General features: G+C 57.0%; 9 protein-coding genes across 24 annotated transcripts; 5 read left to right on the top strand and 4 right to left on the bottom strand.

Moving 5' to 3' along the window:
- Positions 1-21598: 21598 nt before the first annotated feature.
- On the bottom strand, positions 21599-25115 carry CD209 (CD209 molecule). Its single transcript, XM_042927419.1, has 8 exons — positions 24984-25115; positions 24751-24825; positions 24521-24607; positions 23733-23810; positions 23341-23418; positions 22973-23124; positions 22413-22525; positions 21599-22028 (listed from the first exon to the last, which is right to left on the bottom strand). Exons 1-8 carry the CDS (start codon positions 25021-25023, stop codon positions 21887-21889), a joined length of 765 nt encoding a protein of 254 aa, XP_042783353.1. The 5' UTR covers positions 25024-25115; the 3' UTR covers positions 21599-21886.
- A 20742-nt stretch (positions 25116-45857) lies between these two features.
- On the top strand, positions 45858-75626 carry EVI5L (ecotropic viral integration site 5 like). 8 transcript variants are annotated; one of them, XM_042928247.1, is made up of 22 exons: positions 45858-45931; positions 50211-50265; positions 58000-58183; positions 59354-59543; positions 59932-60156; positions 60260-60334; positions 60944-61069; positions 62420-62563; positions 62700-62789; positions 63924-64021; positions 64103-64163; positions 67428-67481; positions 68433-68465; positions 69558-69698; positions 71140-71244; positions 71501-71647; positions 72964-73104; positions 73193-73348; positions 73452-73598; positions 73686-73781; positions 73862-73957; positions 74132-75626. In XM_042928247.1, exons 3-22 carry the CDS (start codon positions 58047-58049, stop codon positions 74414-74416), a joined length of 2547 nt encoding a protein of 848 aa, XP_042784181.1. In that variant the 5' UTR covers positions 45858-45931; positions 50211-50265; positions 58000-58046; the 3' UTR covers positions 74417-75626. The 8 variants fall into 8 exon arrangements, with proteins under 8 accessions (XP_042784181.1, XP_042784179.1, XP_042784178.1 ...); XM_042928245.1 differs by lacking the exon at positions 50211-50265 and adding an exon at positions 50104-50177 and having other exon boundaries at positions 45865-45931; positions 71519-71647; XM_042928244.1 differs by lacking the exon at positions 50211-50265 and adding an exon at positions 50104-50177 and having other exon boundaries at positions 45865-45931.
- Positions 75627-78519: 2893 nt separating this feature from the next.
- Positions 78520-89398, bottom strand: PRR36 (proline rich 36). Its single transcript, XM_042928240.1, has 6 exons — positions 89275-89398; positions 82340-82614; positions 82121-82220; positions 81805-81917; positions 79556-81703; positions 78520-79357 (listed from the first exon to the last, which is right to left on the bottom strand). The coding sequence occupies exons 2-6, from the start codon at positions 82605-82607 to the stop codon at positions 78846-78848; spliced, it is 3141 nt and encodes a 1046-aa protein (XP_042784174.1). The 5' UTR covers positions 82608-82614; positions 89275-89398; the 3' UTR covers positions 78520-78845.
- On the top strand, positions 87949-94308 carry LRRC8E (leucine rich repeat containing 8 VRAC subunit E). Of its 3 annotated transcripts, none has more exons than XM_042928242.1 (3): positions 87949-88029; positions 91044-91186; positions 91951-94308. In XM_042928242.1, exons 2-3 carry the CDS (start codon positions 91049-91051, stop codon positions 94192-94194), a joined length of 2382 nt encoding a protein of 793 aa, XP_042784176.1. In that variant the 5' UTR covers positions 87949-88029; positions 91044-91048; the 3' UTR covers positions 94195-94308. The 3 variants fall into 3 exon arrangements, with proteins under 3 accessions (XP_042784176.1, XP_042784175.1, XP_042784177.1); XM_042928241.1 differs by lacking the exon at positions 87949-88029 and adding an exon at positions 90630-90657; XM_042928243.1 differs by lacking the exons at positions 87949-88029; positions 91044-91186 and adding an exon at positions 91414-91694.
- Positions 94309-96512: 2204 nt separating this feature from the next.
- Positions 96513-106203, top strand: MAP2K7 (mitogen-activated protein kinase kinase 7). Of its 4 annotated transcripts, none has more exons than XM_042928237.1 (12): positions 96513-96695; positions 98384-98431; positions 101481-101622; positions 101807-101873; positions 101988-102101; positions 102179-102298; positions 102479-102562; positions 102650-102829; positions 102932-103012; positions 103120-103262; positions 103863-103908; positions 104014-106203. In XM_042928237.1, the coding sequence occupies exons 1-12, from the start codon at positions 96572-96574 to the stop codon at positions 104146-104148; spliced, it is 1284 nt and encodes a 427-aa protein (XP_042784171.1). In that variant the 5' UTR covers positions 96513-96571; the 3' UTR covers positions 104149-106203. The 4 variants fall into 4 exon arrangements, with proteins under 4 accessions (XP_042784171.1, XP_042784170.1, XP_042784172.1 ...); XM_042928236.1 differs by having other exon boundaries at positions 102455-102562; XM_042928238.1 differs by lacking the exon at positions 98384-98431 and having other exon boundaries at positions 102455-102562.
- Positions 106204-106617: 414 nt separating this feature from the next.
- Positions 106618-109699, top strand: TGFBR3L (transforming growth factor beta receptor 3 like). The gene is given in 9 exon segments (XM_042913613.1): positions 106618-106687; positions 107211-107529; positions 107531-107678; positions 107759-108073; positions 108637-108763; positions 108867-109025; positions 109140-109290; positions 109394-109463; positions 109679-109699. Coding segments are annotated over 9 exon segments (1380 nt in total).
- Positions 109700-110912: 1213 nt separating this feature from the next.
- Positions 110913-113448, top strand: SNAPC2 (small nuclear RNA activating complex polypeptide 2). Of its 2 annotated transcripts, XM_042927416.1 has the most exons (5): positions 110913-111238; positions 111806-111925; positions 112107-112175; positions 112455-112755; positions 112844-113448. In XM_042927416.1, exons 1-5 carry the CDS (start codon positions 111056-111058, stop codon positions 113173-113175), a joined length of 1005 nt encoding a protein of 334 aa, XP_042783350.1. In that variant the 5' UTR covers positions 110913-111055; the 3' UTR covers positions 113176-113448. The 2 variants fall into 2 exon arrangements, with proteins under 2 accessions (XP_042783350.1, XP_042783351.1); XM_042927417.1 differs by lacking the exon at positions 111806-111925.
- Positions 113449-114707: 1259 nt separating this feature from the next.
- CTXN1 (cortexin 1) lies at positions 114708-116313 on the bottom strand. 2 transcript variants are annotated; one of them, XM_042927414.1, is made up of 2 exons: positions 116136-116313; positions 114708-115762 (listed from the first exon to the last, which is right to left on the bottom strand). In XM_042927414.1, the coding sequence occupies exon 2, from the start codon at positions 115740-115742 to the stop codon at positions 115494-115496; it is 249 nt and encodes an 82-aa protein (XP_042783348.1). In that variant the 5' UTR covers positions 115743-115762; positions 116136-116313; the 3' UTR covers positions 114708-115493. The 2 variants fall into 2 exon arrangements, with proteins under 2 accessions (XP_042783348.1, XP_042783349.1); XM_042927415.1 differs by having other exon boundaries at positions 116148-116313.
- Positions 116314-116885: 572 nt separating this feature from the next.
- Positions 116886-131186, bottom strand: TIMM44 (translocase of inner mitochondrial membrane 44). 2 transcript variants are annotated; one of them, XM_042928234.1, is made up of 13 exons: positions 131096-131186; positions 128805-128906; positions 126200-126370; positions 125153-125233; positions 124201-124350; positions 123294-123433; positions 122896-122981; positions 122162-122257; positions 121949-122073; positions 120581-120631; positions 118496-118585; positions 117786-117896; positions 116886-117455 (listed from the first exon to the last, which is right to left on the bottom strand). In XM_042928234.1, the coding sequence occupies exons 1-13, from the start codon at positions 131138-131140 to the stop codon at positions 117336-117338; spliced, it is 1368 nt and encodes a 455-aa protein (XP_042784168.1). In that variant the 5' UTR covers positions 131141-131186; the 3' UTR covers positions 116886-117335. The 2 variants fall into 2 exon arrangements, with proteins under 2 accessions (XP_042784168.1, XP_042784169.1); XM_042928235.1 differs by having other exon boundaries at positions 122162-122254; positions 131096-131185.
- Positions 131187-134435: the final 3249 nt, after the last annotated feature.

The following is a 134435-nucleotide window of genomic DNA, read 5'->3' as shown; positions in this document are numbered from 1 at the left end:
GCTTATTTTATTGTTTTGAGAGTTCGTTAGAATATGCTGGTAACAAATCTTTTATCAGATATGAGGTTTTCCAACCTTCTCTCCTAGTCTGTGGCTTTTCTCTTCATTCCCTTAACAGCAGCTTTCAAAGAGCAAAGTTTTAAATGCTGACAAAATCCAATTTACCCATTTTTCTTTTATGAATCTTGCTTTTGGTGTTCTAGCTAGGGAATCTTTGCCTAATCCAAACACTTCTCCCATGCTTTTTCCTAACAGTGTTAGGTTTTGCGTTTGGGGCTTTGAGACAGTTGGAGTTAATTTTGAGTCAGGTGCAAGATCTTACAATTGAAAAAAAATTTTGGGGGGGGGGGCGCGTATTAGCTTGAAACGTTGTTAAACTAGAGGCAACCCGAGGTCGAAAACAGTATAGCAGAGCGATAGAGAGCAGGGCTCCGGAGAGAGAGGAACCTGGGGTTGATTCTTGGCGGCGTCATTGTAAGCCTCAAATTCCTTCTCCGTAAAACGGAAGTAGTAAAGAGCTGTCAGCACGCTATCCACATCCCCTTGGCTTTGACCTCTCTCGTTGTAATCTCCTGGAATTCTTCGCCTGAAGAGTTTTTTTCCCCCTCACCCAAGTGGAGGGCAGGCTGGGAGTGCAAGCGAGTGAACGCTCTGGGGTTAGGAGAGCTCTGAGCCACTGGTTCCAAACTGCCTTCCAGCGATGCCCAGTGGGATTCAGCCCCAGCGCCTACCCCAGTACCCAGCACTGACTCTTTCCCATCCCAGTCCCATTTCCCTACTTTCCTCCGGGGGCCTCTAGAATCACCGCCCGGGGAAAGGACACATTTTCACATTCTTAAGCTCTGCTTCTGGGGTGACCCCAAGACTCCTGGTCTGCGTCCAGAGATCCGCGGAGTAACTCGCTCAGCCCGGCGGGGACGCGTCAGAGGTAGCTGTTCTGGCCGGTGCCATTATCATCCGCTCGCCGTCGTTGCCATCCAAGGTCAAGCGGGACCCCGAGTGAATGGAGTTATCCACATTTGGGGAGAGCATCGGCCAGAAAAGATTTAAGAATTGTTGATTTGTGGCTCGTTTCCCTGGGGGGGTGGGGGATGGTGAGCGAAAAGTATGACCAGCAAGACGACGATAACACGAGATGGCCTCTACTTGAAAAATCCTGGCCACTAATTCCCCCCACCTGGGCACACCTGCCTCTGTGCGACCGTGACTCCTCCCAACCGGAGGCGGCGTCTGTTCTCCGCCCCTCGGGAATGGGCGTCATCCCGTGACTCGCTTTAACCAATCGGTGGGCGGCGGCGGCGGCACGTGACTTGCCAGGTTGGGCCCCAGCATGCCTTGCGGCTTCCGCCTTGCCGCCTTCACGCCGCCGGCTGCAGCGTCAGGGAGCCTGGCTTGGCCCCTGGAGGCTGAGGGGCGGCGAGGACCGGCCAGCGGCCGCGGCCGCCCCGTTCCGCTTGGCCCTTCCAGCTCTTCTGTCATCCGAATCCAACGAACCCGCTCATTCCGGGCGAGGCCAGGAACGGAGCCGCGCCAGCCACGCCGCGGAACTGTGAACACTCGCAGAGGGCTGTTGTTGGAAGCCACCGATTTGGGGGGTGGGGGTTGCCCCGCAGCCGCTCACTGGAGCAGCCACGGGCCTCGACGGGTGCACCCTTGGGCCCCCGAGCGGACGCTGCGGTTACGATGGGGTCTGGGATGAGCGGGGAGGGGCGCCCCTCTCCGCAGGCGTCCCGGGAAGGCGGCGGGTGTGTCAGAGGACATTTCCAGACACGGGACAGGCAGCGCTTTTTTACTTCCAGCATCAGCATTCTCGGAAGCATGACTGTCCAGAACCTCGGCCCCCGCTCAGGCCCCGGGGCAGCCATCTGGCTTCTGCCCCGCAGCTTCCCCCAATGCCAGGGCTTCCCTGCTCCAACAGCTTCCTCACGGAACCCGGGATCTTGTGGATTTATGGGGGTGCGTTTACGGAAGTGGCCACGTGCAGCTTCCTGCGGCCTCTGGGACGCCTGCTCACGTGCCTCGCGAGCTGCTGTCTGTCAGACGCCTTTCTAGGCACTGGAGATTCAGCAAGGTCCAAAATTGGCAACAATATCGGTTTTTATGGAGATCACAATCTTGGGAAAGGAAAGACCGTAAACATATGGACAAATATGCGCCGGGGACCCAGCAATTCCACTCCTGGGTATCTACCCAAGAGAATTGAAAACACGTCCGCACAAAACCTTGAGGATGCATGTTCACAGCGGCATGGTTCCGAATAACCACAAAGCGGAACTGAGCCGAATGTCCATCAACTGGTGAATGGACAAATACAGTGCGGTATATCCATTCGATGGGGACTATTCGGCCCTAGAAAGGAACCAAGCGCCGATATGTGCTATAAAGTGGGTGAACCTCGAAAACATGCAAAATGAAAGAAGCCAGACACAAAAGGCCACAGATTGTGTGACTCCATTTTTATGACGTGTCCAGAATAGGGAAATCTATAGAAACAGAAACTTAACTGGTGGTTGCCTAGAGCTGGGAGTGATGGGGGAAACTAGAAGGTGATGGTTGGGGCGCCTGGGTGGCTCCAGCCCCGCGTCAAGGCTCTGTGCGGACAGCTCGGAGCCTGGAGCCTGTTTCAGAGTCTGTGTCTCCCTCTCTCTCTCTGCCCCTCCGCCCCCCCACCCCCCGCATGCTCTGTCTCTGTCTCTCAAAAAAAAAATAATAAACGTTAAAAAATCTTAAAAAGAAAAAAGAAGGCGATGGTTAAAGGGTACATGAATTCTTTATAGATTCATTCATTTTTTTTTTTAATTTTAGAGAGAGAGAGTGTGTGAGTGGGGTAGAGGGCCAGAGGGAGAGGGAGAGACAATCTTAAGCAAGCTCCAGGCTCCGTACAGAGCCTGATGCAGGCAGGGTTCGATCCCATGACCTGGGGATCATGACCTGAGCTGAAATCAAGAGTGAGCCTACCAGGCACCCACGGGTACATGGGACTTGGGGATTATGAAATGTTCTTACTTTGGTTGTAGTGACGGATGCAGAATCGTGTGAATATAATAAAAACCACTGAATGGTAAGGGAGAATCGTGTGGCATGTGAACTGTATTTCAATAAAGCCAGGAAAGAAGGGGAAACATCGAAGCAGAGATCTAAATGAAGTGAGGGAATGGCCCTGAACATACTGGAAGAAACACACGCCAGCCAGAGGGAGCCCCGTGGAGACAGGAACATGCTAGGGTGCGGTGAGCAAGGAAAAACCCACAGACTTACTCTTGTTTATGTAACACACACCCATTTAACGACTCCTAGGGCCCGGGAGCTGGGAGTACAGTCAAGAATACGAAGCCAAAATTTTAGCTGTCATAGAAGTCAGACATTAAACCGAGAATTCCAGTTACTACATTACTAGAATAAAATGTCCCATAAATTCATTTCTTTTTCTAATTAGTGGCTTTCTCCCTTACTTATTAGCAGGCAGCTCAGATTTTCTCTCGTCTCTTGAGTTGTCCAAGAATTTGTAGGGGCCCGAAAAACCAAATGTCCGAGGAGAGGGAACAGAACGGCCTTTCCCCTCAAATGGAAATTGGCTTTTATCTGTCCCCTCCTGCAGTTTCTCTCCAAGACCTATGGTGGTGCTACTGAAGCCTGGTGCCCGTGGTCTGATCAGTGAGTGATACAGACAGCCTTTCTGGGCCCAGATACCCGCAGGCCAATGCTGTGTTTCTTTGCAGGAAGAAGATTCATTCCCTCTACCAGCACGTGGCCTGCTACCCCCCCCCCCCCCCCCAATCCCTGGTACTCATCCTCGTAGGTCACACACAGCAGCCCCTCATTAATTCATTCAACAGATTTGATTGCTAGTGTGTATCATGCCCTGTTGAAGGTCCTGGCCATGGAATGGTGAATAAGACAGCCAATCCCAGCCCAGATGGCTCTAAACCTACATATTTGAAAAGCAAAACTTTGGGGGGAAAATCCAGGTAGGAAGGGTTTCTTTTTAAAAAATTTTGTTTTCTTTTTTATGTTTTATTTATTTTTGAGAACAAGAGAGACAGAGCATGAGCGGGGGAGGGGCAGAGAGCGAGGGAGACCCAGAATCTGAAGCAGGCTCCAGGCTCTGAGCCGTCAGCACAGAGCCCGACGTGGGGCTCGAACCCACGAACCTCGAGGTCATGACCTGAGCCGAAGTCGGACGCTTAACCAATTGAGCCACCCAGGCACACCAATAGAAGATACTATTTTTAAGTAATCTGTACACCCAGTGTGGGGCTTGAACATATGACCCTGAGATCAAGAGTCGGTCAGTCACATGCTCCACCAACTGAGCCAGCCAGGCGCCCCTATCTTGTGTTTGTTTTTAAAAACTAATTTATCGGGGCGCCTGGCTGGCTCAGTTGGTTAAGTGTCCGGCTCTTGATTTCAGCTCAGGTCACGATCTCCCGGTTTGTGAGTTCAAGCCTCACATCAGGCTCCGTACTGAGAGCTGGAGACTGCTTGGGATTCTCTCTCTCTCTCCCTCTCTCTCTGCCCCTCCCCTGCTCTCTCTCTCTCTCAAAAAATAAACTTTAAAAAAAAAACTGATTTATCAAGTGAAATCCTTAATTCCTTCATGTTCAGTCTCTTGTTCTCTATCTCCCTCTTCCTTCTCTCCCCTCTGCTCCTTAGTTCAAAAAAGTCTTTAAACTTTGAGCTACTTTTACTGCTTCTCACTGAATTTCACTGTGGCTTCAGATGGTTTCCCAACTCCCGAGATTTTGAGTATCCACTGGATGTTGATACATTCTTCTGTTTCGCTTTCCTGTAAATTGTTTGTATCCTTCCTCCATTGTTTCCAGGAAGCGGTTTGTTTTTTTCTTATTAATTTATAGAAGTTCGGGGCGGGGGGGGGGGGGGGGGCAGCGCCTGGGTGGCTCAGTCGGTTAAGCGTCCGACTTCGGCTCAGGTCATGATCCTGCTGGTTTGCGAGTTCGAGCCCCGCGTCGGGCTCTGTGCTGCCAGCTCAGAGCCTGGACCTGCTTCCAGTTCTGTGTCACCTGCTCTCTGCCCCTCCCCCTACTCACCCTCTCTCTCAAAAGTAAACATTAAAAAAAGTTTCGTTTACAGAAGGTCTGTATGTATCACGGATAAGAGACGCGAATATCATCTCCTGGGTGGTGGCTAGTGTTTCCATCTTCCTTATGGTGTCTCTGAGTGCTTGTCGCTAAGTCAGACTTGGTGGCTACCTACTCTGCAAACGAACGAGAAGGCCTAGTCTCTAGATAGTAACCTAGGGTCTCGCCAGGCCGCACGTGAGACTCGCCGTCCTGTGACATCGATGTGAGTCACACACAACGACACCACGTACGGATGTTTAAGTACGTGTGTCACACACCATCACAGAGGTCGGAGTAGATGCCCATGACACAGAGCGGGGAAGAAGTCAGGCGTCAGAAGTCAGCAATGCTCAGAGGACAGTTCAGGACCAAGGAAGTCTCTTTTCCCAAAAAACGGGAGGGTCTTGCTGCTTTTCTCAGAAGTCCCTCTTCCAAGATGCAAGGCTCGTGCTTCCTTTCTCATCAGAAACGGAGCCCGCGTCAACAGGCACCGACAGCTGACTTAGCAGCAGGATTTCACTGTGGGGCAGAACTTTCTGGGAGGGCACACCCTCCTTCTGGGGCTCTCCAGGACAGCAGTACTCAGGAGGGGCGTGGGCTCAGTGGGAGGAAACAGGAAAAAAAAAAAAAAAAGCCGCAAAGGATTGCACAACCTCATCCGAATAAGGTTCTTGGGAAAGGGGGTAGATAGGATTGATTCATCAGCCCTTACGGAGGGAGAAACAGTGAATGCTGTTTGGAAGAGCAGAGGTGGCCTTCTGGAAGTGGGCATCGAGGACACGTCCACTGGCGAGAGAAAAAGGAAGGGTCTGTCATGCAGAGGGCACAGCCAAGGCACAAGAGGCAGGAAGTTGGGTCTCTTTTGTATGTGGCTGTGGCTGAAGCTGCCTTGGGGAGCCAGGGGAAGCTGTCCAGCCCAGCGAGACAACCAGAAGGCAACCCACCCTTGTCCCATGCCCAGAACTCACTGAAAGGGGAATTAAAAGGAAAGGGAGGTTCCTGGCATGAGGCTGGCCACAGACCTTTAACCACCCAGACCCAGAAGAGCCCTGGACCCAGAAGAGGGAAGGGAGACCCACTGGGTTGGAGTGGGGAGGCAGAACATGTGACCAGGGATTTGAAAACAATGTAATGAGTCTCAGAAGCACAGGGGATGTGAGGACCACTGGAGGCATCGGACTTGGCCTAGAGGATCTGGGAGGGCTTCCTGGAGGAGGTGGTGATGTCTGGAGGAGCCAGAATTATTCTGGAGGGGATGTGTGGATGAAGGAGCATCCCCGCTGTGATATTAGCACGTGCAGAGTTTGGGAGTGGGACTCTTGGAAAGGCTGACACTAACTCAAGGGCAGTAGTCTGGGGCTGGACCACACAAGGACTCAAATAGCAGGGACCGGGGGTTTGGACTAAGCAGGGGTACCTGGGGGTGCTCAGTCGGTTGAGCATCCGACTTCGGCTCAGGTCATGATCTCGCAGTTCATGGGATCAAGCCCCGTTCCAGGCTCTATGCTGACAGCGTTGGACCCTGCTTGGGATTCTCTCCCTCTCCTGCTTCTCCCCCCACTCACATGCGCACGTGAGCACACACACACACGCTCGGAATAAATAAACTTAAAAAAATAAATACGTAAAAAATAAAGTGGGAAGAAGGCAGAAGTCCCAGGGTTCAGCTCCAAGGCTAAGACCACTCCGTGGCTTCCATTTTCTCCGGAGACAGGAGGCTCGCCACTCCCCAGGGAACCCGGCTGAGTGCAAAGGCTGTGTTAAGCATTGGCTGTGGCTGTCAGTCCTGGCTTTGCTTTTTTAGTATGAGAAAACGTGAGCACACACAAAGGTATGCAGAGAAAAAGTAGAAACACGAAAACCCGCGCGATCTCCACTCGGCTTCACCAGGTTTTGACTTGGTCACATATTTCGGATCCTCTTAAAAGGAAATAAATTGTGCTCTCTCTTCCTGATCTCCGCCGTAGCGGATCAAGGTGAAAAGGGGAATCCCACGTGCGAACTTCTCATCCGCAAGTTCTTGCCTCAACCTCTGTGGTCGGGGGGTCGGGGGGGGGGAAGGGGGGAAAGGGGAGACAGACTGACCGGGGTGGCCAGGGTGCTGCAGCAGTGCACAGGCCAGACCCCCGTGCTCTCCAGAGCTGGATATGCCGTCAGAGCCTTTGGCAGCAGGAGAAATGAAAAAAAAAAGATGGCCGTGCACTGCACGGTCCGTGGGGTCAAGGCTGAAGAAATCCCCGAGAAAGTTCTAAACATGTGGGAGCATGAGTTGAGAAATACTAACTTCTCCGGCACTAGAAACTTTGGTTTGGGGATCCAGGAGCGCGTCGATGTGGGGACCCAAGCACCGGTATGTATGGCCTGGACTTCTATGTGGTGCTGAGTAGGTCGGGCTTCGGCATCAGATGAGAAAGTCCGGACGCTCTGTGTGAGGGCCAGACATGCAATGATCAAAGAGGAGGTCATGGCGTTGGTCCCAGCAGAAGGATGATGGGACCACCCTGCCCGACAAGTCAATTCCTGCTTCGATCCAAAAGGCCCGGAAAAACTTTTCAGTGGGAGCGGGGCGGTGGGGGCGGATGGTAAATAAATTGTAACCGGCAGTCCTGTGCACCTTCTCTCTTTTCTCCCCCGAGGCGACTGCCATCTCGAACTTGGTGTTTACTATGTTAAAACCCACTTCAACTACGCATTTAGACAATATATTGGGTGGTTTTACACATCCAGAAGCTTTCTGTAAGTGGTGCCCCTTGTTTTGTACCCCTCCACAATTTATCTTTTACCTCCTCCACACTACAAGATATATCTTTTCAACACTCACTCTTCATTAAAAAAGAAAAAAAAAAAAAAGCTAAGCATTTGTGCTTAGTAAACAAAGCACAGGATAAAACTTCCATAATTTGATAAGCAGCAATTTCCAGGAACCCACAGCAGTGTCTTCCTTTTTAAAAAAATTTTTTTAATGTTTATTATTTATTTTCGGAGAGAGGGAGACCCAGAATCCGAAGCAGGCTCCAGGCTCTGAGCTGTCAGCACGGAGCCCGACGCGGGGCTCAAACTCACGGACCGTGAGATTGTGACCCGAGCCGAAGTCGGACGCTTCACTGACTGAGCCCCCCAGGCGCCTCAGAAGTGTCTTCCTTGGGGCGCCTGGGTGGCTCAGTCAGTGAAGCGTCGACTTCGGCTCGGGTCACAATCTCACGGTCCGTGAGTTCGAGCCTCGCGTCGGGCTCCGTGCTGACAGCTCAGAGCCTGGAGCCCGTTTCGGATTCTGGGTCTCCCTCTCTCTCTGCCCCTCCCCTGTTCATGCTCTGTCTCTCTCTGCCTCAAAAATAAATAAACGTTAAAAAAAATAAAAAAAAAATAAGTGTCTTCCTTAATTGTGAATTCTGAGGACCATTTCTGATAACAATCAAGAATAAAATAAAGGTGCCAATGCAATAGGAAAATAAAAATAAGTAAAACCTATACATATTGAAAAGTTGACAGTATTTTGCAGCGCTGCTTACTTTTCTCAAAGGTCCTAGGGAAGTAATATCTGGACTCATTATAGGGTGAAGCAAGATTGATCTATAAAGGGCGTGGCCTTATGTCTGAGCCATGAGCGTTTGGAAAAGAATGAGGAAGGGAAAACATCCTTTTCCCAAGATAAGAAAAAACTCTTGAATATTAATTCTTCCCAAATTAATTTATAAATTCAGTAGCATCCCAATAAAAATCCCAAGTAGATTTTAAAAACATTTTTAAATATTTCTCTCTTTTTCTGGGAGAGAGAGACGAGACAGAGCACGCGTGGGGGAGGGGCAGAGAGAGAGCGAGACAGAATCCAAAGCAGGCACCAGGCTCTGAGCTGTCAGCACAGAGCCTGACGGGGGGCTCGAACTCATGAACCTCGAGACCATGACCTGAGCCGAAGTCGGACGCTCAACTGACTGAGCCACCCGGGCGTCCCTAAACATCCTAAGTAGATTTTTGACAGAGTTGTTTTATTGTGGTAAAAGACACACATACGACATAGAATTTTTCATCTTAATCATTTTTAAGCACACAGCTCAGCAGCATCAATCACATTCACGCTGTTGTGCAACCATTTGGATTTACAGATTAATTGCAAAGATAGTGCAGGAAGTTCCGTATACACTTAACTCAGCTTCCTCTCCTGTTAACATCTTAAATTACTGTCACTTGTCAAAAAGAGGAAAGGAACATTGGTGCAATACCATTAGCGAAACAAAAGGCTTCGTTTGCGTTTCACGTTTTTCCACAGGTGTCCTTTTCCCATTCCAGGATTGAATCCAGGACCCCACGTGGCCTCTGGCGGCTGTGTTAGCCTCCTAGGACTGCCGCGACAAAGGACCACACGCAGGGCGGCTAACACACTGGACACGTGTTGTCTCACGGCTCTGGAGGCTGGGAGTCTGAGATCCAGCCGTGGGCAAGTTGGTCTGGTTCCTTCCGAGGCGTCTCTCGTGGGGGCATAGACGCCGTCTCCTCCCTGTGTCCTCACACGATCGTCCCTCTGTGCGTGTCTGTGTCCTAACCTCCTCTGATAAGGACCCCAGTCATACTGGGTTAGGGTCCGTCCTCATGACCTTATTAAAAAAAAAATTGTGTGTGTGTTTATTTTATTTTTGAGAGTGAGAGAGACAGAGCACGAGCAGGGAAGGGGCAGAGAGACAGGGAGACGCAGAATCCAAAGCAGATTCCAGGCTCTGAGCTGTCAGCACAGAGCCCGACGTTGGGCTTGAACTCACGGGCCGCAAGATCATGACCTGAGGCAAAGTTGATCGCTTAACTGACTGAGCCACCCAGGTACCCCTTACTTCTTAATACTGGATATAAGGGGGCAAGAAGGGAAAATATTTAAAAGGCTATTTGGTGGTGGCAGGTGTGTGTGTGTGTGTGTGTGTGTGTGTGCAAAATTTAAAACAAGGTTGATAAACACTGCCTTATTCCTATGAGGTGAGTCCCTAAGCCAGCCCCACTCCAAGGGGAAGAGAATTAATTCCCTCCTCCCACAGGAAGCACTCTTAAAAAATGTGTAAACAGGGGTGCCTGGGTGGCTCAGTTGGTTAAGTGTCCAACTTGATTTCAACTCGGGTCACGATCTCATGGTTCGTGGGTTTAAGCCCCACATTAGGCTCTGGGCTGACTCTGGACTCTGCTTGGGATTCTCTCTCTGCCCCTCCCCTGTTAGCTCGCTCTCTCTCTCTCTCTCAAAAATAAATAAAAACTTAAAAAAAAATTTTTTACATGTGTGAACCTGTGTTTTTTTTATTTTTATTTTTTTACATTTATTTATTTTTGAGGGACAGAGCACAAGTGGGGGAGGGGCAGAGAGAGAGGGAGACACAGAATCCGAAGCAGGCTCCAGGCTCTGAGGTGTCAGCGCAGAGCTCGACGCGGGGCTCGAACTCATGAACCGTGAGATCGTGACCTGAGCTGAAGTCGGACGCTCAACCGACTGAGCCACCCAGGCGCCACGTGTGAACCCATGTTAAAACCAGCACAGTAATTAATAAATATTTTTCAGGGGGAGATAACACAAACTGGAAGTTATGCAAATATCCTGCTTCTCTCATTAGAGTAGCACATGTTAACTATAAGCATCTGTCTGTGGGTTTTGCCTACAGTGGTTGTTACCATGGTGTTCAATGTTTTTAATGTTTATTTATTTTTGAGAGAGAGAGAGACAGAATGTCAGCAGGGGAGGGACAGAGAGAGGGAGACACGGAATCCGAAGCAGGCTCCAGGCTCTGAGCTGTCAGCACAGACCCTGACGTGGGGCTCGAACTCACAAACCGTGAGATCGTGACCTGAGCCGAAGGTGGACACTTAGCCAACAGGGCCACCCAGGTGCCCCAATACGCTATATTTTACAGCACTCAGGGGCACCTGGGTGGCTCAGTCAGTTAAGCGTCTGACTCTTGATTTAGGCTCAAGTCACGATCTCACGGTTCGTGGGTTCGAGCCCCACATCGGGCTCTGCGCTGACAGTGCGGGGCCTGCTTGGGATTCTCTCTCAGTCTCTCTCTCTCTGCCCTTACCCAGCTTGCTCTCTCTAAGTAAACAAATAAACTTAAAAAAGTTTTTTTCAAGCATTCACCTGGACTGCAAGCTCATCCTGGCTGGAGCTCTGATGGTAGAATTTGGGGCACCCGGCAACCTATCTGAGCCGGAGTATGTGAGCACCACCTTCCTCGACTCAGTAGAAATCCCACATTCTTAGGCCTACGGGGTCAGGGAGCCCGGGGAAGATCCCCGGGTAAAGCTCATGTCAGGGTTTCGCACCCACACCCCCACCAGAGTGTTTCCTTCTCCCGAGACTCACCTGGGCAGCACGGGGTGATTTGTCCATCCAGTGGCTTCTGTTCCACGTCTGAGAGCCCCCGGCAGGTGAAGCGGTTACTCTTGAAAAGTCTGCAGCGGCAGAAAGTTCTGGTGTCTGGAGAGGAGTCCGGAGGGGGCTCTGACCCCTCACTTCTTGGGCTCAGCGTCTCCCTAGGCACTTGGCAGGAAGTTCTTCTTTCAGTCTGACCCTCTGGCCTGAGCAGCTCTCCCATCACACACACTGGGTCACCAGGCGTGCGCAAGTGTCTTCCAGGCGCCAAGGCCGGACTACTCGCGAATTTACTCACGACTCGGGTTCGCGTGCTGGAAGCAAAACGAGCCAGTCCCTGAGAGCCGGTCTCTGTTCAGCTCCGCGTGGAGGGGCATCATGTTAACAGCTTGGAATCAGCCACAGAGGCAGGATGTACACGAGGGAGACTGGCGGACACTTCGCATCAGGACTCGCTTCCCCCCCTCACCACCCCACCCCATCCCCCCTGCAGAGCGCAGGTTGTTAAACGTTCCTTCGCCTGGGGCTTGTTTCCAGTTTAGGTGTTCCCCAAACACAAGTGTTGCACCTCCTTGCCGGGTGCCTGGTTCGTTTCCTTCTCTCCCTCACCTTTCCAAGTGGAACAAACAGCCTGTCTTCCAGAAAATCCTGTGGCCAGGTGCATGCCCCAGGGTCACGGTGGCTCCCTGGACAGGCAGACCTGCTCCCGGCACTTTTTTTTTTTTTTTAATGTTTATTTATTTTGAGAGAGAGAGTGCATGCACAAGCGGGGGGAGGGGCAGAGAGACAGCAAGAGAGGGAGAGAGAATCCCAAGCCGGCTCCGCTCTGTCAGCACAGGGCCCGACACGGGGCTCAAACCCACAAACGGTGAGATCCTGACCAGAGCCTAAATCAAGATGCTTAACTGACTGAGCCACCCAGGCAACTCCCCCGCCCCCGGGGCAGTTGCAATTACGATGAATCAAGTCCCCACTTCCTGGCAGGCAGTGACAGAATTGTGTCCGTTGTGATGGGAACTGGAGAAGTAATCGTTTCCCTGGAAGAATGTCCACTCCCAGGGCTGGACCGACACAGGCAGGCTGTTGGGGCAGGTGGGACAGGGCTGGGACTCAGGACACCCCTATCCCTGTGTCTGCCCACTCTTCAGTCCCTCGAGGGTTGGGGGGGTCTGTCCTGGATTCTACACCCCGAACGGCCCATTTCCCTCCCTACTTCCGGCCCGCCCCCCCAGCCTAGGAGAACTCTGGAGTCCCGACCCCCATCTCTTCCAGACTGGGACAAGCAGGGAGCTCAGAACAAGAGACTGGCTTACTGTAGTGCCTGCTGTGTGCACGCCCCGCACTGGGCCCTCCGGGAGCTTGTTTCTCAGTCTAGATCTTGGTTCATCCCGTCTGAAGATGCACGAGGAGGGCGGGGGTGGAGCCTCCTCCACCCCTTCCCTCCCCGCCCCTGCACCAGAGTGGGGAGAGGCTCTGGGTGGGCCACCAGGGAGGGCAGCTGACCAGGAAAACAGCCCCATCTCTCTCTGGGAAGTGCCCCCCTCCCTGCCCAGGCAATGTCTGCCACCAAAGACCAGGCCTGGAAGCCCGTGGCCCTGGGGGCCTATAGCTGACCTTGGACAAGGACAGCTACAGCAGCCCAGTAAAGAGCAGGAGAGGGAAGAACAGTAGCCCGGGAGGGCCTGGTAGCGGCCCAGACACCCTGAGGGAGCGGAGGATGGGTGTTTCCAGCATACCTGTATTCCTGCCTCCGCCTGCCCCAGGGAAGCCTGTCCCCCAGCCCTCACCTCCCGGGACCCAAGAGCCTGACAGTATTGGTCACCTGCGCTCCGTGCCCTAACCCTGTTGTACCTGTGAAGTTCTGGAAACCACGGATTGTCGGAATCCAAAGTCTTTGGGGACAAGTGGTCCCGCTGGTTATCAGCCCTTCCTCCTCTGAACGGGCAGAGAGGCAATCAGAGTCTGCCCAAGCCGAGACCAGAGAGGGCCAGCCCCTGCTGCCCTCCCCAAGATCCGAGTCCCAACCCGGCCTCGCCCAGGGTGCCCGGCTGCCGAGCCATCCCTGGAGTGGCGCATGTCCACCTACGGTCCCCAAACGCCTTGTCCGGGACTCCTGGGGACCCACGGCTTTTCTTTCTCGCCCCGTGGTGCTCCCCTCCAAAACCTACTTTCGCTCAGGAAAAGGAACGGGGCACCGGGCTGTGACACATCACTGTAAGAGGCCGGAGGGAGAGGGCAGAGCTTCTGATGTGGAATGAGATGGGCTGGGCCTTCCAGGAATTCCAAGAGGTGGTGCAGGGTGGTCTGGGGGCAACAGCCAGGAGGACTGGTCCACATGTGCCACGGCCAGGCCATGGGATGCTTTGGATGAGATCCGACAACGTGACAAGTAGGGCTAACTTGTGATGCCTCCTTCACTGAGGGCAGCTCGGACCGTGCCCCCCTCGCCCTGGAACCATCACCTCCCTCTGACTTCCACTGTGCCCTCTTGGCTTCCTGATGGCCTCATTGATGCGATTTTGGGACTGACTTCAGGAGTCCGGGCTGAGTCACAACTGCTTGTTTATTTAATAGCTGCTATCGTTGGGCATTCTTCTAGCTGCTTCATATACGAATTGATTTAATCTTCCCAGGTTGGGGTAGATAATGTCACCTGCAGGTTACAGATTAGAGCAAACTGCCATAGCCTGAGGGGTTCGGGTCCAGGCCCCAGACGGAGGTGGGGCTGCAAGCCAGGACTCATCTCCCTCCTCTGGGTTTCCCTGGTCAGCTGTCTGGTGGCCTCTCCCACAGTCCCTCTCACCTCTGGTGCAGGGAAGGGGGAGGGAGGACAGAGGCAGGGTGACGGGGAGGCTGCTTTTGGAATCCTTGCCCCCTGGCCCTCCAGCAGCAGCTCTCTCTGGGGGCCAGTGTCCTCATCCTCAAAGGCAACTGGTTGGACGGTCAGGAGCCTCACCGTGGCCTCTGGGTAGGGCTGGCATCGCCAGGCATTTGATAGACGATCGTATTGCAAAATATGCGAGACACTCACCACGTATAATATAATTATATATATATATTATATATAATATATATGTAATATAATTGACACATAACATTGTATTAGTTTCAAGAATGCAGCATAATGATTCGATATATGTATATATTGCAAAGTGATCTCCACAATAAATCTAGTTCCATAGTTAACAGTTATACATTTTTTCCCCTCATGATGAGAATTTTGAAGATCTGCTCTTTTTTTAAAATTTGTAACATTTATTTATTTAGAGACAGAGAGAGATAGTGCACAAGCAGGGGAGGGGCAGAGAGAGAGAGAGCAAGACACAGAATCTGAAGCAGGCTCCAGGCTCTGAGCTGTCAGCACAAAGTCAGACGCGGGGCTCGAACCCACCTGAGCCGAAGTCAGACGCTCAACCGACTGAGCCCCCCAGGCGCCCCTGCTCTCTTATGAATGTCTTCTAAGTTTCCAATTTCTGCACATCCCTGACAACACTTGCGATTATCTTTTTTATTCTAGCTGTTCTAGTGGGTGTAAAGGGAGATCCCATAGTGGGTTTCATTTGCATTTCCCTGGGGGCACTTATTAAAATGCAGATCCTTGGGGTGGCCGGGTGGCTCAGTCTGTTCAGCGGCTGACTCTTGATTTCTGCTCAGGTCATGATTTCGTGGTTCATGGGATTGAGCCCCGCGTCTGGCTCCGCGTTCAATGTGTGGAGCCTGCTTGGGATTCTCTCTCTCTCCCTCTCTCTCTCTCTCTCTCTGCCCCTCCCCCACCTCTCAAAATAAACTTAAAAAAAATGCAGATTCTTAACCCACACCCAAGAGAGTCCAATTCAGTGAGTCTGGGGTGAGGCCCAGGAAAATCGGGGTGGTGGGGAGTCTTTTGTGATAACTAGATTTCACTTCCGATGCAAGCCCTGTTTTCTCCTGGCCCTTTCCTCCAAGCCTGTCATCACAATTGACCACACGTTCAGCCCATAACTTGGGACGGAGACCATAGGAAGTAGAGATGGGCAGGCATGGGGTCCTCAGCAGCATCTTTGGGCTCGCTCTGAAACAGGACTTTCAGTTACCTGAGCCAGTTAGTCATTTGTTCATTTTTTTACACCTGTCTGTGTTGTTGCCTCTTGCTAACAACTGCACACATCCTAACCCATACACACCCTTACAGCTGAAAAGGACAAAGCCAGTCCTGGGCCCTGAACAGGGAGATCATTTTAAATCCCTGCTTTTAGGAATGGGGTGAGAGGCATGTGTCTTATTCGGCTCAGGCTGCTATTTTAAAAATACCATAGACTGCGTGGCTTATAAGCAACAGGGGTCTGGAAGCCGGGAAGTCCAAGGTCAAGGTGCCTGTAGATTTGGTTCCTGGTGAGGGCTCTCTTCCTCGCTGGAAGATGGCTGCCTTCTCGCTGTACCTCTCATGGAGGAGAGAGGGAGCTCTGGTGTCTCTTCCTCTTCTTTTTTAATTTTTCAAAAATGTTTATTTTTAAGAGAGAGGGATACAGAGCGTGAGCGGGGGAAGGGCAGAGAGAGAGGGAGACACACAAGCTGAAGCAGGCTCCAGGCTCAGAGCTGTCAGCACAGACCCCAACGTGGGGCTCGAACTCATGAACCAGGAGAACATAAGCTGATTGCCATTTGCAACTACGTGGATGGAACTGGAGGGTATTATGCTAAGCGAAATTAGTCAATCAGAGAAAGACAAACATCATGTGACTTCACTCATATGAGGAATGTCAGATACAAAACAGATGAACATATGGGAAGGGAAGCAAAAATAATATAAAAACAGGGAGGGGGACAAACCATAAGAGACTCTTAAATATGGAGAACAAACAGAGGGTTACTGGAGAACAAACAGAGGGAGCATGGGCTAAACGGGTCAGGGGCATTAAGGAAGCTACTCCTGAAATCATTGTTGCACTATACGCTAACTAACTTGGATGTAAATTTAAAAAAAATTAAAAATAAAATAAAATAAAAATAAAAAATAATAAAGTTAAACAGCTACAAAAAAAGGGGGTCTAGAAATTTCCATCTGATTTTGACAAGAAAGGATGAGGTCAAGAGAAGAGATGTTTCCACATAACAAGCCAGTAGATGATATTCATAGTTGATAACTTGAGAAGAGTCTCATAGGCCTATAACCAAGAAGCAATGGCACTGGCCACAAGATCGCCCAAGTGGCCATGAAGGTGGACAAGAGAACCACCTCCCAGCTTTTCCACATTTGCCAGGAACCTGTCATTTGGGGGATGCTGAGTGACAGATCCAATCCCCTCATAGATTCAAATGGACAGAACAGAATATTTAGTGAAACATTAACTTCCTTTTCATTGGGGTAAAATACACATAACATAAAATTGACCATTTTTACCACTTTAAAGTGTACAATTCTGGGGCATTGAGCACATTCACAATGTTGCGCAACCATCCCCACTCTCTGGTTCCAGAACTTTTCATCACCCAAAAGAGGAAATCCTGGACCAATTAGCACTTACTCCCCTCTCCCCTCCCCCAGTCCCTGGCAACCACGAATCTGCTTTCTGCCTTTACGAAGATTTGCCTACTTTGGACATTCCGTATATGTGACACTTTGTGTCTGGTTTCTCCCACTGAGCATAATGTTTTCAAAGTTCATCTATGTTGTAGCAGGTGTCAGTACTTAGTTCCTTTTTATGACTGAATAATATCCCATTGTATGAATATACTAGAGTTTGTTTACCCGTTCATCGGTTGATGGGCATTTGGGCTGTTTCCTCCTTTTGCCTATTGTGAATAGTGCTGAACTGTTAGCTTTTACTTGACCTTTCCTGAGTACCCTATATATCTAGTGATAGCAGTTCTGTTTACTGATGCCATAACCTCTGTTGTCCGCATCCCACCCTCCACTGAAGACCACCATCTTGGCTGTGGTTTGGCTGTGGTCAATCTTCAGTCTGGCAAATAAGGTCAGCTCAATTGGGAGTCCCCTGTAAGCCTAGAAAAACAATACCAATGCCACTCATGTCTTTTGGTGTTAACAACATTATCCATTAGTATCGGAACAGTTACGAAGAATCTCAAGAGGGTCCCACCATGGGGAGATCTATCTGTTTCCCAAATATTTCTTCCCAAAGCAACAGAAAACAAGAGGGGGAAGCAAGGTATGGTATAGCTTGAACACAAAGAATGCCAGAATGTAAAAGGATCATGAGGAAAAGTGAAGAATCATGGAATTGAAATATGAGGGCCCCACCCTTGTGCTCCATGCTTGAATCAAAGGCAATGGAGGAAAACTACAGTGGAAACAAAAAAGGGAAACTAGCAAAACAATCTGAGGTTGATCTAGAACTAGCTCTAGATAGACTAAGTTCACCCTAAGCCTGAAAATACTGCAGTGATGCCTGAGCAGATCAGAGAGAGTGCAAATTCTAGAAAAGGAATGAATATAAGGGACAGTCTTCAATACGCATAGCTTCCGGAGAAAGAAAGGGGGAAAAGGAAGAGAGAGGAGCTGGTTGGCAATCTGGTGGTGAAGAGGAATGGAAGGGGAAAATGTAGAGCCCTTCAAGACAAAAGAAAACTATGAATTGGAGGTCTCTCAGCCTATTCCTGCCACCAACAAAACAGAACAAAAAATACTAAAGTAAGTCCCTTTGCTGTGTTGACAGAAGAGGGCGCCATCAAGCCTCATAGCTCATGGACTGTTCCCAGTAACAAAAACCCGAACAAAAGGAACATAGTTAAGTCCACAGAGAGTAATTGCAAAAATTCAGGAAATGAAAATCCACACAAATCAACAAAGGAAAAACGACTCCCAGAAAGGAGTCAAGATGTAGAAGGAAATTGTAAGTCAGCGCTCCAAACAGAATTCAATACTGTGTAGTCAAACGGGCATTTGCCCATATGAAAAAAAAAATCTCCTTACATCAAAAATTCAAAAACTAAAATACTGACATGGACAGGGATAAATGAAGGAAATAAATGGAAGAAAAGGCAAAATTATCTCAGACCTGTAGAATAAATTATAAGGTACTCAAGAGAGAATAGACTCCAATGAAAATTTGATAAAGGGTAGTAGAAAAAAGACAGGAAAACAACAACAAAAAATAATAATGGCTTGAGAAAGAAGTCAAACAGGGTCAGGGAGAAATGGATTAAAATGGAAGTCCAGACTGAAAGAATAATGTGTGTATTTTTGGAGTCCCTGGAGAAGAAAGACAAACTAAAACAGAGCTAAATATTTAAACCATACTCAAAAATTTTTTTTCAGAAATAGAAAATCACCTGAATTTACACATTGAAAAGGCTCAGCAGGTACTTAGGAAAATTAACCCAGAATGGCCGACTCTGAAACATATTTTTTAACTATTCAATTTCAAAGATTAAATCAAGTCCTCCAGATCAAACAATTTACCAAGTCAAAAGAATTCTACTGATTTAAGACTTCTCAAAACTAACATTCAAAACAAGACAACAATGAGTGTCATTTAAAAAACACAGCAAAACTGGGCACCTGGGGGGTTCAGGCGGTTAAGCAACCAACTGTTGATTTCAGCTCAGGTCATGATCTCACCATCTGTGAGATCAAGCCCTGCGTCAGGGCCCTTAAGATTCTCTCTCTCCTTCTTTCTCTGCCCCTTCCCCATTTCTCTTTTTTAAAAAAACCCAAACTTTAAAAAACAAAACAAAAACTCAATGAACAAAAGCACAAACCTAAGATTTGATACCCAGCCCAGCTGTCCTACAATTACGCACAAGATGTTAAGGAATTCTGTACCCATTAGTCTTTGCTGAAGAATCCATGAAAGGATATACTTCAACAACAGGATAATTGTTTCTCACAGAGATATGAATTATAAATTCTGAAACTACTTCCTGTGTATTCTAGGATTGAGCAAATGATTAGCAAATATATTGTGAATAATGAGAGCCAGGTCTCTCACTGTTGCTGAAAGATGTTACAAATAAGGACAGGGGAGGGGCGACTGGGTGGTTCAGTCGGGTAAGTGTCCGACTTTGGCTCAGGTCATGATCTCAAGGTTCATGGGTTTCAGCCCCACATCAGGCTCTGTGCTGAGGGCTCAGAGCCTGCAGCCTGCTTCAGATTCTGTGTCTCCCTCTCGCTCTCTGCCCCTCCCCCACCATGCTCACGCACACATGCGCTCTCTCTCTCTCCCAAAAATAAATAAAAACATTTAAAAATTTTACAAAAATTTACAAGTAAGCACAGGGGAAAGGCCAGAATGAACTCTGCAGTGTTGGACAGGAAGTAGAGTATCAGTATGAATTTGTGCTTTTTTTTTTTCTAAGTAATCCTACACGCAACAGGGGCTCGAACTCACAACCCCAAGATCAAGAGTCGCATGCTCTACTGAGTCAACCAAGCATCCCTGAACTCATAGTTTTTAATCTATGTACACAGACAAGTAGATACAGAAATAAATATAGAAGTGTATGTGTATGTGTTTCGGTTAGTACACATGCATGTATTTCCTAGCTCTGCCTCCTGAGGAGACCTAGAGCACTGGACACCCCAAACCAAAAGCATACCTAAACCATAATGAGATAGCACTTCACATCCACTAAGATAGCTATTATAAAAAAATAATAATAGGGGATGCCTGGGTGGCTCAATCGGTTGAGCATCCAACTTCAGCTTAGGTCATGATCTCACGGTTTGTGAGTTCGAGCCTCACGTCAGGCTCTGTGCTGACAGTTCAGAGCCTGGAGCCTGCTTTGGATTCTGTGTCTCCCTCTCTCTCTGTCCCTCCCCCACTTATTGTCTCTCTCTCTCTCTCTCTCAAAAATAAGTAAACATTAAAAAAAATTTAAGAAAAAGAAATAAAGGGCACAGATGCCATTTAAAAAAATTAAAAATTAAAAAATAAAGTGAAAAAAATTAAAAATAGGGGCGCATGGGTGGCTCGGTTGGTTAAGCGTCTGACTTCAGCTCAGGTCATGATCTCACAGACCGTGAGTTCGAGCCCCGCATCAGGCTCTGGGCTGATGGCTCAGAGCCTGGAGCCTGCTTCCGATTCTGTGTCTCCCTCTCTGTCTGCCCCTCCCCCGTTCATGCTCTGTCTCTCTCTGTCTCAAAAATACACGTAAAAAAAAAAAATTTTTTTAATATGTAAACATTAAAAAAAATTTAAGAAAAAGAAATAAAGGGCACAGATGCCATTTAAAAAATTAAAAATTAAAAAATAAAGTTAAAAAAATTAAAAGTAGGGGCGCATGGGTGGCTCAGTTGGTTAAGCGTCTAACTCTTGATCTTACGGTTTGTGAATTCGAGCCCTGTGTCAGGCTCTGCACTGACAGTGTGGGGCCTGCTTGGGATTCTCTCTCTCCCTCTCTCTCTGTCCCTTCCCCCCACTTTCAAAAGAAAATAAAAATAAACTTTAAAAAAAGGAATAATTGACTAGTACTTATCAAAAAGTTTAAGGACACGAAGACAATTAAGACACTGAACGTCTGGAGCTGTAAGAGGTACATTTGTGCTGTTTTAAGCCACAAAGTTTGTGGTTATTTGTTACAGCATCAATAGGACACTAACACACACATTTAGTAATAAAGTTTTTATGAAGAAAGTCACAAAACTTTACTGAAGGACATTTAAAAGTGCCGTATAAAGACATGATGTGTTCAGGAATGAATGAACACATAGATAGATAGATGATAGATAGATAGATAGATAGATACATTGATAGATGATAGATAGATAGATAATAGATGGATAGATAGATGGATAGGTGATAGATGGATAGATAGATAGATAGATAGATAGATAGGAAATAGATTGATAATAGATAGATGATAGATACACTGATTGATAGATGATAGATAGATGATAGATGGATAGATAGATACATTGGTTGATAGGTGATAGATAGATAGACAGATAGATAGATGATAGATAGATAGATAATAGATAAATGATAGATAGATGATAGATAGATAAATAGATAGATAGCCAGACACATAGACACGTACATACTTATATGTATATATGTATATTCCCAACCCAAATTACAAATTAATCCAAAACTGTATCTGAGAAATAAAATACACAGTAGTAGAGAGAAACCGAGTGAAAGAAAACAATACCCTAGTTTATATAAAATATAATATAAAACTATAGTAAGTGAAACAGTGGCCAAAAAAATAGACAGAAGTTCAATGGAACACATAATGCAGTGTGTGACTTTATTAAGGGGATGTCATGGGGGGTGTTGGAGAGGGGCTGAGACCATCAACAGAAGAAGGGAGACGTCTACAGCCTACAAAGGGACAGATCTTAGAGGAGAAGGGGGTCTCGGAATCTCTCTCAGGATCTTAAAGACCTCCATGCAGGAGAAGGATGGGAGTCCACCAGCGGGAGAAGCAGAAAGAATGAAGCCCGAGAGAAACGAGCAGCATGCATGCATGAGCTCGTTGCCTGATCTCTGGAGACGGGGTGGGGCACGGGGAGCACTGGCCCTCAGAGGCCCGGGCAGGGGGACGAGGGCTTCTTACAGATCCAGAAGTTTTCTGTACTACATCTGTTGTCATTCCAGCCGTCACTGTACAATTCCACACAGTCCTCATCCCCGTGGTTGTTGGGTTCCCCTTCTTTCCAGAAGCTGTGAACACCATCAAAGCCATCGGCCCCCCTGCTCTACCCAGAGCCCACTCCCCAGCCCACCCTTGGAAGAGCTGGTCCCCGGCCTTTGGTGGCAAAAGCCCCAGTAGCAGTCAGAGAGTGGCGAGGATTCAGAGGCAGCGTTTTCAAAACGAGGGTTCAAACACCACTCCCACTGGAATCAGCGCTTGCAAAGTACAAATGCAGATTCCTGGGCCCACACCTAGATTTATAGAATCAGACTCCCCCACCCTGGGATGGAGTCAGGACTCTGCATCTCCACTGAGCAAGCCCATCAGATGACGCTTTCCAATTCCAGAGTCTGAGCATCCGGGTTTGGGTTTCAGTGCCCACCCTTCCCAGGCCATTGTCTCCGGGAGATCACCTGAGTTGGAGGGGAGTGTCGTCCACCCATCTCCAAGAACCCTCATTGTGGTGGTCACTGAGGCCGATCCATGTGCGCTGGCTATTTTTCGTATTCCAAGACTTCAGAAATTTCTGGGGCGGGGGAGGACGGGCAGTGAGACATCACCCTTCCCCATGTCTGCCCACATTCCCATGGTCCCCTGCCCCCTCCCCACGGAAGACCTGTGGTCCAGCCGATAGCCCTCACTCAAGTTGTATGTGTTCACACGCACGCGTGTCGTGGCTGTGTTAACGTGCGTACACGTGTGGAAACGTGTTTACTTGAGCCTCGGCTTCATGTCTGGGGAGAGATTCTGCACAGTCTCGAGAGGGCTCTGAGTTCCCTTTCTGTTCACACATGGGTTCCTCTTGGGCATGTTCTTCTCTCACATGACCTTCCCAAGGCCACCTCTTCCAGGAAGCCTTTCCTGCCATCTCCCCGCCCCAGGCCTCCATCTCGGGGAGGGCAGAAGAGGGACAGAAGGCTTTTCGCTGGCCTTGCCGAGGTCCCACCCCAGTCGGGCGCTCTGCTCAGCTCACCTGCTCCTCAGTGCTGTTGATGACCACCAGCTGGGCCCTCATGTTCTGACACGCGGCGATGGACTCTTTCCAGGTGTTCTGGGTCAGGGAGAAGAAGTAGCAGCTTCCCTGGAAAAGTTCCCATTTCCAGGGGCAGTGGCGGCACAGGCCAGCTGGGGAGGAGAGTGGGGTTGGGACAGACAGGCCCCCAGCAGGTGCATCAGATCTTGGGAACCCAGGGCCGGGCCCCTGTGTTCAGCTGTCGGCTCAGTCCCCGGGAAATCCGTGTGACGGACCCCAGCCTGAGGAAGCCAGGAGCCATAGAAGGTGGGCTCCAGCCCCACCTGGGATCCCCAAACTCCCTCCCGACCTTGGCGTCTGACGCTTACCCAGGGTGGCATTCATCCAGGTCAGCTGCTGGAGTATCTCCTCCAGGGATGATGGTTTCTGGGCCTGAGAAACATCCCCTGGGAAGAGAGGACTTCAATTATTAAGCACCTAGGGTGTGCTTGGTGTGGAGAGGGCCCCGTGACAACATTATCAGTAGATTTCACAATGGACCCCAAGAGTCCATTATGCAAACAACAAAACTGAGGCTCTGAAAATGACTTGCCTGACATTGTCCCCAGGGTCTCACCCGGGGATCCAGTCTCCTCCCCCACCTCTACCCTCCCTCCTTCACCCCTGCGGGGAGGGGTATGCGGTGGCTCATCCAAAGTCACACAGCCTCTGAGCCCTCTCCTGCCCCAAACCCTTCACCGAGGGGCATCTAGCCCTTCACCGAGGCCGGGGCTCTCCTGATGGTTCCTCTCCCGATGGTCCCCTGTGTCTCTCTGCAGGGATTGGTGGATCCTGGAGACTGCAACAGACCAGAGGATTCCCCTTTATTTATTTTTTATTTAAAAAAAATTTAAACATTTATTTTTGAGAGAGGAAGATAGAGACAGAGTGTGAGCAGGGGAGGGGCAGAGAGAGGGAGACACAGAATCCGAAGCAGGCTCCAGGCTCCGAGCTGTCGGTACAGAGCCCGACGCGGGGCTCGAACCCACCAACCAAGAGATCATGACCCCGGCTGAAGTCAGATGCTTAACCGACTGAGCCACCCAGGCGCCCCAATTTTTTTTAATGTTTATTTATTTTTGAGCGCGAGAGAGAAACAGCAAGTGGGGGAGGGATAGAAAGAGAGGGGGGGCGGAGGATCCAAAGCAGGCTCTGTGCCGACAGCAGGGAGCCCCATGCGGGCCTCAAACTCATGAACCATGAGATCATGACCTGAGCCGAAGTAGGACGCTCAACCAACTGAACCACCCAGGAGCCCCGAGAATTCCCCTTTCATCAGCACCAGCTTCAGGCCTGACCTGGCGTCAAAAATCTAGTTTCAAGGTCTCTGGGAGCCTAGGTCCCGTGTGGACGAAGACGAGCTACATTTCACAGATGAAGAAACAGGCTCAGAGAGGGGTAGTAACCAGCCCCCAGCCACACAGAAGGCGATGCGGAATAGCACCGAGACCTTCCCAGAGGGACAACCTAAAGCGACCCAAGACTCCGAGCCCCCAGCCTCCGACTCACCTTGAACCAGAGTGGTCACCAGGAGCATGAAGAAGCCCAGAGAGACGAGCAGCAGCAGCAGAGGCAGGTGGGCCTGGGTCAGACACCCTGAAGGACCAGCAGACGGGCAGAGCTGAGGTCCGCAGGGACGGACCCTGCCCCAGCCCCCCCCCCCACCCTCCATGCTGGAGCGGGGGCCTCTCCGCTGCCCCTTGCCCAGATGCCCGCTCTGGACACGCCCACCTCGGTACCTGGCAGGCTCCGTGAGCTCCTGAGCAGGCCGGTATATTTCTTAGCCAGTCTCTGGTTCCCAAACATCTCCACCTCTGAACGGGACAGAACACACTTAGCCGAGCTTTGAAGCCGAGCCTGCCCGAGCCCCGCCGTCAGGACTGCAAGCCCGAGGCCAGGCCTGACTCCCCCAGGAGCCTGGAGGGAGCCCGGCCCTCCCTGCCGTCACCCCACGGTGGGGGCTCAGCCTCACCGGGGTCATCCGGCTCCTTGGGGTCACACATCTCCGCCATCCTCCTCTTCTCTCCGGCTCCCCTCCACGCGGTGGTTTTTATAACCCCACGTGCTGCCCCAGCAGCCCCTCCTCAGGAACATTCCTCCCCGATTCAGGAACAAGAACACAAAACAGGACGCTGCTTCCTCTCGGAAAAGAGGGTGGAGGAATGAAGTGCTGACACAAGTAGGGGAGAAGGCACGGAGGGTGGGGGCAGGAGCCGCACGGTCAACCCCGGGGTCACAAGGCGCTGTTCCAACCCCTATCCAGCCCTGCGAGCGCTGGCCCGGCCTGGTCGGAGTCTCCGTTTCCTCAGGTGGGAAGCGGGACAAGCGCCCTGCCTCGAACTGTTTCTGAGAGGTTTACCACCGGGTGCTAGTGCTGGGTATATACATCGCCTATTCTAATAATAGGTACTCAGTAGCAATAGCGTTTGGCACGTGCCTCGCAGTTCCCCAGGGTGTGTGTTCCCCCTTGTGGAAACAGGCAGTAAATCTGGATCTGTTCCACCGCGAGTGAGCTCCTGGTGGTCTTTGGCTGGGGGGTGGGGGCGCGCCCTGAGAGATCTCACATTTGCCCTATGAGGAAGACACGGCTTTTCTATTGCTTTACAGATGAGGAAACTGAGAAACAGAGAGGGAAAGGAACTGCCTGAGGTCACACAGCTTGTAAGTGGAGGTACTCGGAATAGGACCCTGGCAGGTGGGCCTCTGGGTCCCTGCTTAACCACTACTTAACCTTCCCTTGATTAACCAACTATTAAGCAATTACTCTTTTCCTCTTTTTGATTATGAAGCATTTTGCAGAGTCACTCTGAAACGGTGTATGTCAAACTCTCCTTCTGCATATGTATGGACCCCTGGTTTCCAACCTGATTCAATTGGTTATACGTTACTATCTCTCTCTCTCTCTCTCTCTCTCTCTCTTTTTTAATCTAAAGTGAGTCTCTTGGGGTGCCTGGGTGGCTCAGTTAGTTTTAATTAAGCGTCTGACTTCCCCTCTGGTCATGAACTCCACGTTCATGAGTTAGAGCCCCAGGTCAAGCTCGATGTTGTCAGCAAGAAGCCCGCTTCAGATCCTGTCTCTCTCTCTCTCTCTCTCTCTCTCTCTCTCCCTCTCCCTCTCCCTCTCCCTCTCCCCCCCTCTCTCTTTCTCTCAAAAATAAACAAACATTAAAAATAAGCAAAGTCTCTTGTAGACAGCATACAATTGGATCATCTTTTTTAGGCCATTCTGTCAATCTCTACATTTTATTTATTTATTTATTTATTTATTTATTTATTTATTTATTTTTAATTTACATCAAAGTTAGTTAGTATATAGTGCAATAATGATTTCAGGAGTAGATTCCAGTGACTCATCCCCTATGTAAACACTCAGTGCTCATCCAAACAAGTGTCTTCCTTAATGCCCCTTATCCATTTAGCCCATCTTCACTCCCACATCCCCTCCAGCAACGCTCAGTTTGTTCTCTGTATTTAAGGGTCTCTTATGTTTTGTCCTCCTCCTTGTTTTTATATTATTTTGTTTCCCTTCCCTATGTTCATCTGTTTTGTATCTTAAATTCCTCATATGAGTGAAGTCATATGATATTTGTCTCTCTCTGACTAATTTCACTTAGCATAATACCCTCTAGTTCCATCCACATTGTTGCAAATGGCAAGCTTTCGTTCTTTTTGATTGCCGAGTAATACTCCATTATCTGTATATATACACCACATCTTCTTCATCGACTCATTCATCAATGGACATTGGGCTCTTTCCATACTTTGGTTATTGTTGATAGTACTGCTATAAATATTCAGGTGCATGTGCCCCTTTGAAACAGCACACCTGTATCCCTTGGATAAATACCTAGTAGTGCAATTGCTGGGTTGTAGGGTAGTTCTATTTTTAATTTTTTGTCAATCTCTACATTTTAATTGGAGAATTTAGTTCATTTATATTTAATGTAATTACTGGTAATGTAGGAGTTATATCTCCCATTTTGCTATTTGTTTTTTATATGTCTTAGGTCTTTCTTGGTTATCTTTTCTTGTGTTAAATAGGTATTTTCTAGTGTACCGTTCTCTAGTTTCATTTACTATATATTTTTGAATTATTTTTTTGGTTGCCCTGGGGATTACTATTAACATATTAATTTATAACAATCTAGGTAGGATCAATACCAATTTAGTTAAAATAACTGATTTAGAATCATTGTCTAGTAATTCCAACATCTGTGCTCTCTCAGAAACAGTTTTTAGTCACTTTTTCTGCCCCACCCCCACCTCCCTGCCCGTGTATGGGTAATATTTCATTGTTTCTTCGTATGTCCCATAATCTTTTTGTTGAAAAATGGACACTTTAAATAATATGGCAGCTATGGAAATCAGATTTTTCCTCCTCCTAAAGGTTTGCTGTCACTGTTATTTGTTTTTTGCTTATTTAATGACTTTTCTGAACTAATTCTGTAAAGTCTCTGTCATGTAAGCCCACTAAAATCTCTACTCAGTTAGCTTAGAAGTTAGCTGATGGCTGGACAGAGATTTCCTTGAATGCTTCTAAAAGTCTCCCAGTCTCTGCTGAGGGACTTTGTTTGTTCAGACACACCTTCAACACACAGCCAGAAAGTTTGAAGCTCTGCCTTAGCCTTCACTTCCTGCTTTCCCAGAGCCTTAAAGCCAGCCAGAACTGAGAGCTTAGGGCTTTCTCAGATCTTTCCTGGGTGTGCACAAACCCCTGTGCGTACAGGTGACCTTTCAGATCCCAAGAATATATCAGACCTTTCCAAAGCCCCAAGGACATCTCTCATTCCTTAACTTTTCCTTTTGAGACTTTTGACTAGGCTGGTATTTGCCTCATTGCCTCAGGCAGCTGTCCTGTTAAAACATTTGAGGAGTGTCCCCTGGAGAGAGGCTTTTAGCACTGGGCAAGTTCAAGCAGGGTCAGTTGAAGACTAGCCTTCCAAGTGTGGGCTTCCAGGGAAATCAGACAGATCAAATGATGACTCCTGCTCAGCAGTGAGGATTTTTAAGAGCTCCAGCTGTGTTCTTCTCCCTCCAGAACCAGCTATCCAGACTGTTACTTTTCAGGGCTACTTCTGAGTTGGAGGGTGGGGAATCGAACCAGAGTAAGTTAAGATTCTCCTGAGCTCACTGTTCTTTACTGAGATTCAGCTCTTTTTCTGGACTACACGCTCCCTGAATTATTGTGAGATTTTGGTTGATTTCCAGAGTTCTAAAAATGCTGATTCTGACAAATTTTGCAGTTTATTCCATCGCTTTCCTAGAAGGACAAAACTTACTGTGGCATTTTTGCTGATGCTGCTTCTTCCTCCCATATTTTTGATGCTTAAATTGTCTTTGATTTGGCCAGTGGAAGCCTTTCAAACCGGCTTCTGTGTCCTCTTGACATCTGCTTATCCATTTTTTTGCCAATCAGTTTTCCTTCCTGTTGGTCTGCAACCTCAGGACTTTCCCTGGGTGAAATCTGAAACTAGTCCCCATACATATAGGGCAGGAAGAAAGAAGAAGGCCACTCCAGATCGGTAGGTGGCAGTTTTAATAAGCAAAGGAATGACATTCGAGGCTTGTCTTGGGTATCTGCAAGACGAGTAGATCTCCACACCTGCCCACCAGGATCTTAAAAGTTTATGTAGAGACCTTAATGGGACCCATCTGGGGCTCCTGGGTGGCTCAGTTGGTTGAGCATCCGACTTCGGCTCAGGTCATGATCTCGCAGTCTGTGAGTTCGAGCCCCACGTCGGGCTCTGTGCTGACAGCTCAGAGCCCGGAGCCTGCTTCGGATTCTGTGTCTCCCTCTCTCTCTGTCCTTCCCCTGCTCATGCTCTGTCTCTCTCTCTCTCTGTCAAAAATAAATAAACATTAAAAAAAATTTTTTTAAAGGGACCCATTCATATATACCATCCAGATGGTATATCTCAGCACCACATCGCTATCTCAAGGCTATGTCCTTGGGGCAGCCTCTGGGAATAGAAAAGGCAAGTGGAACCCACATTCCAAGGATTGAGGAATGGGAGAGGAGCCTCTGAGTGCCCAGGTCCGGCTCACAGGTCAACCAGTGGTCCTCCTGATGACCTACTCCAAAACTTCCTTTCTATTCTAACTAGATGTTCCAGGCTTTCCCTGTCCCAACTCTGGAGTCAGCCATTTCCCAAAGAGGCTGGGTTGCTTTTAAGCGGAGAATGGCGTTTCAGAAACCAGGACCTGGATGTTAAGTGTGCTCATTTCTTTGAAGCATCACTGGTCCCAAGACCCCTCAGTAGACAAATGGGAACACACACACGCGTGCACGCACGCACTTCTCTAAATATTTTGAAAGCCATGATTTTATACCAACACCTCCAATTAAGTACAATAGGGTTCATTCTAGTTTTCTTTCTGTTCAACTTGGCAGTACCCTGATATCAGGTGCTGATATCTGATATCGGGAAACCTGATTCCCATTATCCTGAATGAATGAATGCCCTGATATATAATCAGTCTCCCTTTCTGACACCATTCCTCTACCTGTATGGATGTCTTCCTTACTTTGCTTGGACATTGACTCCTCCCACCAGGTAGACTGACCACCGTGTTGCCCTTACCTCGCCTGAGTTCTGACCCCCCCATACCAGTACAACCCTCCATGTGGATGTCCCCCTCACCAGGTTTGGACTCCAACACTCTAGTGGCCACCACTTGAAACATTAACTCTCGTCTTCCAGTAACTGGCTGATTTCCTCTGTCCCTGAAACGTCCTTATCTCTGCAAGCCTTCCCATACCCAGAATTGGCGTCCGCCTGCCCCTGGGTATAGAAGATGCCACTGCTCTTGACTCACCTACAAAGGGCTCATTTTATCTCTGAAAACCAGCTCATCAAAACTCCCTTTCATCCACCACTCTGAACTAGCTCCATCGGAAAGAATGGGTTTTTCTAGTTGTCGCCATGATAGTGAGGGTCTTTTGGGTTGTTCTACATTTTTTTAATTTTTAAAAAATTTTTATTTTTTTAGTGTTTTTACTTATTTTTGAGAGAGAGAGAGAGAGCACAAGTGGGGGGGTGGGCAGAGAGACAGGGAGACACAGAATCCGAAGCAGGCTCCGGGCTCCGAGCTGTCAGCACAGAGCCCCAGCGGGGCTCGAACTCCCGAACCGCGAGATCATGACCTGAGCCGAAGTCGGACGCTCAACTGACAGAGCCACCCAGGCGGCCCTGGTCCTTCTGCATTGTAACCAGAAGTGAAAATCCTACCAGCATTCCTTGAGCACTTAGTGCTAAATGCTTTTTTGGACGTGATCTCAGTCAATTCCCATTACGCAGCCACTGTTGTTCCCACTTTACCTGGGAGTAAAAAGAGGACTGTGTCACCTGCCCATGAATGCTGGAACTGCGGGACAGACCTCCTCTTCATTCGGCTCTGTGCCCCAAACTCCGACCAGCTGAAAAAAGCGGGAGGGGGGATTTGATAGTGCTGCCTCTCAGACTCAGGAAGTCTGAGGGAAGGAGGAAGGCAGGGGGAGGGGAGGCGGCAGATTCAGGCTCCAAACTTGTGTATCTGTCAACTACCTGTCTCCCCCAGAATGGAACTTTCTAGACCAAGGGGGCACCTAGTAAATACTTGCTGGCTTTGCAAGGCATACAGTCTCTGCCACAACGGCTCAGGTCTGCCGCTAGGACGAGGAGGCCCCACTGACAATATGTCAGTGAATGGAGAGGGGGCTGTGTTTCACCAAAGGATTTATAACAACAGCAGGGGGCTGGCTGTTCAGAGGGAGGAGACTGAGTCTGTTTTCTTCACTGCTCTGTCCCCAGGGTCAAGAACTCTCATTCCATCCGTGGCTGTTAAAGTTCTGCCTAAATGAATTATTATCGCTTGTACATTTCACACATGGGGACGGCCGGAGGCTCAGAGAGTGGAGGAGACCTGCCCGTGGCTGCACAGCAGGAGAGGCAGGGCTGGGGTCCAAGTCTGCCTCCATTAGGATCCTCTTGGTGCCCAGCTGGACTTTCAGAGGAGACGCTGACTTCCCATCTGCAGACACACGAGCGGAGCCGTGACATCAACCGCTCGTCCGAACGCCAGACAAGATACTCTCTCTTGGGCGGACCAAGTCCTACCACCTTTGTGATTAACCCTTCCGTCTGCGGCTGAACACCTCGTGATGGATCCCAGACTAGTCATCCAGTTTTCCCTCCTGGGACTTGGAGTCCTGCTGAAAGACTTTCAGTTCCCCTGGGAAGTCACATTCTGCCTCACTTCCTGATCTTTGCATGTGCCAGTCGCCCCGACGACACTCCTCCTCCCACCTCCCCATTCCGTCTCTGTGCAAGCAGTTCGCCCTTCAGAGTGTAGCCTTTCCCCCAAAGCACAACCGCCTTCTTTCTGGAAGTTCTGCGTGTGCTCTAGCGTCACCAAACTGTGTTCTAAGTCTCAGCCGACACCAACTGGACGTCCCACAAATTTCACTCCGTGATGACATTACCAACCTGGAGGTAGCATCGGATCTGATTAAAAAAAAAAAAAAAATTCAACTGAAGACCTTATTGCCTTTTATCCAATTATTCATGAATTGAGCAGCATCTAATATGGGGGATAGAAAGGAGTTTTGAGGAGCTTAAAGGGCAAGAGACTTTATAGGCAGAAGAGGGCAAGAACAAGGAAATTGTGCCAGGCCAAAAAGCAGGTTGATTAGGGGCAGCTGGGTGGCTCAGTCGGTTAAGCATCCGACTCTTGATTTCAGCTCAGGGCATGATCTCACAGCTCATGGGTTCGAGTCCCGCATTGGGTGCTGGGTACTGACAGTGCAGAGCCCGCTTGAGCTTCTCTCTCCCTCTCTCTCTGCCCCTCCCTCACACACACTCTCTCTCTCAAAATAAATAAATCCACTTAAAACAACAACAACAAAAAAGTAGGTTGGTTGCTGCAAGTTTCCTTGCCGTGTAGGGGACAGCAGGGGTCCATGAAGCAGGTCACCTAACTAGTATTGATCAGGTGATTCTGGACTGGCTGGTTAAGATGCCACTTCTGAGATGGGGCGCCTGGATGGCTCAGTTGGTTGGGCGTCTGACTTCCGCTCAGGTCATGGTCTCACGGGTCATAAGTTTGTTTGTTTGTTTGTTTTTAACGTTTTATTTATTTTTGAGACAGGGAGAGATAGAGCATGAACGGGGGAGGGTCAGAGAGAGGGAGACACAGAATCTGAAACAGGCTCCAGGCTCTGAGCTGTCAGCACAGAGCCCGACGCGGGGCTCGAACTCACTGACCGCGAGATCACGACATGAGCTGAAGTCGGCCGCTTAACCGACTGAGCCACCCAGGCGCCCCTCACGGGTCATAAGTTTGAGTACCGCTTGGGACTCACTGCTGTCAGTGTGCAGCTTTCTTGGGCTTCTCGCTCTCAATCTCTCTCTCTCTCTCTCTGCCCCTCCCCTGGTGGATCTCTCTCTCTCCCTCAAAAATAAAATTAACATTGAAAAATTTTCCACTTCTGAGAGAGCAAAACAGTGATTAAGTTAAGCTTCCATCCCGTGCCGTGGGGCTTGGCGTGTGTGGGGCCTGTTGCCTTGTTTTTAACAGATCCCACAGGTTAAGGGCTCAGTGCCACTGGACTGTCCCCAACTTCAGACACCAATTGTAAGCCCAGGCCACGCATACCTCTGAGCCAGTGGCTATAAATCAGGGGTTCCTATGACCCCCTCCTCAGGACTCTTCAAATAACTTGCCAGAACGACTCATAAAACTTAGGGGGAAACTTACATATACTTCCTGGTTTATTATAAAGGATGTTATAAAGGACACAGATGAGCAGGCAAATGAAGGGGTGCCCAGAATGAGTCCAGAGGGTCCCCATGGAACTGAGCTGCACAGCCTCCCACATGCGGACACCTCACTAACCAGGAAGCTAACCAAGTCTTGTTGTTCAAGGATTGTTGTAGAGCTCAACCTCCAGCCCCTAGAAGCTCCAACCTTCAAATCCCTTGACCTTCATGGGGACCAGGCCCGTCCAGGCCCTCTGCTGAGTCATCTTGTTAACATAAACTCAGGTATGATGCAAAGGGGCGCCTTATAAATAACACATGATCCTTTTATCACTCAGAGAATTACCAAGGTCTTAGGAGTTTTCTGCCAGGAGCCAAACACAAAGACTAACTATATTTCTTCTTCTATCGGAGAAGCCATCTTAGATGCCCACCAGGCTGGGGCAGGTGCTTCCTCCAGGCTCTTCCTGGATCTGTCTTTCAGATCTGCCCCCCCCACCCCCTGCAGACCGAGTTCCCTGTAGAGAAGCTGGCTCAGATGAGGTGTTCCATAAATGACAAACGGAATGAGCTAACGTTGGCTCTCTCCACTGCCCAGTTCAACTTCAACACCTCACGCGGCTGCTCAGTCCTACATCCCCACCCACATTCTCACCGCTCTTCCACTAACGAATCTCATCACCTTTCAATTCCACCTCTTCCAGGAAGTCTTCCTTCCTTAGCTACTTGCAGCCCATTCCCAAACTAACCGGACTGCACGGACTCTGACACACTCTGTAAGCTTTGACTTGATACAAAATCTTCCCCGAAGATCTACCCCAGGTCAGAGCCCACTTAACCTCTCATGGCTCAGACAAGTGACACCTGTGCTTTCAGAGATGTCATTCTCTCCTTCTTTGAAATGTTGGCCAGGCTGGGGCTGGCCTCTCAGGAACTTGCCAGCAGCAGAATTCCGTGAACCTCAGCTAACAGCCACAGACCAGAAGGAGACCACCGAGGGCTGGGGTCAGGAATCAAGAAATGGGCAGCCCGCTGGGTGTCTCACCAGGCTGGACAGTGCCACCCAGTGCCCAAGGCGGCTTCAGCGCTGGTTTACAGAAGGCATGCCACACGTCCCTGCCTCCTTGCCTTTGCACTGGCTGGGACCCCTGCTTCCTCCGCGTCTCCTATGTTTGCAAGTTCTTGAGGGTGACGTCACAGTCCTCTGGGTCTGCTCATTTTCCACGAGCGTTAGTCCTTCCTGGGCACTGCTGCCCGTGACAGCACCAGGAAGAAGGGCGTGGCCCCACTGCAGAGCTCTGCCCTGCAGTGAAGCCAACGCCTGGGTCCACTCTTGCTTCTGTCCTGAAAACTTGTTCCTGGGGATGCAGATGATCTGTGCCTCACGTCTTGGAACAGAGAAACTTCCAGGAACATAGGCCTGGCTTCTCTCATCACCTTTAGTCCTCTAGGTGTCACCAAACTTCTTGAAAAAGGGTTTTCTTCACTGCTGCCTCCCCCCACTCCGTGAACACGACCAATGATAGTATCTACTTTTGCCTTGGGAAAACCAACAGACCCATTGTTGTCGTGGTCCCACCCCCTAAGAAGAGCTTCTTCCTTCCTGCTTGAAACTCCACTCTCCCAGGACTTCCCTCCCTGGTCACGTCCTCTCTGGGGTCTCCTCAATCTCCCCAGCCCCTCCTCCATCCCCTTCACAGGCTCCTCTTCTTCTGCCTGACCTTGAAATGCGCCTGGCATTCATGAGTCTTTGCTCTCCAAATCCCCTTCTGCTCTTGGGAGGTTGAGGACAAAAGGCGGCCAGAAACTGGTCCGGTTTCCAGAAACTCCAGTTTCTCTAGACTGAAGTCAGCCTGGGTCTACAGGGACAGCAAAGTCAGAGGGAGGCACCAAGGCCATTACTGAAGGAGAAACTCTCCAAGATCCAACAGGTTGAGAATGAAAGTGCAAACTGGTCATAGGAATCAAATGGTGAAGCTAGGGTATAGGGAGACCAGGGTGAGGCTATAGAACCACCTTGGCCCAGTGCTATTTCACATATGAAATCTTCAATTACCTTCCTTTCCAATGTTTCCTGTGATGTTTAGTCTGTTCAGGTTTCCCCATTTCTTGGGTCCTTTGTTTTGTTTTTAAGTTTATTGATTTATTTTGAGAGAGAGAGAGAGAGAGAGAGCAGGAAGGGCAAAAAGAGAGGGAGAGAGAGAGAGAGTCCCAAGCATGCTCTGTCAGCGCAGAGCCCAAGGCAGGGCTCGGACTCACGAACCACGAGATCATGACCTGAACTGAAACCAAGAGCCAGATGTTCACCCGACTGGGCCACCCAGGCACCCCATTCTTGTAGCCTTTGGATAGCTTGTATCACTCTGTGATTTATTTCTGAATTGTTCATTTATTTATCCCAACTCCCCTCACATTGTCCATTACTGTAAAAGAGATTGCTACAAACCAAATGGATTAAAACAACACACATTTATCGTCCCAGGTTTTTGTGGGTCGGGAATCTAGACATGACTTTGGGATCCTTTGCCTGGGGTGTTTCATGAGGCTGAGATCAAGGGAATGGCCAAGATTAGGATCTGATCAGAAGGCTCACCTGGGGAAAGATTTATTTCCAAGCTCACTCACATGGTTTTTGGTTGCATTCAGTTCTTGTTGCACTAAGGGCCTCAGCTCCTAGCTGACTGTTGGCCAAAGGATGCCTTCAGGTTTTTTGCCACATGAATTGTTCCAATGTGGCAACTTGCTTCATGAAAGCCAACAAGGGAGAAAATGTGCCAGAGAGATAGAAGTCAGAATCTTTTGTAACCTAGTTACAAAAATGACATTTCTTTCAATGATGAGGTATTATATCAGTTAGAAGCAAATCACTCCTTGGAAGAAGATTACACAAGGCCATGAATACCAGGAGGTGGAGACCTCTGGGAACAATTTTAGAAATTGCTTACCGTATCCCACCAGAATACAAATTCTATTACAGAAGCAACACTTTTTTCATGTTAACTATCACTTCTCCAGTATTTTGAAGGGTGAATGGCCTGTTGTAGATGCTCCTTTAATATTTGTAAAACAAAATACTGAATGGAGGTAAGCTGTATGGACCAAGAGTAGAATGGTTAGGGATTGTTCAATTCAACGTATCTTTTATTGTGTTCAGAGGTTCTGTTAAAAGGATATTGAAATGAATCAAAGAACAGTGGGATGGATGGAGCTTTTACAGCAGTTAAACCAGGGGTGGCAGACTGTAGGGTGAACACAGACAGGGAGGAGCCACTGGCCTACAGAAGCCATGGGTCTGCTCACCTGCATCACCTTGTAGGGCTCCAGGAAGTGATCAGCTGATATTAGGCTTGATGAGTGTGATATACCTGCCAAGATGTGTCAGTTAGCTATTGCTGCCTAACAAACCACCCCCCAAATCAATAGTTCAAAATAAAAATTATTTGTTTCACATTGTGTGGTTCAGAAATTTGGGTCAGGCTCAGATGAAAAGTTCTGCTGAGCATAGCAGGGCTCATTCACACATCTGTAGGTTAGCTGAGTTTGTTTACTTAGCCAGTGAATTTTTTTTTTAACTTTTATTTATTTTTGAGAGACAGAGAGAGATAGAGCATGAATGGGGAAGGAGCAGAGCGGGAGACACAGAACTTGAAGCAGGCTCCAGGCTCTGAGCTGTCAGCACAGAGCCCGATGCGGGGCTTGAACCCACAAACTGTGAGATCATGACCTGAGCAGCAGAAGTCAGATGCTCAACTGACTGAGCCACCCAGGTGCCCTGCCAATGAAGTTTTAAAACATAACTGAAAATACTTTGACCAAGAAAATACTTAGACAATCAAAAGAAGAGGTCACCTTGAATCTGAGTGTGGTTGGACTTCTTCAACCAATAGGTATATCCAAAGCAATACTATATGACTTCCAATGCTATATCATTAAAAACCATGCAAGCTTCTCCCTTGTTTGCTGGAAGATTCACTTTCAGAGGCTTGGGGCATCATGTAATAAGTCCAACTACCCCAAGGCTGCCATGCTATAGATGTCATGTGGGGAGACCGCATGGAGGTTCCTGAAACTACAGTGAGAGTAGTACAATGAGACCCCAACCATTTGAGCAGTCCCAGCCAGGAACGAGACATGTGAATAAAGATGACCCCCAAATAATTTCAGCCCCAAACCACTCAGGAACGCCAGCCCTTTGAGTCTTCCCAGTTTAAGCCCTAGATGCCATGGAGCCAAATAAACCATCCCCCGCCCCCCACCCCCCACAGAATTCTGTCCACAGAATCCACAAACATATTTAAAAGAAAAATGGCTACTGTTTTCTACTGAGTTCGGGGGTGGCTTGTTACACAGCCATAAAATATTGGAATAGATGGCCTCATTCATAGCTGGAGGTTGATTGGCTGGTGATATATATATATATATATATATATTTATATTGGCTGGTTATATATATATATATATATAGGCTGGTTATATATATATATATATATATATAGGCTGGTCGTATATCTTTCACGACCCAGGCTAGCTTGGGCTAAATCAGAGTAGGCAGCCTTCATCCATCCCCAATAGAAACAGCAAAAAACAAGTATAAATTGTCATCACCAAATTTTCAGAACTCTGGAAAACAGTCAAAGATTCAGAGCAACCAAGTAAATCCTGAATTAATAATAATAATAAAAAGGGCAACTCCAAAATGGTAAAAGGCTTTGTGGCATTTTTATTTGCCCTTGTCCCACCCTCTCCCTGGTATGGCATTGTCTTAAAAAGGGAAGCCCATGTTCCCAGTGTGAGACCCTTGTCCCTGGTTCTGGAGGGAACAGAGGAGGCTTTATTCAAAAATTATAATGAGTGCCTGTTCTAACCTGTCTGGAAACTACCTGAAAGACTGACACAAAGTACACATCTCTGTTTTACTTACTTGGCATTCAAGTAAACTTGGCTTAACAACCTGTAGACATCTGAGGCAAAGATTATGGTCAAACCATACACTACATTGCCTGGGGCTCAGGATCAAAAGCTGGGGAGAGTGTTTTTGGAAAACTGGGATATTCAGAAACACCTGTGTATCAACTGGGATGTAGAAAGTCTGGTGCATGCCCAAGGCAAAATACATGCTCAGAAAAGACCTGAGAAGACCCCAAGGTTTACTTCAGGCTGATTCTAGCCTCAGTGCAAGCCTGGCTAAGTGTTGAAGGAGTGCTCTGGCACAGAAGCCATTTGTGAAGACAGAAAGGTGGGGTTTTTGTTTTATTTGCTTGCTTTTTTAGCTCCTGGTGTTTAAAACAAATCTCTGCAAAAACACCAGCTGAACCACAAACTAAGCAACAGAGACTTCAGTGACCATGCACATGAAGGAATATGGTATTTGCAAGAATTGTCAGAGGAAGTCACTTACTTAAAAAATGCATTACTGGAGCTCTCACCAATCAAAACACAAAAACAATAACATCCAACATCAAATTCTGGAGCCAAGGGAGAATCTGATATCCAAAGTTACCACATTATAAACATACAAATGTCCAGTTTTCGACAAAAAAAAAAAAAAAAAAAATCAAAGGCATACAAAGAAACATAAAAGTATGGCCCATTCAAAGGAAAAAAACAAATTGACAGAAACCATCCCTGAAGAAGTCCAAATACTGGACTTACTAGAAAAAGATTTCTAAATAACCGTCTTAACTGGTCTCAACAAGTGAAAAGAAAATATGGATAAAGATTTAAAAGAAACGGGGAAAACAATGTATGAATAGAATGAGAATGTCAATAAAGAGATAGGAATTATAAAAAAGGAACCAAACAAAAATCATAGAATTGAAAAGTTCAAGACTGAAAATTAAAGATCACTAGTAGTGTTCAACAGTATATTTAAGCAGGCAGAAGAAAGAATCAGAAAAGTTGAAGATAGCACAATTGAGATTATCAAACCTGAGGAGCAGAAAGAAAAAAGAATGAAGAAAAATAAACAGAGTCTAAGGGACCTTTGGGATACAATCAAATGGACCAATACACACATTATGGGATTCCCAGGAGGAGAAGAGAGAGAGAGGTAGAAATACCATTTGAAAACAAAAACAAAAAGAAAGCAACAACCAAAAACAAACAAACAAAAATACACAATGATTGAAACTTCCCAAATTTGGTAAAAAACATGGATCTTCAAATCCATGAACTTCAACGAGCTCTAAATAAGATTAAACTCAAAGAGACTGAGACCCATCGTAATCAAACTGTCAGAAGACAAAGTGAAAATCTTGAGAGCAGCAAGAGAAGTGATTCATCATCTCCAAGGGATCCTCAATACTAAGAGCTGACTTCTCACCAGAAGTCATGGCAATCAGAAGAGACTGTGGTGACATATTTAAAGTGCTGAAAGGAAAAAAAAAAAAAACAACTATCCACCAAGAATTCTATATCTGGTGAAACTATCCTTCGAAGATAAAGAAGAAATCAAAATATTCTCAGACAAACAAAAGCTGAGAGAGTTCATGACCACTAGACTTGCCCTGCAAGAAATGCTAAAGAAAGTCCCTAGGGACTGAATCTACCACTACCTTGATCTAATTTCCAGCCTCCAGAACAAAAGAGATAAATTTCTGTTGTTTATAAGCTACCCATTCTATGGTATTTTGTTATGAAAGCCCAAAGGGACTACAACAATTCTCAACGGTGAGAGACCAAAAACTTTCCCCCTAAGATCAAGAAAAGGAGGGGCACCTGGGTGGCTCCATCGGTTAAGCACCCGACTTCGGCTCAGGGCATGATCTCACAGTCCATGAGTTCGATCCCCACGTCAGGCTCTGTGCTGACAGCTCAGAGCCTGGAGCCTGCTTCGGATTCTGTGTCTCCCTCTCTCTCTGCGTCTCCCCAGCTCACGCTCTGTCTCTGTCTCTCTCAAAAATAAACATTAAAAAAAATTGTTTTAAATAAAAGAGTAAAATACCTGAGAATAAATTTAACCATGGAGGTGGAAAGTTGTACATTGAAAAACTACAAAATATTGCTGAAAGAAGTTAAAGAATACATAACAGGTGGAAAGATACCCTGTGTTCAAGGATAGGCAAACTTAATATTCTTTTTTTTTTTAATGTTTATTTATTTTTGAGAGAGACAGAGACAGAATGTGACTGGGTTAGGGGCAGAGAGAAAGGGAGGCACAGAACCCGAAGCAGGCTCCAGGCTTCGAGCTGTCAGCACAAAGCCCTATGCAGGGCTTGAACACACGAGCTGTGGGATCATGACCTGAGCCAAAGTTGGACGCTCAACTGACTGAGCCCCCCAGGCGCCCCAGCAAACTTAATATTCTTAAGATGTCAATACTACCTGGGCTCAGTTGGCTAAGTGTCCAACTCTTGATATCGGCTCAGGTCATGATCTCATGGTTGTGAGATCGAGTCCTGTGTCAGGCTCCACACTGAGCGTGGTGGAGCCTGCTTAAGATCTCTCTCTCCATCCGCCTCTCTCCTTTCCGGCTTGTGCATTCTCTCTCTCTCTCTCTCTCTCTTAAAAAAAAAAGTCATTCTTTCCCAAAGCTATCAACAGATTAAAAAATACCAACCTTCCAACAAGTCCTTTTAGCAGACTAGAGATGCCAATTCTCAAATTCATATGAAATTGCAAGGGGCCCCAGAAAGCCAAAACAATCTTAAAAAAAAGAGACACAAAGTTAGAAGACTCACATTTTCAGATTGCAAAACTTAATCCAAAGCTACAGTAAGCAAAACACTGTGTCCTGACATACGGATAGACATATAATCAATGGAATTGAAATAAAAGCCCAGAGACAAACCCATACATCTATGTTCGGTTGAGTTTTTACAATGGTACCAAGTCCATTCAATGGGGAAAAATAGTGTCCTCAATAACTGGTGTGGGACAACTGGATCTCCAAATGCACAAGAATGAAATTGGGCCCCTACTTCACACCAGATATAAAAATTAACTGCAAATTGATCAACAACCCAAATATAAGAACAAAAACCAAACAACTTGTAGAAGAAAATGTAAGGTTAAATCTTTATGATGCTGGATTTGGCAATAGATTTTAAGATACGATCTCAGAAGCACAGACAACAAAAAAGAAACAGATTAATTGGACTTCATCAAAACTTAAGATCCTTGTGCATCAAAGGACGTTCTCAAGAAGGTAAAAAGACAACTGACTGAATGGGAGAAAATATTTGTAAATGATATATCTAATAGGGGCTTAATATCCAGAATATATAAAGAGCTTCTGCAACTCAACAACAACAAAAAGACATACAACTCAGTTTAAAAAATGGGGAAAAGACTTGAACAACATATCTGCCAAGATGCTGTACGAATGACCAATAAGCACATGAAAAGATGCTCTCTCCCTGTTAGTCACTAGGTAAACACAAATTAAAACCACAATGAGATAACATTTCACACCTACTAAAACAGCTATAAATTTTTTTCAATGAAAAAAAAAAAGCAAGTCCTGGCAAGGATGTGTGGGAATAGGAACCTTTGTGCATTGCTGGTGGGAATGTAAAATGATGCAGCCACTGTGGAAAAAACCCTTTGGTAGTTCCTCAAAGAGCCAAACACAGAATTACCATATGATCCAGCAATTCCACTCCTAGGTAGATAGCAAAAGAATTGAAAGCAGGAACTCAAGGAGATATTGGCATATCCATGTTCGAGGCAACATTATTCACAAAAGCCAAAAAATATGGGAATGCAAGCTGGTGCAGCCACTCTGGAAAACAGTATGGAGGCTCCTCAAAAAACTAAAAATAGAACTACCCTACGACCCAGCAATTGCACTACGAGGCATTTATCTACAGGATACAGGTGTCCTGTTTCAAAGGGACACACGCACCCCCATGTTTATAGCAGCCCTATCGGCAATAGCCAAAGTATGGAAAGAGCCCAAATGTCCATCGATGGATGAATGGATAAAGAAAATGTGGTATATATACACAATGGAGTATTACTCGGCAATCAAAAAGAATGCAATCTTTCCATTTGCAAGTACGGGGATGGAACTGGAGGGGATTATGCGAAGTGAAATTAGTCAGTCAGAGAAAGACAAAAATCATATGACTTCACTCATATGAGGACTTTAAGAGACAAAACAGATGGACATAAGGGAAGGGAAACAAAAATAATATAAAAACAGGGAGGGGGACAAAACAGAAGAGACTCATAAATATGGAGAACAAACTGAGGGTTACAGGAGGGGCTGCAGGAGGGGGGATGGGCTAAATGGGTCAGGGGCACTAGGGAATCTACTCCTGAAATCACTGTTGCACCATATGCTAACTAATTTGGATGTAAATTTTAAAAAATAAAAAAATTAAAAGCCAAAAGATGGAAACAACCCAAGTGTCCCTCAACAGGGGAGTGAATAAACAGCACGTCGTGCACACACACAATGGAATATTACTCAGCCACAAAAAAAGGAATGGAGTTCTGACACATTCTACAACGTGGATGAATCTTGAAAACATTATGCTAAGTGAAAGAAGTCAGGCACAAAAGGACAAATATTGGGTAATTCCACTTATATGAGGTAACTAGGAGAGCCAAATTCATAGAGACAGAAAGTACAATCAAGGTAATCAGGGGGCTAGGGACGGGGGGGATGGGGAGTTAGTGTTTAATGGGGACAGAGTTTCTATTTGGGGATGATGAAAACATTTTGGAATGATTTGCAATGATTGCGCAACATTGTGAATGTACTTGATGCATCGAACTGTAGTCTTAAAAAGGGCAAGTGTTGGGGTGTCTGGGTGGCTCAGTCGGCTGAGCGTCCAACTTCGGCTCAGGTCATGATCTCTGTTTGTGAGTTCAAGCCCCGCATGGGGCTCTGTGCTGAAAGCTCGGAGCCTGGAGCCTGCTTTGGATTCTGTCTCCTTCTCTCTCTGCCTCTCCCCACTTGTGCTCTCTCTGTCTCTCAAAAATAAATAAATGAAAAAAATTAAAATTACAATTAAAAAAAGGGCGTGTCGATATACATATATATATATATATATATATATATATATATATATAATCATAATTAACATTTTTCAAAAAAGAAAAAGAAGTCACAACACCTGTTAAGGTGTTAAGGTCTAGGCTTAGAATTACCCCAGCCTTATTTCTGATGCATTCTGTTGGTCAGAGCATGTGACAAAGCTAGGTCAGAGTCAAGTGATAAGAAAACACACTTCACCTCTTCATAAGAGGAGCTACAGATACTGTGGCTTTCTCGGCTCTCTTTGAGACAAATAAATTCTAGGCTCCCATGGTCAGTATTCACAACAAATGAATTTTGAGTCCAAAGTTTAAGCCAGAAAAAAATTGTTATTGTGCTAAAACTGGTTATCAGAAAAATACTGAGCGAAGAGTCTTTTAATAAACTTGAATGTGCAAAATTCAACCCTGAAGATATGACAGCCACACACCAAAAAAATCACAGTGGTAGAATTGACAGTTGGTAAAAATTGGACAAAATGAGCCTCATTAATGAATCGAATGTTTCCAAAAATCACATGGTAAAAAATGTTCCCGATAAAGATGATTTCAATCAAGTAAAAATGAGCATAGGAAAAAAAATTGGGAACGGTTTAGCTCCACTAAATAGAAAAAGGATCCAGGAATCTAATTGGCTAAATGCAGTTTGTGATTCAAAAGTATTTTCCAACAGAAATGTGTTGGATTTTTTTCCACTGTGCTTATAAAAATGGAATCAAAGTGTCCCCAGAATAAAACCATCCTTTGTGAGAAAATGGCCATGTGAGGACAAGAGGGTCAAATGTCCTGTGCATCCTTCTTGTGTTTGACTTTATTCACCAGACACCAGATGCTGCTAATCTCCCAGGAAAGACCCCGGAAATGAACTGGTCATGACCCCTTTCCGGGATACCCCGGACTCCACCCTGACATGTGCCTCCACAGACCTTTTTGTTTCTCACATCCTGGCTAGCTGTCCAGGTTTTTCTGTCCCTCGGAAGGTATGGCTCACACCAAACTGTTCTTTTCTGAGGGGATCACTAGTGGGGAAGACCTCTGGAAACCGGGGTAAATCCCAAGACTTTGGCCCTTATGATGGCTCCTCAGTCCTCCTCCCCCCGCCCCCACCCACTGAGGGACCATGGACAGCCAACATAAGGATTGTCCCTTGCTGGTCAATTGATCCTTATCATGTCCTGGCATTACTCTTACCCTCCTGACTTAACATCCTGTATCACATTTCTAACCATGTTCATGCAGGTCTGTGGCCCCCTCTCAAGCCCACCCAGGAAATCAGGGGACAATGTCGATGAGATTCATTTCAGCTTCGTACTCTGCAAGTCCAAAGTCACCTTATAACTTTGTCAAGACTATGAAATGCCCAGCACATAAGCTGACTTTAAACGAAGGGAGGTAAAGATCTGTTCTTTAAAAAAAAAAAAAAAAATTGGGAAAGGGGATATGGGCATGTGGGGAGAAGGAATGCATTATATTTATTTTTACCACCAGAGTTTTTAGAAATATGTTTTGGGGCTTTTCTTACAATTCCAGAATTTTAATAGATGTAATGTAGATAGTAAGGGAGAGAGAGAGAGACAAAGACAGTGTGGACAGAATCAGAGTGTTAGGCAGGGGCAGAGAGAATACACAGTGGCAGGGAGAATGCAGGCAGAAGCAAAATGTAGGTAGAACAGAGCGTAGACAGAGGCAAGGAGAGATGACCAGGGGCATGGAGCGAACAGATGTCAGTCATTGCTCCCAAAACCAGATAGAAGCCCCTGGTATTTAGAAGGTTGAAACCTCAGATCTTAGAAAGTCCTGATAACGGCCCACTCTCCATCCCAAGCCCCCCCATACCCATTTCTGTCTCCCCATTTTCAGCCCCCATTCGGAACCTACAATGTCACCCTCTCTTCGGTGACAGGGTCTTTCCCTGCCCCACCCCCTCCAGGGTCCATCCCTTGGGGTGGGAACGTGTCCTTTTTGCTAAGTCTTGCCTGCCATCAGTGACTGTCCCTACATGCTCCTCTTCAGCCTGAGTGACACTCCCCCACCGTTTTTCTTCCTTGTTGAGAGTCTGGGGGCTACCATTCATTCATCCCTTCATTCATCAAGCATTTATACTTAGTTTCCAGGAGCCAGGCCCCTTGCCTACGCCCTGCATCATCCACTCACGCCCACACCCCACGTGGGGCGTGGGAGGGCCGTATAAGCAGTGGTAACAGCCTGATCAGAGTTTTGATGGGTGAACATAAAGCACTGTGAGCCCCAGAGAAGATACTTAACCCGGCCTAGACCAGGTTCGGGAACCGGCTTGAGCCTTGGATGTGACCCCACCCCCAACAGTCCCGCCCCCCAGCATAAAGCCGGTCTCAAAGGTGCGGTCCCATCACCGCCCCCTCAGCCTGCCAACGCCCCTTCTCGGCCCCGCCCCATTGTTGGTCCAGGTCACGCCCCTCTCAGCCCCTCCCCTATTTCATTCAATCCAGGCCTCAAGCCCAACAGCCCGGGAGACCAACCTCAAACCAACCTCACGATCCCATTGGCCAGAGAATGTTAGTGCACCGCCTTCCATCGGTGTTATTGGGTCCCGAGGCGTCAATCTTCTTTATAGAGTCCCAACAGTTGCCATGGCCGAGATTTGAGGGGCAGATAATAATGGACGTCTCAAGACAAGACGTCTCGTTATTGGGCAGAAAGCCCGGCTCTGGGCGGGGCTTAGAGCCAAACGCTTGGCTGCCTCTGTCTGGGGTTCTTCAAGGCTGCAGCCTTTCCTCGGAGACACACCCCTCCCTCCTTGTTATTGGTGCCGCCAGGTGTTGCTCAACAGGATTCCACATGTCGATAGGAAAAACTGCCCGTCCTTCACAGCTTTCCTAATTTCAATTTGCTTCTCTCCTTAGAGGCGGCAACCTTCTGGCCGTAGCCAGGGCCCTCCTCACGGAATGGCCACGGATTGGCCCGGCGTCCCGTCACTCCTGGACCGTGGGCGGAGCCAGAGTGCCTGGGGGCGGCGAATTGGCTGACGGGGCCTCGGGGGCGGGGCAGCCGCTCCTGTCAGCGGGTGAAATGGCAGCGGCAGAACCGGCGGCGGCCGCGGTCCCGGGGGGCGGCTGAGGGGGCCGGGCCGGGGCTGCGGGGCGAGCGGCGCGGCGGGGATCCAGCGGCGCGGCCCGGGACGGTGAGGCTCGGCACGGCGATGGCGGCGCGCTCGGCGCAGGTAGGCAGGCGGCGCGGGCCGGGCCTCCCGGGCGCCTTCTCAGGCCGCCGGCTCCGCGCTGCGGCCCGCGGGGGGCCCGGCAAGACCGGGGCTCGGGCCGTCTCGCCGCGGAACCCGCGCCGGGGGCCCTCGGCACTCCCGGCACGGACCCCGGCCGTCGGCCTTGGGCCCCGGCCCCCGCCCACCCTCGTTCCCGGTGCCTCCGGACCCCTCGGGGCCCCTCCCCGGGCCCTTCCGGGCGCCCCCTCCCCCATCCCGCCCCCTCCCCAAGAGCCTGCCCCCCTCGGCCGCGAGCTCCCGCCCACCCCTTCCACAGACGCGCAGGACTCCTCCCGGACCCTTCGGGGCTTCCCCAGCCCCCACCCCGCAGACCCGCCCCCCACAGGCGCCCCCCCCCCCTTCCCTGCAGGCCCAGGACCCCCGCCCTCCCTCTGTCCGGATCCCTCAGGACCCCTCCCATCTGCAGACCCCTTGCCACCCCTCCCTCCCCTCACTTGGCATCCTATCTCAGGGCCCAGGCCTGCCCCCAGCCCCAAGGGTGTTAGCCTCAGAGCCCTACCCCTCCCTTCCGACCCCACAGGACCCCTCCCCTAGCCTCTGTGAATCAGGATTCGTACCCACAGGCCTGACCTCGGCCTGCTGGCCCATCTCCCACCCCCAGCAACCCCATGCCCAAGGGCACCCGGAAAAATCACTCCTCGGGCTCCTCCCAGCGCGTTCCAGCAGCTGCACACACACCCCTGAGCCTGCTTCCTGAGCATCCACCCTCCCCTCATGCTCAGGACCTCCCAACAGATAGATATTCTGAACCCTCCTCCCCTCCCAGAGACACATCTTTCTGAGAGCCCCACACGCGCCCGTGCGCGTGCACACACGCACATCTGGGAGCCAACAGTTCTCTCGCGCAGAGAGATGACCACGAACCCTCCACAACGCGTCGGGACAGACATCCTGCCCCCCAACACACAGGCATCCAGGAGCCCCCTGGTACGCGGGCGTGCGCGCTCTCGCACACACACACATGCGCACACACACACACACACACACACACACACAGAGCTAGACACTCGGATCCCCTACGCACACGGAAAAACTTAGGACCTCCAACACAGACGCAGACAATTGGTACCTCCCCCCACACACTCGCACACGCAGGACTCCTTAGCACTTTCACACGCCTCCGTAGATGCCACCTGCCCGGGTCCTCCCGTAGTGCCCGGAGCTCCCAGCGCAGGCAGACTTGGAGACAGGAGCTGTTTGCCCTGCCCCAGGCGGCCAGCCTGCCCGGCGTCCCCGTTGGGGCCCTGAAGGGTGGCAGGGTGACCCAGAATCTCCCAGCACCCCTGTGGACACCTGCCCCGGGCCTCTCTCCCCGTACCCGTCTCTCCCTGCTTTGCCCTTCTTCAGAGGGAAGGACACTCACTCTCCCTCCTACACTGAAGTCTCCCAAAGGGAAGCCCCCCCCTCCCCACTGCCTGCCCCCCTGATTTATGCCACCCCCCTGGTGGGGAGGGGGAGTTCAGGCTGCTCCTGAAGTCTGACCAGACCGGCAGGACCAGATTCCGGACCCCATCATGCACGCGCCAGGGGCAGCCCCTCATAGCCCGCGTGAGTTCCTTCACCCACCACCCGCGTGTCATGCCAAAATGAAACGGCTCCCTTCTCCCCTGGCATTTGGGACCCGGTGGGGCCGGGCTGGGGCCTGCCAGAAGCACACAGCTCTTTGTTAAGGAATATTTTCAGAAGGGAAGAATGTGCTGAAGAGGCTCGGGTGGAACACAAGTGAGTAGTCAGCTTGGTTTGTCCCCGGGCCGGGCTTTGGTCAAGCTAGAGGCCCCAGCATCCACGGGTCTTCCCGGGTCGTGTTGGTTCCCTCCGCCCGTCCTGCCACCCTACAGCTGTCACCCTCAGGTCCAACCTGTGGGCGCCCCTGGGCTTTTGTGGTCACCCCTGTGGGCGGTTTGGAAGGAGCTGCAGGTGGCTTGGCCCTGGCACAGAGATGAGGAAAGGAGATCACAGAGCGGGCACGATGGTGTGGCCAGGACTGCGGGGGTGAGGAGGAGTCTGGGTCCCGCCCGCGCCGAATCCAGATCAGTCCAGCCCCCGCACTGCCTGTCTGGGCTCCTTTGACCGACATTAGCCTGGAAAGCCCCAGAGAAACAAGCCCAGGCTTCTTTGTGGATATTCACCAGTGGACTCTGGACGGCCCTGAGAAGGAGCCCATATTGGCTCGGGGCGTCAACTTCTCCATCTGGAAAATGGGGGGGAAGATCCTTAGATCCTCGCTTTGTACTGCAGGGGAGCCAATGAGGTTAGGATGTAGTCCTGAATGTCCCCCTGGGCGCCATGTGGAAGGGGCCGGTGGGGTCCAGCAGGGCAGTCATCCATCCATGGGCGCTGGCAGGATCACTGGCCACCCTCGTCCCCTGGTTGTAATTCGTTGGCACCTCTCTGGATGATGGCCATCTCTCTGTGGCCCAGCTGCATCTCAGGAAGCCGGCTCAGGTGGGGGTTGAGAGATGGTCTGTTGTGGGATTTGTGGCCACACAGAAGCCTCCCGTGGGGACGGAGGGTAGGATGGGGACTGCTTGCTGGCAATGCCTCTGGCCCGCGTGCACCTCTGATGCATAGACCTGGGTAGGGAGAGGTTTGCTCTGCCCACTTGCTGAAGGGAGAGGTGGTGAAGACTCCTGAAGGTCACGAGGTACACAGGAAACAGTCTCCACCTCCCCAGGGTGGGACCTTGTGCAGATCCAGTGGGGTCAGAAGGCTCCTCAGAAGAGGCTGGGTACGAACTCCTTGGGAAAACACGAGAAAGCTGCTTGTGAACAGCATCGGTGCACTCTTACCCTCGCTTGGGATACAGGCCTGTGTCTTTGTGTCTATGTGCTTTGGCAGGTGCAGGGGGGCAAGGAGGAACGTGATCTCAATTTCCTCTTGCAAAATAGAGGCGCTGATTGTTCTAGGTGAAGCCCTACCAAGTATTAGGCACCGAGTCAGCTGCTGGGGTATGAAAGAATGTCACATGTGGTCCCTGCCCCGCAGCTAAAGACCCTCCTGGCATCGGGAGGCAAGAGCTGAAACCAGCGGTGTGCCCTGCGATCAGGCCCGTGCCACATGCTAGGCCCTGTGCCAAGCTCCATTTACATATTATCTCATTTAATCTTCCGAACAACCTGGAGGAACCTAGATTCCAGTGTGTGCCCTTCCCACCACGTCCTGCTGCTTGCCCTGTGGAAGCATGAGATGGAATTATGCACACCGTGCGGCGGGAGCACAGAAAGGGTCCAACGCATCCCTGGGGCGTCAGGGAGGGTGGAGCAAGGATGACGTAGAGGCCCAGAGAAGAGCTCACCGGGCAGGCATGGCAGGGAAGGGCGTGCCAGGCAGGCAGAGTGCTTGGACAGAGGCCCACCAAGCAGGAGCCAGCGTGGTGCATTCAGGAAATCGTGCCTTGTTTGGTGGGCCTCATCCTGCAGGCCCTGTGTCCCAGATGCTATCCATGGGGCGTACCCTGTGTGCTGCTCCCTGGGAAAAGGGACCCGTAGCTGGAAGAACTTGGACAGGCAGCAAGCCCCACCTTGCCCAGGGGAGTCTGTAGCACATGGGCTCCGGTAGCCAAACAGGGGCAGTGAAAGGAGTGAGCACGAACTCACCAGACCCAGGGAAGCGATGTATCCCTTCCAGGGAGATTTCGAAGGCCCCATCCGCACAGCACAGCTCGCCTGCACTTTTCCTGCATGGCTCAGCGTGCTGTGATGTGTGGTGAGATGGTTTCATTGAGGTCTGCCTCCCACAGGAGACCACTAGTCCCACGAGGGCAGGGTGCCTCTCTGTTCATGGCTGAGTCTCAGGCGACTGGATGCTCGGTAAATACTTGCATCGTTTCAGGATCTGACAGTCTTCCCTACTCAACCCACTTACGAAAGAGCACCTAAATCTCTTCCCCAGAAAGAAGTCGACCCGTTGGCCTTGGAGAGCCCCCAAAGGCAGGGAGCACCCACCTCGCCCCTGCCCCCTGGCCCAGAGAGCCTGTGCAGCTGACACGGGCACCAGAAAAGCTATCATCTTGGCTTTGAAGAGCCAAGTGCCTTGCAAGATGCCACTTGTCTTATTCATGGGTCCCTGGAAGGCTCATAAGGGCTTTAAATGTTCCCCTTTGTCATTCTCAGGGACCTAGAGGAACGAGGGGTTTGCAGGAATGAAGCTGTTTCGGTGGCAGTAGGAAAGTTGGAGATGATACAGGGTAGTAAACATTTTATTTTATTTTTTTTTTTAGGTCAGAAGGGATTCCACAGGTCATACTGGTCCACCTCTCAGATTTTAATCTGAAGGTATTTGCTGCTGCTATTATTACCAATAATGATAATGATAGTTTTACTGCGTTTAACTTTTAAAGAGGGCCACCACACTGGGGGTGGGCCTGCTGAGGAGGGGAGGTTTGTTTATTCATCCCACAAATATTGGATGCCTGATGCTGTGATGGAACTCTGGGGATCCAGGGGTGGGCTAGACAGCCCCGGCCCTCATGGAACTTTCCATCCCACAGGGAACAAATACTATGGGCCGGCTCCTGTCCTAAGCACTTGACAGGTTTAGCTCAGGTATTCCTCCCAACAAAACCTGGGAGGCAGGTACTGTTTAACAGTTAACCCTGTTTTCAGATGACAAGACTGAGGCAAAGTGTATCTCAAAGATAGAAAGGGATGTAGGAGGGATTTGAACGCAGGCTACTGGCTCTGAAGTTCTCCCAGGAGGCCAAGAGATCTGGGAACAGTTATACACACACCCACAGAGCCATGGAAGAAGAGACACGGATATGGAAACATCTAGAGCAGCATGGAGTTGCAGCGAGAACTGGGGGAAAGAGGAGGATAGACAGTAAGCCCTGAATTCCAACTGCTGTTCTTGTTATCCAAGGTTACAGATCGGTTGCCCGCCCCTCGCCAAGGGAAAGGGCCCAGACACCAGGCCATTTCCCCAGGAGCTGGAGCCAGCCAGGACCATGCGGTCTGCGGGCCCACAGTGACCGTCCTGGCAGGCTGGGCATCTAGGGTCACATGGCATCTCCTGAGGCATCAGATTCAGAAATTTTTCTGTGTCCCCCATAACCATTCCAAGAAGAGGATCACAAGCCGGCGGGGGGAGGGGAAGTGGGGAGCCAAACTGGAAGGAAACTTGGGGTCTTTATTCTTGCCTCTGAAAATGCCAGGCTCTGAGAGAGGGCACATACACACTCACCCCCTCTCCCCATTGAAAGCCAACGACTGCACTTTCCTCAGTGCCCAGTAAATTGGGCATTCGAGTTTTATGTGTATTATTCCTAAAGTGAAAGGAAGCAGGAAGAAGGCAGAGGTTCTGGAGTCAGAAATCCAAGCACAAGTCCTGCCTCCCCCGCGGCCTCGTCGGGGGCCCTGGCACCTGTCCTACTTGCTACGGCACCTGGCACGTGTTACAACTGTGCTTTACTTTTCTGTCCACGCTGATATGGCATCTTTTTCTCAAATTGTTTTTAAAATAGGGTTTATTTTTTCGAACAGTTTCAGAGTTACAGAAAAACTGAGGATAGTGGAGCATCTTGTCGGCTCAGTCAGAGCATGAAACTCTTGATCTCGGGGTCATGAGTTCAAGCCCCACATTGGGCATGGAGCCTACTTTATTATTATTTTTTTAATGTTTAATTATTTTTGAGAGAGAGAGAGAGAGAGAGCACACTCCAGCAGGGGAGGGGCAGGGAGAGAGGGGGACAGAGGATCCAAAGCGGGCTCTGCACTGACAGCGGGTGAGCCCCATGTGGGGCTCAAACTCACAAACCATAAGATCATGAGTCAGACCCTCAACTGACTGAACCACCCAGGCTCCCCAAAGCCTACTTTATTTATTTATTTAAAAAAATTTTTTTTAATGTTTATTTTTGAGAGAGAGAGACAGAGACAGAATGCGAGTGGGTTAGGGGTAGAGAGAGAGGGAGACACAGAATCCAAAGCAGGCTCCAGGCTCCGAGCTGTCAGCACAGAGCCCAACGCAGGGCTCAAACTCACGAGCTGCGAGATCATGACCTGAGCCAAACTGGGACGCTCAACCGACTGAGCCACCCAGGCGCCCCTCCCCAAAGCCTACTTTAAAAAAAAAAAATTGAGACGATTGTACAGAGAGTTCCTGTAGACCCCACACCCAGTTTCCCCTATTAGTCCCGTCTTCAGTTAGTCTGGCACATTTGTTATGATTAACAGACTGATGTTGATACATTAACTACAGTCCACGCTTTATTCAGGTTCCCTAATTTCCTTGTCCTCTTCCAGGATCCCATCCTGGATCCCACGTGACATTTTGTTGTCAAATCTCCTTAGGTTCCTCATGGCTGGGACAGTTTCTTAGGCTTATCCCTACTGCTGATGACCTTGACAGTTTTGAGGACTGGTCAGGAATTTTCTAAAATGTCCCCTCGTCTGGCTTTGTCACATGTTTTTCTCATAGTTAAACTGGGGTGATGTGTTCTGGGAGGAAAGACACAGAGGTGACCATGCCCTTGTCATCTCATCACGGGCCCAAGCTCTCACTATGACTTATCACTGTCCGTGTTGACCTTGATCACTTGGCTGAACAGCACAGAGATTTTTGTCTTCATTTGGCAAATGTTTACCGAGCACCTGCTAAATTCCAGATGTGTTAGGATCTTGGAGTAGAAAATTAAAGAAGTTAGGCCCAGGGCTCCTGGGTGACTCAGTCAGTTGGGCGTCCATCTTCGGCTCAGGTCATGATCTCACGGTACGTGAGCCCGAGCCCCATGTCGGGCTCTGTGCTGACATCTCAGAGCCTGGAGCCTGCTTCAGATTCTGTCTCCCTCTCTGGCCCTCCCCTGTTCATGCTCTGTCTCTCTCTGTCTCAAAAATAAAAACAAACATTAAAAAAAATAATAAAAAAAAAAAAAGAAGTTAGGCCCTAGCCCTCAGCACGTTCATGACCCAGTAGGGCAGGCTGGCACGTATAGAAGTAATTGCCATAGAATGTGCCTTGGGCTGGGTTGTAGGAGATATTTGCAGAGAGGAGAGAAGTGAGCCAGCGTGCTGGAGGTGGAGGTTGACAGGAACAATTTCACAGGAAAAAAAATATTCAAAATGTTGGAGAATGCCTTTCCAGCAAGAGGGAACAGCATGTGCAAAGACACAGGCAGAAAGAAGCAGGTGGTCACGGAGGGCTGAGCCTGGTGGGGCTTGGATAACGGAGAAAGGGAGGCCGGCAGGGCTGTGAGCACCAGGCAAAAACATTTGGTCTCCATCTCCAAGTAGGGAGTGGCTGAAGGGTCTGGGCAAGTGCAGAGGGCTAGCGCCAGGCTTGGCCTGAGCAGGTGGGTGGAGGGAAGCACCACGGACCCAGCGAGGCCCCTCTGCATCAGGAGGAGTGGCGGGCTTTAGGGAAGGTCTTCCTAAAATGCAAGGCCAGCCAGGCTCCTGCCTTGGTCCACAGGGCCCGGTGGGGGTCTGGCCTCTGCAGAACTCTCCAGTCTCCTCTACAGTAGCATGCCTCCCTCCTGCTTCTGCCCTGTGGTCCCTCTGCCATCCCATCCCACCCCATCCCATCCCTATCATCATTTTCTCTGAGCGATCATTCACATAACATAAAACTCACCCTTTCAAAGCAAATGGTTCAATGGGTTTCAGTATATTCACAACACTGTGCAACTGTCCTCACTGTCTAATTCCAGAACAGTTCCTTGCTCCAAAAAGAAATCCCCCATTCCCCCGTTCACCCTAAGCCCTGGCCCCCAGCCACCACTATAGATATGCCTCCTCTGGACATTTCGTATAAATGGAACCATGTCACTTGTGGTCATTTGTGTCTGACTTCTTGTACTGAGCCTAATGTCTTCTGGGTCCGTCCACGTTGTAGCAGGTGTCAGAGCCTCCTTCCTTTTTTATGGCTGAGTAATATTCCATTGTATGGATGGACCACATTTTGTTTGTCTGTTCATCCATCAACGGACATTGGGTTGTTTCCACTTTTTGTCTGTTGCGAATAACACCGCTGTGAAGAGTCATGTGCAAGTTCGCGTGTGGCCGTGTGGTTTCCATTCTTTTGGGTAGATATCTAGGAGCGGAATTGCCGGGTCATAGGGTAACTCCGTGTTTAACTTTGGAGGGAACTGCCAGATTGTTTTCCGCGCTATCCGTTCTTCCAAGCGTGCCTCTCAATCTGTAATAGAAAGTTTGGATGGTCGTTTCTTAATCCCTATGCTCTGTACGCTCTGGGAGGGCCGCGACTGTATCGGTGTTTGCCCAGTATGGTGCCCAGCACCTCGCAGGCATTCAGCAAATATGGGTGGGTGGGCAGGTGGGTTCAATTTCTCAACTCCTATGTTGTAGGCTCAGTGCAGGGCACCACAGTGGCAGGGACCCAGACAGTGGCGATTTTTACCCTGGTGGGTAATATTCAGGAGCCAGTTGGCAATCTTGGCTGGTGCTCAGGAGAAAGGGAAAGATGGGGAAAGGAGAGTGTCCCAATTGGTGGCATTTATTTGATCATTTAAGCCTCGACAGTGAGACCACCAGGGGCATGAAGGGACAGGGGCCGAGGCAAGGCCCGTGGAGGAAGAGGTGCCGTGTAGGACACTGAGAAGCCCAGGAAGAGAAGTGGGAGAGAAGCCAGGAGCCTGATCTGTCTGAAGCTGGGTGGAAAAGGACTTCAAGAAGGAGGGCGCATGGCTGGCAGTGTCTAAACAGCCCGGAGAGGGGGAGGGAAGTAGAAAACGCCCAGCATCTGGGCCCTTCTGCCCCCGCGCCCCCTGCCCCCAGCACACTGGCAGTCTCTTCCCACCCCTCTAGGTTGGCTCAGCCATGGGCTCAGCCTCATAAGCCATGGGCCACCCTGTGGCCGTGTGGAGGGTGGGAGTGCCAGCAGGCAAAGGGGTAGGCCGCCCACTGCCTGCTCTGCAGGGTCCAGGACCCCATTCAAGTGGCTGAGGTGGAGTAGAGGCAAAGGGGCTTGAAGTGAAGGACGCTGAGAGGCTGGCACATCAGACCCACTGGACCCGCATGTGCATCTCAGGCCGGTGGCCCCTCAGCCCTCGAAGGGACTGCCCCATCTGTGGGTCTCTGTACCCATCAGGCAGGGGAGGCGGTGCCTCATCCGCCTATTTCCCCCCATTTCCCTGTGCCCAGAACAGTGCCTGGCCCTCAGACGGCCTTCAGTGAGCATCAGGGAAGGACAATGAGCCGGGAAGAGTTGGGCCTCTCTGGAGGGGAGGCAGGGCCACCCGCAGAGCTAGGAGGGTGGCGGGCCGGTGTCCGTCCCAACCTACTCAGTCCCAAGAGTGGCAAGATCTGGTCCGTGCAGGAAGTGCATGCATGTGTGTGTGTGTGTGCACACGTGAGAATGCGTGGGTGTGAGACGGACTGTAGACGCGTGTGAGTGGGCCGTGTGTCCGAGTGTGTATGCATGGGTGTGGGTGCAAGAACGTGTGTGTCGCCGTGAGTGCAGGGGGTGTGAGGTAGTGTGTGAGTGTATGTAAGTATGTGTGGGTGTGTGCGGGTCAATTGCATGAGTGTTTTAGTGTGTATGGTGTGTGTGTGTGTGTGTGTGTGTGTGTGTGTGTGTGCATCAGGAGGATGGCTTCCAGCGCCAGGCAGTGTTTAGAGAATCTGGCGACGAGTCAAGAGAAAGTTCCTGAGGGATCAGAAGGTTCTGCCTCTCGGACTGCAAATTTCAGCCGTGTGTATTGGATCAATTTTACTTCCTGTATGAAGTCCACATTAATATGTGATAAATATCTGGACAAGCCCTGCTAGTGGCTGGTTTTGTTTTGAAATCAGAAGGCCAGAGTTGAAGCAGTCCCTCGGGCCCTTTGGGGGTGGCATCGTGGACACCAGGGCACTCCAGGCCTCCTGAGATGGCGGGCCCGGACCACCACCCTGGCCACGTGTGGTCTCTTGCTCCAGGGCTCCCACTGCTCCCCCACCCCAGCGGTGCTTAGGAGGCTCCTGTGCTCGCCTCCCCCACCTCTCTCCCACCTCCCAAGCCTGCCTTCCCAGCTCCTCCCCTCCCAGAGAGATCCTTCCAGGTCAGGGCTTCCTGTGCACAGCCCGCCTCTGCCCTGGCTGGTCACAGACTCTGACTCGGTGGTAGGCCCGGAGCGGGCCCCACCTCTCTCCGGAGAGGTTAACTCCTGGCTAGACGGTGCAGAGTGGCCCGTTCTCTGGGGCAGTTGTCGCTGGCCAGCGAGGCCGTGGGAGGAAGAGATCTTCCAGTTCTGCTGGGGTTCGCCACCCAGAGTTTGTACCGCCCACCCAAGCCAGAGCCCTCGGCACCCAACAGAATCGGAGAGGCTTGGGGAGCCAGAGGCAGAACCAGTGGCCCCGAGGAGCCACAGAGACCTGGGAAGGGAGGGTTCTGGGCCCCCTACAAGGTGAAAAAAGAATGATGCCCCCTCGCTCCCACCCCGTGACAGGGCAGCACAGGGCAAGGAGGCTGGAATCAAGTGTATGGCCAGGGTCAAGCCCAGCCACCCAGTGGGCCCTCAGGTGTTGGTTGGGGTCTGAGTTTAGGCTGCAAGTAGGCGCCCAGTGACCTGATGGCAGGTGTGAAATGACCTACTCTTGTCCTGTCATTGTCCTTCTGCTGCCTAGGGGACCAGATGCCCCCTCTCCGGGGCCTGGCCAAGGGCCCCTCCGGGCGGAGCTGTCAGAGCCAGGTCACGTGGGGTCCAAGGGCAATAGTGGATTCCTGTCACAGACTATGCAGGAGAGTAGGGGGGTGTGAAGGAGCCGTCCAAAGCGACAGGGAGGGGAGGAGCACTTTCTTCCTGCCTCCATGGCCCTGGAGATCCCCATCCTCTCGGACCGTTGATGCTTGGGCTTACCAGAAACATGACTGAGTGGAAAGAACACCGCCCCCGGCCCCTGCCTTCGCTCCCCTAGCCACTCCCACCCCTAAAACCTCCCACCAGGGTGATGGCAGCTCCTGCCAGCAGTCCCCACACCAGGCATAGCAGAACCCTGGAGGCCAGCTAGATGTTGGCCCTGGCCCTGGAATGAATGATCAAGGCCGCCATCTAGAGAGCAGTCATTAAGTGTCAGGCGCCGTTCTCCCATGTTCCATGCAGTGGCACACTCAGGTTCACCGCCACCCTCTGGAGCAGGTCCTGTGTGATCCTCAGTCTTTGGAGACTCAGAGAGGCCAGGGGACTGGCCCAAGGCCACCCAGCTGGTTGAGGGGGAACCACGGTTCAGACACAGATTCGTCTGAGTCCAGAGCCCTCGCTTTCGGCACGGTGCTGAGCTGCCTCTCCTGAAGCCGGCAGAAAGCAAGAGGCTAGTGTTCTGGAAGCTGCAAGGAGGGCAGGGCCAGGTCCTCCCCAGGAAAAATCAGACAAATGGGCCTGGCACCCGCCCGGCCAAGATCGGGTACTGACGAGAGCCTGTGGCTCTCGCTCTGCATCCGCCGGGCCACACATTCCCAGCACTTTGATGCGTCCATCCCCGGCTTCCCAGCCCAAGGGGAGTCGACTCTTCTGGCCGTTGGCAACACCAGCCAATCAATGGTAGAGAATAATTGTTTCTGGCTGTGCCAGCCGCCCACTTTGGTTGATGAGACGGGGAAGGTCGGATGCTGAGGCAGGGCTCCCAGGACAGGATCTAGCCAGAGACAGGGACCATGGCCATCAGGAAGGGCCACTGGAGCAGGGGCTTCTGTGCCTCCAAGGCCTGAGTGACAGGGAGCCTTTGCCCCTGGTCCTGCTGAGGACTCAGGGATGTCAAGTTGAGACCTGGCCTTTATGCCCAGGGACAGCAGGGCAGCTCGGGCCCTGGCTGCGGTCCTTCTGTCTCCATCCATGCATCTGGACCCAGGCAGGGATCATGGTAGCTGGTGTCTCTCATAGAAGGAGCCAGCATGGCCGTCCGCTGGGCTGGAGTACGTGGGGATGGGGGGTGCGCCGAGCGGACAGACCAGAGATGGGCAGCCCGAGGTGAGGAAATGTCCACAGGCGAGCAGCAGGCTCAGCCGGCCAAGAGCCAGCCAGACAGGGTAGGCGCCCCCACCCAGTGCTGACCATACATGTCTCCGGCCCCCAGACAGAGCTGTGACCTGGCCCTGCTCGCAGCAGACGAGCCTGCCCACCATGGCGAGCCCCACTCTGAGCCCCGACTCCTCATCCCAGGAGGCCCTGTCGGCCCCCACCTGCTCCCCCACCTCTGACTCCGAGAACCTCAGCCCCGATGAGCTGGAGCTGTTGGCCAAGCTTGAAGAGCAGAACCGGTGAGTTGGGGCCTGGGGGGCGGGGAGTGGCCTCAGGGGTGCAGCCTGGGCCCCACACAGAAGTTCCCGGGGGCCCCCCTCACACTAAGAGCTGGGCCCAGCCCTCGGCAAAGTAACAGCGCCCACCAGAGGCTTGACAAGGGACGTCTTCTGCCGTCCTCCAACCCCGGATGATCGGTTTCCCCATTCCGATGAGACCAAGGTTTCAAGAGGGCCAGTGAACCTGGCCTTCGCTGGCTGAGCCTCTGTTGGAGGGAAGAACAAATCCTCTGACTCTGGAGCCAGGCCTTCCCACCTTTCTCCTCTGGCCCTTCCCCTGGTTTCAAAATGTAGGCGGTATTAGTATTCGGATACAACGAGGCCAATGGACAGAGAGTTTGTGAGTCACCGCCTCTAAGAGGAGGGGGCCCGGCACACCATGTGGGGCTAACCAGGACAGCACCAGGGTCGGTCAGGGGGCAGAGGGAATGAGGCAGGACGTGAGCAAGAGCCTTCGTTGTGGTTCCTGTAGGAAGGAACAGCGAGGCCGACTGGCTAGCTCGAGTAACCTCAGCGGGCTCGGGGGTGCAGGGCCAAGCCTCGTTGGCCTGGCACCTGGCCCTGGGGTGATCAGAGCAGGGGAGGGGGTTGGTTTAGGGGTTCTAGACTGGTTGGTCTGCATAGGAAAACTGCACTTGGCAGGCAAGTCCTTACCCATCTCTAGGAATCTGCTAGGCTGACAGAGGGTGGTCCCCCCCGGGGTCAGCGAGGCCCCAGATGGCAGAGCAGCAGAAACACACGGCCACACAGCTGCTTGCCAGCTGGCCGAGTGGCTCGCCCTCCCTACACCTGGTGCGTAGAGCGTAGATCTTAACCAACCCTGCCCTGCGGTGCTGGTACGCGACTGAGTCCGCCAATGCGCGGGCTTCTCAGCCCCGTGCTGGACACAGACGGGACACAAAGACGGCAGCCTCTCTGGGGGCCCGGGAGTGAGGACCACGGCTCAGAGAGGGCAGAGCACCGGCTAAGGCCCCTCAGCGAGAACAACTTAGGCCCAGTCTGGGACTCCTGAGAGGAGGGGCCGGGCTCCCCCGGGGGTGCCCTGTCCCCAGAGAGTCACTAGAGCCCAGGGGCGGGGGCAGGAGTTGGCCGCAGCCGGGGCCCCGCCTCCACCAGCCCCTCTCTGCCCAGGCTCCTGGAAGCCGACTCCAAGTCGATGCGCTCCATGAACGGCTCCCGCCGGAACAGCGGCTCCTCGCTGGTGTCCAGCTCCTCGGCCTCCTCCAACCTGAGCCACCTGGAGGAGGACACGTGGATCCTGTGGGGCCGGATCGCCAACGAGTGGGAGGAGTGGAGGCGCAGGAAAGAGAAGCTGCTCAAGGTGGCGGGGCCTGTGGGGCTGGGCGGGGCCGGCCGGGTCACTGGGCCACCGGAGGGCAGCACCAGGGTTACCGGGGGGCCGGGGGGGGGGGGGGGGGGGGCCCGGGCCGCGGTGCGGGGGGGGGCCGGCCAAGCTAGTGGCTGTCACGCCGGTGTCTCAGGTACCCGTTTGTTTCCCGCCCGCTCTGTTCCGTGACGGACTGGGGACCGCGCATTAAGCAGCATGGCTTCTGTCCGCAGCACGGAGGCTCGGCCAGCTCTGGGCCTCAACCGAGCCACAGGCCAGCCCCGTCTCAGGGCTGGACCGGGTGGCCGTGGGGAGGCCGCCCTGGGACAGGGTCCAGCCCGGCCTCCCGCCCCCCCCCCCGCCCCCCCCCCCGCATTGGCAGGAGCTGATCCGCAAGGGCATCCCCCACCACTTCCGGGCCATCGTGTGGCAACTCCTGTGCAGCGCCACGGACATGCCCGTCAAGAACCAGTACTCGGAGCTGCTCAAGATGTCCTCGCCCTGTGAGAAGCTGATCCGCAGGGACATCGCCCGCACCTACCCAGAGCACGAGTTCTTCAAGGGCCAGGACAGCCTGGGCCAGGAGGTCCTCTTCAACGTCATGAAGGTGAGGCCCGGGGCCAGCGGGTCTCCACCGCCCAGACCCCAGCCTGTGAGGGCCCGCCGGCCCGGAGGGCCCCTGTGGTGATGCACGTGCGTCCCCTTTGCAGGCGTACTCCCTGGTGGATAGGGAGGTGGGCTACTGCCAGGGCAGCGCCTTCATCGTGGGTCTGCTCCTCATGCAGGTAGGCCAGGCACCAGCCACAAGCCCGGGAGGTGGGCCAAAGCAGAGCGTGCCCCCGTCCAGGGTCCTCCTGGGATCAGACCTCCCTCCCCACCCACCTACGACCCCCACCAGGCCCCAGGCCAAGCCCCCCATGGGTGGGCTCGGAGGGGCTGGCTGCCTGTCCTGGTCCACCGTCCCCTCCGGGAGCTGCCCGGTCACCGCCCAGGGCTGGCACTCAGGCGGAGGGCTTAGGTCAGCCAGTGCGGTGTTAGCTGGGCCAAGGGTTTCCTCCAGAGAACCCAGCAGACCTAGGAGGGGAGAATGGAGATAGCTGGGGCTAAACGAGAGGGTGTCTCACCTTGGGCGCTGGGGGTGGCCAGCCCTGGGCTTCAAGTCCCAGCTCTCTGTTTCCTGCCAGGAGGCCTGTGGCCTCAGCCTCAGGAGTTTTCCCATCAATGAAACCGGGATGATGATATTTACCAGGGGTTTGTTATGAGGGTCCAGGCAGCCTACGCAGCCCGCGTTCTGTAAGTCTAAACGTAACAGAGGCAGGCGAAGCACCACGCCCCAGGGCCATAAGAAGAGCCGCGAGCGCCCCCTCCCACCCTGCCTGTCCCCACCCACCCAGATGCCCGAGGAGGAGGCCTTCTGTGTCTTCGTGCGGCTGATGCAGGAGTACCGCCTGAGGGAGCTCTTCAAGCCCAGCATGGCCGAGCTGGGGCTCTGCATCTATCAGTTCGAGTCCATGCTACAGGTAAGCGGAGGCCGGGTGGTCTGCACCCGCTCACCCCACGCCCATGGGTGCTAACCTAGACCTGCTCCGTTCCAGTCTCTTTAGCTGAAAGTTCCAGGGCTGGGAAATTGCACACAGAGGTTCCAGCTCAGAAGGGGTCCTGTGCTGCGACAGGGCCGGGGCAGGGGGTGGATGGGTACTGCCCCAAAGGGTGCTTCAAGCAACGGGGCAAGGGCCAACCATTGATGGTGGGCACCCCTGAGAACATGGGGCTCCCAGAGCCACCAGGGCAAGAGGGGTCAGGCTGGCTCTTGTCAGGTACACCCGCAGCCCCTCCTTGTCTGCTCCCCAGTGTGGCGGAAGGAGGGAAAGTGTTGTCTGCCTGCCTTTGCTGATACTGGAGAGCAGCCGCCTCTGTTTATAAATAGCAGCCCCCGCAGGGCCCGCCCCTGGCTGGCAGACAGAGACTGGGCGTGCGTGTATGCGTGCGTGTACACACACACACACACACACACACACACACACACACACACGGCCTGCTTCAGAAGCTGGTCACAGGTGGGGCTGTGTAGCTCTGCATAGCAGATGGCAGGGAGGTGCTGTCGCTTGAGGGGACCGGGTCGTGTTGGCAAGCAGGTGGCCCGGGGCCACGGAGAGGAAGTGACCCCACCCTGGCCTGGGTGGCCAAGGCCTTCCTGGGTGAAGTAGCTGGACAGCACCAGAGAACCCCCAGCTGTGGAGGAAGCCCCAGGGCAGGTGGGGAGACAGCCCCAGAGTCTGTTTTGTCTTGGTGAAGGACATCCAGGGGGTCCTAACACCTGGTCCAGCCCCAGTTTCCCCGGGGCCTGTCACTTGCCAGCCGCCTGAAGTTCAGGCCAGGCAGACAGGCATCCCCTGAGCGTCGCTGGGCACAAGTACCACGCAGGGGGCGGTGGGTGGACACAGCAACCGGCGGGTCACAGAATATGGGGCTCACGCCACAGCCCACCTCTCGCTCTCTGGGTGAACTTGGGGAGTTGTGTTACCACCCACCTCCCCCGAGCCCCAGAAGCTCCCTCTTGAGGCAGCGGTGAGGACCCCACGGGTGGTTGTGCCAGTGCGGCCCCCCCGTGCATCCCCAACACCCAGTAGCTGCTGCTGCACCTGCCGCCCCTGCCGGTGTCCCCACCTCGTGCTACTCAGAGCCCTGGGGTACCTCAGCCTCCCCCAGACACAGTGCCACGGGTCGTCAAGGGCAGGTGGGTAAGACCCCCTGGAGGCCGGGACGCCGAAGCCCGGCCCTGGCTGGTGGAGGGGGCCCCGGGGGGGCCCGGACAGCCATTCCTGGCGGCCTCCTCACGGCGCCTGGCCTCCCCCCCACCCCCACCCCAGGAGCAGCTCCCGGATCTGAACACCCACTTCCGCTCCCAGAGCTTCCACACATCTATGTATGCCTCGTCCTGGTTCCTCACACTCTTCCTGACCACCTTCCCGCTCCCTGTTGCCACTCGTGTCTTTGACATCTTCATGTACGAGGTGAGGACGCCGAACACCCCTTCCTCTCCCAGATCCCCAGCCAGGCCCGGGCTGAGGGAGGGCCGGGACTCGGGGAGGGGTCGGAGACCCCTGGGACGACAGGACCCGAGATGCACCGCCACCATCACCTTTGCAGGGCCTGGAGATTGTGTTCCGGGTCGGCCTCGCCCTGCTGCAGGTGAACCAGACGGAGCTAATGCAGCTGGACATGGAGGGGATGTCCCAGGTGGGCCAGAGGGGCAGGGTGGGCGGGATTCCCTTACACTAGGGGCACCGGGGCAGGTGAAGGCCTCCTGAGAGATGGCAGGGGGCGGGCAGTTGCAAGGGCGGAAGGTGTCCCGAGCATCCTGACCCTTTGCCATGGCCTCTGTTCCCCGAGGCCTTCCTGGAGGACCCAGACGGGCTCTGAGGAGCAGCCTGGGGGAAATGACGGAAGGTCTAGGCTTAGGCCAAGCCCTGGGCGGTCCCCTTCACCCCCCCCCCCCCCCCCCCCCCCCGCTGCCCCGACCTCCTGCTCCCAGCCCTGGGTCCTCCAAAGTCTAACCCGGCAAATAGTAATACCAGCCAAACTACAAGGTCTTGGGTGTGGTTTTGGTCCCAGCACGTGGGCCAGGCGAGGGCCCGGGAGGGAAGGAGGGGTCCGGGTAGCTTCACACCCGCCCTGGCCGTCCCGCCTGCTGGAGAAGAGGCCAGCCTGCTTTTCCGCCATGTCCCCATCATGCAGGCCCCTGCCCCTCCCCGCGTCTTCCAGCTGGTGCTTCGGGGAAGAATGCACAAAGGCCACGGCTGTGTCCATGAACACGGGCATCCATTGTGCGCAGCTGCCAGAGGGGGCCAGCTGGGCTGGGGAGCGGGAGCCAGCCTGGCCCCGAACCGCAGCAAGCTGTGTGCTCCGTCAGGGCTTACGCTTAACCCTTTGCCCGGGCTCCCGGGCGCAGGCGTGCAGGCCGACCAGCGAGGGGTCTTCCCTCCAGGCTGCTCCTGCCGCCCTGATTCCTCACACCCTTCGGCCTCCTCTTACTGCCCCCCGGGGGCAGCGACATGCCTGCCCCTTCCCCTGTGGAGGTCCCTGTGCTCAGACCCCTCTACCGCCTGGCCTTTGCCGGCAAGAGCTCCCGAAGCCCTGCTTTTTCCCTTCGAACTGAGGTCCAGGCTGTGGATGCTGCTTCCCCAGCCCCGCTTCTCACACTCACTTGCTCGCTCCACACGCCCTGACAGAGCGCCCGCAACAGGCTGCACCCTGAGCTGGGCCGCGGCCGTGCCCCTGGCAGACCAGCTCCTCCCGTGGGGAAGCAGCATATAGCTCTGGCGGGCCCCGCACTCGGGGCCTCTGTGTCAGTGACCGCCTGTGCCCCCACAGTACTTCCAGAGGGTGATCCCCCACCAGTTCGACAGCTGCCCGGACAAGCTGATCCTCAAGGCCTACCAGGTCAAGTACAACCCCAAGAAAATGAAGAGGTCAGTGCCGGGCACCCAGGGGACTGGCACAGAGGGGGTCCCCGAGAGTGGGACGTAGCCTCATCTGACTCCCCTCTGCAGGCTGGAGAAGGAGTACGCAGCCATGAAGAGCAAGGAAATGGAGGAGCAGATCGAGATCAAAGTGAGTCGCGGGAGTGGGGGCAGGGACGGGGTGCCCTTGGGAGGGCAGCCTTGCCCAAGCCGCACACAGCCTGTGCTTCGAGTCCGAGGCATCTGCCTCCACACACCTGCCCTTCCTTCACCAGCGGGCCAGCGTGTGAGCAAGGGCCCACCCCACTGTCAGAGACCGGTGGCAGATAAAGTGGATAGGTCCCTGCCCTCATGGGACGCCCTCCTCATTATGGTGGGGAGATGGTCGGAGAACAAATGGTACAGGCTATGGACTCCAGAAAGTACTCTGGATAAAAACGCGCAGAAGAGAGGCGGAGCTGACCCAGGGAAGATTGCTCTGGGCCCAGGGAGTCAGTGCAAAAAGGCCGTGCAACAGCAGGCCTGATGGACCGGCGGAATATCAGGAAAGCTGGCCCTGATGGGCAGAGCCCTGAGGTCAGGGGCAGGCACGGAGGACCGAGGACGGCGCCCATTGTGGCCCCTCAGACCCAGACTCGCCTCTCTCTCCTTCCTTCTGCTTTCATCCTTCTGCATGTGATTTTAGTTATTCATGCAACAAGCATTTATTGAGCATCTACTGCGTGCCAGAGTCACAGCAGAGACTGAGGGTCCCCCCAGTCCAGTGAGAGGGACAGACACAAACCCAAACCCCAACACACCTGGCTTTGTCCTCTTCGGGATTCACTTCCCAGCTCAGCGGTGGACCAGCTGTATGACCCAGGAAGGTGGATTCACCTTTCTGAGCCTCAGTGTCCCCTTCTGCAAAATGGGAATAACATTTGCTCTGCTGTTCAAATTATTATCGTTGTTAATTTTAGTTTTATTATCATCACCACTATCAACGTCTCTGTCCCCTTTAGAGAGGCAGAGGCAGAGGCAGAATCTAGATTAGAAGCCAGGTCACCTGCCACCCATACCTGAAGGGGAAAGAGGGCATCGGTGTCCTGGTCCTGTTTGTTGGTTTTCCAGAAAGTTTTGTGTCCTGAGTTTGCAAGCATCCCCCTTTCTCAAGAATGGCAGCTTGACTGATGCACCAGTCCCAACGTGTGTGCCTGTCTTGCTCATGCACGGTCATGGGCCTGCGCCCATCTGGTGACTGTGAGGGCCCAGTGGTAGGTACGTAGGGACACAGCAGACACTCAGACTACATGCCCAACCTGGAAATTTCCAGGAGAGGAGCCTGAGAGCCCACAGACCTTATAGGATCCAGGCAGACACCTTCTTTCATGGATGGCCCTGCCCTTGGCACTTTCACTTTTAGCCTGTTTCAAAATGTACCTGAAATTTGTGGGTTTTTTAAATTTTTTTTTTAACGTTTATTTATTTTTGAGACAGAGAGAGACAGAGCATGAACGGGGGAGGGGCAGAGAGAGAGGGAGACACAGAATCTGAAACAGGCTCCAGGCTCTGAGCAGTCAGCCCAGAGCCCGACACGGGGCTTGAACCCACAAACCGTGAGATCATGACCTGAGCCGAAGTCGGACGCTGAACCGACTGAGCCACCCAGGCGCCCCTGAAACTTGTTTTAATCAGGTGGTCAAGTGACAGACACAGAGACGACATTGCCCTTGAAAGAAGAATTTATTACTCCTAGTTGCCAAAAGGAGGGGGCACGCCCCACCACACCTGGCCACGTGGGGAACCACCAGAGTGGGTCAGAGTGGGTCAGGATGCAGAGGGTGAGAGAGGGAAAGCGTGGGCCAGCTCCTTTATTGGGCATCCCCAGGAAGGAATGGGCAAGGCAGGCAGTCAAGTTTGAGTTCAGGATTGGTTGGTCTGAACAATTTCAGCAGAAGCTGTGGGCTACAGGAGAGTCCTCGGTTGCCCTGGGACAATTTGGGGCAGGGAGAACGCTGGCTGGGTGTACGAGTGCTATAGGGAAGGTGGGTGGCTGTGGGCTCTGTATTGGCTGGTTTGCATATGAAAGGCTAGTCGAGGGCCAGGCAGTCTCTCCAAGATTAGCAAGGTGGCTGGATATCAAAGCATCAAAAATACAGAAAATTTAAAAGAAAAAAAAAAAAAAAAGCCCAGCGTATGCATTGACCCTGTAGTCCCTGTTCACTCCCTGTCTCTTATTTTCCCTTTGGGGTAAGCAGGAGAGAGGGGAGTTGTCAGTCGGGCACATGCGGCTTCTCAAGGATCTCTGCGATTCTGCGGTGGTGGGTCGTGGCCGGAGAGAAGGCAGAGTAGTGCAGGGGCCGGGGGCGAGAATCAGGACCGTGGAGCGCAGATATGGGGCAGAGAGCCCGCCCGAAACAGATCGAACCCAGGCCAGCTGGGAGGCCCGGCAAGCCACCACCCCCTTGGGACTCAGTTTCCCCACCCGTGACATCAGTGAATGACCCTCAATCGAGTCTATGATTCTCTCTGACCGCAGTTGCCTCCTGGGAGTGTTCTGAGTGTTTCCATCACCTTTTTCTCCCGGGAAAAAACCAGGAAAGGTTCTTTGTGATCCACAGGGAGGCGGGGCCCTCACTAATAACGGATGAATGTGGGGCCTGGGGCTTCAGGAAGACGCAGGATCTGGTTGGTGTTCATTCAGCACACACTCTGGGTCCAGCTATCTGTACCCGCTTCGTAAGGGGTACCTAGCAGAGGCTACGATGCAAGGCATATATAAAGCTCACCTGCTTCCCAAAAGGCCACGGGGAACTTAAAACCACAAATATCTAACCCAAATCCATCAGTGCAGGAGAGAAGGCGGAAAGCGAGGGAAACTGCCTCCAGAACCGCCCCGCTGGAGGGAAGTGACAGCTTTTGAGCACAGCTGATTTTTGTGGCTCACAGAAATGTAGCTGTCCCGCTGAAGGAAGCATGTGTGTTCAGCAAGACCCCCTCCCCTGGACCCAGACTCTGAGAACAGTTCGTTCTGGTGCCCGAAGCAGAGCCATGAGGGGCGGGGATTGACAGACCCAGAGGAAGGGTCTGCCCGGTGATGGGTGTCACATTGGCCTTTGGCAGGCCCCCGTGTGGGGTGGAAACAGACTCCAGAGAAAGTGGGTGTGGGTGCTGACTGCTGACCCCTGAAAGCGATCACATTGTTTTAAGTGAACCAAGGATTCTTTAAAAAAAAAAAAAAAAAAAAAAAAAAAATCTAATGGGCCATTCTGAACAGGGATTGGCCCTGACTGTTCTCTGGAATCACTGACCCAGAACATTTGACCATGACTCCATCTTGCCTGGAGGCGACCTGGCCCTTAAGGGGACAGACCTCTGTGTGTATGGGGAATGGGGCGGGGTTCTGACACACTCCCCCCCCCCTCTCCCCACATAGAGGCTTCGGACGGAGAACCGGCTCCTGAAACAACGGATTGAGACCCTGGAGAAGGTTAGGAGCTTGGCCACCAGCCTGTGGCACCAACTCCTCCAGGCCCCAAGCAGGACCCAGCAGCCAGAGGGCCGGCCAGCCCCCCGCCCGGGCCCGGGCCCCACCCTGAGCCAGCAGGCCCCGAGGAGCATGGTGTAAATCTCACGGAGCCCCCACCCCCAGCCCCACTGAGATGGGGGCTGCCATATACTCAGGGGTTCCAGGGCCGCTTCGCTTGGGATCGGGTGTGAGGTTACAACCCAGTTCACTGCACACACTGGTCCCTCCTGAGCTGCCTGCATGGGGCGGAAAGAGGCAGAACCACAGCTTTGACTGAGGTGCCCGAATTAGGCCCCAGGCTCCCAACCGTGGAATTTGGAAGCCTCCCCGTCAAAAGAGAGGAGAGGGGAGGCCTTACCATTGGCGACGTGGTGGGATGGCACAACCTTGACCCTGGCCCCCAGCCTACTTTTAAGGACAGGAGTAAAGGCGGGGGGGCCCACCTTCCTGCTCCTCTCCCCACCTCACTTGGCCCTCCACTGCCCACAGAGAGTAGCCCCCCACCAGATTTTACTGCCCTTGCCCCAAAGTCTCAGTTCTTGCTTAGACTCCACGGGAAAACACTTTGTCCTGGCCCAGCACTGCCACCCCACCCCTCACCCTCCGGGGATGGCGCCGCCTCCCACGCTGAGTTTTCTGGGCCCTGGAGGGTGTAGCCGTGGGCACCCCCACGTCCCCACCCACACACAGACCCCTCTCCAGGACGGAGCTAGCTCTGGCTTTGGTCTTCCTCCGGGGCCTCTCCTGCTGGTTCTTTGGTTCTCTGGTCTCACTCCTCTCTCCCCTGCTTCTAGAGATAGTCCACTGCGTTAGTGACAAGTCATTCTTGTCTGTCTCTCCCCCTCTCCTGTCCCTGTGCGCCTTCCGCTCTGCCTCCTCCCCCTGTCGCTCGGAACCCCCTCCGCCGGGTAGGAGAGCGCTGCTCTGGCTGATAGGTTAATCCAGGTACTGTAGCTTTTCGTCTCCCTCTCCCGTTTCCTTCCCGGTCCCTGCACACCACAGCCAGGGACGGCCTCTTCCTCGGCCACTGCCATGGGGGGGGGGGGGGGGCATCTGGGGCGGGGGGGGGGCAGGCCTGGCACCGTGCATGGGCGTGGCTGGGGCCCGCTTCTCAGGAGAAACAAAGGTTTCCCTAGGGGGGAAGAGGGGTGTGCGCGAGACAGCACGGCGTGTGTGGGTGCGTGTGAGCGTGTCTGAGTGTAAGCCCATGCACGTGTGCAGAAAGCCTCCGCCCTCCGGGGGACACAGGTGGGGGCCCTGAGGCTGTATCAGCAACAGGCCCTGGTGTGTGCACTGCACTGAGCCTCTCTACCACACACACACACCACCACCACCACCACCACCACCACCACCACCACCACCACCACCCCCCTCTGACCCCTCACGCTCCTCTCTGCTCCTACCTGCAAGGCCTACCATCTCTCACCTGCTTCTGCTGCTGCCTCACCTTGAATGGCTTTATCTGGAAGCTTCTGCCCACCACCTGGTGGCTCCGAGCCTGGAATGGGGGGCAGCCCGTATTGGTTGGGGCGGGGGGATCAGGCGGGGGGGGGGTTCTTCGCCCTGGGTAGATGGGGGCCCCAGATGCCAGAACCGGAGAGTTGTAGGAGAGCTACGTCCCACCTCCCAGCCCTGCCCTGAGGGGCTGTCCCTGAGTCCCTGGGGCCCTGGCTGCCTCCAGACCCCCACCTTCACCAGTGGGGCCCAGACTCTGCTGTGCCATCGGCCTAAGTAAAGATCCTTTCTCCCCACCTGGGGCAGGGGCTGAGAGCCAGGAGCTGGCAGGGGAAGGAGCTGCCATTTGGGCTTTCTCCATTTAGGCGCCACAAAGCCTGGGCCCTGGGGTGGCTCTCCCCCTCCAGGCTCCTCCCTGTGCCCCTCCGCACGTGCCCAGGCCCGGCGGGCTCCCCATCCCAGGCTCTGAGTGCGGGAGACCTCGTCCCCTTCCTTCCCTCTCTGGGCTGCCCCCTGAGGTGGGCCCAAGGGGGGGCCATGTGTGAGCGGAGGGCCACAGCATCCGGTCCTCGCTGTGCTCAGGGCCAGGTGACGCGGGCGCAGGAGGCCGAGGAGAACTACGTCATCAAGCGGGAGCTGGCAGTGGTGAGGCAGCAGTGTAGCTCAGCGGCCGAGGACCTACAGAAGGCGCGGAGCACCATCCGGCAGCTTCAGGAGCAGCAGGTACCCGGCCCGGTGGGGCCCCACACCACAGCCGCCCGGCCTTCCCGACCCGCCCGGTTACTTCCTAGCAGGCAGGGTAGGGGGGACGGAGAAAGCCGGAGGGGACGCGGCTCGCCCCACAGCCCCACACCCACGTCCCACCCGCCGGTGAGGCGTCTGGCCTGCCACACTGAGAACGAGGCAGCCTCGGCGCAAGGGCCCCTGGGAACCAGGCTGCACCTGCAGGGCCCCCTCCCTCAGCTGACGTGGCTGTGATTCCCTAGGGGAATGTCCAGCATGTCCCTGAGGTCTGAAGGGCTGTGGGCTTCCCCGGGGGCCAGCCATGCGGGATGGGAGCTAGAACGAGAGACAAAGAGGGTTCCCCGCTCCAGTGCCCGGCACTTTGCCCTCAGAAGAGGGTCCGGTCTGTGCTCACCGCTCTGAGCTGGCGGAGTCGGGGTGAGGGGGCAGCCCGATTCTTTTTTTTTTTTTTTTTTTTTAATTTTTTTTTAACGTTTATTTATTTTTGAGACAGAGAAAGACAGAGCATGAACGGGGGAGGGGCAGAGAGAGAGGGAGACACAGAATCGGAAGCAGGCTCCAGGCTCTGAGCCATCGGCCCAGAGCCTGACGCGGGGCTCGAACTCACGGAGTGTGAGATCGTGACCTGAGCCGAAGTCGGACGCTTAACCGACTGAGCCACCCAGGTGCCCCGGGCAGCCCGATTCTATTGTGGGTCATGAACTCTGGGTCAGTGACGGGGGCAGGGGGTGCTCAAGCGAGAGCACCGTGAAGAGTCCACTTCTCCAGGAGATGGCTTTCGGGTTTTCCTTTGGCTCTGCCCAGGCCACCTTCCTTTTGCCATGACCTGCCAGCGGCACCGTAGCCCTGGCGGCAGCAAGGCTGATGGGGAAACCAAGGCTGGGCTCATCCCGGCCTTGGCACGATGACCCCTTTCAGGCCAGAGAGACTGCCACCTGCCACCCCTGAGCTGCAGAGGCGGGTGAGGCAGAGAGATAGCTGCTGGGGCTGGGGGTGGGGCTCAGCGTGGGGCCCGGGGCCCACACTAGCCAAGGGAGGGCCCCTCGCATCCGTGGATCTCGGAGACCTGCGGTAGCCACGGGCGGCGAGCGGGCCCTCCCCTGGGAAGGGGCCAGCAGCCAGGAGAGGCTGGGACCACCTCCTGGAGAACCACCCTCCCGGGCCTCCAGGCATCGAGATGGGGCCATGGCTCCAGCCCCAGGGCTTGCTTCCCTCACCCACCAGGCGGGTATCCACTCCCCTGGGGCTCACCCTGGGGTATGTGCGTTGAGAAGCCTTCTGGGCCCTGAGCAAGAGCCTGATCCCAGCAGACTCCCCACCCCTTTCTGTTTTGAAATGAGGGTGCAGCGAGAGGAGGGAGGTGGAGGAGGGGCAAGAATGCCCCAGCCCCACGCTGCTCCCACCCCCACTTTGTGCTTAGGCGCCGACTTCACCTTGGGGAACGTGCCTGGGAGAACCCGTCCTCCACCCCAACCCCAGCAAGCCTGGGAGCCAGCCTGAGGCCCTGGAAAGAGCCCTGCAGAAGGTCCCCACTTTATGGCTTTCCCAGCAAAGAGGCTAAGCCAGGCGGGCTCCACCCCTAGGCACCGAGCATCAGAAGCCCCATGATGGGGTTCAGTTCCCTCCCCACAGGGGCAGAAGGCACAGGGAAGGGGATCCAGGGCTTCTCCTCACCACCGCAGCCGCGGCCCCCTCTGCCAGCCCAGGGGCTCTGAGGAGGGGGGGGGCAGAGCCCAGGCCTGCGGCCAGCTGGCAGGAAGGCTACTGACCCCCAGCTGCAGCCCTCTGCCTGCCCCCAGGACAACCCGCGCCTCACTGAGGACTTTGTGGCCCACCTGGAGACTGAGCTGGAGCAGTCACGGCTGCGGGAGACAGAGACGCTGGGGGCCCTGCGGGAGATGCAGGACAAGGTTCTAGACATGGAGAAGGTGCGACTGGGCCGGCAAGTGGGCAGATGTTGGGGAGACCGTGGAGGAGGGGAGGTGGAGAGACCAGACGTGCTTCTGGAGGTGCATGAGCAGGCCCTAGTTGAGAAGGGGTGACCAGACAGACCCAGTGGGGCGTGTCAAGCCCCCCTGCCCTGGATATCTACACACACACACACACACATCAGGGCACACACAAAGCAGCGTGACTCCTCAAGGGACAGCAGTGTGGTGGCTTTCACGGGCTTCCTGGATAGCCAGTCCCACCTGCCTGTGTCTCCACAGGCCCTGGGGTCCAGGATGGAGGTGGGAGGGAAGGCCAGGGTCCCTGGGGGTTGCTCTCCCCCTCCCCACCTCCATACAGAGACCACCTGCTCCCACCTGCTACTCTGAAGGGCGCCCCAGACCTCCTGGGCCCTCCTCAACTGCTGTCACCCTGACTCCATGTTGACTCAACTCCCACAAAGCCCTGGGAAAGAGGTGCCCCAGCCAGCAGGGGGCAGCAGAACGCACTCACACCAGGCAGAAGCCGTGCCCCACCTCCCTCAAGCCTGCACTATCTGGGGTGCCCTCCCAAGTGGGTTGTCTCCACCCGGCCCATGGGCCTCTCAGGCTCCACCAGCTGGCCCAGAACCGGGCTTTCTTCCCACCTCCCTCCACATCAGAGGGAAATGTGCACACCAGGACACCCTGCCACCGTCCCCCAAGCTCCCAGACTCAAACTGGGGACGGTGAGGACCTCTAGCAGCAAGCTGGATTTTGATCCAAGGGACTGGAGCCCTTGGAACCGCCAGGCCTAGGCCTAGGCCTAGACTGTCCCTCGGCCTGTTCCAAGGAAAGGGGCTGCCTGTCCTGGTCTGGGGGAGAGAGGAACAGGGAGAGGGAGCTGTGACCCACAGCCTTCTCGGCTGTTGCTGGGGCAGGTTCCAGGTCTGACCATGGGCCCCAGGGGGTGATCTCGGGTTCCCACGTGGCGGGGCACCCGCCCTATCCCAGCCTACTTGGTGTTATTAGCAGTAACATTTATGGAAGACCCACACGTTAGGCGGTCACCCTGAGACAGTCCAGTGAGAGCGGGTGCCGTTCCGCCGCAGGATTTCTGCGGCTCTAGGCCCGGGGCCCCGTGGGGTCGGGTCTGCTCCCCAGGGGCCTGGGCCGCCTTCCCAGTGTATCCCGGGGTCTGGGGGCGAACCCCTCCTCGCCGGGGTGCCCGGGGTGGAGCTCAGAAGACCGCGAGGCAGGGGTGTTGGTCCCGCAGGCAGGGCCGCCCGACGCGCGGCTTCCCCCGCCCCGGGCGCTGACCCCCTCTCGCCCCGCAGAGGAACAGCTCGCTGCCCGACGAGAACAACGTGGCGCGGCTGCAGGAGGAGCTGAAGGCGCTCAAGGTGCGGGAGGGCGAGGCCGTGGCCTCGGCGCGGGAGCTGAAGCTACAGCTGCAGGAGCTCTCGGACACCTGGCAGGTGAGGGCCCCAGCCCGACGCGCGCGGAGCGGCCCGCGCGACCCTCGGGGCTGGAGACGCACCGCCCGCCTCTCCCCGCCCCCTCCAGGCCCATCTGTCCCGCGGCGGCCGCTGGAAGGAGTCCCCGCGGAAGCTGGTGCTGGGCGAGCTGCAGGACGAGCTGATGAGCGTGCGTCTGCGCGAGGCCCAGGCTCTGGCCGAGGGGCGCGAGCTGCGGCAGCGCGTGGTGGAGCTCGAGACGCAGGTGGGCCCGAGCGCCCGCGCCGCGGCGGGGGCCGGGGACGGGGGGTGGGTGGCGGGGTGGGCCCCGCGGCTGGGCCGTGACCCCGCCCCCCGGCCGCCCTCAGGACCACATCCACCGCAACCTGCTGAACCGCGTGGAGGCGGAGCGCGCGGCGCTGCAGGAGAAGCTGCAGTACCTGGCGGCGCAGAACAAGGGGCTGCAGACGCAGCTGAGCGAAAGCCGCCGGAAGCAGGCGGAGGCCGAGTGCAAGGTGCGCCCCCGCCCGCCGCCCCGGCCCGGCCCGGCCCCCGCCCCGCCGCGCGCCTTGACGCGCCCTCGCCCCCTCTGCCCCCCCCAGAGCAAGGAGGAGGTGATGGCCGTGCGCCTGCGGGAGGCGGACAGCATGGCGGCGGTGGCCGAGATGCGGCAGCGCATCGCCGAGCTGGAGATCCAGGTGAGCGGCGGGGCGGCGGCGGGGGACGGGCCCCGGGGCGGGCCCGGCCCTGACCCCCCGTGACCTGGCCCGCCCCGCAGAGGGAGGAGGGCCGCATCCAGGGCCAGCTGAACCACTCCGACTCGTCGCAGTACATCCGCGAGCTCAAGGACCAGATCGAGGAGCTGAAGGCCGAGGTGAGCGCGGGGCCGCCCCGGCTGGCGCGGGACGGGCGGAAGCCCCGCGTGTCCTCGGCGGGTGACGCTGGGGCGTCGGCGCCCGGGAGGGCGCGGGAGGAGCGGCCTGGCGGGCCGGGCTCCGTCCGTGGGCGCGTCCGTCCGCGCCTTCAGCGCGCCGGTTCCCCGCCCCAGGTGAGGCTGCTGAAGGGCCCGCCGCCCTTCGAGGACCCGCTGGCCTTCGACGGGCTGGGCCTGGCGCGGCACCTGGACGAGGACTCGCTGCCGTCGTCGGACGAGGAGCTGCTCGGCGTGGGCGTGGGCGTGGGCGCGGCGCTGCAGGACGCGCTCTACCCGCTGTCCCCGCGCGACGCGCGCTTCTTCCGCCGTCTGGAGCGGCCGGCCAAGGACAGCGAGGGCAGCTCAGACAGCGACGCCGACGAGCTGGCCGCGCCCTACAGCCAGGGCCTGGACAACTGAGGCCGAGCCCCGCCTGCGGAGCCAGGGGGCCACCACCCCTTCCGCCGCCGCCTGGGGCCGCACCTGATAAACTCCGTGCGCTCCGTGGTCCCGCCCACCCGGGGGCTAGGCCCAGAGCGGCGCAGCGCAGAGGGTAGGGCCGCGGGCTGAGGATCCTCAGGGTCCCCCGGCAGGCCCACTCTCCACAGCAGTGTTTACCCATCTTGGTCTGTACCCCTCCGGGTCCAGTTCCCGGGAGGGTCTGCCCCTCTTAACAGCCAGGGCAGGGGACGACCCGGAGGTCCCAGGACTGGACGCGCAGGAAGCTCCCTCCTCCCAGCAGTCCCTCTTCTGGGACACGGTGGCCCTGCTGGGAAGGGCCCAGGGGCTAAAGGAGGCCTGAAGAAGAAGGGGGGCGGCTCTGGGCTGGACATTACCACCCCACGATGCCCCTGGGGACCCTTGGCGGCTGGGCACAGATGGCCAGGCTGGCCTTTCCTGCCTGGTGCAGGCATCATGGCCCCTGCAGCAGAAACCAAAGTCCCCCCTACTGTGTGCAGGGCCACCTGGGGTGTGAGCGGACAGCGGAAACCAGCCCAGGCGTGGGCAGTGACTGTCCCTGCTTCTTGGGGGCCAGAGCAGCTGCAAGGAAGTGAAGAGACCCCCCTCGCCCCAGCGCCCCCCCATATTCCTGTGTGAGACACTCCCATCACCTTGTCTTGGCCAACGATGGAGAGGCTCCCCCACCCAAGCTAGCCTGCTCTCCAAGGGGGTCCCCAGCCTCTTCATCCCTTCCTTCCCTGTGGCCCCAGCCCCACCCTCCCCAGGGGAGGACTCTTCCCAGTGGTTACCTCCCCTCCGCTGCTCATGGTGGTCCCGTGGTCTTTGCAGAGTCGGAGCTGAGAACGGTGCCAAAGTCCAACGATGCCCCCAGCCCCTTGCCCCCAGGGCCTTGCGACCCTCGGGCCTGACCCTGTCGGTGCTCCTGGAGCCCGGAGCAGCATCAAAAGCAATCTCCCTGGCGCTTCCTGGGGTGGGGACCCATGGTCAGTTCCCCCGTCCCGGTTGCCCACTCCTCAGTGTTACAAAAGCCTGGGGACCAGGGTGGGCGCCCACGGGGCTCTCCCACGTGCCCCCCACACTGCCCACCACCATTTTGCACACTGCCTGTTCACACTCCACACGTCGCCCAGGCGGGAAAGATGGAAAATAAAGTGTATTTACACAGTCACAGACAAGGTGCGACAGGCCTGGGGGGCTTGCAAGCAGCCGTGAGTCCCCAGCCCCTTGTCCTGAAAAGCAGTGTAGAGGACATCAGACTGCCCCACAGTTTAAGAGAATCAGGGGTAGGGGACCAGCAGGGGTGCCAAAGAGGCTGCCTGGGATGGGGGACAGCAAGGGAGAGGAAAGGTCACTCGTTGGCTCAGCGTGAACAAAAGTGTGGGGGCTGGGAGAGATAGTACGGTGCGGGGGGGGGGGGGTGGACAAGTTGCAAAGGACTTCAAGTGTCAGGCTGACAGATGGACGCTTATGTCTTGCTATTTTCAGAAGGGTGGCTCTGGAGACGGTGACAGGGGGGAGGTATTGGATGGGGGGCCTGATTTTCCACCTGGACAATATGCTTGGGCCTCCCAGGAGAGATGTGGAGGCATGAGGGGCCCCAGGGCTTCAGGAAGATACAGGACCTGGTTGGGGTTCGTTCAAACTCACACCCATCCTCAGGCCTTCCAGGTGCTCTGCCTTGTGCCCAGCTCTGCGGGGTCCCCAGTGTGGTGGAGACAGACAAGGGGGTGGGGGGCTGAGCCTGCCTACCAGTGGGGTGAGTACCCAAAAGAATCCAGGAAGGCTTCCTGGAAGGGGGGGGGGGTGGGGGGTGGAGTTCTCTCCAAAGGCAAAAGCAGAAAGCGAGACTTGGCGGGGTCAGAGGAGGCACATGATGCCTATGAGGAAGGAACTGGAGAGAGCGGGCATGGCCAGACTGAGAATTGCTTCTCCAGTCGGGAGCCAGAATTTGTGCTTTGAACTGAGGGCACTGAGGAGACATGGAGGGCTTAGGTAGGGGAGGGGGCATCAGCAGATTGACCACAGTGTTGGGGGTCAATCAGGAGGCCAGGGCAGAACCCAAACAGCTGGACAGTAGGGACAGTGAGTAGGCAGGAGCTCTCCTGGGGGAAGGAGGCCCGGAGAGGCAGAGTCCGTAAGGGGTTTCTGCACGGAGCTGAGGCAGGTTCCTGGGGCGGGGGTGGGGGGGGGAGCGGCAGAGCCAGGGATGGCAAAGGGAGGCTTCCCAGGGAGAGAATCTTAATTGGGTCCAGGCAGATGCCAACCAGGCCCTGCCCTCTGCACCCAAAGTGCCCCTACCCACTGCCACCTGGTACCGGCCAGGGAGCAAGGCGTGACACCGGTTATGCACCAGCACAGCCAAGTCCCACATATTGACCCATGGCTCAACAATGGTGTCTCCACGCACCATTCCCAGCCTACAGATTTAACACTGAGACACCCTCCCCCCAATGGCTGCCACCCCTCCTGCTCCCACAGGGTCACCCACCCCAGCTGGCTCCCCAGGGTGGGGCAGGGCCCTGGGGGAAGTGTCTGAGGTTCTGCCCTGCTCCATCTTAGAGGCGTGGTCTTGATGCCCTGGTGCCCAACATGTCAGGATTCAGCCCCTACCCTTGACTTTGTCCTAGCATCTGGAAGCAAGGCCACCTGGGTCCTTGCAGGGCCCAGCTAGAAAGAGAATCTCTGTGGCTTGCCACTGAACCGAGCTTGAGCGCGGGAGCGTGCTGGTTCCCCCCCATACACATTGGCCCCTAGGGGTGGAGGTGCCCGGTCCCACTGGGAGAAGGCCGACTTTCTCCTAGGACTCCAGACTGACATGAGGGTTGGGGACAGGCAGGGCTTAGGGATTAGGTCTAACAGGAACATGGCTATAGGGTGGACTACAGGGACTGGGTCTAGGGACAGAGACAGGGCTAAGGGTTCGGCACAGGGTCCCACTCTGTCCTTTTACCTGCTCTGTGGATTGTGGTCCCCCCCACCAGGGAGGACCCTCAGGGAGAAAAGGCCTAGGGGCTGCATTTTCTGGAGTGACACTGGGGAGGGCGGGTCTGGGTGGGGCTAAAGGGGTCCAGGGTCGAGGTGACTCAGTTGCAGGAGGAAGGACAGGAATTCTGATGGGGGAAACAGGTGAAGACAGATTGGCGGTTTTGTTGAGGACTCTCGACTGTGGGCCCAGGCAAGGTTGTCTGGCTGGAGGGGCTTGAGGAGGACACCCTGAGATGGAGGGGAAGATGAGGCCCAGGGGTTGGGAGGCACAAAAGGGCCTGGTGAGGACTTCCTGGTCTCCCACCCGACCTTGGGAGAGGCTGCTCCTTTCCCGCAGAACCCTCTCAGCACAGTCGGCTCCCCAGGGACAAGGAAGCCTGACGCCAGAGGATCCTGTACCCTAGAGTCCCGGGGCCGGAGGAGTCCTGGGCGCAGCTGCAGACCTACCTTCTGCATCGGAACCTCCTCGGTGAGCGGAGGGCAGTGTGCCCGCGGGCTGGGAGGGCGCAGGAGGGAACGGAGATCGCCACTGGGTCTTAGACGACCCCCTCCCTTCGGCACTCCAGGGCGTGCGAGGTCAAGGGGCGCGCACCGTGACGAGGGGGCCTCAGGAAGAGGTCCCCCACCCTCGCCCCCGGACCTGGGCGAGCCCTTCCTGCACGTCTTTCCCCCTCCCCGCAAGAGCTGCCGGCTCCCTTAGCGGAGTATAGGAAGAGCTTCGGTCGTTCAACAACGCTGGGCACGTCTCAGCTCAGCCATCCGGTGGTCGGGCAATTCCACCGGGCCGCTCCTGCGCCTAACTGGTCCACCACGAGTCAGACAAAAAAAGTCCACGTTCACGCACGTGCGTGGGGGCGCCGCGCCGGGGACCCAGCACCAGGTCCCACCCCAAGCCTGTCTCACGCGCCCATTTTCCTTAGCAAAGAGGCACATCTGCGTGGGGCGCGGGAGGCCTTCATCCGGAGCTACAACCCGCTCGCGCACAGCCTCCAGCACCGGCAGGCCCAGCCCCTCTCGCCGCCCCGCGGTAGACCCCCTAGGCGACTTCGAAGGTGCACAGGCTGCAGCGTCCCGGCTTTTATTGCAAACTCGGGCAGCGCGTGGTAGACAATACACAGGACGCGGGGCGGAGCCTAAGCGGAGGGAGGGGGCGGGGCTCGAGGGGAGTCGGCGTGTTTCCAGGCCAAAGGGGCGGGGCTCGAGGGAAAGACCTCGGCCACAGGCGTGGGTGGGTCGAGAGCGTGACCCAAAATCTAGGGCTCTAGGGGGCTACGTCCAATCCAACGGGAGCCAGACTCCCGAAGGAGAGCAGACAGGCGGGCAGTCTAAGATACAGAGGCGTAGCCAGAGGGGCGGGTCCTAAGGCAGGGATGGGTATGGTGGGCGGGGCCAAGGGTCTGGCTCAGTGGAAGGTCTCCACCTCTACCACCGTCCAGTCACCCTGGGGGGAAGCCACGTCGTCCGGGGAGAAGCTGGTGACCGAGGTGATGCTGGCGCGGGACTCGTCCAGGGGAGACAACAGTTCAGCCCAGCGGCCCAGTTCGGCGTCGCTGAGCGCAGTCCGGGCACCCCCCGCGACGCCACCAGCCCCCGCAACCCCTGGGCCACCGCCGCTGCCGCCCGCGGCACCCTCGGCCGCAGCTAGCAGCAGCGTCCGGCTCAGCAGGTGCTGCACGACGCTCGCCTGCAGCGCCCCCAGCGGCAGCTCGCCCAGGCGCGCCGGCTTCGCGCCGCGCGAGGTCGCCCCCGCGCCTGCTCCAGCCACGACCTTCCCACCACCCGCGCCGGGCCCAGGACCCGAATCCAGCGCGTCTGGGGCGGGGGTCGCCGACTCGGGCCCCTCTGCCTCGTAGATGGTGCACAGGCCGTCAGCGGAGCCTGGCCCGGCAGAAGGAGGCCAAGGCAGAGGCGCTCCTGCGGAGAGAGAGGCTGGACTGGGCTCAAGGGGCGGGCACCTGGGCTCCAGCCGCAAGGCCCCGCCCCTCCTCCCGGTTCCGCCCCAGACCCGACTGCCCTGCCCGCGAGCTGGAAAGCCCCGCCTCCCATCCCGCCCTCCTACCATCCCCGGACTTCGCTCCTCCCACAGCTCGGCGAGGTCAGGGGGCTGCTTACCTGGGGTGCTGCGGACAGCCAGCGGCGGAGGGGGACCTCGGCTCCAGGAGGCCGGGTGGCAGGCGGCGAGCTCCGCGTCGGCGGGAGGGGAGGCGGCGGCGCCGCCCTCCGGCCCGCTGTCGTAGCCGCGCAGCTCTTCCGGCGTGCTGGTGGCACTGCTGCTGTGGCCCGCCAGATCCGGGCCGCTCAGCGTACTGGACGGGCTGCGGGAGGGCGGTGGCGGCGGAGCTGGGGCCAGCGCCAGGGTCAGCCGTGGGCCCGGGATCGGGGCATCGGGACCTGGGGTCGGGGGGCGGCGTGGGGCCTGCAGAGGGGGTGAGTCCAGGGGAGAGGGAGGGACCTGCAGCGGGGGCAAGGCCAGGGAAGGTGGAGCCTGAGGAGGGGGCGTGGCCAGAGGCGAGGGAGGAGCCTGCAAAGGGAGAATAGAGCCCTGCAGAGGAGGCAGGGCCAGGGAAGGTGGAGTCTGGTGAGGGGGCGTGGCCAGGGGCGGGGGAGGAGCCTGCAAAGGGAGCGTAGAGGCCTGGAGAGGAGGCAAGACCAGGGAAGGTGGAGCCTGAGGAGAAAGTGTGGCCAGGGGAGAGGGAGTTGTCCGCGGAGGGGGTGAGGCAGGGGGAGAGGGAGGAACCTGAAGAGGAGGCAAGGCCAGGGAAGGTGGAGACTGGAGAGGGGGAGTGGCCAAGGGAGTGGGAGGGTCTTGCAGAGGTGGTGAAGCCGGAGGGGAGAGAGGGGCCCGCAGAGACGGTGGGGCCTGAACTGGGAGCAAGGCCTGAGGGGGTGCGGCCTGTAGAGGGGTTGTGGCCAGGGAAATTGGAGTCTGTGGAGGAGGCGTGGCTAGGGGAGAAGGTGCCTGCAGAGGTGGTGAGGCCAGAGAGGGTGGGACCTCTGTAAAGAACCGGGTCGGAGAGGGAGAGGCCTGTGGAGGGGGTGTGGCCAGATGAGGTGGGGTCTGTGGAGGGGGCGTGTCCAGGAGAGAAGGCGGAGCCTGCAGCGATGGTGAGGCCAAAGGAAATGGAGAGCACAGAGGAGAACCCTGCAGAGAGAGGGTGGTCAGAGGGCAGGGAGAGGTTTGTAGAGGGTATGTGGCCAGAGAAGTGTCCTGCGTGGGAGGTGTGGTCACTGTATAGGGCATAGCCTGAAGTGGGGAAGGTGATAGGGAAGGACTGGTCCGTGGAGGGGGAGTAGTCAAAGCAGAAAAGTCCTGCAGAGGGGGTGTGGCTTGGGGAGAGGGCGGATTCAGCAGAGAAGTTGCTGGAGTCAAAGAGGCTTGTAGAAGGGAAGTGGCTGGTGGTAGAGGAGCCGTGGCTGGTGATCCAGGAGCCGACAGAGGAGGTGTGGCCAAGGGAGAGGGGAGAGTCAGAAGAGAGGGCAAAGCTGGAGAAGCTTGGGTTGGGGGCATACTCTGCAGAGGGGGTGACACGGATGGAGAGAATGAAGCCTGAGAAGCGGCCGTAGGAGAGGTGGATGCCTCCAGAAAGGAGGTACCCACGTGTGTGGGTGGGGCTTGCGAGGGGGGTGTGGCCGGCGGAGAGGGGAGGGTCTGCAGAGCGAGTGGAGCAGAGGAAGGAGGGGCTAGGGGAGGGGGCGTGGCCAAAGGGCAGGTAGGAGAGCGAGGAGGGGGCGTGGTCGGTGGAGACGGAGGGAGAGTGGCCGGCAGGGGAGTGCCTGTGATTTGCGGAGGCGGTGCCAGTTGTGCAGTCAAACCCGGTGGAGAGGGTGTGGCTATTGGAGGAGAAAAGCCCGGCGCGGGGGTAGCGCTCTTCCTTGGGGGTGTGGACTGGCGGGGGCGTAGAGCCTGCAGCCCTTTCGCCTTGGGGTGCGAGGGCTGCGAGGGCTGCCCGGGAGCCCGGGGTGTTCCACCCGGCGAGGCCCCGGAGCGGGCAGGGGAGGACAGGGGAGTGGCGTTGGAGCCTAAGGGGCGTGAGGCTGGCCTCTGGAGACCTCCGCCGGCGCTGGGTCGCCTCCTGGTGGCGGGGCTCGGCTCCGCGGCACCATGCTGCGGGGTACTGCTCACGGATTTCCTGGAGGCCTCGGTCGGAGGCCGCGGCCGGGCATTCGGAGCTGCCCGAGGGAGACCCACTTCAGCTCCTGCAGCCCGGGACCGACGGGAGGTGGCTGGGGAAGGGGCGCCTGGGGAGGGCCCGGAAGAGTCTGGGGACGAAGTAGAAGGCCAGAGGGTCACCGATACTTCCAGGCTGGTCCCCTTCACTGCCCAGGAACCCCGTTCCCCACCCCACCCCCAGGCCACGTACCTCTCCGTGCCCCGGCGCTCAGCGGGCTCCTTCTAGGTGTTTCTGGGGCTTTTCCTCTGGCCACGGGTTCCTCAGCTGGGGGCCGAAGCCCTTTCTGCGCAAGAGTGCCTAGCCTAGGGACAGGAGCGGCCCCGCTCAAGAAGGAACTCTTTGCTTTCTCCCAAGCCTGTATGTTCCCACCAATGCCCTCTCTGGGGACACGCAACCTGTGCCCAGCGACCTGCAAATGCACCCACTCCCCCAATTCATGTGTAAAATTGAAAGTTTCCAGTTAGTGACAGTAGCCCTTGCCAAAGGGACTGGAGAGGCATTTTACCTGGTGGTCCCGCTGGCACGTCCCGGGCTAGAGACAGAGCCTGGGCCTGGGGTCTTGGCAGAGGCCCGCTCCCCTCTCCCAGCAGCTGGGGGCCTGGAGGCTGCGGGGAGAAGGCCAAGTCAAGGCGGTGCCTCCGGAAAGGAAGGGGAGGCAGCAGCCTCACAAGGAAAGGGGGGACAGAAAGACGGGGTCTGAATGGGGGCAAAGAGGGCGGGATACCTGGACTCCGGGGGCCTGTCCCAGCGCTCCGAGTTGATCCCACCCGGGGAGCAGCCTCCGGGAGAGCGGCTGCCCGGGTACTTCCAGCTCGCTCGGCCAGGGGCCCTCGCCCTGCAGCTCCCGCTGCCCCCAGAACTCGGAGCGCCGCGCTGGTTACTGGGGGAGGGGGTCGAGGAGACCCCGGGGGTCTGGGGGTGGGAAGGCCGGGAGGGCGAGAAGCCGGAGTCCTTGTGGCGGCCCCCGCCCTGGCCTTGTCCCTCTTGTCCATCCCGCACCTGATGAGGAGACAGACAGATCAGCATCCCAGCTCCTGCGCTGCTACGCTGCCTGCAGGGACCCGGGTCCCGGCACCTCGCTGCTCCTTCCCCACCCACAGGCGCCCACACTTCGGCTTCGATCCACTTCCCTCCCACCCACACACCCACTCACCAGCCCAGTTGCTCACGGTGGTCCCCTGGTCCCACCCTCACCGCCTTCCTCCAAAGCTGAGAGGCCCTGCCTGCCCCAGCCCACCCGCCTCGGCTCCCTTTCAGGACCCGAGACCCACGCCCCTACCCCTCGCCCCTTCAGAGACCCGGACCACCAGCCTCGGGGACGGGGGTCTGCCACAGGCTCCAGCTGAGGGGGACGGGAGCGCAAGCCCTGGTCCCCTCCCCGGCCCCCAGCGCCCTCCCCGAGGATGCGGGCACCTGCCAGGGGGAGGAGCGGCCCCGGCGGCCCGCGAAGGGGCTCGCGGAGACAAAGAGCCGCGTCCGGAGCCCGTCCCCCTCCCCCAGCCGGGCCCTGGTCCGCTCCGCCCGCTCCACCTGCTCGCGCCGCGCTCACCTCGGGCTCTGGCCGCCCGCCTCTCCACGCTGGGTCGCCTGGGGTGGGGCCGGGCGGGAGCCCCGGGGCTGGCGTGAGCCGCCGGCAGGCGAGGGGAGGGGGCTGCGGGCGGTGGCGCGGGGAGCCGGGCCCGCCCCTCGGCCGCGGAAGGGGAGACGGGGGCGCGCGCGCTCGATCCAGCCCCGGGAGGCGGCGGGCGGGAGCGCGCCGGGGGCGGTGGGGAGAGGCGCGGTGGAAGGAGGGGCGGCTTCTCCGCGGCCGCGCCGCAGGGCCCCAGACTCCCAGCCGCAGGGGCTTCGGGAGGGAGTCCCTTGGGGTCCCGACGGGGCCTGGCCCCTTCCTCCAAACACACACACCTGCCTTGGCCCCCACCCCAACCACCTGGCGACCGATGCCCGCCTGGACGCGGATAGGCCGGGCCCTGGCAACCAGGGGGCGGGACCATCGTGCCTCGTGCCCAGTCAACCAATCCCGCCGCTCAGTGTCCCTGGTCCCAGTCCTCGCCTTCTCGACAGCGGAGGCCTGGCCCCCCAGGGTCCCCGCGGGCCTCCGCCCCTCTCATATCCAAGGCTTTTCCCAGACCCCAGGAAGCCCCTACATTGGTTGCGGGAGGCGGACCACGGAGAGAATGCAGCCGTGGGAATTTAGGGGTAGGCTCGGATTTGGGAGAACACAAGAAGAGAGGAAGGCTGGGGAGGGCGGGGGGAGAGAACTGTGAGAGGCTCCGAGCCCTCGGCAGGGCAGGGCACCCCCCTCCCCACTTGCTCCTATGTCAAGTCAGCAAAAGCAATTAGCAGAGCCGAGCTTTGGGCGGGGGGGGGGGGGGGGGGGGGGGGGGGGAGGGGGGAGTCAACCGGGGGCGGGGTGTCAAAACTGGTGCCTGAAGGAGCAGAGACGACCCTGTCGGAGGCTGCCCAGCACAGCCGGTGGGAGTGGGAGGTGCCTTTCCCAGCCCGCGCAGGGGTCTCCGTGGAAGGACCTCCACAGGGGACTGGGGCAAGGGGGAGGTAGGAGTGGGAAGACAGAGCCGGCCGCCCTCCTTCATCTCTGCTTATTGCTAGGACACCTACCCCCCCCCCCCCCACACACACACACAGTGCTTTCTACCTCTGATACCTCCTCTGTCCAAACTGAGCCACCCCCTCCCCCATCCCAAAGAGCCAGCGCCCTCTGCCCCAACCCTTTGCCCATCACATGCCTGCATGCCCACACAGGAGCAGTTCACTACTGTCTGGAACTGGGGGGGCTTCATGCACAGGACGGGGCGTGAGGGGCTTTGGCACCTGGCTGAACCTGGACAAGGAAGATAGACTTAACTAGGGTGTGGCCGGAAGCAGGGGTTTGGCTTTCTCCCCTCAGGAGTTGCGCCTGAGTTCAGTTGAGGTTCGGGGAATGGAAGAGAGAGGGGGCAAGGTCAAAACCCTTTGGAATTTGTCCTTTCAATGACCCCTCCCTCCAGTCTGGGAGAGGTGCCCCCTCACCATTCCTCAGGGCGCTGCCCTCCAGAGTAGATCATTCTGGCCTCACCTCCTCCCCAAGTCTTCCGAGCATCACCTGTGTGAGCCCCTTCTGGCATGACAGCAGCCTGGTTCCCCCCCCCCCCGCCCACCCGCCCATTCACCAGCAGTGCCCTTCCCAGCAAGTCACATCCACTGGCCACCCCCAGATGCCTGCCCCTCACCTTTTATAGCGCAAGGCCCCTCCGAGGCTACACTGAACCCACTCTGCATTTCACTGGGATCTGGGCTCCTCCTTCTTTTAAGAACGCTCTTCAAATGTCCATCAACAGGGACGGATTACGCAAACCAGAGAGTACCCTACAGTAGAATACCCCTCGGCCAGAAAAAGCAACAAACTACTGGGGCGCCTGGGTGGCACATTTGGTTAAGCCTCGACTCTTGGTTTCGGCTCAGGTCATGATTTCACAGTTCATGGGTACAAGCCCTGCGTCTGGCTCTGTGCTGACAGCACAGAGTCTGCTTGGGTTTCTCTCTCTCTCTCCCTCTCTCTCTCTGTCTCATAATAAATGAATAAACTTTATTTAAAAAATTAAAAATAAATAAAAAGCAACAAAGTACCAAGCCACTCAAAACAGGGACAAATCTCAAAAATATCCTGCAGAACAAAAGAAGCCACACACACACACACACACACACACACACACACAACGCGCTGCATGATTCCATTTATATAACATTCTGGAAAATCCAGGCTAATCTGTAGTGTCAGAAAGCAAATCAGTGATATCTGGGGCCAGTGGGAGAGGGAGGTGTGAACCACCCATGACACTCACTCTCAGGTTCCCGACCCTCAGAGATTGTGTGAGACAATAAATGCTAGTTGTGTTAAGCTCCTAGGCTTGGGGGTGATTTGTTTGGCAGCGATCGATAACTACCTCCCATTCACAAAACCTTAAAAGCTGAGTGTTAAATAACAAGTGTCGGTGAGGATGTGAAGAAATGGGAGCCCTCGTGCACGGTTGGTGGGAACATGGTGCAGGTGCAGCCGCTGTGGAAGACCGGGCGGCGGTTCCTCGAAAAAATGAAACGGACTTCCCATATGATCCAGCAATCCCACCCCAAAGAATGGGAAGCAGGAACCTGAAGAGATATTTGCACCCCGGGGTTCAGAGCACCACTATCCACGATGGCCAAGGGGTAGAGGATCCATCGACAGATGAATGGATAAACAAAATGTGGTCCAGCCACACAACGGAATATTTTTCAGCGTTAAAAAGGAAAGATATTCTGACACCCGCTACAACACGGATGGACCTCGGCAACTCGGTGGCAGAAGCCAGTCACGGAAGGACGAACACGGGAGGATTCCCCTTACGCGGGCTCTCTAGGAGAGGCACGTTGGTAGAGACAGACAGCAGGTGGCGGGAGGCAGGGGGCCGGGGCCAGGGTTTAATGGGGACAGAATCTCGGCATTGGAAAATGAAAAGCATTCTGGAGTCGGACGGTGGAAATGGTTTCAGAACAACGTCAGTGCACTCAATGCCGCTGAACTGCACACTTCACCGCGGTGACAGTGGTAAGTTCTACGTCATGGTATTTTACCACAATGCTTTTTAAAGGCTGGGTGTGATCGATGGGGGGGGGGGGGGGAGGGGACTCACGCGCCACCAATGGGGGTGTGAAGCAGACGGTCCATCGGGAGAATAACTGGAAGTCGTGGTGCGTACGTGTGTCCCGTGACCTGGCTGTTCTCCTGGGGCGTCTACACCTGTGGCAGGTGCCGCAGAGTCCCCTCCGCCCCCCCTTCTCCAGAGCAACCCGCAGCCTGACAGGAGCTGACGGGTCAGCCCTTCTCAACCCCCTCGCCCCTTGGGTTGGACAACTTGGCGGTGTGTCCTCCACCGTCTCCCAGCAGAACAGAGCCCCAGCTGCCTGTGAACCTGCTCCGTTTACCCTCACGGATGCCTCCTGGCCTCCTTCCTTTCCCAGGGTCACTTCCCAGTTACCCCCCCCCCCCCCGCCCAGGGCGCCCTGGGATCACCTTCTGGGTGGACCGTTTGCCTCCAATTCCGTGTCAGGGTCTGCACCTAAGGCGACACCTCAGTCGTCCACCCACCTGTCATTTACTGAATGCCCCCCCACCCCGTGTGCCAGGTACCATCCCAAGGGTTGGGGACACAGCAGTCATGGGGCTGCCGTCACAGTGACCTCGGCGATTTGTACAAGTATGCAAAGCCATGTGTATCAGGATGGTCACCCCGGCGTAAAGCTGTAGACCAGGGCATGGGCACTCTCAGAGAGAAGAGGGCCTCCTGTCTGTATGTCTGTCTGTCTGTCTTCGAGCTGCCTGTGGTAGAACCCACAGACACCTGAAAGAGGCCGGGTCTCCAAGGGTCGCGCCCACTACAGGGCTTCACAGAGGAACCCAAGCTTAGAGGGGGTCTCAATCTTCGAGGTTTCAAGCCTCGGGTCTCAGACTGTCTCCAGTCTAGTGGAAGTCGTGAGCCTCCCCGTGGGGGAGGGATCTCATTCCCCCACTTTGTCAAGGTCCCCTCTCCCTTCAGTTTTGCAGACAGAACGGGTCAAAGTTCACCGGATGCCTCCAGGCTGAAAGGGTGCTTTGCCAGTGTAAGACCCAGCTCAGGCCTTCTCGGCCAGGGAGGGATGAGTGGGGGTGGGGAGGCAGCCATCCTCTCTAGAAGCTGCCCTCCCAGACGGGACTCCAGCCCCAGATCCCAGAGCCTTCCAGCCCTTGTGCCGCCCCCAAGACCTGGGAGCAGCTTACCCATCCTCCGAAGTCCGGAGAAGGTCTCAAGGCTGGGCAGGGCCAGACAGGTAAGCACCCCACTCTGCTCATCCTCCCTTGGCTGGGTGGTCAGAGCAGGAAGGGGAAGCCCCCTCCCTTCCCCTGGACTCTGTTCCTCTGGATTTGGCAGCCAGGTGGCTGCCCCTTGGGGTGGGGGGGGGCAAGGATGAGGAGGCCCTTCACCTGTTCCTGACAGGGTCTCTACAGCTTAGATCCTGGAAGGGGGCCCACAGGCCGGCTTTGGGAGCCGCGCAGCGCCTCCGGGGGGGCCCCCCTAGTTTCCCTGACTGCAGCCCGGCCCAAAGTTCTAAGACCTCTGCCCTCCGGCCCACCCCTCACCCTCCACGAGATCGTGGAGAGCTGGATTCGGATTGCCCTCCTCCCGCAATCCCTTGGCGTCTGGAGTAGGGGGCGACCTGGGAGGACCCAAAGGGAGGCGGAGCCGAGACGTCCCCGGGGCGGGCGGGCGGGGCGGCTCCCGGGCTCCTGTCCCGCCCGCCCGCCCTGACTCACCCAGGCTGGCCCGGGAACTCTGCGGGAGTCCCGGCTGCTCCGCTCCCAGGGACCCAGGAGTTGGGCCCAGCGTCCCAGCCAGAGCGGTGAGTAGGAGGCTCCCCGTCCCTGGGGACCGGGTGGCGGGGTGGGGGTCTGGCCCACGTGTGAGGACCGCCCCAGGTGCCGCCGGCACTGCCGCCTGAGCCCGCGGCCCGCCGGCCAGGGACACAAGGAGCTGGGGAGGGGGTGGAGGCGGCGAGAGCCTCGGCCTTGGCCAGACCTAGGGCGCCTGTCAGGGAGCAGGCCAGCCTGGCCAAGGACAGATCAGCAGGCTGGGGGAGACCCCCATGGGGTCTTGGCCATGTTCCCCTGGACGCCCCAGAACCCTACCACCGGGGGTCCCTACCAAGTTGCCCTCTCTGGGACTATTAAACCTCAAGACTCCCTGACTCCCAAGTCCTGGCTGGGCGGCTTGGAAAAGTACTAGGTGGAGAGTCCCCAGGCCTGGGGCCTGACCCAAGATCTGCTACTAGGGGACCCCTACCCCCACCCCCGACCTTAGTTTCTCTCTTGTGTAGAAGTCAAAGGTTGGACCTGTGTGCTTCAAAGCCCGTTTCAGGGCTGACAGTTACCCCTGTGTCCTCCTTGCCCTTTAGCACGGGTTGTGGGCGAGGAGGGGCGCTGGACCCCGAGCACCCACCACTGCCCCCAGGAGGCAAGCTGGGAGCCTGGGGAGGGTCTGAGAGGGGAGACGCAGGGGTGAGGCATGCATAGTAGAGCTGAGGCTAGGCGGGGGGCACGACCCCGTCCCAGGCCGACCAGAACCCCCAGGGCCTGCCCTGCAGAGCAGCCCTCCGCCCATCTTTTCTCTGCTAGAACATTCTCTGCTAGAACACTCTCCTCCGGGCTCCTTTTGGCAAAGATGCTGCATCCCAGCGAGAGGTTCTCACCCAAGATGAAGCAGACAGGGCGCTAGGGGACAGATGAGACTTGGGAGTCACGCCTCACATACCGCTTGTAGCTGTGAAAGCTTCAGCTGGTTCCTTCCCTCCCCTTGAGTCTGGAAAATGAGGGTTGTGGTGCCCTCCCTCCCCCAGAGTGGGGATTCAAGGAGGCACCGGAAGCATCTGGTGGCCATAAGTTGCGTATGGCCGTGCTGTTGTTTTCCTCTGGGCTCCCCATCCCTGGAGCCCTCTGCCCAGGGCCCTCCCGCCAGCCCTGCTCAGACAAAGGGGGGGCCAGCCTTGTGTCTGTGGAAGCTTAATGGCAGGTTCAGGCCATCGAGTTTGAGTCATGGAGACAGATAATGATAACCCCAGTGTCTGCCTCTGATGGCGTTGTGTATATACCTTGTTCCGTGGGAGCCACTGGGCCATCCACCGGGGACCCTCGGTGTCGCCGCCGTCTTGCCTTTGATTGTAGTCTTGACCTGGTGGATACTGCAGCTTCCGCCACTGCGAGATGGACCCAGGCAGGAAGTTGGTCCTCGCCTGTGTACGTGGCATTTCTGTCGCAGCCCCAACAGCGGAGCCGTGTCCCTCACAGGTACCCGGGGCAGGGAGAACGGTGGCTGGCTGGAACAGGTCCTGGGTCTCCCCTCAGCCCAGTGTATCCGGCTCCGGGTACCCACCTGCATCCGTATGCACACTCCAGAATGCCCCCAGGTGTCCCTTTTGGTGGCTACATTGTTCATGTGGCCCCCAGGGTGCTGCTGATAAGATTCCCGGCTGACGGCACTGATACGCTGGGGCACTTCTACTCAGCTTTTCTTTTAGGACAGGGCATCAAACTGAGAGTGAGGAATGGGGCATTGTGGGAGGGAGCCCGTGCTCTGTCTGTGCACCCCCTGCCTGTCCCCGGCTCTGGGTGAGTCAGGGCCTGAGTCAGGGGGGCGCTGCCCCTGCCATCCCTATGTGAGGGCCTTTGAAGGGATTAGAAGGTGTGGTGGACTACCTCGCCCTCAGCCCGGCGGGCAGGGCTTACAGCCTGCATCCCTGTCCGTCTCTACCTCATCCCCGCCCGGGAGTCAACCCCAGGCCTCAGGGACCTGGGGACTGCAAAGGGAGGCAGGGTGCTGTGAGAGGCAGTCCAGCCTGGGAGCCCCCTCAAAAGGCAGTGGGGGCCTTGCGGCCTCCCTTTCCTTCCGTCCAGCCTCCGGGAGAGGGGGAGGGAGGCTCCCCAGCTGCCTGTTCTGGGAGGGTGATGTCCCAGCTTGTGGCCCATGCCCCCACGTGACTCGCTCCTGGCTGTCCCGTATCTGAAATAATGATACCTTGGTCTAAAGTGAAACCCAGGGACAGACAGAGCGGGCTGGCCGCCCAGGAGCCTGGCAGCCCAGCCCCAGCCCAGACAGTAGGTGTCACTCTGGCTTTGTCCCTGAGTTTTCCATTTCCTGATCCTCTGCCCTCCGGCCATCCTGGCGACCCCCTACCCTCCCAGTCAGAGCCCAGGTTTCTGTCGTCTGCCTCAGTTTCTGGGCACCGATCCCTCTAGAAACCCAGGTGTCCTAGTCCTCCTTCCCCTCCACTGACCAGCCTTCAGCTTTGCCCCTCCCTGCCCCTCAGGCCCTGTAACCAGAGCCAGGCTCCAGCCGGCTTTTCCGGTTGGAGGTTGGAGGTGGTGCCCGGAGCGCCCCTGAAGGGGGTGGGGGGCCCACACCCCGGAAGTCCTCAGCCTCAGACGCTCTCTGGCCGGGTGGCAGAGACAGCAGAGGCTAGCGGTCCGGACACCAGGTGTCTGGAGTCAGAGCGGCAGAGCGAGTGGTTTGGGCTCGTCATCAAGGGTGGGAGATGGCTGGGTTCTGGGAGAAGGCCACTCGGGCAAGCAGGGGGACAGCGGCTCCGTGGACTGCCCTTCCTGACCTCTGAAAGGGCGAGCGGCGTCAGAGGGGGGGCAGGGATCCCGGGGAGCAGATGTGGTGAGACTGGTAGTAGCTTGGCTTCAGGAAGAAGGTGAGGTCTGGGGGAGAGAGGGGCACACAGCTCGTGCCTTCTGCCAGATTCGGGCAGGGCAGAGCACAAACTGGGAGCAGAGGCGTGTGTCTGGCTCCTCTGGGGGTCCGCCACCAGACGCCCCTTCTCGAGGGTCTCTGCAACCCCCGCCTCCTCCTCTCCCATAGGAAAGATGATTCCGGTGGCCGAGTTCAAGCAGTTCACGGAGCAGCAGCCCGCGTTCAAGGTGCTCAAACCCTGGTGGGACGTGCTGGCGGAGTACCTCACCGTGGCTATGCTCATGATCGGGGTCTTCGGCTGCACCCTGCAGGTGAGGCGCGAGGCAGCAGCGGGGCCTGGATGGAGCGCGGCCTGTAGGGGTTGGGGCCTGGGTGCGTGGAGAGGGGCGGGGCCCGGATGAGCGGGTAGTTGGCGGGGCACGTAGGGGGCGGGGCCCGGGTGGGGCCCGTCTGTGGGGGCGGGACCTACAGGGGCGGGGCCTGTTTGAGCGGGTCGGAGAGGCGGGGCGTGTGGGGTCGCGGCCCGGATATTCCGGAGGGCTACCTGCTTCGATCCCACAGTTCCGGAGACTGAGCGTGTGAGGTCAAAGGGTTGACAGGGTTGTGTGTTTCTACGGGCTGTGAGGGAGCATGTATGTGTCCCATGCCTCTCTCCTGGCTTCTGGTGGCCTCGGGCCTTCTCTCATCTCCCTTCTGCGCACGGGTCTCTGTGCAAATGGCTCCTTTTTATACGGACACGGTCGCACTGGATTAGAGCCCACCTTAATGACCCCACCTTAACTTGATCACATCTGCTTTGCAAAGACTATCTGTCCACAGGTATTAAGGATTAGGAGGTCAGTATCTTTCGGCGGGGGGGGGGGGGGGGGGGGGCGGGAGGGAGAAGGAAGATGCAATTCAACCTAACTCCTTTTTTTCAGACAAAGATTGATTCTCAGAAGTTTAGTGACTCTTCCAAAGTCACAGCCCGCTGGGGACAGTCAGGGATTGGGGTCTCCCACTTTCAGCCTGCCTTTCTCCCCCCAACCGTGCAGGCCATCCCAGCTCCTTGGCCCTGTTTCCCCCTCATTCCCAGGTGACACAGGACAAGATCATCTGTCTGCCGAGTCACGAACTCCAGGAGAATTTCTCAGAGGCCCCCTGCCAGCAACTGCTGCCTCGGGGCGTCTCCGAGCAGATGGGGGGCCTCCGGGAGGTAAGCGGCCTCAAGAACAATCTGGACCTCCAGCAGTACAGCTTCATTAACCAGCTCTGCTACGAGACAGCCCTCCACTGGTACGCCAAGTACTTCCCCTACCTGGTCGTCATTCACACGCTCATCTTCATGGTCTGCACCAGCTTCTGGTTCAAGTTCCCCGGCACCAGCTCCAAGATCGAGCACTTCATCTCCATTCTGGGCAAGTGTTTCGACTCTCCGTGGACCACACGGGCCCTGTCCGAGGTCTCTGGGGAGAACCAGAAGGGCCCCACCACCGGACGGGCGACAGCGACCGTGGAGGCCTCGGCGGGGCCGGGAAAAGCCAATGAGGGTGAGAAGGAAAAGGTGCTGGTGGAGCCCGAGAAGGTGGTGACTGAGCCACCAGCCGTCACCCTACTGGACAAGAAGGAGGGTGAGCAGGCCAAAGCCCTGTTTGAGAAGGTCAAGAAGTTCCGCGTGCACGTCGAAGAGGGGGACATCTTGTACACCATGTACATCCGGCAGACGGTGCTCAAAGTCTGCAAGTTCTTTGCCATCCTGGTCTACAACCTGGTCTACGTGGAGAAGATCAGCTTCCTGGTGGCCTGCAGGGTGGAGACCTCGGAGGTCACGGGCTACGCCAGCTTCTGCTGCAACCACACGAAGGCCCACCTCTTCTCCAAGCTGGCTTTCTGCTACATCTCCTTCGTGTGCGTCTACGGGATCACCTGTCTCTACACCCTCTACTGGCTCTTCCACCGGCCCCTCAAGGAGTACTCCTTCCGTCCTGTGCGGGAGGAGACGGGCATGGGTGACATCCCCGACGTCAAGAACGACTTTGCTTTCATGCTGCACCTCATCGACCAGTATGACTCCCTCTACTCCAAGCGCTTTGCCGTCTTCCTCTCCGAGGTCAGCGAGAGCCGCCTGAAGCAGCTCAACCTGAACCACGAGTGGACGCCCGAGAAGCTGCGGCAGAAGCTGCAGCGCAACGCCCGCGGCCGGCTCGAGCTGGCCCTCTGCATGCTCCCGGGGCTGCCCGACACCGTCTTCGAGCTCAGCGAGGTGGAGGCGCTCCGGCTGGAGGCCATCTGCGACATCACCTTCCCCCCGGGCCTCTCGCAGCTCGTGCACCTGCAAGAGCTCAGCCTGCTTCACTCGCCCGCCCGGCTGCCCTTCTCCTTGCAGATCTTCCTGCGGGACCGCCTGAAGGTCATCCGGGTCAAGTGCGAGGAGCTCCGCGAGGTGCCCCTGTGGGTGTTCGGGCTGCGTGGCCTGGAGGAGCTGCACCTCGAGGGGCTCTTCCCCCCGGAGCTGGCTCGGGCGGCGACCCTCGAGAGCCTCCGGGAGCTGAAGCAGCTCAAGGTGCTGTCCCTGCGGAGCAATGCCAGCAAGGTGCCGGCCAGCGTGACCGACGTGGCCGGGCATCTGCAGCGGCTTAGTCTGCACAACGACGGGGCCCGCCTGCTGGCCCTGAACAGCCTCAAGAAGCTGGCGGCGCTGCGGGAGCTGGAGCTGGTGGCCTGCGGGCTGGAGCGCATCCCCCATGCCATCTTCAGCCTGGGGGCGCTGCAGGAACTTGACCTCAAGGACAACCACTTGCGGTCCATTGAAGAGATCCTCAGCTTCCAGCACTGTCGCAAGCTGGTCACGCTCAAGCTGTGGCACAACCAGATCGCCTACGTCCCCGAGCACGTGCGCAAGCTCCGGGGCCTCGAGCAGCTCTACCTCAGCCACAACAAGCTGGAGACCCTGCCCACCCAGCTCGGCCTGTGCTCTGGCCTCCGCCTGCTGGACATGTCCCACAACGGGCTGCGCTCCCTGCCGCCCGAGCTGGGCCTCCTCCAGAGCCTGCAGCACCTGGCCGTGTCCTACAACGCCCTGGAGGCCCTGCCGGAGGAGCTCTTCTTCTGCCGCAAGCTGCGGACGTTGCTCCTGGGCTACAACCACTTGAGCCAGCTCTCGCCCCAGGTGGGGGCCCTCAGGGCCCTCAGCCGCCTGGAGCTCAAGGGCAACCGCTTGGAGGCTCTGCCAGAAGAACTTGGCAACTGTGTGGGGCTCAAGAGAGTGGGGCTCCTGGTGGAGGACACCCTTTACGAGGGCCTGCCAGCGGAGGTGCGGGAAAAAATGGAGGAGGAATGAAGCGAAAGGTGGGGCAGGTTGGGGTAGAGGCCTTCTGGATGCTTCCGCCCCAGAATCTCTACTATCGTCTTCAAGCGAGGTGGCCAAGAGGGCCCGGGCCAGGAGACGAGGAGCAGACACATCAGCCTTGGGTTGGGGGGGGGGGGGGGGGGGGGAGGGTCCAGGCAAGATCCTGGGATTGGTTTGTCCGAGAAGAGACAGGAGGCTGTGGATTTGGGGTGGACCGTCGTAGAGGGATCGACTCAGTCACAGGAGTCTCAGACCAAAAGCACACCCGTGTCTTTGGCTGGCTGTCCTGCCCTCCCCCTGGACATTCTAGCTCAATTAGTGCCGTATGTGGGGGTGAGGCACATCCCAATGGGATTTCAACCCTTTCTCCCCCAACCCGAACAGCTTACATCTGCGGTTCTCTCCCAAGGAGGGGACACAGACACGAGGGACCAGCGACCCCTGCCCCCAACTTTGATGCCAATCCCTTATTTATAAGTTGTTTGCTATGGACACGTGAACTCAGTAAAATGGTCCTCATGTTCGGCCTTGCATCAAAATCAACAGCCCCAGAACAAAACATCCCAGGCCCCACCCCTGAAAGACTGACTCAGGTCTGGCTGGAGGCCAGGAACTTGTCTGTAAATCAGCATCCCAGGTAATTCTGATGCAGGTGGTCCTAGGCCTGTATGTTGGGAAATGCCGACCTACAGAATCTGGATGTTCAGAGCCGGGGGTCTCAACCCTTTTGAAGACCTAGGACTTTTGAACATCTTATAAAAGTTGGGCACCTCCTTGCCCAGGAAAATGTACACACACATGCAAAATTCCAAAGCTACTTCAGGCGGTCAACAGATTCCCCCAGGTTTCCCAGAGGGCCATTCATGGACATCCTGAGGGTGGCAGACTCCAGGGTTAAGAACACCTGCTGTGGAATTTACATGTTTCTGAGAACAGGCAGGGACTTTGTCTTTCAAATGTTCTCTGTGTGAGGGAGCATCTATCAGTGGGTGGTTAATAAATAATACTATGAGAACTAAAATTCTGATCTCTGGTATCCACTCCTGTTGTCTAAGCCTTCCATTTCATCCAGACCAATGACAGGCAAGCAGTGACACTAACGTGCCAGAATGAAGGGTATGAGTTTCGTCCTGGGAGCAAAGACAGACCTCAGCAGGAGAAATTAAGTGGCATCTTCTGCTTAGCTTTTTTTCTGGAGAACCCCTTTTCCTCTCCATTCCTTGTTATTCTCCGGACTCCAGTCTTTTATCTGTTCCACCCGTAAGCTGTCACCATAGGAGTCCCCACAAGCCTTCAATGCCCACCAGTGATCCTGTGCGGGCCCGGGAGTAGGCAGGGCGTATGGCACAGCCTGCCTGACCCTGACTTCCTGGGACTGGACACCTCGAGATGTCTGCAAAATGTGAGCCTCTTCCTGGCAACTGAGAGCAGAGACAAGCTGTTTTCCGAAAACCAGGATTGCAGATGGGGACATTTTCCCGGCACCCACCATGCCAGTTAAGCCGCGAGGATGACAGGCTGAGGGGAATTAACACCAAGGCCCATCTACTGCACTGTCCAGACGCTGGGCTCACATTCCAGGGCGGGAAGATGAGGGAACGTCTTAAAATGTCCCAGGTGGGTCTGGCCTGGAACTCTCTGGCCATGACCCTGGCCCTGTGGTCGAGGTCAGGGGTCATGCCGCTGGACTCCTAAGGCCGCTACAGTGACCTGAGCCCTACCCCGTCCGTCCCGCCGGTCCTTAGCCACCCCCGAGTTTGCTGAAATAGAAAGGGCTCCCCACGGGTGCCTAATTATGGGGAGGAGGCAGCAATTAGGCATAACAGCGATCCTAATGAAACACTGTCCCGTAAGAGAAAGGCAGTCCTGAGGGAGCGTGGGTGCCAGAGAACAGGCCGGGCGGGGAACAGCGAAAAAGAGGCTGAGGACACATAGCAAGAGCTACTCCCAGCAACAGCGGCCGCGGAAAGAGCCAAGGTTGCGCATGCGCAGCAAAGGCAAAGCGCGGGATTGCGTCTACCCCTCTGCACGCAGGCGCGCCGCTTTCCCCGCCTGCCGCGGTCTGCAGAACCGTGAATGGATTTCAACACAGTGCCTCTCGAGAAAGGGCTCCGACTCCGCGCATGCGCATCACGATGAGCGGCTTTGCACGTTGCCCGACGCGAACTCTAGGTGGCGTCATCTCTCCGGCCGGGAAGAAGCACGCATGCGCGGAGGTTAGCACGAGGGACGGGCGAGTGCGCGCCGCGGACATGCGCCGTGCAGGGAGAGACGGCGGCTCGGCGGGGTCATCCAAGCGCAGGCGCAGTGCGGTGTTTGTCTGCCGGACTGACGGGCGGCCGGGCGGTGCGCGGCGGCGGCGGGGAAGATGGCGGCGTCCTCCCTGGAGCAGAAGCTGTCCCGCCTGGAAGCAAAGCTGAAGCAGGAGAACCGCGAGGCCCGGCGGAGGATCGACCTCAACCTGGATATCAGCCCCCAGCGGCCCAGGCCCAGTAAGCACGGCGGCGTGGGGGAGGGGGCGGGCGGGCGGGGCGCGCGCCGCGGGAAGCCCCGCCCCCGCCGTCAGGCCCCGCCCTCGCTTCCGGGGCGCTCTTGCTCCTCCTTCTCTCCACCCTATACCCCCTGCTGTCGGCTCGCTGGGAGAGGGTCACGGTGACCCAGGGGGGCGTGGGGCCGGCGGGCTCCCGGGCGGCCCTCCCCAACCTAGGGGGATCCCCCCTTACGGGGCCTATGAGCCTAGTCACCCGGCCCTAGGGCAAGGCCTCCCCATCTGATGACCCGCCCCCTCACCGTGATCCTCGGAGCCCGTGTCACCGTCACCTACTCTAGGAGCCGGGCTCCCCTTAATCCAAGCGACTGTGACCACATCCAGATCCCCCGCAAACATGTACACGTCCCTTCCGACCAGATGATTTCACTCCTGCCATCTCAGTGACTGGCAGGGGGCCCCTTCTCCCAACCTCTGCACCTGGGTCCTTGTCATATGGTTCAGTGGATGGTCCACTCGCATTCATACACGCACACCTGGCCCGGCTGACACCTGAGATTATTTGACCACATACAACCCCCTATTCCTCTGACCTCCTTTTCTGTGACTGTGTCTGGTGATCCCTTTTTACTAGGCTGGGACCTTGTCCTTCGGCCTCGCAGACCCCCTCCCGCACACACCCTACCCACATACACCAGGCCCCCTCCTACTTCATCTTGGCGACTGTCTGGCCTCTCCAAAAATACACACCCAGCCTCCAGCCTGGCAACGTCGTCACCTGGACTCAAGTGACTTCCTGCACACCCACATTCACCTGGCCTAGGGATACCTGAGGCCAGTGTGGTGCTATCCCAGCCCATGTACACCTCACGTCTGATCCCACCGTCTCTGTGACTACCTGCCTGGCATCTTATTGTTTGGAGCCAAAAGCTGCCCCTCCCCGGCACTCAACACCTGGCCAGGGATTGCCATGACCACTACCACTGTCTAGTCTCTTTGTTTTGTCCCACAGAACCCCTTCCCCAAATCTCTCAGCTGGAGGGCATGAGAACTTCACCCTCCCCCCAGACCTGATGAGGAGCACCCCGCTCTCTGGCCCTCCTTTGTGATTCTTCCGCGATCCACGTAGCTTATGCAGCTCCCTGTGGGGTCATCCTGATAGGAGGGGGACATGCCCCCACATCGGGGTATTCCAGTCTCTCCCTGCCCACCCAGCCTGACCTTCACAGCCTGAGTGCCCCCACCATCCCTGTGTGCAGTCCACTCCTCCCTTCCTCTTCTGACCTGGGGTAGTGTGGGCTCCTCCCCGGGGCAGATACCCTCCTGACACCGGAGGGTCCCTGCTGGGCTCTGCGATGCTGCCTCCCGCAGCCCCAGCTTGGGTGAGACAGGGCTGGGCACGGGGCCTGGGGTGCCTTACGGGGTGGCTGTCCCAGGTGCAGAGTGAGGTACGGTGAGGCCCGTGGTGGGCAGGCCCCCGAGGAGCCCCCTCCAGGCGTCTGTGTCTGTGTCAGCTCCATCCCATCCTCCTGGTCCTCCCATCTCTGTGGTTTCTACCCGTCTCTGCACTTTGGTGCCTCGCGCCTCCCCCTCTTCCTTGTTATGATTTGATTTCTTTTCTTTTGGACAAATCAGTTGTTTCTGTTGTGATTTATCGTGGTGTTGTTTTTTTTCTTCCTTTTCCCCATCCAGTTATTGTGATCACTCTAAGCCCTGCTCCTGCCCCGTCCCAACGAGCAGGTACCAGCCTTTTTATCATTGCCGCTTGGACATCTGCACCATTGACCTAACCGCTGCCCCGGCCGCAGAATGCCCTCCCCCATCGCCCCATGCTGTGTGTGCGGTGTGTGTGTGCGTGCCCGCGCCTGTCACTCTTACTCTCTGTCCTTCCACCCGATCCGTGATCAGTGATGTTCGGCCCGCTTGGCCTCTTCTGTGTTCTCTCACCTTCGCTCCTCCCTTCCTGGTGAGCTCAGGTTTAGACTCCCCTGAAGAGGAAATGGGCTCCTTCACCGGCCAGGAGTCTGCCACCCGTGAGAGATCACGTGTGTGTGTGTGTGTGTGTGTGTGTGTGTGTGTGTGTGTACGCGCACGCGCGCGCTCACGTGAGGGAAAGAGGGAAAGCGGGGCCAAGGCCATCGGGCTACATCTGTTGGTCCGTTCCGACAATACGGCGAACATGTATTGCCTGCCGCGTGCCATGTCTGTTTTAGGTGCTAGGGACGCGGCGGCAGACAGAATGGACCAACGCCCCTTCCTTCTGCGGCTGACGCTCGCTGACAGCGAGCATCCTCCTGGTCTGGGAGAAGTGGAGAAAGCGGTGATGCCTTGCAGAAAAGGCAGAGTAGAGCTGGCTTGGGGTTCTGCAGCGGGGGCCCAGTTGGGGAAGCCTCTGGAGAAGCTGCGATCTGAGCACAGTCTCATGGGAGGTGGGGAGCATGTAAAGGAAGGTAGAGAAGGCAGCCAGCCGAGGCCTGAGTGCAGTTGCCGGTGGGTCTGGGAGCAGACGTGTGTGGGGTGTGTGTGTGTGTGTGTGTGTGTGTGTGTGTGTGTGAGTGAGAGTGAGTGTGAGAGAGAGAGACACACACACACCTACACCACCTCTGGGTGGGGTCTGGTCCTGTTGGCCCTTATGTAGGTAGAACTAGATTGGGCACTTTGTGTGTGTGTGTGTGTGTGTGTGTGTGTGTGTGTGTGTGTGTGTGTGTACGTGCACGTGCGTGCACATGTGTTGGGCTGGCAGCCTAGTACATCTGTGGCTCCTGTTGGCCATGTGCTTTCATGCCCTCTCTTGTTCTGTCTCATTCTCTCTTTCTCTCTCTTTCAGCCTCTTGCTCTCACTGTGTCCTCCTGACCTGCCGCGTGGCCTGTCCCCACCTCTGTGACCTCTGTTTTCAGGGCCTTTGTGTACCTGCCCCTTTCCCCCCACCTTAGCTACCCCACACTGGCCCCACTCAAATCTCCACCATGCTTCAGTCTGAAGGGCCCCAGGAAGTGTCTGCACCCCCCTGAGAAGTACGGAGAGGGTAGGATGTGGTCCTCACCCCACACACCTGACAGTGCAGGGCAGAAAGGGGGCCCAGATATCCTCCAGGGGGTGAGAGCCTGGCAATGTCTCCAGAGAGCCTAGGTACAGGGACAGCATGAGGGGCCCTCGAGTGTCCCTGAGGTGGTTGGGCCAGGGAGGGAGGGATGAGGACTCTGCCTCTGGCCATGGCAGTGCAGTGAAGCAGGGGATTACAAAGCAAGGGGCTGGAACAGCAGGGAGGGGGCCCAGGAGGTCAGGCCCCTAGGCCAGTGCCGGCTGATGGGCCTGGCCATCACCCTGGTCCCCAGGGCCTTTCCTTTGCTCTTACCAGCCCTTAGCAAGACCCGCATCCCATTTTCAATTGTAGGCAAGGGTCACATGCCTGCCCCCTCACTCTAGATGTGGTCAGGGTCCCAGGCTGGCAAGGCAGGGTAAGTGCCCAGATGCCAGCAATTCAGGCATATTTGTCTCTGTACGTTGGTCACTGGGCCCACATCACCAGGTGCTTACAGAACTGGAGGAGGAAGGGGTGGGCCGTGGCAGGAGGTGTAGGTGGGGTTGGGGGGGAGGCCAGGGGCAGAGCGGCAGGCCCCAGGCCTCCTGGCCTTTCTCCACGAAACGTCCTCTTCTGGCCCCTTAGCTCGTGGAGCCAGTGCCCTACCCAGCTAGGGTCCCCTTCTGGAGCACTTCCAGGGCCAATGGGGGTATGAGGGTTCAGTGGAGGGTCATGTGTCTTCTCCAGAGACCACACCGGTCTCTGCTCCTCGACCCTATTGCCAGCCCAGCCAGGGAGGATTCTAGCCACTCAGAGAACCTCCTGTCCTGTCCCGGGCCCCTGTCTGGCCTGTCTCTGCAGTGCCTCCTCTGGGCAGCTGGGCTCCAAGTCTTGGCTCCCATTTGTCTGTCTGTCTCCTGCCCTCCCGATCCCCGAATGCCGCCTGCCCATCCTGGGGTGACCGCTGCCTGCCCGCTGCCTGCCTGCCTGCCTGTAGCATGCCCAAGCTGTCCGCATGCAGGCTGCTGAGAAGAACCAAACCCCACTGCCTGGCCCATTCCCCACCTCCCGTCCCACCAGCCCTTGGAGGGGCTGTGCCGCCTGGATCCTCTCACCCAAAGGACACAGGCCCAGCCTGGGGTCCTACCCCCACCCGTTGGCCCCAGCTTTGTAGGCCGAGCTGGGAGGCTCAGAAACGAGCCTGCTGGCTAGAGGATGGCCCTCCCTGACCCTGGAACAGAATGTGCGGCAAGGCAGCTGGAAGCTTGCGTCCCTCGCTCATTGTCTCCCTGGGGTGGTCTGCTTGATTCTTATTGGGCAGCCACGTGCAGTGCTCCCAACAGGGCCAGAGCCCAGGCTGATCCTGGCGGGCGTTCCTTCCTCACGTGGTCCGGAGCGTGGGCACCATGGCCCTGGGCCTGCTCCTGGGCAGAGGTGGGGCGGAAAGGGACACATAAGGAAGACTGCCTGGCTGAAGGGTGCCATCAGCCTCTGGGCCTTGATCCTGTGTCAGCATAGACTTGGGGACAATCCCTCAGCCTCTGGGGACCACCCCTCCCTGCCAGCCCACTCCATCTTCTTCCAGGTCAGGGGGGCAGGAGAAAGCACCCTGAGAGTGGTTGGGGGTGGGAGGGAGACCTTAGCTCCTCCAGCCCATGTCTGTGTTGGCCTACCTGATGCCAGGGAGGGGAAGACCGGAGTCCCCCGAAGACCCCACAGTGCCAGCTAACCCCTCTCACCCCTGGCTCTCACCCCCCCCTCCCCAGCCCTGCAGCTCCCGCTGGCCAATGATGGGGGCAGCCGCTCACCGTCCTCCGAGAGCTCCCCACAGCACCCCACACCCCCTGCCCGGCCCCGCCACATGCTGGGGCTTCCGTCAACCTTGTTCACACCCCGCAGCATGGAGAGGTGAGCTGTCGAATGGGGCCAGCTGGCCAGTGCGGGGGTCAGGAGGTCAGTGTGGGGAGGCCACTTTGCCCGCCCCAGGGAGGAGGGAGGTGAAATCTGTGGGAACCCCTGTGTGACGGGGACTGGAGTGGCCTCAGTTTGGTTGGGATCCTCCTCCACCGGGACCTCCTCCCTGTTCCCTCAGTATCGAGATTGACCAGAAGCTACAGGAGATCATGAAGCAGACGGGCTACCTGACCATCGGGGGCCAGGTACCACCTCGCCCCGACTCCTGGGGGGGCGGGCAGGACACGTGGTGGGGCTAGGTCTTTGTCGGGGGCAGACGGAGACCCGGCAGAGCCTCCAGCTCTGGCTGTCCTCGACAGCGGTACCAGGCAGAAATCCATGATCTGGAGAACCTGGGCGAGATGGGCAGCGGCACTTGCGGCCAGGTGTGGAAGATGCGCTTCAGGAAGACGGGCCACGTCATTGCCGTCAAGGTGAGCCCTGCCCCTGTCCCCAGCGGGCGCCCCGCCCCGAGACCGGGCACTAAGGCTCCCCTGGCCGTCCCGTGCAGCAAATGCGGCGCTCGGGGAACAAGGAGGAGAACAAGCGGATCCTCATGGACCTGGATGTGGTCCTCAAGAGCCATGACTGCCCCTACATCGTGCAGTGTTTCGGGACCTTCATTACTAATGTGAGTCCAGGCCTCTGGTGTTCCCCTGCCTCTCTGTGGGCTCCCCAGGTGTCCTTGCTGATCTCCGGGTGTGCCCCCTGGCGCTGGTCTGTGTGGGGTGGGTCGGAGGGTGCGGCTGCCCCCCCCCCCCCGAGCCGGCACGTGCCGCCCCCACAGACGGATGTTTTCATCGCCATGGAGCTCATGGGCACGTGCGCTGAGAAGCTCAAGAAGCGGGTGCAGGGCCCCATTCCCGAGCGGATCCTGGGCAAGATGACGGTGGCGGTGAGCAGCCCGACGGGTGCGGCCGGGCGGGTGGCCCCTGGGCCCCCATCCTCCCATCACGGGTGCCCTCCGCTGTCCTCGCCGCAGATCGTGAAGGCGCTGTACTACCTGAAGGAGAAGCACGGCGTGATCCACCGTGACGTCAAGCCCTCCAACATCCTGCTGGACGAGCGGGGCCAGATCAAGCTCTGCGACTTCGGCATCAGCGGCCGTCTCGTCGATTCTAAGGCCAAGACGCGCAGCGCGGGCTGTGCCGCCTACATGGCAGTGAGTGGGGGTCCCGCGGCGCCCCGGCGGGGGAGCGTGGGGATCTGGGCGGCACGCCTGCCGCAGCCCTGGGGGTACATCATCCCCTTCTCCCACCGGCAGCCTGAGCGCATAGACCCTCCGGACCCCACCAAGCCAGACTACGACATCCGGGCCGATGTGTGGAGCCTTGGCATCTCCTTGGTGAGTTGTGGGGCCCCTGCCAGCGTCTTCTTGGGATACAGACGAGGGCGGTAAGGGAGGGCGGGGACCAGTCCTCGGCCCACCCAGCCCGCCTGCTTCTCTCCTAGGTGGAGCTGGCGACGGGACAGTTTCCCTACAAGAACTGCAAGACAGACTTTGAGGTCCTCACCAAAGTCCTGCAGGAAGAGCCCCCGCTCTTGCCCGGTCACATGGGCTTCTCGGGGGACTTTCAGTCCTTCGTCAAAGACTGGTGAGGAATCCCCCCTCCCCTCCCCCCCGCCCCGTGCTGTGCTCTGGGAGGCAGGGCGGGGTCAGGTGTGGCCCTGCACTCAGAGCAGCCAGGGAGATTTGGGGCTGGCGGGACCCCCCCTCCCCGACGGGGGGTGGGGGCAGCTGTGGGCGAGAAGGCCGCAGTCAGGGCGGGGATGTGGGCGGCAGCTGGAACCCGAGGCCCGAGTTGGCCCTGTGGGCAACTGGCAGGATGGCCCTTGGGCTTGGCCACAGGAGGTTGTGAACAAGCCGATGTGCCCCGGGGCCTAGGGGTCTGTGTGTCCCGCGGCGACAAGCGGAATGATGCCCGCGTGGTGTCCCCATTTGATTGTGAGAGCCCCAGTCCACCTCTTCCGTGGGCCCCTCCCAGCCCAGGTGGGGCTTCCGCTGCAGGTGGGATTTGTGCAGGCCCTGGGTCCTCTGGCTTCTCAGCCGGCAGCACAGGGCTGTGAACACACAGCAGCTGCTTCCCTCCAGATTCTGAAGACCCCTGTCTCAGAGGGAGGACAGTTGTGTCCCCGGGACAGCCAGACCCCTCTTCCCAGGCTCTGATTTCTGTTTCCTCCCTCTTTTCTGTTAGCCTTACTAAGGATCACAGGAAGAGACCAAAGTATAATAAGCTACTTGTGAGTATCTGGGGCCCCTGCCTCCCCACCCATCTGGACGTCCAGGGGCCTGATCCCCCGCTGGGGCTCCTCCCTGGTCCTAAGCCCTCCCCCTCGGGCCCGCAGGAACACAGTTTCATCAAGCGCTACGAGATGCTGGAGGTAGACGTGGCATCCTGGTTCAAGGATGTCATGGCGAAGACCGAGTCACCGAGGACTAGCGGAGTCCTGAGCCAGCACCACCTGCCCTTCTTCAGGTAGCCACGTGGTGGCGGCCAGCCCCACCGGGGGCCGGGGGCATGGCCACAGGCCCCCCCTTCCCCACCTGGCCACCCAGCTGCCCGCCAGGGGAGACCTGGGATCTGGATGGCTGCTGAGGGCTGAGGACAGAAAGTAGGGGGCGCCGACCCACCCCCGACTCCCTGCCCACCAGCTGTGGACAGATGGGCTCGCCAGGCCCCAGCCCTTCCCGTCCCGGGGTCAGCCGGCCGTGCGCGTCCCCCTGACAGACACTGTGAACGGAAGACAGCAGGCCACGAGCAGACTCGCTATTTATTCAGTCGTAACCTCTGGGCTGGGGCGGCCCCCAGGGCCCGGGAGAGAGCCGCCCGTCCTGCCCCTTCCCTCCCCACCCCACCCGCTGTGTGTTGTCCCCTCTGCCTCCCCTCTGCGAACACGTTCCTTGTGTCTATCCCCTCTCTCTCATCCCTTGTCTACCTCTCTGGCTTTCCCCACCCCCTTCCCTGCCTCTGCCTCTCTCCTGGCCCAGATCTGGGCTCTGCCACCCCCAGGGGTGAGGGGGGGACCCCTGGGTCCACTTAGGTCTCCAGCAACGGCGAGTCGGTCGGCTGGTGTCTTCGCCCCAGGAAGGCGGGCTGGGCGTTATGACTACAGCTGGACCTGGGCTGGTCTTTCTCTCTCTCTCTCTCTCTCTCTCTCTCTCTCTCTGTCTTTCTCTGTCTCTCTTTGATCTCAGGGGGTCCTTTTTGGAGTTTATTGTATTTTATTGTACTTGGTGGGGTGTTTGGGGGGTGGGGGGAGAAGAGCTTGTTCTCACGGGGTTTGTCGGTACCTTCAGAAACTTTTACCAAAGTCATGTTTAGCTGCTTGCGGTGGAGCCCCTGACCGCCTGTGGGCACGGGCGTCTGGGGCTGGGGGCCAAGCCCCAAAGGTGGGCTCTGGGGGCGTTCCTCCTCCCTCGGGGCCAGCCCTCGGGGCTGGAGACTGGCCACAGCTTGGGGGGTGAGTTGAGGACCTCAGGGGGCATGGAGGGAGCCCAAGGGGCCGCGGCCACACAGGGTGGCCTTCAGGGAAGGCGGGCACAGGGCACACCGAGGGCAGCAGGCGCTGCCACGGCAGGGAGGTGGTGGAAGGAGTCGGTGGCAGAAGCGGGGCCATGGAGCCCCGGGGAGGCAGGGATTGAGGGTGCAAGCGGTGAGCGTGGGGGTTCGAGGACGTGTGACGGGACAGAGGTGGGGCTGGCTGAGGGCTGGGCGTGCGCAGACAGTCACGCCCTCGTAGTGCCCCTGAGCGCCCCTCGACTCCCCCAGAGCTGGCCAGTCCGCCCGAGCCCTGTGCAGCAGCCAGAATGGGAGGGGGTGTGTTTCCTTTTTGTTGGTGATGCATGCAAACCAAGTGGACGACAAAACAAAACAAAACGAAAAAAAAACAAAAAACCCACCAACACCAAAGGTGAGGAACTTGGCCGGATGTAGCTGAAGCAGTCTAGACCTAGGCATCCCTGTATTCTCTTGTTCCTGTCCATACTCACGAAATGCCGCATGTTTAAAAGTACGCAAGTTCTCTGCTCTTTGCCCCCCCTCCCCGGGAGGGGAACGGCCACCTTCTCCCGCCCCGGTCTCCTTTGTGAGGGGATGGGCGCAGGGTGGGGGGGCCGACAGGCCTGGCCCCCCATCCTCCCTCGCCTGGCCCGGCCAGGGGGGCCTTTGTGGGTAGCTGGAAGGTTCCATGGCTGGTCCCAGGGCCAGCGCAGGCCCTAGGCCGGCCACCTGGATTTACTTTTATTTAACTATTTTCTGTTTTGTGAGTGTGTCTGCCCACCCCTGCCCTCCTTCAGTGTTAAGTGGGAGTTCTGGGGGAACCTCTTCCCCTCTGCCTCTTTCCTGACCTGCCCTCCGTCACCGGTCACCAGCCCTCCCTCTTGACCAGGCAGAGGGTGGAGCGGGCGGGCAGGGGCCTGGGGTGGCCCACAGCCCCCTTCTCTGGTCGCCAGTATTCCCCTGTCCCTTTTTAAAATGAAATGCCCTTGTTTGTAAATCCTTAGACGCTTGAGAATAAAACCCCTCCCTTTTCTTCCATCGTGTCTCTGTGTGTCTAGAGCTCGGCAGGACCGGGTGGGAAGGGGCTGTGAGCCCTGAGCTTGGGGGCCGCGGGCGTAGTGCCTTCCTCTGCGTGGAGGGGAGACTGGAGCCGGTCCAGGGCCTGGTAGGGCGGTATTTGTAGTGAGCTGCCCGATGCCGAGCGACCGGGGTGAGGGACCTCCCCCCCCCCCCCCAACCCCGATGGCCACAGGTTGGCCAGAGAGGAGCCCTTAATCCCCGGCAGGCCTTGGGTGCTGGCTCTGATGTACACCCTTCAGTCCACCGCCCCCGCGCCCTGCCTCCTGGGGTGGCCGCTCAGCCAAGGACAGGGCTGCCTGCCTACTTGCCAGGCCTGAGTGCCGCCCACTGGCGCCTCGGCTGCTGGGGCACACCTGACTGCCAGTCCAGCATGCCAGGTGCTGCACTCCTGCTCCTGGCCCTGCTCTCGGGGGTCTCCACCTTGCCCAGCGGGCCACCTGGTACGTAGAGGCTGGGGACGGGGCCTGTCACGCTGCCATCCCTGTGCTGCCCTTTCTCATCCCTGCCTGGGGGAGCGGGTGGGGTCTGCCTCTGTGTCCAGATGCTCCTGGACCCCCGACTTCTTCAGAGTCCCTGCCAGTTAGGCTAAGGCCAATGGCTGTAGGGGAGGAGTGTTCAAATGCGTTAGGAAACGGGGGTGGGGGGGGTGTCCTGAAAACACTTGACAAGGATGCCAGCCGAGTGCCTCCCCAAGGCGGAGGGCGCGCGCGTGTGTGTGTCCCCACCCTTTGTTACTGCTGCCCTCAGTGAGGAACCTGGAGGAATGGAGAAGCCGGAGACCCCCGCAGCCTGGCTGAGCTTCAGCTGTGTCAAAGGGCAAGGGGACAGCACCCTCCCTACTGGTCACAGTACCCTTGGAAAGGAAGGGGTGGGGCCGGCACCCTCCCTGAAAGCTGCTGCCACCACAGAGCAGCCTGGGCCCCTGGGGTTGCTGACCGCCCCCCCCCCCCCCCCCCGCATCAGGCACCCCTCAACTTCCCAGCCAGGGATTCCCTGGCCCGCTCTGGGTGGAGAAATCGAGGTCCGGGAAGGGGGTCTCCTGCAGAGGCGAGTGGCTTTGCGCCCAGCCTCGGTTGCTGGACTGTGGACAGCCCCTGGGTCTTCAGGGGACACACAGCGACTCTGCCAGCAGTGAGCCAGGCGCGGAGCGGGGCGTGGGTGCACCCCTCACCGAAACAGCACCCATTTTCCCAAGGAGGCGGCAGAGGCGGGGAGGTTGGGTCACTCGCCTGGAGGGTCTAAGGGAGAGCGCGGCCTCGTCCTTGTCCTTCGGGCTGCCCTTTCTCCCCGCCAGCGCCCCCATTCCCGGCGGCGCCCGGGCCCTGGCTGCGCCGACCCCTTTTCAGCCTGGAGCTGTCCGACGCGGAGGACGCCTTCCCGCGCCGCGCGGGGCCGCTCGAGATCCCGGCCGACAGCCGCGTGTTCGTGCAGGTGTGGACGCGGGGCCCGCCGGGGAGGGGGGCCGGGCCTGATGCGGGGCGGCGGGTGCTGATGGCGACCCCGCCTCCTAGGCGGCCCTGGCCCGTCCCTCTCCGCGCTGGGACCTCGTCCTGCACCGCTGCTCAGTGACACCGTCCTCCCGGCCGGCCCCGGGGCCCGCCCTGGCGCTGCTGCGCGGGGGCTGCCCCGCCGACTCCTCGGTCGTCTTCCCGCCGCCGCCGCCGCCGCCGCTCCCGGGTGCTGCCCGTCCCGCGCGCTTCAGCTTCCGCCTGCGCCCGGTCTTCAACGCCTCGGTGCAGTTCCTGCACTGCCAGCTGAGTCGCTGCCGCCGCCTCCGGGGAGCCCGCCGGACGCCCGCGCCTCTGACGCTGCCCCCGCCCTCGCTGGTGCGCGGGCACCCGGCCGGGAATCTGGGCGCCTGGGCCAGTCGGGGGTTGGGCATGGACCCTCTGGCCTCTAAAGGAGGAGCCCCTCGGAGTTTGTGGATCTAGGGGGCCGACGCTATGGAGCCTGGAGACAAGGGCCCCTCAGGGCTGGGGATAGTCGCTGGGTCTCTCAGTCTGGTGGCTGGGCACAAGGACCGAGAGGGGGGCCTGTGGGTCTCCGCGCAAGGGTTCCTCAGCGGGCGGGGAAGGGGCACTGGGCTTGCTCTGGGAGGGGCTGGGTGGCCGGATGCAGAAGGCGGCTAAGGGGCCAAATTTCTGGTTATCCAACGTTCTCAGAGAATCGGGTCGTGTGACTCAGGCCGGGTGGCTGGCTGCTTGTACATCTTGGGCGCCGGGCTCGGGGACCTCTCAGGGGGTCGGGTTTCCAGGGGCTTATTGGTGCGCCTCCCGGTTGCAACAGAGAGCTGGACACTTAGATCTCTTGGGGGCCCTGAGGGCCCTGGGGACAGGCCCCTGAACCCTGGGGCCTGACATCCCCATCCCTTGCCTCCTCCTGCCCACAGTGTCTGCCTCGGGATGAGGCGTGCGCGGGCGCCGGCAGCGGCAGCGGCGAGAGCCCGGGTGCCGACAGCCCCCACCTGCACACGCTGACGCAGCCCATCGTGGTCACGGTGCCGCGGCCACCCCCCAGTGAGCGCGCAGTTCTCCTCCGCAGGGGTCCCTGGGGTCGGGGGAGGGGGGTGGGAAGGACAGCTGGGGCCTGAGCCCAGTCTCCGTTTTGTGTTCCCCACAGGGCCGTCCAAGGGCGTCCCCGGCCGAGCCGTGCGCCCCGAGCCGCCTGCGCCGGCCCCGGCGGCCCTGGAGCCCGCGCCGGTGGTGGCGCTGGTGGTGGCGGCCTTCGTGCTGGGCGCCGCGCTGGCTGCCGGCCTCGGCCTCGTCTGTGCGCGTTCAGGTAGCAACCTCCGCCGGGGCCCGCAGCCTATTCCAGCGAGTCCGGACCCCGGGGCTCCGCGACCCAGCGGGTGGGGCTGGACCATCCCTAGACCCGCCTCCGCTACGCCCGCAGCAGCCCCCAGGGGGCGCTCTTGGCCCGACCCAATGAGCGGCAACCCCTACCGCTCTGGAGCCTGCCTCTCCTTTCCAGCACCCCCAGCCCCCGGCGCGGCGCCCTCCCGAGAGACTCGGCCGGCGGCCCCCAGCCCAGGAGGCCCCAGTGAGTAGGTAAATTTGGTGACGGGGGTGGAGGGAGGCTGTAACGTGGGGCCAGCTGGAAGAGGGGGGTGCTGAGAAGGACTCTTCATAGGCTTTCCCTTGTGCCAGGGAGTGTTCTGAAGGCTTCACGCCCATTAACTTCATTCATCCTCGCAACAACTTCCAGGTAGCTCCTATCGTAAGTCCCATATTAGAAATGAGAAACATGAGACACTCTCTGAAGTTGTCGAAGGTCACAAAATTGGGTGGAGCTGGATTCAAACTCAGGCACTGGGTCACCCACGGCCAACTTCGGGCCCTGTGTCACAAAAGGGGTCCTCAAACCTCGGACAGACACTAGGCCGGGAGAATTCGCGACTCAGACCCAACACCCGCCCTCACTCCGGCACACAGATCGATGGAGGAGGCCGATGACCAGCTGGGAAGGGGGTGTCCTCTCCTTCGTTCGGCCTGGGTAGCCTCTCCCCAGGGCTGGGGCACCCCAGCGGGGTCCTGAGACACACCAGCCACGCCTCGAACCAGGTCCGCCAGGACTGGACCGGCCGAGGTCGACCTCTGACCCGGTGGGACCGCCATCCCAGCGTCCTGCACCCTCCCGCCTCCGACCCTCTGCTCCGCACACCCTCCCACCTGGGCTCAAAATAAACATCTGGTCTGACCTGCTGAGTTTGAAGTCTGCGTGTGCGTGTGCGCTTGGCGCAGGTGTTGGGGGCAGGAAGCAGAGGCCTCGGGACCAGGACTTAGGGGGGTCTGGGCTGAAAGAGGTCCAAACTGATACCCTTATGTACGTGTGCCAGGGGAGATTCAAGTGTTGCCCTAAACAGAAAGGGATACCCAACCCCACCTGCTTAAGTTTTAAGTAAGCCCCGCCTCCTTCCTCAACCCCTGCGCCTGCCCACCTGCCTCGTGCGATCTTCCCAAAGCCAGGCCTTCTCCGCTCTCCACCCCCACCACTTGGACCCTACTCTCGCCAGGGCCTCGACCTCTGGCCTCTGCTCCAGGCTACTCTCCGCCTAGTCTAGAGCTCTTTTTAAAAAAATTTTTTATGTTTATTTTGAGACACAGCGTGGGCGGGGGAGGGGAAGGGAGAGAGAGGCACACAGAATCCTCAGCAGGCTCCAGGCTGGGAGCTGTCAGCACAGAGCCCAAGGCGAGGCTTGAACTCACTAATAGTGAGATCATGACCTGAGCCGAAATCCGACCGCTTAACGGACTGAGCCACCCAGGCACCCCTCCTCTCCCCCTACTCTAGAGCTCTTAAATAAACGTCTCCTGTCCCAGTTCTTCCCTTCCCTTGAGCGGGATACTACCTCATTTTACAAATGAGTAAACTGAGGTTTGGCTCGGCCAAATCACTTGCTCTAGGTCACCAGGGCTGGCCGACCCCACAGCCCAGGTTCTTGGCTACCATTGGACAAGCTGCCTTCCGGCCAGGGTCCACCCCTTTTGGAGAAGCAAAGCACACAGTAGGAGCTTCACAAGACTTAGTCCAGGAATGGAAGGGACGGCACGAGATCTAAGGTCTCGGCTCCAGTTCCCGAAGGAGATAAAATGCAGGCGGGGAGGGCGGGTGTGTCTCATTCGCCCCCGCCACAGTTCTCAGGCCTGTCCCTCCAGCCTCTCCCACCCAGACGGTTGCTTCAGGCCGCAAACGCGAAGCCACGCCCCCATCTGTTTCCGCCTCCGCGCCGCCCTTTCTGATCCCGGCGGCCTCCGTAACCCCGCCTACCAGGAAAGCGAGCCCGGAACGCCGACTCCGCCCTCGCCGGCATGAAGCCTCCACAGCGGCGGCGAGCGGCCCCGGCGCGCTACCTGGGCGAGGTGACCGGCCCCGCGGCCTGGAGCCCCCGCGAGAAGCGGCAGCTGCTACGACTACTGCAGGCGCGGCAGGGCCAGCCGGAGCCGGACGCCACTGAGCTGGCCCGAGAACTGCCGGGCCGCAGCGAGGCCGAGGTGAGGCATCTTGGCAAGGAAGCGGGGGTGGGGGCGGGGCTGGGATGTGGGCGGAGCATCCTTGCGGTCGAGGGGCGGGGAGTGGGCGGGGCGCGTGCGATGCTGGAGGCGGGACGAACTTGGGAGCTAGGGCGGGGTGGGCGGGGCGTACGTGAGGATGAGGGGCGGGGCGAGGTGGAGGCCGAGAGTGCGAGAGGTTAAGTCGGACTCCCGATAAGGCGGAGCGGGGAGCGGAGGCCGGGGACCTGGCGGGGAGTGAGGCAGAAGTGAGAGTCAGGAAACGGAGCCGAATGGGTGAAGCGGGAAGGTGAATAGGGTGGTACTTAGCGGGGGGTGGGCCCTGTCTGCGGGGAGGAGCCCGAGCTGACCTGGGTCTTAACACTTTATTGAGTGGCCGGTCACACCTGGGGCCTTGGCCCTCGTCCCCGTGCAGAGTCACTGAGACCCCTAACACCTAGCGGGAGGCTAGGGAGCGGTGCCGGTCCTGGGGCAGGCAGTCGGCTTTGGCTTCTCTCCCCAGCCCTGGGCGTATAGAAGGCCCATTTGGCCTCCTCCTCTCTTCCCCAGATCCGGGACTTCCTGCGGCAGCTCAAGGGCCGCGTGGTCCGGGAGGCCATTCAGAGGGTGCATCCAGGTGGCCCGCAGGGTCCAAGGCGCCGGGAAACACAGACCCCGGCCCCCATCGAGGTGAGGCAGGACTAGACCCACCCCCCACCCCCCACGGCCGGGCCCTGGGGCATGGTGTGGGTGTTGCGGGGGTTGGAGAGTGATAATCTGGCCAGGGGCTCCCCAGGAGGGGCAGGGCTTGGATCAACCCCTGAGGGTTGATCCCTAGGCTGACCGTGTACTTTCTGGTCTCCCCATCCAGGTATGGATGGATCTGGCTGAGAAGATAACAGGCCCGCTGGAGGAAGCCCTGACTGTGGCTTTTTCACAGGTACGGCCCTCCCCCAGGCAGGATGGGGGTGTTACGTGTAAGTCTAAATACGGTGGATTGGGGTCTTGGAACCTTCCCCTGGCCAGCTCTGTGACTCCAGCCAGCCACTGAGCACCCTGAGCCCCAGTGACCCCGCTTCCGAAGCATCTCGTGCATGTTACGCCTAACAGGGGGGATTTGGTGAGCAGGTGGGGGTGGAGGGCTCAGCCTTGTGCAGGGCAGGGGGCTGGCTGATGGGAGGACTTGTGCTTTCCCCTCCCCGATCTCTCTTCCTGCCAGGTACTCACCATCGCGGCCACAGAGCCCGTCAGCCTCCTGCACTCCAAGCCCCCCAAGCCCACACAGGCGCGTGGAAAGCAGCTGCTGCTCAGCGCCCCTGGAGGGCGGGAGGACTCGAGCCCTGAGACCCCGGAGACCCCTGGCCCCGCCCCCAAGACAAGTGACCCCGCCCCTGAGGCACCTTCCGAATCCCTAGCTGACCCCGCGGCTGAAGGAGATCTCTCCGTGGACTTTGAGAAGATCTACAAGTATCTGTCAGCCATCTCCCGCAGTTGCCAGGGCCCTGAACTTTCTGCAGCTGGTGAGGATAACGGGAAGGGGCTGTGAGGGAGTCCCAGATAGCAAGCCCTGCCCCACCTCACTCTTCTCTCCCCTCTATCCTTTACCAGAGTCAGCTGTGGTCCTTGACCTGCTGCTGGCACTTCCGGAGGAGCTCCCCCGCCTGCCCTGCACGGCCCTGGTTAAACATATGTCGGATACGTACCTGCGCCTGACGGCCCCCCAGCCGGACCCAGCTGGTGAGGGCCTGGGGCCCAGAGCTGAGAATGGCGGGACAAGCCCCAGGGGGCCGGAGGAGGCCAGCCAGGCCATGCCCCAGGCCCCAGAGAATGCTGGGCCCAGTGAACCGAGATCTGCTTGGCAAGCAGCCGGGGTCTGCCCCCTGAACCCGTTCCTGGTGCCCCTGGAATTTCTAGGCCAGGCAGCCACCCCTGCGCGTTGAAGGCCTGGTAGGCAGAGGACACACCAGACATCTGTGAACCCCCTGGCCCTCAGTCCTGCGTGGGCTGGCACTGGGTTGTCATGAGTCGTGGCGGAAGGTACCGGACACGGTGGGCGTTATGGGGCGGCTTTTAAGATGACTGATCCCGCGGGGCTCTCTGAAACAAGCAGCACAGTTGCACAGGCGTTTGGCCACAGAACTGAGGTGGGGGCGGCCAGGCAGGCTTGGCTAAATCCACTGTCAAATCCAAACCCTCCACCCTGGGCTCCACCCCCCCCCCCCCCCCAGCTCCTGTGTCTTCCAACATCCTGTATCCTGTGTCTTGTAACTGTGAGTAAAGTTCCTGTCAATCTCTCTTGCTCCCTTTTTTCTGTGAGTTAAAGATGGGGGTCGAGGCCCAAAGTGCCAGAAAGAGAAGTCAGGGGTAGGAGTGCCAGAGCTGGAGGAAGGCCAGCAGCTAAAGGCTGCTGCGACCAGGTCTGGTTCGGTGCCACCTGGAATGACCTTGGGCCGGCTGTGAGAGGGACCTTTGGTGACGGTATGGAGGATAGAGGCCTGATCCTGACAGGTGTGAGTGAAAGGTTCTCGGAGCAGGTGACCTCACGTCACACAGATGAAGGGGAGAAGCCAGCAGAGTGGCCAGATGGGAGGAGCCAGGCCCCAGGTAGGGGTGGGAGGGAGGGAGTCCCTGAGGTGGCCTTAGGGAAGCAGGGAGGGGGAGCTGAGCTGGGTAGAGGCAGGGGCCTGGCTGCTGGGTCTCCCAGCAAGGGGTCCCCCTTCATCAGCGGGCCTGAGGGTGTAGATTCAGGGGCAGGTTGGGGAGAGGAACGGCAGGGGAACCAAGCATCCTCCTGCAGCACTGCCTCCCCCCGCTTCCCCCCCCACCAAGCCTAACTAGTCTTCTGGGAGCTGGTAAATTTTGTTCGCAGAGCCCGTGCATTCACACAGCCTTCCTTTTATAGAAGCGCTCGCTTCTCCCCACACACATTGCACACGGCTCCCCCCGGGCACAAACATGTCTCCCAGGCGGGTGTGGAGCAGAGCCAGCCCACTCCATGCCGCCAGTCCCACGGTTTCCAGTGTGCACGTGTTCACGGTGGGCAGGAGGCACCAGGCTCAGAGGTGTTTCGGGTTGCAGATGTGGTCGGTGCCAGATCATGCCACCTCTTGGTGCCACCCTCCAGCTCCCCACTCCAGCGAAGTCCGTGTATTCCCCAGCCCCCAGTCCCCTCAAGTCAAGGGAAAGAAGGGGGATGGGTCTTGGCTATGCATGGGGCCGGCGGGATCCAGGTTGCACATCAGTCGCCCCCAGAATGCGGCCTGGGTGTCTCCGCGGCATGAGGCTCACGGACAGCAGGTGGAAATCGGGCCCGGGTTCAAATTCCAGCCACTTAGTACAGGCTAGTCACTCAGGCTGCCTGGACCTTCGTCCCCTTGCCTGTAAGACTAGGGATGCTAACAGGCCTCAGGGTCCTGAAGAAGGTACAGGCCATGCACAGGACGCTCTAACTCACACGCTGCTTGGCACGTAGTAAGCGCTCAATAATAGCTTTTATTTTCACCAATGGCTGGGGGGCTGGGAGGAGGGAGAAGGCGTGGGTGAGGCCAGGCGGGGATGGGAGCAGGGATCAGGGGGAAATGGCAGGAGCGCCAGTGCAGGGCGGAGGTGGTGACTTGGGGGAAGGGCGCTGACCTGTACTGGGGCCGGGGCTGGAGCGGAAGAGAACCTGCCCGCACTCTCCTCCCACCGCAGGCGTCACGCATCCTGGACACAACAGCCATTGTTGCTCTCCAGTCTCGGTCTCCGGGGGCAGGCCACGCGGGGCATATTGCTATGCAGCGTCCACCCCGTGGGCCCAGAAGAGCCTGTCCCGCAGGAGCAGCTCAACACTTAAGGGTTGGGGGCGAGGCGACGGGTCGGGGTTGGGGGAGTGAGGATGGCCAGACCACAGGGGAGGGAGGGGGACACGGGGGTCCCCCGCATCCAGGAATGGACACGACAGTCATGCTCGGCGGCGGCAGGACAGTAGCAGAGCCACCAATACGCCTTGGGGTGGGGGAGGGGTCCTCTTTCCCGTCGGGGAGCCAGTAGGGGACCAGCCGGGCCGGTGGGTCACGGAGCGAGGACGGGGCGGGATAAAGGCACGAAGTGGGGCTCCGGCCAGGCCGGGAGGAAAGATGGGAGGGGTCTGAGGGGGAGGAGCCGGACTTCTAACGCCCTGCCCCCTCGGGCTAGGATCTGGGGTGGGATCCTGAGCGCCATCCCGGCCAGGCGGCGCCCCCGTCGGGTCGGCCCTCGGCGAGAAACCCCGCTCGGCTCAGACCAGCGCGTAGTCGAACTGCCCGCGCTCGAGCGCCTCCTTGTGGTCGGTCCAGGACGAGGCGGGCATGCGGCTGTAGGGGTCGAGCAGGATGCGCACGCAGCGCACCATCAGCAGCACCAGCACCACGAGCAGGCAGAGTACGAAGGCGAACACTGTGCGCTGCTCCGCGTCCAGGCCCGCGCCCACCGGGGGCCCCGTCGACGGCGGCAGCGGCTCGGGGGACAGCGTCCACGTCGCGCTCATGGCTCACATCGCCGCGCGCCCTGCGGAGGAGGGGCCCGCCCGGGGCGCGGGGATGAGGCTGCGCCTTCCCTTCCCTGCGCCGCCCCCTCCTGCCGCGGCCCCCTGACCTTGCCGGGATCCAGCCCCCGCCCGGGCCTCCGTCCCCCCGGCTACGCCCAAGCCCGGGCCGCAGGCACGCCACCACAGGCACTCAGGGACCCAACTCCGGCCATGCGCGCAGGTGGGGGTGCTGACAGTGGGGAGAGGGAGCCCGGGCCCTGCCGGCCCGCGTACAACAGGTGCGAACGCACGGCCCCGGCGGCGCGGCGAAACCCTGTCCCCCGCCCCGCTCCCTTTGTTCCCGGCGTCCCGGGGACCCCTCCCCCACCACCCCCGCCCCGCCGCGCCCCTCACCCTGGCCTCTACCGGGACGGGAACCGAGCGTCCGGCGGCTGCGCTCTCTTCCGGGACCCGCGCCGGCTCTGCTCTCGGCCTCTCTCCCGCGGAGGCAGCGGCGGCGGCGGCCCCGGCTCAGCCCACCCCACCCGCCCCTGGAGCGCCCGAGACCGAGGCAGGCGAGCCGCGCGCTAGCCGGGCCGCCGCGGCTGTTCCCATGGCGACGGGGGGCGGGGCCGCCGCGGGGGGCGGAGGCTGCGCAGGGAGCGGCGCGCGGGCTCGCGACCCCGCCCCGGCCTCCGGGAGAAGAGCGCTCCCGCCCGCAGGCGCCTGGGAGATCCTGGGCGCGGGGCGCATCGGCACCCAGGACCTCGCCCACCCCACCCCGACAAGCACCCCAGGCAGCCCCAGCCCGACTCCGGCACCTGTCTATGCGATAGACCCCTCAAGCAGACGACCTGTTTGGGGAATCCCAATGCCTCCCGAATCACTCATACTGACGCTCAAGCTCCTCCAGTTGTAGGGACCCCAACCTTCCGAGATCCCAGCCAGGCCTCGGAAAAGCTCCCTAGCTCTTGTGGAGGACCCCCGACCCAGGGAGGGCAGGGTCCTGAGCAGGCAAGGTCTAGGGCTGCAGTTCCTTCAGTGACCTTGACCGCCTCCTGTGACCACCCGGCCAGCTCCCACCACCCATCCTCCAGCTCCCACCACCCATCCCCGGTCCCAGCTGCCCCCTACCCCAGTGACAAACACCTCAGACCACCCGAGTTGCTGTCCTGCACTTTGGCGTTTTATTATTATTTCCAAGTCTCAGGCATATATACAGGATAATAAGGGCACTGTTAAAAAACGGAGCCAAAATGGCCGGGCTGAAGCGGCTCGTATGCTACTCTGAGCAGCAGGTCCTAGACCTGCCGTCCTGCCCCCTGGATGGTCCCTGGGCCAGAGGGGCGGCCTCTCGGCACCATCCGGCGAGTGCACCACATTGACCCGGCTGCTGGCGGAGGGGCGCGGGAGCAGTGCAGGAGCCCCTGGGATGGGGAGCCGCCCCCCCCTCATCCACCCGCCCGGCCCCATCCAGCTGGTTTTGTAGCGGCCCTGGTAGAGATCCGACAGTCCCGTCTTCCCCAGAGGTCTGGTTGTGACAGGCAGACACCAGTCCTGTGTGACCACCGCGTGCTGATCCAGCCCAGAAGCCTCTGCTCGTGGCCACCACGCTCAGAGGACCTGCTCCGTGCTGGATGCTGAGATGTCCAGGAGCCGCCAGGCCGCGTAGGGGTTGAGCTCGTCCTGGTCTCGACAGAGCGCCCACACGTACAGCATGCGCAGCACCTTGTCCTGCAGAAGCAGGGACGGTGAGGGCCGCGACGAGGGACTGCGGGGAGGGGCAGGGCAGAACACAAAGGGGACGCCAGGAGGGACCAGGGAGCAGAGCTGGGAGTCGGCCTGGGTCCAGAGTCGACAACTCAGGCCTCTGCACAGCCAGATGAGTCAGTCACCCTCCAACCCCCACCAGCAGCCACAGGGCCCCAGGCTTCTCAAGACACTGCCCTGCTGTTGCTGCACAGTCACAAAACCTCCTGGCTCTGTCGGCGCGAGGTGGCTGGAGGCGGCCATCAGCCAGTCTCGCACCAGCCACCCGCGAGACCCGATCCCTCCTGGACTCACCGGGTCGCCCTCCACCACCTCGCCTTTGGGGTTCTTGATCACCATCACCAGCTGGGCCTGGAAGGTGATGATCAGCACAGGGCCCTGCTCCATCATCTTGCCCATGGCCAGCTGCAGGGGGACAGACAAGGTGGGCTGGCCTCAGAGAGTGGCCTTGCCCCTCCCCTGACAGTCGCCTCACGGCTGGTGCCGACCCTTGCTTCCCAGGAGGCAGTCCCAGCCACCCCACTTGTCCTACTCGTCGGGCCAGGCCCCAGAAGGACCTGTGGGAGGTTCCCACGGGACCCTTCCCAATGTGAGCCAGAGTCTGAACTAAGAATCCACGCAGCCTCCCCGGACCCTGGTGGCTTCTTGTTCCCCAGAGGGGGCTGGGTGGGCGTGTAAGGCCTCACAGGGGCGCCCCTGCACACGGGCAGGGGTAACCAGCACTGGCACTCGTCCGGCTCTCCACAGGGGCAAAGCTCTCGCCCCGCCCAGTGAAGGCAGAGGGACAGCACTGCCTCTGGGGGCCCCGAGGTCTGGGCGGCAACAGCAGCCCCTGCGTCCGCCGCCTGCCCAAGAACTCTCCCACCACAGGCTTATGGGAACCCTCTGCCGAAAGGGACCCTGAGGTCATTTCACCCCAGTCCCTGTCTGTCCGTGCCGCAGCTCCCCCAGGGACGGGCGCCCCTCTGACTAGCACCCCCCCGACGCCGAGAAGAGCCGCTCACGTCGATGTTGTCGATGTCCAGAACGCGGGAGTGGAACTGCAGGCCCAGCGCCTTGGCCTGCTGGATCGGGTGCGCCAGCTGGCTGTAGGTCTGCGAAGAGAAGCCAGACACATCCCTGCGGCTGGACCCGCGAGCGCAAGCCCCACCAAGGTGCTGCGGCGCCCCTGCTGGCGAACCCCGGGGGCTGCACCGTCCTGGGAAACTCTCCCCGCAGACAGGCTCACCGCCCTATCCCGTGCTTTCTGCACCTGCACCTTCCAGAAACGGCTGCTATCGCCTGCGTGTGCTTTGCCAGGAGCAGCAGATGCCAGGAGCACAGGTCCAAACAGGGAGGCCAGTGCCACCCATTTGCTGGCCCGAATCACACCCCCCTTGTTATAAAGACAGCGCTGCATCGAGACGCCCAAATGAAAGTGGTATTAATCAGTAAAGTAGGTAATTTTCCTGCAACAGGATCTGAAATACACGCCCAGAGGGAAGTTGAGGCCTCTCTGGCTGATCTTGGACTTCCCCATACTCACCGCACTCAGAATCTTGGCCTGGAATCAAACGCGTTTTCTAGGATTCGCCCTAACCCACAGCCGCTCTGAAGTGAGCTCCCTCGGTCGGCCTCCTCCTCACTGACCAGCCCCGATGGGAGGCCGCTGGCCACAGGCAGCCCGTTTTTCCCGCGGGGCGGTGACACCCCAATGACACCTCCAGCCCCCTTGAGCCTACTCCCAGGCCCAGGACACACGTGACACCTGGTACCTTTTCACTGGAGGCTTCTCTGGACTCAGCAGCTATGGCGGAAGACATTCCAATAACACTTACTTTTTATGGAAATAACTGATCTACCAAGAAAAAAAATGGTGCCAACCCTATTTCCTGTGTGGTTCTTAAAAATGGCATCTAAGAAACACCTCTGGGGGCGCCTGGGTGACTCAGTCGGTTGAGCATTCAACTTCGGCTCAGGTCACGATCTCACAGTTCATGGGTTCGAGCCCCGCGTCGGGCTCCGTGCTGACAGCTCTGAGCTTGGAGCCTGCTTCGGATTCTGTGTCTCCCTCTCTCTCTCTGCTCCTCCCCCACTCACGCTCTGTCTCTCTCGAAGAGAAACAAACATTTAAATAAATAAATACACACACACACAACACACACATACATACACACATACACCTCTGTGAAAGCACCTGCAATTTCAGGAGCATTTCCAGGGGCCCCAGCAGCTCTTTGGCAAAGATAATCAACCACAGCCTAATGGTCCCAAAGCATTAAAAAAAACAAAAAAAAAACAAAAAAAACCACACGCTCATAAATGCCTGCTGGATTAGTCACCATGCAGGGGAGTATTAAAAAAAAAAAAAAAATCTGACATCTTCTCCTCTGCTTTCTCCAAGTTGTTTGTGAGCTGGAAGCAGAATAGATCAGCCAAAAAAGGCTCTGGATTGCTCAATACAAATAAGCTAGAAAAAAACCCCATGAAGACACAGGTCAGGGAGTGAGCAGGGTGAGTCGAGGTGGCCGACAGAGACCTGCAGGGCCGGGGAGGCTGCCAGGACCGGGGCGGACAGGGTGTGCTCCTGGGGACAGCTGACCTGGGTGCACGGCCTGGCACCATGGGGCCCCGGGACCCTGAGCACTGACTCTGGGGAGCAGTCAGGCCTCATCAGGACACACGGCTCCTCCCCATGCGGGAAATCTTATCACCGTCTGTTTTGATCTGTGTTTCGGGAACTAAAAGTGAGAACAGCTACAGTGAGTCTGGCCAGCGCTTTGTGCATCCGGGAGCGCTGCGTCTGTGTTCACACTGTACCCTCATGACGCCTGTGACATGGCCCAGGGACGGGAGGTGGTGTGGGCTCGCAGGCTGCTTGCTGGCCAGCGCCCAGAGCCACCACGTGAGACCCCTGAGCGCTGAGGGAAGGTCACACACACCCCAAGCTATTCACGGTCCCTTTCCGCCCGGCCCCGGACCCCTGGGTGCCTCCACAACCAGGACACCGGGCCCTGTCATACCCTTCCTGGCTCTGCCCAAACAGACCTCCAAACTGATTCTTTTTAGGCCTAAATATAAAAAGTAGAAAGAAAAAGAGAAGGACTCACAGCTTCATAGCACCAGTCTTTGAGAATCTCAAGCTCTCCAGAAATCATGGCCTAAAAAGGGAAAAACAAACAAACAAAAAATAAGTTTGAGACTAATAGGGGCTATCTAGGCTGGAGACCCTACTCTATAGGCTCCAGCTGGGGAGCAGGGGGCCTCGGGTCAGGCCGCAGCAACGGATGCCCCTCCCCAGGCCCTTGGGACCAAGGGCCTGCATGTGTGACCCCCGGCAGCCCAGGGTGGCCCCAAGGGCCTCGGGTGAGGTGGAGGAAGATGGAAGCATGCTGGGCTCAGCGTGGCTGGGAAGCTGAGCCAAGGAGGCCAGGAGCTGCATTCCACCTCCACCGGGGCTGGAGCTTTGCACACCCAGAGGTCAGGAAAGGGGCAGAGGAGGGGTCCTGGGGTGGCCTCCCAAGGTGCCACAGGGGATGCCTCTGCAGGAACCTGGAGGCGGGGCTGACCTGCTGAAGGTCAGAGAGGAGCCCAGGGCCAGAGGGAAAAACAAAACTAGGGGCAGGCCGGGAGCTGAGACGTCGTCTCTAGAAGAATCCGCCTGTGCTGGGGCTGTTGTGTTAAGGGAGCGCCCCCTCTCTACCTCCTCCCGGCCCTGCCCGAAGTGGTGCAGGGAACGTGGGGAATTAGAGAGGAGGGGACCACAGGGAGACCAGTAGGATAGAGGAGACAGGGGGTGGGGACTGGAATCTACCTTCGGGGTGGGGGGGGGGGGGGGTGGCGGGTGCGGAGCCTTTCTGTGATCTCATCAGGCCCTACCAAAGGCCTGGCAGAGGCCCAGGTTCCGGCCACATCCCAGGGGCTGGAGAAACAGACGTGGCTGGCTGGAGGCAGTCAACCTTGGGCAGGGGCCCTGTGCAGTGTGTGCAGGGGCAGGACCCTGAGCGAGCCACCCCCTCCTCATTTATGAACCAGAAGGAGGAGCCAGAAAATGGGATTCAGGATTCCCACAGAGAGGGGACCTGGCCCCTGGGAGACAGAGCCGCGGCCCTGGGGCAGCCGCTCACTGTAGGCTCGAGGGAACTGCTTCAAGCAGATCATGAGGGAAACCAGACAGGAGGCTCCAGGCCGGCTGTCAGGAAGACGGAAGTTGCTGCCGGACCTCGTGAAAGGGAACTCCGTCCCTGGGAGCAGACACACCCCACAGGGAAAAAATCGGCCACCATCACGGGGACCAGCGGGGACCACAGGTGACCCTGGGTGCCTTCTCAGAGGTGCATGACTAACGAGGGCTGGGCGTGGGGGCGCCAGGCCTCTGACGGCCAGAGATCTCTGCCCCTGGTGGCAGTTCCCAGGGTAACCTGGCAGGCGGGACAGTGGAGACCTGCTGGGTGGGGGCCCCAGGGTGCAGCACCCACCTCCAGGACGTTGGGGATGATGTCGCTCTCACACTGCTGCAGGAACCGCTCCTTGTCAAAGGCAGGGTCAACTCGCAGGATCTCCGTGAGCACCTCTGACATCTCCGTCTTCGAGAACAGGCCCCCTGGAGGCAGCCACGGCAGGAGTGGGCCAGGGCCCAGGACCGTCCCTGCGGCCAGCCCAGGCGGGAAGGACGGTCCGGGCCCACTCACCCAGCAGGTCTGTGACCTTGTCTGTCAGCACACGGGACGCCCGGATGAGGACGTTGTCGCTCTCATCATACTTCACCTTCATCTCGAAGAACCCTGCTGGGACGTGGGCTGAGGTCAGGGGTCGCCTCCAGAAAGACACCCCTACTCTAGGACTTCCGGGGGCTCCTTGCAGCCCTGTAAGACCCACTCCCTGTGCAGACCTGGACAGTGCAGGGCGGAGCCAGCTTTCTCGGGGGTGGCTGAGGGGCAGGGCTCTCCCTACCAAGGAAACCGGCCTCTAGTGACCGTCACAGGACAAGGGACAAGGGTGTGTGGCGTGGCGGTGCTCTGGCTGGCACCTGGGAGGCCCACCGGCGCCTCCTGTGCTGCCCCGTGAGGGAGCCTCTCACGGTGGCACCCACAGCCCAGCCACTGGAGAGGCAGGTCGGCCTGGCCGCCCTCCTGCCAGCGGCAGCTCCGCGACCGCGAGGACGGTGACTCAGCCCCTGGGGTAGGGCCCCTGCCCGCCAGCTGGAGATGTACCGGGCTGCCCTCGAGAGCAGGGCTGCCTGGCGGCCTGGGCTCTGCTGCTCACTGGCTGGGTGATCCTGGGGAGTGGCTGGTCCTCTCTGACCCCGGTCTCCTCCTCTGTAAAGCGGGGGGTCTGGCTTGTGCCCAGTGCGCGGGGAGCACTCAGTAAGCGTCTGCTGCCACGGCGACGCTGTCGGCCGAGTGTCCGAGACGTGAACACTCACGATTAAATACCACGTTGTTGTCCCTGAAGTCTCTCCACTGCTGGTACCACTTGGAGTCCTTGTGCAGCACGACCCCCAGGGCCTCCCTGGAGAGATGGGGCAGCGGTGAGCAGTGGCGATGGGCCCCTGTGTGCCGGCCCAGGCACCCAGCCCTCCTGTCCCCGCGGGCAGCGCCCCCGTCCCCCTGGGCAGCCCGCCCTCCTCTCTCAGCCTCCTGCCTTCTCTCTCCCCTTCCCACCACCCACCATCTCCCCCACGTTCACACGGGAGCAGGGACTCTTGAGCAGAACAGACACTCGAGAACGAACTGACTTGGGCAGGAACGTTCCAGGGGCGCTCAAACACAAACAGTGTGTGTGTGGAAGGGGGACACAGGCCCTGGCCAGTCTGCTACCTACTCGTTGGGCTCAAACACCTTCTCTTCCTTGAGCTTCTCTCCTGCAAACTCCTTCCTCTTCCTGAGGCGCTCTGGCCTCCGATAGGGCCCGGTCTGCCCCAGCACGCTGTCGTCGATCTCCTTCTTCACGGACTCTACCCCCTGGGGGAAAGCAGCCAGCCCCAGGGTGGGCGCTCAGGACCTTCCTGACACTGCAGACCACCGCCGGGGGCCTGTGCGTTTGTGCCCCAAGTCAGGACAGTGTCCGCGGAGAACCCCAAACCAGGGCCCAATTGGTACCCCAGGGCCTCAGCTTCCCCCGGTCTCGAGGTCACGTGGCTCTGAGCACCCTGCCTGACTTCCCTGCGTGGACCACAGGGCTGTTTCAGATGGACCCCGCTTTTCTCTGGCCACCCCCCTCATTTCCCCCAACCTTGCTGCAGTCACCCTGGCTGTGTTGAGCTGGCTGTGCACGCCTCCCCACTGGAGGGGTTGCCACTCCACCCGTGGCCCCTCCCCTGTATGTTCCCTTGTCACATGTCGCTCAGGAACCACTCATCCCCCTCTGGGTCCCCCAGACACCTCAAGAGCAGGAATTTGGACTTTCTATCCAGTGGCCCCTGTGGGCAGCAACAGAGCCCAGCATGTGGGAAGATTCAACAGGCGTTTCAGAATGAATCAGGTCGCCTTGAGGACAACAGGTCCCGGGCTTACGGACACAAGCTAAGTGTGTTAGTGGCTGAGAGGCTCTCCGTGCATTAACCTGCTGCTTCCTAGGGGCTTTGACTTGTCCAAGGCCACCCGGCAGGGAGCGGAGCACCATCCTGGTGCCTCGAGCAGGCCCTCCCTCTCCAGGGCTGAGATCGGCAGTGAGAACTCAGGATCCCGGACTCAGAGCAGGCCAGGCCGTGAGCCCCAGCCCGACCCACCTGGGAGATGGCTCTGAAGGCGGCGGTCCGGCCCAGCTTCTCCCCGCCTTTGGACACCGACTCGGCCGACTGTTTGGCAGTCTTGGCAGCTTCCTCCACGCTCTCCTTGATCTTCCGGCCAAGGTCGCTTTTACCGACTTCATCAAGACTCTACTGAGACACAGGGATGGGGGTGTCAGCACAGCCCCCCCCCCGCCCCGCCCCGAGCTAAGACCAGTCCAGTCCTTCAAAGGTCGGGAACAGACACTCGGAACTCGTCTGACCTATGGGGCCCGGACACTCGGGTGCACCGTGTACAAGGTCTGCAGGGCTGAACCCCTGGGCTCTGGGCTGGACACCAGGTCAACTGGGTTCTCCCCGGAAGGGGCTCGAGTGGCTGCTTAGGGATAAAAGGTTCGAGGAGCCTGTGCCTAATGCTGGACTGGCCTGGAACCCTCGCAGGCGGCTCAGAACAGTGCAGAGCCCTACCCCTCTCTCCTGCTCAGAACAAAGCAAAACAGGCAACAAAAAGGAAGCCCTCGGGCCCCCCCACGCTGCCCCATCTCCCCTCACCTGGGGCCAAGCAGTGCTTCCCTGTTTTGGGTAGGAGGAGACAAGTCATTGGCCCTTCTGTCTTTGCTGGTGGCACGAAAGCGTGAAAGCTTCTACTGCCAGCGGTGAGCCGCAGGGCACGTGGGCTAGCCTGACTTCGCCCTCCTTCCTGGGCGAGGGGCGGGGGAGGGGGTGCGGGGGGGGGGGGGGTGGTGCTGTGCATCCTAACTCCGGAAGCCACCTGGCCGGGCTGGCTCTTCCCTGGCTCGCCACCCACGCCTATTCATCCGCTGTGCCAAGTCACGCCCTGCCCAGGCGCCAGCTCTGCCCGCAGCTTCCAGCACGGCTCTCCTCCCAGAGGCGACGAACAGATGGCCTGGCAGCCGCGGGCAACAGAGCGTGGGGGCCCGGAGACCATTACCTCCTTCACTGTGCCTGTGATCTCCCCCAGCTTCTTCTTTATCACCTCGCTCGTCCGCACGGTTTCGGATTCAATGCTTTTCTACGGTAAGGAGGTTGTTTCTCTTGGTTACAACACAGCAGTTGTCTTATAGGAAGCATTTTCTGAGCGGCCCCCTGCCCCCCCACCGCCCTGCCCGACCACCCCAGCCCCCTCCCCACCCCAGGGCCCCTCACTGCCCGACAGCCTTGCTTTCGGGAGCAGTTGAGGGCTGACGGATGGAGACCCCTGAGGCCCAGCCCTGGCTCTAGTCTCTCGCCAGGTGCAGGGGTGATCTTGCCCTCCGCCCCAGTTCATCCACATTATCCTGCCTCACTCTGCACCCCTGCAGCTGCCAGCCGCTGCTGGATCTCCCACAGCCACAGTCCCACCCGACTCGGCTTGCTCTGCCCCCAAACCACCCCTTAGCCCACTCCTCTTCCTTACTGGAAAGAAAGGGTCATCATCCTTCAGGTCGAATCCCCCACAGGCCCTCTGAGCGAACAGGCCTCGCCCACAGCCTGGGATGTGGCCAAGAGAACAAAAACCCAAGGGACCCGGAGCAGGCACCCGTTGGCAAGACGGGGCGGCTGTCCCCACCTCGCAGAGCCCTGATGCAGCAGCTGCCGAGCCCACTCCCTGCGGCGGGCGCCTGGCAGCTGCTTCGGTAAGAGACCAGGCGGTAATTAATAATCACACCAGCACCGTGACCCGCTTTCTACCTGCTTCACTCAAGGGGCCACAACCAGCTCTCAGGAGCAGCGCATCTTAAACCTACAGCTCAAGGGGTGACCCGGGGAGCCCGTGCAGACGCACTCCGATCCAGCAGGTCGGGGAGGGCCCCGCGACCCCGCATATCTCACGAGCTTCCAGAAGAAGCTGGCGCCGCTGGTGTGCAGAGAACGCCACTCCGTCTCACCGCAGAAACGGCGGGCTGGCGACTCACTCCTGTCCGCTCGCCCCTGTGGTCAGTGAGTGACGTCACTTCCCCCACTGTGTCGTCTCTGTGCGGGAAGCAAAGGGACTCACGTATTTCCTTCTGGCCTCCTGGAGCGCGTCAGACTCTTCTAGCTTGCGGGCCTCATCTCGGAACTTTTTTATACTTTCTTTCATTTCTTTGTTTTTGGCTAATTCTTGCTTGATATTATCTAGCAAGCCAGAGAGAAAGCCTTTCCTGTTTCCAGAAGAATAGGATTTGGACTGAAAAGAAACAAAGGATTTTTACTTTCTCCTCTGTGCTGATACGGGTTTCACAGTGAACAGCTACCTCCATTATGAGCCAAGAAAGTCAAGTTAAGAAAGCATCAGGTGATAAACTGTGGGATGTTCAGTTTATTATCCAGTAATAAAAAGAAACCAGTTAGCAAGCTATGAAAAGATGTTGCGAGGGGCGCCTGGGTGGCTCAGTCGGTTAAGCATCTGAGTTTGGTTCAGGTCATGATGTCAGAGTTTGTGAGTTCGAGACCCGCATCAGGCTCTGTGCTGACAGCTTGGAGCCTGCTTCGGACTCTGTTTCTCCCTCTCTCTCTGCCCCTCCCCCTCCCCAGCTCACACACACACACTCTCTCTCTCTCTCTCTGTCAAAAATAAACATTAAAAAGAAAATTTAAAAAAAAAAAAAAAAAGATGTTGCGGCCTTACACAATTTGTCAATGACATCTCAATTTAAAAAAGACACAGGAGGGGGCACTTGGGTGGCTCAGTCAGTTGAGTGTCTGACTCAGGATTTCGGTTCAGGTCAGGGTCTCATGGTTTGTGAGTTCAAGCCCAATATCGGGCACCATGACAGTGAGGAGGCTACTTGGGATTCTCTCTCTCCTTCTCTCTCTGTTCCTACCCTGATTGTGCTCTCTAAAAATAAATAAACTTAAAAAAAAAAAAAAAGACACAGAGGAACCTTAAATTCATATTACTGAGTGAGAGAAGCTGGTCTGAAGAGACTCCAGGCGGCATGATCCCCACTCTAGGACATTCTGGAAAAGGTGAAACCATGGATAGTAAAAGGATCAGTGGTTGTCAGGGGCTGGGTAGGCTGGTGGGGAAGATGAATGGGCGGAGCAAAGAGAAGTTTCTGGGCAGTAAGACTACTCTGTCCAAACCCACGGAATGAGCACCCAGCATGAACCCTAAGGCAAACTATGGGCCTCAGTTAATAACGATGTATCAATGCTGGCTCATCAGTTGTAACAAAGGTGCTTATACTAAAGCAAGAGGCCACACCATGGGGAAAATGCAGGCCCAGGTGGGAGGAGGGGCCGCCAGGAGGTTGATGGAAACTCTCAGTACTTCCTGCTCAATTTTTCTGTACATGTAAAAGTGCTCAGAAGGATAAAGTCTATTAAAAACAAAACAAAGTGCCAGGCTCCTTCTCCAACAGAGGGAACCCTGGGTGAGAAACGGGCGGTTTGGAATCCTCATGGACATTCAAACATGCTCACCCAAGGCGAAGGGCAACACCCAAAGGGGTCCCTGTCCCAGGAATGGAGTGGAAAGGACTCTATAGCCCCTTATCTGGAAGAAGCTGAGATAGGGCCCTACTCCCTGGGCTTCTGGGGCCGGGATAACTTTGGGGTCACTCTCAAGTCCCACATTGGAACTCACGTGTCACCCCAGGGCTTGGCACAAACCTCCATCGTCAACCCACAGGATCACTGTAACCCAGAGCCTAAGCTCAGGGGTGCCCCTCGTAGGAAAACCCAACACACCCAGAAAGCCGGGGCCTAGGGAGGCCAGAAGAAAGGCCACGGTCCTTCTGCAGACACAAGAGCCAGAGTCGTACACTGCCCGAGACACAGGCTTCAGTTCAGGGTCGCACTGAGCCAGGTTAGGATTGCTGCTTCCCCACCACGTTGAGAGTGGGCTCCGAAAAGAGAATGCTTGAAGAACCACGCGAATGGTGTGCCCCACCAGCCCTTCTCTGGGGGAGGTCTAGGTTCTAAGACTGTCTGGGACTGCGCCACCTGGCAGCTGCCCCACCTGCCGCTCCACGGCGGGGGCCGGCCGCATACACGGAGGTGGTGGCTAAGAGGAAAGGCCACAGGGCATGTGCCACGCCCACAAAAGCTCAAGGACAGGACCGGGGAGACCAGGCCTGTGAGAGACTCAGCGGGAAGGGAAGGGTGTGGGCTGCCCCAGTGTGTGCATTTGGGGAAGGATACTGGTTTGGGGCTTTCCTCCCTGTGGTGGTAACACACCGCCAGAAAGAAGCACAGTTGAAAAGGAAGGACACGGAGGAGAAAGGCTCTAGAAAATGCTGTCTGTGAGGAACAACAGAGACAGGAAACTGAGCCCCCAAGCTGAGGTGGCTCCGCTCAAATGCCTGGAGGGCTGTCACTCAGAAAAGGGAAGAGCCACAGGGAGGTGGATTTCAGCTGAGTACAGGGATGCCTTTCCAGCCCCGAGGGCTGACACATCATCTACTTTGTCAGGCAGGAGCTCCACCCCTGGTAATGCCAGGTGCTGCCCGAGAGCCCGAGAGGACCAGCACGCCGGGTTCTGTGACCCCGCAGGTCTTGGATGGGGAACGCCAATCAGCTGCCCTTGCCAGTGTGGGCAACGTCCTGCAGCTCTGTCTCCTGCTAACCAGGTCTGATCTTTCAGACTCCTCTCTGTCTGCTGGCATCCTGTCACTCACCAGAGGCAGCTCTCGGCCGGGCCGGCGTATCTGATAGGCACCATTGTGCAGTAGCATTAGGTTGTGGCTGGACAGGAACTGGACTCCATTGCTGAGGCATCTCTAGTTAGGGAAGAAAAGAGAAAGAGCCATTCAGATAAGGTAACTAGGAAGTGAGTAAGCCCCACTAAAAAGTAGGGGTCGCCCAAGTCTCATTTGATGATTTTTTTTAATGTTTATTTTTGAGAGAGAGAGGTGAGGGGGGGGGGGAGGGAGGGAGAGACAGAGCGCTAGCAGGGGAGGAGCAGAGAGAGAGGGAGACACAGAATCCGAAGCAGGCTCCAGGCTCTGAGCTGTCAGCACAGAGCCCGACGCGGGGCTCGAACCCACAAACCGTGAGATCATGACCTGGGCCGAAGCCAGATGCTTAACCGACTGAGCCACCCAGGCGCCCCATCATTTGCCGATTTTCACTGCAGGCCTGCTGCATGCTAGACACTCCGCCATCTTGCTAAATTCTGAGAAGCCAATGGAATCTTGTGGAAAGGAAGACACTGGATCTGCACCTCCAGGGTCCATCCCTACTTTCCTGCCTCTGAACCTGGGGGAAACCAGATGAGTCTCAGGAGATACCAACCTATGGTGGAAGAAGGCTAAACGTGCCAGTCTGATTTCGTCTCATTAGCCTGAAATGGGCCCCCAAGCGCCTCAATGCTGGCCGTGAGCAGTCTTCTCTCACAAGCCTAGCCCAATGCTACCGGCCTTGGAAGACCACAGACCTGGGCTCTCAGAGGTAAAACACAGATAACTTGTTCTAGGCACAACCCTGGAAGAAACCTAGCATGTCCTGGTCCAGGGTTGGGCTGCAAGAGGGCACACCTGGGCCAAGACACTACTAACATCACGTGAAAGGCATTTCTTCTCCTACCAAATGAAGGACTTAAGCTCCATAAGAGAAGGGCCAGTGCACGTCCTGCTCAACATTGCACCGTAGCACCCAGCACCGAGCCAGGCACATTGATGTCAATGACCATAGAACCACTCTTCCATTTCCATATTCCCTGGGCCTTTCCTCTCCCGTTCCATGCCTCCTATCTCCAGGAACTCTAAGCAACAGCCCAAACTCATGCAAAGGCCAGCATCTCCTACAGCTACTCAAGAGCAATTCCTGGGGTACCTGGCTGGCTCAGTGGGAACAGCATTTGACTCCTGATCTCAGGGTTGTGAGTTTGAGACGCCCACGATTGGGGTAGAGACTACTTAATAAACTTAAATATATATATATATTAAAAAAAAGAGTAACCCCTGAGAGCTGAAATCATTTGTTCTTCTCTATATGCCTACACCCATTGATCCTGGAACCACTGACTTCAGCAACAGTCTAAGATAGCAGTGAACGGCTGTCTAACTTGGAAAAGAAACCCCATATTAAGCCCCAACCCGAGGCTGGTTCTCAACCGGTTTTGTGCCCAAATCCGAACATGTGTAAATTCAATCTCAAACCCTGACTTAAAACTCAAGTAGCCAAGAAAAAAAAAAATCAGCCTGGAGTCAAAGACAGCTTCTTCCTCCCCACACTAGGATCCCTATGAGATATTTTCCTTCATCCAGAGCCTAGCACTGCAGTCAGTTTGACCTGGGCTTTGGACCAGGTCAGCTTACCACGAGCTGAGGCTGTGGGCAGGTTGCTTAACCTTTCTGAGTCCCGGTTTCCCAACCTGTGAAACAGCAACAAGCAGCAGCAGTACATGAAGTACTTGTAATCCACGAAGCTTGTAGTACACGAAATACTACTGTTTCCTGAGTGCACCATACACGCCTTAACTCCCACCACCCCTATGAGTTCAAGCTCTAAGCCAGGACGAGAACCATCTCCCGCACTTTCACACGGAGGACGAGGGGGAGCGATGCAGGAAATGCTCTCGGTAGAGGACCTGGCACATAAACGCGAGCCGTGACTGTCAACGGTATTTTGCCTTCTCCCGGCTGTTTCTCCACCGGGCGCCCGGGCCACCGTGCACTCCCCGGTGCACGTGGAGTCTGATCAGGAAGTGAGGGGCGATTCGCCGTCCGCCGGGCTCAGCGCATGGCCGCCTCGGACCCGGCACGCTTAGCTCCTCACCACAAGCTTCGCTCGGGGACCCCGGCCCCGGCCTCGACCGACCCAACGACCCAACCCAAGCCTTCTGCCGAGCCCAAGAAAGGGCCGAGGGGGCCTAAGGCCTGAGGAGAAAAAGGCCCTGGAGGTCGCGGGCTGGAAGCTCCCTAGGCCCCCTCCCTACTCCCCACCCTGACCCCGTACGTTTCCTTACCTGCGGGCAGCGGCACCAACCTCCCCGCAGCGCCGCCGCCGCCATGTTGCTGGATCCCGTGTGACCTTCTGGTGACGCGGCCTGATGGCGTCATCCGCCGCGTCTATGTAGCGCGGCGTGGGTCTGGGAAAAAGCCGGCCTTGGGGGCGGGGTTTCGGGGAGGGAACGGCCTCTGATTAGACAGGGTTCCCTTGGGGGCGGGGCCTTGGAGAGTGGTCTGGCATAGGGGCGGGACTTAATGAGCTAGAGACTCCTAGAGAGCTAGGCGTCTGATAGGGCAGGATTTGGGAAGGCGGGGCATGTTGCTTGACGTCACCCGGGGGCGGGCACTTTTTTGAGGTAGAGACCTAGGGTTGGTTAAGGCTGCGAAGGGGCGGATCGTGAGGACGTGATTTCTGTCCCGTGCGGAGAGGTGATCTCCCAGTCAGGTCGTGCAAGGTTCCGTTGTCCGGAAGGACGAGTAGGGCGACTGACCACAGGGACAGGCTCAATTGGATTCTGACTGATTGACCCGCGGACCAGCCCAGTAGTGACTGACCCTGGCTCTCACTTACAGTGACCTACAGTGACCGACCGACGGGCAAGTGAGTTGCTCCAAGAGCGAGAGCAAAGGAGCCCACTTTGTACAGCACTTTGAGAATGCGCCCATTGGTTTTAGTCCAGAACAGGAAGATGAAGACCAGGCTGGGTGGAAGCCACTCCCCATGGATTTCGCATAAATTGACACATCTTGCCCTAAAGAAGATTAGGCCTTTGTCTTTTTAGCACTTAGATACTATTTTCCATTTGGAGAATGCCGCCACCAAGTGGCGGTACCTTAGCATGGCCATGCAATCTGAGTCTAGGAGGGATGGGGAGCTGGTACCTTGGGGGGAGTTCATGTATTGAAGCCTTTTGAGTTACCAAGCTGTGATAAGGTCTGTGGGACTTGAAAGGGAGGCAACATAACACTTCCTAGCTTCAGGGCAGGACAGATCCTGTGTCTCTCAGGAGCTCCACCTCGAGGTGGGGGTAAGGGACGAGGGCTTCCACTCTGGCTTTGTTTGAAATGTCTTTACTCCAAGAAGAGCAAACTAGTTACGTGGTTGGGATACATAGGTTGTTGCTGAGAAGACCTGGGCTTCTTTGTTGTCGTTGGAGCCATGGAATTGGACAAGGGCACCCGGGAGTGTGTCAAACGGGCATATCAAAGGCCAAAAGTGGAGGAAAAAGAACCCTTCAAGTAGACTGGGCAGGACTGGGCAGCAGGTAGGAAAGGCACCTGGAGGGCCTCGGAGAAGGCAGGTGGAGTACGCAGTGTTGAATGCCGCACAGAACTCACGCAAGGCAGGCCAGGCCAGACATGTATCCGTTGTCCTTGGCAGTTTGCAATATGGAGGTCCCCGGTGAGACCAGCAAGAGGGTTTTGGTGGAATGGTGGCTGTGGAAGCCAGATTTCAGCGGGTTGAGATTTTTTTTACAGTGGTGTGCTGGAGCCAGCTTGTTCTGGCTAGCGAGAGCTAACAGTCAAATTTTTAGGAATTTGGGAGCTAGTTGTTAAAAACAGCCATTATTTAAAAGTTAATTACAGGGGCACCTGGGTGGCTCAGTCGGTTGAGCGTCCGGCTTCGGCTCAGGTCATGATCTCACGGTCCGTGAGTTCGAGCCCCGCGTCGGGCTCTGTGCTGACAGCTCAGAGCCTGGAGCCTGTTTCAGATTCTGTGTCTCCCTCTCTCTGACCCTCCCCTGTTCATGCTCTGTCTCTCCCTGTCTCAAAAATAAATAAAAACATTTTAAAAAATTAAATAAATAAATAAATAAATAAATAAATAAAAACTTTAAAATATGAGGTTTAAGACAAGTATGTATGGTGTGCTCTCACAGTGTCTGTGGGCCCGGCGTCTTGGTGTGACCCAGCTGGTCCTGTGGGTTCAGGGTGTCTCACAAGTTTGCAGTCAAGGTATGAGGCGGGTCTGTAATCTTCTCAGGGCCCAACAGTGGGGGTTGGGAGGGGGGTTCTGCTCCAGGATCATTCCTACGGCTGTTGGCAGGATTCAGTCCCTTGACGGCTGTCAGACCAGGAGCCTCCGCTTCTCACTGACTAGGGGCTGGTAGCCCTCTTCGGTGTTTTACCCATGTGAGTATGTGCCAGCCTCCAACACGGCGGCTGACTTCCATCCAAGGGTGTAAGAGAGGGCCAGCGGGGCAGAAGTGACAGTCTTTTGTAACCTAATCTCAGATGTGACATCCCATCACACTTACCGTATTCTGTTACTTAAAAGGGACTCCGTAGGTCCTGTCCACACTCCAGGGGAGAGGGTCAGGCAGGAGCATGAACAGAGGAGATGGGAACCGGGGGAGCCGATGTAGAGCCCCTCCCCCCTTGATAAGTGTTAGAGCGATTTGATTATAAGCCCTGGGGAGGGCAAGACTCAGGGCTCAAGGGTAACGCCCCCTTCGTTTCATAGAGTTGTGCCGTTACAGAACCTGGGGCCTAGGCAGTGTCTCCTTCTTGTGCTTAGAGATTTCCTTCTTGGCCTACGTGTGTTATCATTCTTTGTTACTGTTCCTCGAAAACCCCTGTGATTAATCATGTTGTCAGCATCTACTCTGGATAGGATGCCATATGATGAAAAGGGCCCTTCACCTCTGGGTTTTCCTCTCCAAACCCACCACCCTAGTCCACCTGTGAGAAGAGCATCAGGCAGGTCCCAACTGATGGAGATTCTCTGAAATTCCTGGCCAGTTCCCCTCAGGACTGTCAAGGTCATCACAAACAAGGAAAGTCTGAGAAGGTGTCCCAGCCAAGAGGAGACTAAGGAAATGAGACTAAGTGACGATGTGTGACCCTGGATGGCCCCCTGGGACCCAAAAGGACATCAGGGAAAATTTGAAAGAATCTGGCATGGGCTTAAGTTGATTAAAATGCATCAATATTGGTTCATTAATTGTAACAAGTGTCCCATATCTTTATTCTAAGATATGAGGACTAGGGGAGAGATTGTAGGGGGTATGAGACTCTGTATCATCTTCGCAATTTTTCTGTAAATCTAACTCTTCTAAAAGGCAAGTTTTGTTTTTAATTTGTTTTTTACATTTATTCATTTATTTTTGAGAGACCGAGAGAGACAGAGCACAAGCGGGGGATGGGCAGAGAGAGAAGGAGACACAGAATCCGAAGCGGGCTCCGGGTTCTGAGCCTGAGTCAGCACAGAGTCCGACGTGGGGCCCGAACTGACAAACCACAAGATCATGACCTGAGCCGAAGTCGGAGACTCAACTGGCTGAGCCACGCGGGCACCCCAAGGGAAGTTTATTTTTTTTAAAAACCGACTTATTATTTGTAATGTATAAACCCGGG

This window comes from Panthera leo, chromosome A2, assembly GCF_018350215.1.
Source record: "Panthera leo isolate Ple1 chromosome A2, P.leo_Ple1_pat1.1, whole genome shotgun sequence".
NCBI lineage: Eukaryota > Metazoa > Chordata > Mammalia > Carnivora > Felidae > Panthera > Panthera leo.
Note: the sequence above shows the minus strand (reverse complement) of the source record. Positions and strands in the feature narration are given on the sequence as shown.

Coding starts and splice junctions, on each gene's coding strand:
- MAP2K7 (XM_042928236.1), top strand. CDS start 96,572: ATGGCGGCGTCCTCCCTGGAGCAGAAGCTGTCCCGCCTGGAAGCAAAG. Junction 98,432..101,480: donor TGCCCCGTCCCAACGAGCAG/GTACCAGCCTTT, acceptor CCCCCTCCCCAG/CCCTGCAGCTCCCGCTGGCC. Junction 102,563..102,649: donor TGGGCAAGATGACGGTGGCG/GTGAGCAGCCCG, acceptor TCCTCGCCGCAG/ATCGTGAAGGCGCTGTACTA.
- SNAPC2 (XM_042927416.1), top strand. CDS start 111,056: ATGAAGCCTCCACAGCGGCGGCGAGCGGCCCCGGCGCGCTACCTGGGC. Junction 111,926..112,106: donor AGACCCCGGCCCCCATCGAG/GTGAGGCAGGAC, acceptor CTCCCCATCCAG/GTATGGATGGATCTGGCTGA. Junction 112,176..112,454: donor TGACTGTGGCTTTTTCACAG/GTACGGCCCTCC, acceptor TCTTCCTGCCAG/GTACTCACCATCGCGGCCAC.
- CTXN1 (XM_042927414.1), bottom strand. CDS start 115,742: ATGAGCGCGACGTGGACGCTGTCCCCCGAGCCGCTGCCGCCGTCGACG.
- CD209 (XM_042927419.1), bottom strand. CDS start 25,023: ATGGCGGAGATGTGTGACCCCAAGGAGCCGGATGACCCCG. Junction 23,811..24,520: donor GGTGACCACTCTGGTTCAAG/GTGAGTCGGAGG, acceptor GGTCTGTTGCAG/TCTCCAGGATCCACCAATCC. Junction 23,125..23,340: donor CTGGATGAATGCCACCCTGG/GTAAGCGTCAGA, acceptor TCTCCTCCCCAG/CTGGCCTGTGCCGCCACTGC.
- TIMM44 (XM_042928234.1), bottom strand. CDS start 131,140: ATGGCGGCGGCGGCGCTGCGGGGAGGTTGGTGCCGCTGCCCGCAG. Junction 128,907..131,095: donor GTTGGTGCCGCTGCCCGCAG/GTAAGGAAACGT, acceptor TTCCCTAACTAG/AGATGCCTCAGCAATGGAGT. Junction 123,434..124,200: donor CCTTCAGAGCCATCTCCCAG/GTGGGTCGGGCT, acceptor GCTTTCCCCCAG/GGGGTAGAGTCCGTGAAGAA.
- LRRC8E (XM_042928242.1), top strand. CDS start 91,049: ATGATTCCGGTGGCCGAGTTCAAGCAGTTCACGGAGCAGCAGCCCGCG. Junction 91,187..91,950: donor TCTTCGGCTGCACCCTGCAG/GTGAGGCGCGAG, acceptor CCTCATTCCCAG/GTGACACAGGACAAGATCAT.
- PRR36 (XM_042928240.1), bottom strand. CDS start 82,607: ATGGACAAGAGGGACAAGGCCAGGGCGGGGGCCGCCACAAGGACTCCG. Junction 81,704..81,804: donor GAGCGCCGGGGCACGGAGAG/GTACGTGGCCTG, acceptor CTTCGTCCCCAG/ACTCTTCCGGGCCCTCCCCA. Junction 79,358..79,555: donor GGCTGTCCGCAGCACCCCAG/GTAAGCAGCCCC, acceptor CTCTCTCCGCAG/GAGCGCCTCTGCCTTGGCCT.
- EVI5L (XM_042928244.1), top strand. Junction 64,164..67,427: donor AGGAGCAGATCGAGATCAAA/GTGAGTCGCGGG, acceptor CTCCCCACATAG/AGGCTTCGGACGGAGAACCG. Junction 71,648..72,963: donor AGGTTCTAGACATGGAGAAG/GTGCGACTGGGC, acceptor CTCGCCCCGCAG/AGGAACAGCTCGCTGCCCGA.